Source organism: Rana temporaria, chromosome 2 (genome assembly GCF_905171775.1).
Source record: "Rana temporaria chromosome 2, aRanTem1.1, whole genome shotgun sequence".
Taxonomy (NCBI): Eukaryota; Metazoa; Chordata; class Amphibia; order Anura; family Ranidae; genus Rana; species Rana temporaria.
The window spans coordinates 121,458,765-121,602,943 of NC_053490.1; the positions used below are offsets into that span (position 1 = coordinate 121,458,765).

The 144,179-nt window shown below is 44.3% G+C and overlaps 1 protein-coding gene across 4 annotated transcripts; it reads right to left on the reverse strand.

Annotated features, from left to right (window-relative positions):
* Window positions 1-13,051: 13,051 nt before the first annotated feature.
* On the reverse strand, window positions 13,052-105,197 carry OS9 (OS9 endoplasmic reticulum lectin). 4 transcript variants are annotated; one of them, XM_040340884.1, is made up of 15 exons: window positions 104,980-105,196; window positions 88,521-88,697; window positions 86,073-86,136; window positions 83,785-83,861; window positions 82,259-82,357; window positions 79,363-79,564; window positions 77,615-77,764; window positions 66,107-66,234; window positions 59,098-59,143; window positions 58,742-58,827; window positions 54,490-54,711; window positions 36,008-36,209; window positions 27,849-28,016; window positions 17,888-17,997; window positions 13,052-16,231 (listed from the first exon to the last, which is right to left on the reverse strand). In XM_040340884.1, the coding sequence occupies exons 1-15, from the start codon at window positions 105,130-105,132 to the stop codon at window positions 16,091-16,093; spliced, it is 2,025 nt and encodes a 674-aa protein (XP_040196818.1). In that variant the 5' UTR covers window positions 105,133-105,196; the 3' UTR covers window positions 13,052-16,090. The 4 variants fall into 4 exon arrangements, with proteins under 4 accessions (XP_040196818.1, XP_040196817.1, XP_040196816.1 ...); XM_040340883.1 differs by having other exon boundaries at window positions 66,107-66,249; XM_040340882.1 differs by having other exon boundaries at window positions 66,107-66,264.
* Window positions 105,198-144,179: the final 38,982 nt, after the last annotated feature.

A 144,179-nucleotide genomic window follows, 5' to 3' on the forward strand; every position in this document is an offset into this window, starting at 1 on the left:
CATACCTGCAAGCCTGGCTTAGTAGAAGGGCCGTAGCATCCTACTGCTAAATGTGGACGCGTCAGTCCCTAAATTGGGTATGGTGCAGGCAAGATACTCTTAATCTTTTACAAATGATATCAGTAAATGAACCTGAAATCTGATAAACATATTTTCATTGCAGAGATTAACAATACTGCGAATCATATTCAATTGAGAACCAAAAAGTAGAACAACAATGAATAAGGAGAATGAAGAAAAATAAAAATAAGATAAAATACAGCGTAAAATAAAGCAAAGAAAACAAGCAAAAAAGAACACACGTGTACCGAGGTAGGGTAAAGGTATCTAAATCAATATTGAACGGTTGTTCCATATTGGCGGTTATTTCAAGGTGAGGCACTAGCCTGTATTGACAAATCTGGATGACCATGGAACCCACTGACTATTAAAGAAAAGTACTGAACGAGATTGAATAGCAAAGCATTTTTCATAAGAGTATTGCAGATTAACCCTTTGGATTACTTCAGAGATGTTTGGAACCAAAATAGATTTCCATTTGGAGGTAATTGTTAACCTAGCGGCAATTAATATATGAGTCACTATGTCTCTAAATTGCTTTGGGATACTATTAATGGTTAATGAGAGGAGGGCCAATTGAGGGGTAGGTGTCACAAAGGAGCCTGTGATGGAGGACAATAATTTGAAAACCTCATACCAGAAACCGCGAACACTTTTGCAGTCCCATAGAATGTGGTATATGTTACTTTTAGATCCACATTGTCTCCAGCATAGGCTGGAGTCCAAGTGGAAGATCATAGAAAGTCTCACTGGTGTAAGATAGGATCTGTGAATGATCTTTAACATGAGGTCCCAGTGGTTAGTGCAGTGAGAGTATCTATAACTTGTTTTTATTGCAGCTTTCCAATTCTTCCGGAGAATGGGTGGACCCGAAATCTTTTTCCCAATTTGACATGCTAGAAGTTTTGGTGAATGTATCGTAGTGCTGAAGGAGGGCAAAGATCTTTCTAGCAGCCTGTCATAACCATGTGAAAGATGGGATAGTGTGGAGTTGTTGTCGGTATGCTATCCTTGAGCAGGTCCATCTCCCATAGCGACGGAAGCGGATCAGCACCGCAGAGGTACCCAGCTTGTACACATGTACGGAAGAGGAAGAGTAAAGTGAAGTACACGCATGGAGTCAGCGCTGGGTGCAAAGTAGGACCTAAAGTAGGACCTCATCCCTTACTGGGAGTGAGGTAGTTTTAAGTGTAAGGCTGCATTACTGTGGTCGATGGCGGTGGCACAGCGCCAGTATCAATGGTGTGTATACCTAGATCTTCCTCTCCCCTTTTTTTCTTGTGCCTAATAGGGCTTTGTGTGGTGGGGAGAGGACTCAGCCAGCTGGGTCCCTCTAATGTGAGCAGACTGGTAACAGAAAATTGTTATCAGATACTTACCGTAATTTTCCTTTCCTGGCCTATCCTTATGTCAGCACACACTGGGTTAACGCCTCCTTTGGAACACACAGGACCACCTCTTCCCAGCTAAATAAAAGACAGCCCCTCCCCCACTGAAGTGTTCAAAAACTGCGACAGACCACTAGGTGACCACTACGTGAAGAAAGGCCAGGAAAGGAAAATGATGGTAGGTATCTGATAAAAGAAATAATCTGTTTTCCTGGCCCTACCTCACGTTAGCACGCAATGGGATATAACTAGCTGAATAAATAGGCGGGAGAGAACACATGAAAAATAAAACAAACATTGACATTCAAAGAAAAGCTGCTAAATACACAAATTATTTATGTTTCTTCTCAAACTTTGTAGAACTTCAAGTCAAATGAAGGGCTAGCTGTTGCACATATATCTTCCACTGAAATCCTGGCATAACTGCCACAAAGGCTGGCACCCCTCTTATTAAATGAGCTTGCACCTGTTCCTGAGCAGAAAGACCTATTTCCTGCATGCCAATCTAATCACCCTGGTAAACCAATAGATGAAGACTCTTGAGAACCTGATGGCAAAATGAAAAGATTGCCCACTTTCCTCATGTCTTTTGACCTTTGCATGAACACTGTGAGCAACTTGTCCATGTGTAAGGAACTGAAGTCTTCCTGCTGTGTACTCAGTGACTCTTGTGCGAATGCTCAGAGGGACTGCCCCCAGTTTTCTTGGAAACTAGATACCACTTTAAAATTGAGCTTTGGGGATGGACTTCGTATGACTATTTCTGGTAAAAAGACACAAAAGGGATCTTTGCAGGAAAGTGCTGCAATCTCCAACATCCTTCTGCCTGTCAGAGGAACTAGTTTTACCATTAGGAACTGCGATGCAAATAAAGCTATTGGAGAAAAGGGTGCCTGTACTAGTGCTTTCAGGATCAATCCCAAATCCCATGAAGGGAACAAGGATTTCCTTGGTGGTCATATATCAATTACTGCTTGCATGAAGCATCTGCAGCCTGAAAAAGGATAGATTTTTAATGGAGTTTTATGCCAGACCAGCCTCTAACACTGTGTCACAGATCAGCTGCGGAGGTGATCTGTGTCTGGCTGCATACATGTTTTACCTTTTACTGCTGTAGGTGTGCTGGCACCTGTGGTTCCACAAGCTTGTGTTCAGCTCTTGCTGCACTTAGCTATGGGTGTCGCCAGCTTCACCCGATACTTAATATATCTAATATATTGCTGGTGGGAAGGCAGTATACAGTGGGGATCGAAAGTTTGGGCACCCCAGGTAAAAAATTGTATTAATGTGCATAACGAAGCCAAGGAAAGATGGAAAAATCTCCAAAAGGCATCAAATTACAGATTAGACATTCTTATATGTCAAAAAAAGTTCGATTTTATGTCCATCATTTACACTTTTAAAATGACATAAAACAAAATTTGCTGAAATTTTATTGAATCCATTTTTCCTTCTACTCGTGAAATGTTCCCTGTGCCACTGGCTGCAATACAACCCCAAAGCATGATTGATCCACCCCCATGTTTAACAGTTGGACAGAGGTTCTTTTCATTAAATTCTGTGCCCTTTCTTCTCCAAACGTACCTTTGCTCATTCCGGCCAAAAAGTTCTATTTTAACCTCATTGGTCCACAGAACTTGTTTCCAAAATGCATCAGGCTTGTCTCTATGTTCATTTGCAAAGTTCAAACGCTGATGAGGACGTAGAAGAGGTTTTCTTCTGATGACTCTTCCATGAAGACCATATTTGTACAAGTATCTCTTTATAGTGGAATAGTGTACCACAACTCCAGTGTCTGCCAGATCTTTCTGGAGGGATCGTGCAGTCAAACGTGGGTTTTGAATTGCTTTTCTCACAGTCCTGCGAGCTGTTCTGTCTGATATTTTTCTTGGTCTTCCAGATCTTGCTTTAACTTCCACTGTTCCTGATGACTGACATTTCTTAATTACATTCCTTTTTTTTTTTCATTATATTTTCTTTATTTGAGTTTCATAAAAGACATTTTGTCAGTTCCAATTATCACTTGCAATGAAAAACATCAGTCATAATAACAACCCCCCCCCCAACCCAGAACCCACAGGCCTATTTTCATTTCTCATTTTCAGTCAGTCTTACTAACTTAATTTCTTACTATCTTATGCTCCCATGATCATTTCTGCAAATTTCAATGTCTGCTTAAATTCTATCCAATGTATCCAATTCTCCTCATATTCTTCCAACCGGTCTGTGTCCCTGAGCCTTAGATATTCTAAGTTTTGCAAAACATTTATTTTATTGCACCATTTTCCCAATGAGGGGCTTTCCCTATCTTGCCAATGTCTGGCTATTAAACTCTTAGCAGCATTTAATAGGTAAGGAAGCAATGTTTTCTGATATCGCTTAGATGTTGTTCTAATCCCGTGATGTAAACATCCCCATGGATCATCTGGGACCTCTATGCCGGTTATTTCAGTTATTAGGTGTCTGATCTTACTCCAATAAAAAACATTTTTTGGGCATGTCCACCATATATGTGCCATGTTTCCAGTTTCTTTACACCCACGCCAGCAAAGTTCTGATGTTTCTTTATTATATTTATGTGCCTTATCTGGTGTTATATACCAGCGTGCCAAGCACTTATATAGCTGGATTCAAGTATCCCGCCGCATCTTTTCTGTGGCGTAGCGTATCGTATTTACACTACGCCGTTGTAAGCTAGCTAGGCAAGTACTGTATTCTCAAAGTATTTGCCTACTAAGTTACGGCGGCGTAGCGTAAATGCGGCCGGCGTAAGCGCGCCCAATTCAAATTAGGCTGAGGGGGCGTGTTTTATGTTAATGGAGGGTGACCTGACGTGATTGACGTTTTTTACGAATGGCGCATGCGCCGTCCGTGTACATATCCCAGTGTGTATTGCGGCAAAGTACGCCGCAAGGACGTATTGGTTTCGACGTGGACGTAAATTACGTCCAGATCTATTCACGGACGACTTACGCAAACGACGTAAAATTTTCAAATTTCGACGCGGGAACGACAGCCATACTTAACATTGGCTACGCCACCTAGGGGGCATGTTTATCTTTAGGCGGACTATCTCTTATGGAAACGGCGTATCTTTACTGCGACGGGCGGACGTACGTTTGTGAATAGGCGTATCTAGTGATTTACATATTCTATGCCGAACTCAATGGAAGCGCCACCTAGCGGCCAGCCTAAATATTGCACCCTAAGATACGACGGCGCAAGCCGTCGTATCTTAGATAGGTTTAAGTGTATCTCAGTTTGAGAATACACTTAAACTTAGGTCGGCGCAGATTCCGAGTTAGGTCGGCGTATCTACTGATACGCCGGCCTAACTCTATGTGAATCTAGCTAATAGTTTAACTCTGACATCTTACTATCTACTGATGTGGAATGTACTCTCTTCATTATTTGTTTTAGCTCTAGTTCATTCAACTGTGACCCCAGTTCTTCCTCCCATTTTTTGATGTATGGCGGTATTTCCAAACTTTTCGCCTCCTTCAAAATTTTATAAATCTCAGAGGTCACACATTTCCCTCTTTTTTTCTCCACCGAGTTTCTCTAAAGATCGTAAATTCTCTGCCGATCTAATGGGCTGGGGAAGTGCCTCATAGTGTTTTAGCTGGGCATACCACCATTCATTTATCTCTACCACTTCCCCTCCGTTTTTTAATTTCTGGTATGTACTTAGTTTGTCTCGTGTCATAACATCTTTCAGCTGTGCATTTTCTTTTATGATCCATTTTCCAAATATCTTTTCAATACCTGGTGTGAAATATTTTGAATCTGTACCTTATCCCAAATTTTAAATGCGTTCCATGTGATACAATGTGAATCCCTACTAAGTTCTCTATATTGTTCTGGAATCCATATGATACTCCCCAGTGCTACCTTACTCATTTGGTATTCCATATTTATCCATCTTTTTTGTTTAGTATTTCTAATCCAATCTATAACTCGTGTGAGAATAATTGCGTTATAGTAGTTTCTAACATCTGGTGCACCCCACCCCCCTTGTGCCTTTTTTTTTGTCAATGTTGACCAGCTGATACATGCTTTTTTCCTTTGCCAGACAAATTTTAGCAGCATCGTTTTTAAGATTTTAAAATACTTCTGTGGTAGTGGGATCGGGAGCATCTGCATTTTATACATAATTTTAGGTAGAATTACCATTTTAAAAATGTTCATTCTGCCCCCCCCCCAAGATATTTGACCTGGGGTCAGTCTGTTAAATTCTGCCTTAATATCCTCCAACAAATTATTTTATACAACATCTCCATTGTTGTTGCAATTTTAACTCCCAAATACTTTTTTTTTTTTTTTTACCCCAGACAAATGGGAATTCAGTTTGATACATTTTTTGGTCCTTTCTTAGAAATATTTATGCTCAGGGTTTCGGACTTAGTTGGGTTCATTCTAAAGTTAGATATCTTTCCATATTATTTTAATGATTTCATTAGGTTAGGTAGGGTTATTCTAGGACAGGTTAAATAAAATAAAATGTCATCAGCGTATGCCGCTAGTTTGTGTTCTTCCTCTCCAACCCCTATCCCCCTTATGTCCGGGTTCTTCCTTATCCCTCTTAATAAGGGTTCTAGTGCCAACACAAACAACAGGGGGGATAAAGGGCATCCCTGTCTTGTACCATTGTGCAATTCGAATAATCCTGAGAGGGTCCTGTTGACTTTCACTCTTGCCATAGGTCCGTTGTAAAGTGCCTTTATCCAAGTGAGCATTCTTGGTCCTATTCCTATTATTTCTAAGGTACTATATATGAAGCCCCAGTCTATCCTGTCAAATGCTTTTTCAGCGTTGACTGACAGGAGTAGACCTGGGGCCCTGCTATTTTTAATTTTCTGTATAGCTAAAAGAGTTCTAATTCCGTTGTCCCTCCCCTCCGGGGACAAAACCAACCCGATCGGTGTGTATCAGGTCGTTCATAATGGTTTTCATCCTCCCTGCCAGAATTTTAGAGAATATCTTTGTATCACTATTTATGAGTGAAATTGGTCTATAGCTAGAACAATGTGTAGTCTTTGCCCTCTTTCAGGATTATGGGGGCTAAAATATCTATATATTTTTTAAATAGAGTATCGTCAGACCATCCGGTCCTGGGCTCTTCCCACCCGGTGAATTTTTTATTAATTCCCTAATTTCCTCTTCTATGATGGGGGCCTCTAAATATCCAAGTTTATCTTCTGATATTGTATCCCATTCAGTTTCCCTTAGAAAAGTTTTTATTTTCTCATCTTTTTGTTTCGCCTCTTCTCTTGTTTCATGCTTCTTAATTGAATAGAGTCTCCCATAATAATCTTGAAAGGTTTCCGCTATTACTTCTGTTTTATGAACCAATTCTCCCCTGATCGTTTGTATTTTTTCTACATAATTAGCATTTTTTTTCTTTTTTAATAATTTTTCTAAATGTTTCCCGGGCTTATTGCCCCATTGATACCTCTCCTTCTTTACTTGATTATATGTTATTCGGGTTTCCTGCTCTATTAGTTCTCTCAGCGCTTCTCTTTTAATCTTTAATTTTAATAGGGAATCTTTTTTTTTCTAGTTTTTTTATGTTGTTGTTCCAGTTTATATATTTATTTTATTAGGGTTATTGTATTCACCTTGTTTCTTTTTTTTCCTCCGCTCCCTCCTTGATTAATAGTCCCCGTACGTATGCCTTGTGGGTGTCCCAGATTACGGCCTCGGACATATCTTTCGTCATATTAATCTTAAAAAATTGTTCCAATTCCTCTATTATTCTAGTTTCTATTGCTTTATCTTGTAGGAGTTCTTTATTAAGCCTCCAATTAATCTTTTTCTGTTGTGTCTCCCCTATTTTTAATTGTAATGATCCTGGCGCATGGTCAGAGAAGGTCACTACTTCAATATTAGTAGTACTTACAATATCTAACAATCTGTGCTCAATCAGAAAAAAATCGATCCTAGAGTACGTCTCGTGTACAGGGGAGCGGAATGTATAATCTGCTTATTATGTTGTGTCCTCCATACATCCAACTGATATTGCTGCATTTTCTTTTTTAATTTATTCTTCCAGGCCATTCCGGTCCCCTGTGCACGAGACGTACTATCTATCTCAGGATCTATACAGAAATTAAAGTCTCCAGCTATTATCGCACCTCCCCTTTTAAACTCCATGAAATCTGTTAAAACCCCCATTAAATATCTAATAGAGTTTTTATTTGGGCCATATATGTTTGCCAATGAGACTTCGGTTCCATTTATTTTCCCTCTCAGGAACAAATATCTCCCATCTGGATCCGACCTTCTTTCGTCTAAAATGAACCTTATCTCCTTGGCCACCCCCTTAGCTCGGCTGATGGGTGAGTCTCCATAGTACCAAAGGGGATAGGTGTGAGTAATAATTTACGATTTAAACCTGCAGAGAAATGTGTCCCCTGCAACATGACCACATCCGCCTTCAATAGGCTCAGTTCTTTCAAAATATTTGCACATTTAATGGGAGAATTTAACCCTCTCGCATTATATGAAATTATATTTAAATCTGACATATCTGCTGCAGCTCTCTATTAATTTTAACAATCCTGGGGTTCTCCCTTCCATCCCTGAACCCACCCACTCCCTCCTGTCCCCTCCCTCCTGTCCCCTCCCATCCCCTCCCTCGCCTCCCCTCCCTCCTGTCCCCTCCCATCCCCTCCCTCCTGTCCCCTCCCATCCCCCCCGCCCCTTTGAGGGAAAACTGGCCTCCCTATTAACCATGGCCCTCAAACCTCCCGGCCCCCGGTTCCTCCCCTTCGAGGTTGACACACGAAACAGGGCCCGGTCTTCTCTTCTAGCGATGTTGACACGATGAGCTCTCCCGCTGTAATGCCGTGTGAGCGATGCGCAACGACTTATATAGGCATGGGGCGTGGTCACCGGGTGACGCCAACCGGCTACCCCACCCTTTGTTACATTACATTCCCATCATGTCCTGGGAATGTGATGCAACAAAGGGTGGGGTCCCTGGGTGGCATCCCCCGGTGACCACGCCCCATGCCTATTATAAGTATTTGTGCAACGCTCACACGGCATTACAGCGGGAGAGCTCGTCGTGTCAACATCGCTAGAAGAGAAGACCGGGCCCGGCAGAAGAGGGAACAGAAGACAGCGAAGGAGAAGACCGGGCCCCGCGCTAGAGCCCGGCAGAAGAGGGAACAGAGAAGACTGCCCCCGCAGAAACCGGCGGAGAAGACCAGGCCTACCCCCCCTTGTAAAAGAGCTTAAAGAAGGGGGGGGTCCAGCAGAAGACCCCCCAGCTGACTAATAAATTAGTTCAAAAATCTGTGTAGTGTGGTTTTTTTAACTTAACATTTTTCGGCGTAGGCCATGGGTCTTCAAACTACAGCCCTCCAGTTGTTCAGGAACTACAATTCCCATTATGCCTAGTCATGTCTGTGAATGTCAGTGTGTTTCAATGCCTCATGGAATGTGTAGTTCTACAACAGCTGGAGGGCCGTAGTTTGAGGATCCCTGGCGTAGGTTTTCCCCCTTAAGATCCAGACCAAACCTAAGGGCCTGATGTGCTCCTGGAGGGGAACCCATGCCGTTTTTTTTTTTCAATTTGGCGCGGAGTTCCTCTTCATGGTCCGCGTAAGCTGAAAACGATTCGGCATTCACGTGCGCCGCTTCAAGCCACGCAAAAGGCAGCTACGCCGCTTGATATTTACCAATATTTTGCCGGCGTAGTGAAGCGGCGTGCGTAAGTGCCCGAATTTGCCGCTCGCGCATGCACAGTACACAAATAAACCTCCCGCAGGTTTAAACGTACTTGCCGGCGTAGCCTCTCGTTTTCACAAAAATCACTTTCACTTTCAATTCGGCCCGTAAAACTTACACGTCACTACACTTCCCCACATCACCCCCTTCATTTTACATTTCTAAATGCCGTGCGCCAGGTCCATAGAGGCGCACTAGGCATTATAGTAAATCAGGAATTGTGCTGCTTTAGCAGCGCATTCCTTTAGTAAATTTAAAATAAATCATGGAGCAAAGGCTTGGTAAATCAGCCCCACTATATTACCAAAAGTATTGGGACGCCTGACTTTACACACAGATTACTTTTAATCGCATCCCAGCCTTAGTCCGTAGGGTTCAATATTGAGTTGGCCCACCCTTTGCAGCTATAACAGCTTCAACTCTTCTGGGAAGGCTGTCCACAAGGTTTAAGAGTGTGTTTGACCATTCTTCAAGAAGTGCATTTGTGAGGTCAGGCACTGATGTGGACAAGAAGGCCTGGCACAAGGTCTCCGCTCCAATTCATCCCAAACATGTTCTATCAGGTTGAGGTCAGGACTATGTAAAGGGCAGTCAAGTTCCTCCACAGCAAACACGCTAATGTTTGTCTTTATAGCCCTTGCTTTGTGAACTGGTGCACAGTCATGTGGAAACAGGAAGGGGCCATCCCCAAACTGTTCCCACAAAATTGGAAGCATAAAAATTGTCCAAAATGCCTTAAGAGTTCCTTCACTGGCACCAAGTAGCCAAGCCCAAAAACAACTCCAAACCATAATTCCCCCCACCACCACCGAATGATTTTGACCAGTGCGCAAACAAGGTACATAAAGACATTGATGACCTCACAAAAATGCTCAAACATTCCCATAGACACACTCCTAAATCTTGCGAACAGCCTTCCCAGAAGAGTTGAAACTGTTATAGCTGCAAAGGGTGAGCCAACTCAATATAAACCCTATGGACTAAGACCGGGATGCCATTAAAGCGGAGTTCCGGCCACAATTTCACTTTTTAAATATAAATACCCCTGTAATACACAAGCTTAATGTATTCTAGTAAAGTTAGTCTGTAAACTAAGGTCCGTTTTGTTAGGTTGTTACAGCATTTAGACACTTTATAAAATAGAAATTGACTGGGGCCATCTTAAGTGTGTGCATCACGAAGCCAGACTGTATGACTTCCTGGATTTCAGCCTTGCAAATCTCGCACATGCTCAGTGCTGCACAAGCAGTGTCAGATCAGGTTTCAGCACCTGTGCTGTCCAAGTCACATGATTCTTTGAGACTGGGGAGTGCACAGACTCCTGGAAAGTTACACCTACTACATTCCCAGGAGTCTGTGCGGTGTAGGTTAGGAAGCATTAAGCACATAGGTGCAGAAAGTGGGAAGATTAACTATTCTGCCTAGCAACAACACTTTGAAGGCATCTAAAAAAAAAAAAATTTTTTCGTAAAGGACTAATGAATTTTTTTTTAAAACTACTGATGTAATGTTATATTTATGGGTAGAACTCCACTTTAAAAAGTTAACGTGTGTTTAAAGGCAGGCATCCCAATACATTTGGTAATATAGTGTGTGTATAAAAAAAAAAAAAAAACACACACACACACACACACACACTAAATAAGAAGTAAAAGCATATATTTTAATAAATATTTCTGTAAGGAACATACAATTAACATAAATTATTCAAGACCTCAGAAATTAAAGAAAACTTGACATGACAATATAAAAAAATTTCACGCACTCCTTCACATAAAAAAAAAAGGAATTGCAAAAAAAGTTGTAATATTGCAAAACTGCACATTTTCAGCAGGACTCTGGAACTACAATCATTATCTTTGCATCAAACAAGTCAAATGAAAAACAGGATGACAAATTATGCTCAACATACAAGGAGGAAGGTTTCATATTTTTATAACTATAAGTGGCCTAATTAAGAAATTTTATTTGCAGCTAAAAATGAGATGAAAATTGTGAATGGCTGATCAGTACCTGCAACTTCCAATTTGTTTCGGAACCTGAACCCTGAGGAGGGTTCATTGACAAATACAAAAACAGACACGAGTCAGTAGACCAACCCTGGTGATTCTGGCCAATTCACACCAGCGTGTATCCAAGGGGATCCCCTGACCCCACTTAACTGGTCACTGCCCTAATTAAGCAGGTTACTGTCCAAACCCCCACAAGCCAGGCAGTGCCTGTCGGCATGGCTTTTCTGCTTCCTCATTTCTTTATCAATTCGTTTTTTTCAACAATTTGCCAAGCAGAACATCCTTGCTCATGGACCCACCAACAGTGATCACCCTTCTTGTTCTATTAGAAACCCTAGGAAAAAAGAAAACCCACAAGAAGTTTATTGATCTCTATGCAGTAATGGCAACTGTGCTAGTGAAGGCCTGTCTGACCAGGGGAGCAATACAAATACATTGATGGCATTGTCCTACATTTTGCTTTCTGCATACAATTCGATGCAACACATTGGTAATTACTTTTGCTTGGTATACAAGTTCAGCATCAAGGGAAGCATTAAGCCTCCCCTTTTAAAACACCCATGTGTTCAAGTTCTTAAAATACAGAACACATCCAATACTCATGTACCTTGACAGACCCATGACAGATGCACAGAAGTAGAAGAAATATTCAATATTGCACACACACCTGTCATTTCCAAGCAGGCCTCTAACCTTCTCTTTCTGTAAACCAGTAGGGAATGAAGGACAAACAAATACCATTATCACGTGCCTTATTTAAAGGAGAATGGAATTAGGCTAAGGAAAGCTGGCTGAGTAGGAAAATGTCAAAGAAACTATCAAGAGTTGCTTTTGAAATTTTTCCCTTTTCTGAATATTACAGGTGAGAAAGACCAACCTATGGAGTGGGAAAAGCATATGTGGTATACTGCTCCTGTATGAACTGTGCTGTTGGCTTGATATACCAATGCTCAGGGTGGACTTAGACTGGCCATACATTATACAATTTTCCTTTAGATTTACCAAAACCGTATAATACGAGGTCAAACCTAAACACGTTCAATTTGTATGCAATCAGGCAGGCCCTTGTACGACATAGAATCGTTAATCTAAAGAAAATTGAATTGGAAAAATTGAATATTATATGGCCAGCCTCAGGGGGAGATTTTCTAAAACTGGTGCAGCTATTCATATCAACCAACCAGCTTCTAACTTCAGCTTGTTCAATTAAGCTTTGCTAATAAAACCTAGAAGCTGACCGATTACCATGCACAGCTGCACCAGATTCTGTGTACACCAGTTTTAGTAAATCTCCCCCTTAGAGTGGATGTAAACCCACTCTCATCCTTTCTAAACTACTGCCATAGTGCTAATCTTTAAGGATATACATACCTCCTGCATGTATCCTTATCTGTCAAATGTCTCTCCTCTGCCTGTTATAAGAACTGAAAAACTGCAGATTATGTGGCTGGTTCTGTTGTCTGGAGCTCTGTGGTTGGGGTTTGTGATGTCAGTAGACTCCCTGCCCACCTATACACTCCCCTTGTCAACATGCATTTTCTCTTGTGTATTCCTTACACTAAATTCTGCTATGACCACCAACATCCAGTCAAAATCCAGAAAAGTAACCACATGACTTCAGAAAAGCAGTGGGGGTGGGAATTAAAAAATAATGCCCGTCTCAAGCTAGTGCATGACATATGTAAATAACCTGTCATTCACAGCAAGGGGGAAGAACGCACAAAAGTTTTCTCCTGTCTATCTCACTGAAAAATGAAGAGGATTGCTCAGAGCTGGATTAACTCTTCGTGGCAAGACTGGGCACAGATGATAGGAAATCTTATACTCTACATTGTGACAAAAAAAAAAAAAAAATCGTGTTTACATCCACTTTTAAGTCTAATCTGCATCTAAACCAAAAACGTAATAATTTTGCAGCTTACCAGTCCTTTGTGCAGTGGCTGCATTTGTTTATTTTTTCTTTATCCATCTTCTTTTGCTTTATATTCCCCTGGTGATCCTGCAAATAACACTTCCTGTCCCTGGGTGGCTACGTCACTCCTCCACTGATCTATGGAGGAAACCATGGTGGTCGCCCTTGGCTGCTCTCCATATATGGATTACAAACATGCTTATACCCCCCCCCCCCCCCAAGAGAAAATTAATGCAGCCACCACATCCAAGGACTGTAAGCTGTAATATATAAAGAAAATTGTGCTGGAGTTTAGTTATCCTTCAAGTCTGTTAGGAGTATATTGAGTCAATCACATTGCAAGGAAAGCAGGTTGTAAACATTTCTAAAATTCTAACTTTTAATTGGATTTAAAATGTTCGTCAGTTTTGAGATCTATTACTTGAAGTGAAGCTTTGGTGCATTAAAAGCAAGTACATGTTTTGAGTTAACAGTTTAACCTTTGTCTCTTCTTTACTCATAAATTTAGCCTATAAAAGGATATTTGTATAGCAAGCAATGCAGACAGAAGGCTTGCTACATCTAAGATTAGATCATTTAGCCAGATCTTATGATTACTGTGCAGCAATATTAAGCAGGGAGCAGACGGCAGATATAGCTTGCCCATGGTAAACATGCATTTGTAAATATATAGACATGAGATTTGAAACAATTTACACATTGGGTACGATTTGTTAATTTAAGCAGGATTGTCATTTTTGCGTCTGCATTTAAAAAGTTTTAAAACAGATTCCTTTTTACAAGGCAATGTATAGTATTTAAAATACAGCATGATGTAAAGCTTAGTTTTAAAGCCTTGTCTTCATAATATACATATACATGGGGCAGTCATTTTCTCACGACATATGCAGGCTGCTCTTCCTACTTTGCAGCGCTACAAGGCGGTTATGTTTGACTGTTACTTTTCAAAGATGAGCCAAGGTTCAGGCTGAACTCGCCCACGATAGTAGGCCACTGGCCCCATCAGCTGCGGCTGTGGATTTCCCTGCCCCGCAGCCACATGTAACAAGGGAGCGGGGATGCTGGGGTAATCATTGACCTACAGTAATATGACCACATGGCTGATAGTCTGCTATCATCAGTTTCCTTTGGGTTCAGGCCAGAGTTCAGCCCGATCCTTAGTTCATCTCTACTTTTTACAAAACAAGTCTAAAGTGGGCTAACTGAAAACATTACATTCCCAGTAGGCAGATAACTTATAACAAGCACTGGATCTACACATTTCTACATTTAAAGGATGTTCTAAAGCCTAAACATTTACCTTAATGCATTCCTTGCATTAAGTAAAAAAATGTTTAGGCATCAGTATCCCCCCCCCCCCCCCTCAGTCCTCTTTTACTTACCTGTGCCCTTCGTTCGATCCAGCATTGTGCACGTCTGCAGCTCTTCTCTCCCCTCACTTCCTGGTCTCACCGACTTTGCTGGTGCACCAGGAGCCATTGGCACCTGCTGCTGTCAAGCAAAGCCAGTAATGAGGGAGCAGACACAGCAGAGGGGCTTGGGAGTGAGCATGCAAAAGTGCAGCTTCCCGTGGGGGCACTGGACAGAGGAGGAGCCAGGAGTGCCAGTGGGGGGACCCAAGAACAGGAGGTTCAGGGGCGCTCTGTGCAATTCCTTTGCACAGAGCAGGCAAGCATAGAGATTTTTTTTTTTTTTTTTTTTTAAAACCTATACAACTACTTTAATGCATTAAATTGGAAGAGCAAGCATGTAAAAAAAGGTGGGCCAAAAATATTTTAGGAGAAATTCTGCTACCATACCAAAATATTTGCGCACTGAAATTCCACTATACTTTCTCAATATGAAACCGATATTAGGAGCCCCCCCCCCCCCCCCCCGTTTTCCCAAAGTAAAGATACAGCAAAGACTTCTCCAGTTTCAGGCTGCATTCACATGCTGTAAACATTTTACTGATCTCGTTACGCATGATTTTTTCTAGCACGAAAAAAGTTCTTGCACAATGAGCAGCGATACCTGTGTAAAATTGTAGTTTATGCCCCCCCCCCAATATCTGCATACATGTATGTCACCAGGTGCAGGATTTTGGTATTTGTGTTACAGATCTGGACGCAGTGCAGGTCTCTATTGAAAACAGCACGCGTGCACTCAGTTTCATAAAAACTATTTTTTTTACGGCAATGTGAATGAAGCCTCATGGAGGAGGTGTTAAAAAAAAAACATTTCTAAAGCAGCCTATCTTGGTCAGAAAAGATGGCAGTGAGGTGACAATTATTTTTCTAATGGCTTTCAAGCTGAAACAGCATAGTGTGCCTCCCCATTATAGCATCTACTTTTTGCCAGGTTTGAAGCTAGTTCATATATCAATTCTCAATACTTAAAAAGCAAAGCTAGAATTCCTGAGCTATACAACAGCAACATTTACATTCTTCCTGTCATTCATTTTGTTAGCAGTTTTATTATCAGCACAATATCTTTCCTAATAAAAGTGAATTCTGCATTTCTGTGTACCATGATGACCATCATTGGAACACATGTAGGCAAGTACTTTGAAGGGGAATGTACAGCTTTATGCACAGTTAGCATGAATGGCAGTATAGCAATTGTGACATTCTGATTGGAAAATAAAAACAAAGTAGTATTTGCTCATATTGGTGGGTGAGGAGGCTGTGGTCACAGCTATGAAGTTTCCAAACTACATTTTTCAGGAAAGAGAAAAAATAAAAATTAAATAAAAAAAAGGGGGGAGAAGGAAACATTGCTTTTATTCTGCCGGTTGTGCTTGGCACAGCCAGCAGATCCTCCAACGCTGGATTTAAACTATTGCAAGCTAGACTGAGGCCTCTGTATATTCTTCTAAAGGCTTGCAATCCCTCCCATTGTTCCAGAAGCAACACATTTTCCTTAAAGTTTTGTTGCAAAGCTCGAGTCCACAGGGCAAAGTCAGGCAATCTGGTCTGTGCTGGTGAATTCCCTAATAGTTCAGGTTAGAAATCCACATCATCAGAGTCCGTAGAAGCGCTGTTGCTCTTTGTGTCATCTTGGTTTTGGTTCCAGACAAAGCGATAATTATCTTCTAGCTGCTGTTGTCTCTTTTGTTCTTTGTGTGCATCTTCTGTCCCATGAATCTGAAACCAAAATAAGCACTTAAGATGTTGCTTTGATGCATACAAATACTATAGCAAAGTGATGCAACAATCACAAAATGACTTGTGTAGACTGAAGCCTGCATATAGAAAATGTGTGCAAAATGGGGCTCAGCAACCTTCATTGTGTTAATGCCCCAAGTACCAGATTGGCATTGTTTTTTTTTTTTTTAGCAATTTGAGCTACAGTAGCTCTTCTATTGGATTAGACCAGGGATCCTCAAACTATGGCCCTCCAGCTGTTGCGGAACTACACATCCCATGAGGCATTGTAAAACTCTGACATTCACAGACATGACTAGGCATGATGGGAATTGTAGTTCCTGAACAACTGGAGGGCCATAGTTTGAAGACCCATGGATTAGACTACATAGGCCAGCCTTCGCTCCCTACAGTGCATCAATGAGCCTTTGGCCGCCCCTGACCCGGTCGGTTTCGTTAATTTTTCTTCCTTGGACAACTTTTGGTAGTTCCTGACCACTGCAGATTAGGAACATCCTATAAGAGCCACAGTTTGGAAGTGCTTTGACCCAGTCATCTAGACATTACAATTTGGCCCTCATCAAATTCTTGCCCGTTCTTCCTGCTTTCAACCCTTCAACTTCAGGGCCAATATGTTCACTTGCTGTCTTATGTTTCGCACCCACTTTTAGATGCCATTGCTCCGAGATGATCAATGTTCTTCATTTTTTTTGCTTTATCGCACCTGATGTTTAGATTACAGGTCCAAATCTAAACATCAGGTGCGATAAAGTCCAGCTTGGACCTCCATTAAATCACCAAAACCACTACCTGATGTGCACAAATATGGAAAAAGCAACCCATCTTTCCTGACCGCTAGCTTTAGCCACCCACTTCTTGTGCCCATCAATTAGCGATTTCATCCATCACAGTAATTAGCAAAAAAAAAAAAAAAAGTGCAAGAGGCGCGAGGAACGGACCAGTACTAGTGATCACAGAAGTTTGCTTTTTATTACAGAGACGAAAGGGTTTTGGGGGTCCCAGGGTGCTATACAAGGAAATGTGTTTTCCCTTTAAACAGTATGCAGGCATCTAAAAAGTGTCTGCCATGTGAAATAAATATTAATTTGCAGTGTTACCACAGGTTTTATTTAAGGTATCATAACCACCAAATGCATGATACAAACGCACAAGTTCTTCATCCATATTGATGTAGTGGGTAAGCCTACACTACATATCCTTTCTGGAAAAATAAAACCACGACTGAACATGAAAATGAAATGTTTCCACTACAAATAACCATTATATGCTTCATCCAACAGCAGGTGGTGTTGCAGGTACAATCCGGCATTGAAGCTCCAGTTTAATAAAAAAGAGTGAAGTAGTGCCAGGAGGAGACCCCAAATGTAAGTACACAGCAAGGGGGATCAATAGCTGGAACATTTTGCTACAAATAGCTTTCAAGTCTTGTTATATTGTATTATTCTATAGTATTTTGACAAAACATTATGCTTGCAAAATAGAAAAATTACATCCACATGGCCTTACTTTAAAGCAGTTTGCCCAGGACTTAAAGGCATTCCTGGGCACGGCATGCAACCTATGAATCTTAAAAATAGTTAGCGATTTTCATGAAGAAGAACATCTTTTTTGTTAACTATAAAGAAGTACACATACCAGTAAGTTGAAAAAGATCTCTTTTAGGTTCTTTGTATCTTCCTCTGAAAGCCAGTGTCCATCATCATCTTCTCCAAAACCCCCAGTTAGGATTTTTATCTCTATTTTGCCTGACAGAGAAATAATGGTAAATTTGAAGTAATACATCACAAAAATTATTTAATGTATTTTACACTAATATATATATATATATATATATATATATATATATATATATATATATATTATTAGAATATAAAACACACACACACAATCTCTGTTTAGAGAGATATCTTGGCCAGGATCTGACGGCAGACCATAGAGATACAGGGATTTAATTTAAAAAACAGGTACTCTTCTGAGCTTGTCCTTCAGCACTGATGCTACACATAGATACATTTTGGGTCAGGCTCATTTAATGAATTTGTTTAAAGTAATTTTGTACCAATGTCAGTCGAGGTTATAAAAAAAAAAAAAAAAAAAGGGGTCACTTAAAGTAGTTGTAAACCCACTAAAAAATGTAATAAAAAAAACCCCTGCAAGGCAAAGGCATAATGAGCTAGTATTTATTGCATACTAGCTCATTATTAAATACTCACCGACTTAGATCGAAGCCCCTGCAGGGGTCCCAGTACACAGCTCCAGGAGTTACTTCCGGGTATTGCGGGCTCTCGCGCTGTGATTGGCCAGAGCCACAATGACGTCACTCCCACAAATGTGCGCGGGAGCCGCCGGTAACAGCACACTAGCTGAAGCAATGGCACGGATGTGCCATTGCTTCAGTGCGCATGCGTCGATGACGTCGGCACATGCTGATACAGGGGATATCTCCTAAACCAGAGATATCAGGTTTAAAAGCTTTAAAGGTTCTTCACCTTAAAGTGATTGTAAACCCATTACAACCACTTTAACCTACAGGTAAACCTAGATTAAGGTTTACCTGTAGGTGCAAGAAATATCTCCCAAACCTAAAAGGTTTAGGAGATATTTGTAGAATCTACAGGCACAGATAACGGCGCAGGCGCACTGAGCGTGCCGTTTCCAACGGTGATCGTGCCGTGACTGGCGGCTCCCGCGCATCGCAGCTCCGGCCAGTCACAGTGCCGGAGCCGCGATACCCCGGAAGTCACTCCGGGAGAGATGGTGGCAACGGAGGAGGGGGAACAAGGAGCGCTGCGGGGGCTTCGATCTCCGGTAAGTAATTCATAATAAGCTAGTATGCTATGCGCTCATTATGCCTTTGTCTTCCGGGGTGTTTTTTTTTATTATTTTTTTTAGAGAGGGCTTACTTCCTCTTTAATGCCTTCTATGCATTCAAGTGGAGTTCCATCCATAAAAAAAGTAATTACCGTGCAGCAAATATAATAAATTACATTAGGAGATTATTTTTTTTTTTAAACTTACCTTTTCATACCTGTGGTCCCTTCAAATCTTCCCCTTCCTCACCGCAGCTCCAGCTTTCCTACTGCTCCTGGGAGATGCGCATCATCATTTCCCAAGAGTCAGTGGGCAGCGCCGAGGGCTTTGTTGCAATCACAACAGGGCGGGCACTTCCGACACCGACGCCCCTGGCAACCTGAGATGTTGACAGCGCTGTGATACTGTGAAAATGCGTGTGCGCGACAACGGGCAGTGCATGCTGGTCGCTCAGCTGTACCATATCCCGGGAACACTACGCTTATGGGCTCTTCACATGCCCACAAGCAATATGGGAATGGCCAGGAAGCAACTTTATAAGTTCATGTTTTTTATATTAAACCGGACATCGGTGGACACATTTTTTTTTAAAGACAGGAGTGTTAAATGTCTATGTTATGACCATCAGAAATGTTGTAAAATATATATTACATGTCGTAACCACGCTTTAAGGTGAAAAACCTTCTCTGCTGCAGCTCCATTGTGCAGATTGGCTTCCGCTGCAGTCAATCAAATGCTGTGACAGGGGAGCGGGGGACAGGGCAAAGTCCCGCTGTTGGTGTCAATGGACGCAGCAGCAGGGGTCGGGAGCAAGTACGCACAGGTGCCCCAATGGAAAGTGGCTTTCCGTGGGGGCACCTGCCAAAGAGGGGGTGCCTGGATCGCTGGTGGGGGACCCCAAGAGGAGGATTGTGCCGTTTTGTGCCAAAGTATTGCACAGAGCAAGTATAGACTTGTTAAATAAAACAAAAAACAAACAAGCTTTAGTATTGCTTTAACCTCCCCTTCTCACCAGTCTTTCTATCTTATTACCACTGTGACATTCAATCTGCTAGGGCTTACTTACAGCCTTGCGCAGTGCTGAGGACTCTCCACCCCCATGTGACAGCACAGGATTGATCACCATCAAATGAAAACAGATGAGATTCACATGCTCTGCCATACCCATGGACAGTGGAGTAGGCACCAAAAAGCCAGACATGTACATACTGCATACCCAGAAGTCTGAGGCAGTGGCCATGGGCGTCCGCTGAAATTTTTTCGGGGGGGCTCTTCGGCAGCGGCCATACACGTGTCGCATTTAACCCTTTCTTCGACCGCTAGCAGGGGTTAAAAGCGACTTATTGGTATATTCTAATCAGTAGATTTTCAGCATTGGTATTGTGTATTTCAACATATGTGGTAATATTTTGGAGAATATTTTTTGGGGTATTTATAGATTTATTGCACTGGGATTGTGTATTCAATTATCACTTATTTTATATAATTTATTCAAAATATGTTTCTGCACGTGGTTAAAGGGTAGTGCAACACCAATAATATTTATATATTAAGTTGTAGAATGTGAGAACACATTTGATGGTGAGCAGCAACTTGAAGTATTTATAATATTAGGAGTTGGTGGCAGTGCAGTAGTGTATTGTACACACAGTGCTATGGAGGAAGAAAAATGCAGACTATGACCCCAAGAACCCATCTCTACAGTCAAGCACAGGGGTTGAAACAGTATGCTTTGGGGCTGTTTCTCCGATAAAGGTAGAGGCCGATTTTGCCGCATTGAGGGGCTAATGGACGGGGCCATGTATTGTAAAATCTTGGATAAGAACCGGTTTCCCTCAGCCAGAACACGGGCCAGAAGATGTGTCTTCCGGCGTGACAAGGACCCAAAAAAAACATACCTCCAAGGCAAGGAGTGGCTCAAGAAGCAGCACAATAAGGTCATGAGTGGCCAAGCCAGCCTTCAGACCTTAATCCTATAGAAAATGTATGGGAGGGTGCTAAAACTGAGTTGCCAAGCGACAGCCAAGAAACCTTAAAGCGAAGTTCAACCCAAAAGTGTAACTTCCGCTTAATCCACTCCTCGCCCCCTTACATGCCACATTTGGCATGCAATTTTTTTTGGGGGGGGGGGGGGGCGGCTTCAGGAGGAGTGGGACTTCCTGTCCCACTTCCTCCTTCCGCCGAAGGGCTGCTAAGGCGATACGTCATATCGCCTTTTGGCAGCCCCTCCCTGTAGGCGATCGCCTGGGACACGTGACAGGTCCCAGGCGATCGCCTGTCCAATTGGATGGCGCAGCGCCACTTGCGCATGCGCAGTGGGTGCCCGGCCGTGAAGCCGAAAGCTGGAGGGGGGGGGGGGGGGGAGGAGCGGTGCCCCGGCCAGCGTGTCGCTGGAACGTGGAGCAGGTGAGTATGTTTATTAAAAGCCAGCAGCTACACTTTTTGTAGCTGCTGACTTTTAATAAACATTAAAAATTACTGGAACACCCCTTTAAGAATTTAGAGATCTGTTAAAAGAAGTGGACCAAAATCCTTCCTGAGATGTGTGCAAACCTGGTAGCCAACTACAAAAAATGTCTTATCTCCCGTGTGCTTGCCAACAAGGGTTTCCCCACCAACTGGTGAAAAAATATGTAGCGCTAATAGGAAACACTTATAGAAAGCACACAAGTGAAAACCATACATCAATGTGATTAAATCACAGTAGCCTGTGAATGAGTGTTCATTGAAAAAAAAAGTAACACAAACAAAAGTCCATCAATAAGAGGTATATGGCCACATCCTCATCATAAGAAGGACATTCTGCACGGTAAAACAGGAGTAGATGGAATACTCTTACCGGATAGCGTGGATCTGCTTGTCAGCGACAACAGATCGTAAACGCATGGAAGGACTCCACTCGAATCTGCTCGGCTGGACGATGGCCCAATAGTAGACTCCACACAGGGTATCCCGATGGATGGCTGTAAGCCTGGACTGGAACCTCACCGTGGGTGTACTTGCTCCGACTCAGATTCTCAGACAGAAACAGAAGGTCAGCTTGTTTCAAAGAGACAATCGGTGGTGTAAACAGTGGTATCCACTGAAGGAAGGTGAACACAATCGAGGAGTATGAAAAACTTTATATCCAAGCAGGTCATGCAGAAAAAAAAAAAAAAAAAAAAAACAGTGCTCCGGATGGTGCAGGTAAAAGAGGGTAGGTTTTATTTTGATAAAACCAAATTACATAAAAGTGATCACTTCAGCATAAAATGGATAAAAGCAATATAGGGTGCAGGTATAGCAATCCCGACGCGTTTCGTCCAAATGGACTTCAACTGGGGCATCTACCTTCACCCCCATATTGCCACATATATATATAATAAAAATCTTAATTGAACTGAGTAGGCGGACCAATCAAGCAAGCTCAGTAATTAGTCTATGTAATTGGAGGGAACAGGTCACATGACATACGTGGCCTATGACCCTCCTATACAGCCAATCCGATCAAGTAATAATCCTGACCCAAATGGCTGCCAATCACCAATCAGATATTAGGATGAAACAGAAAACCAATCATATATCAGTGAAAGACATATTAACAGAAATAACAAAAGGGAAAAAACACTGAACCATTAAATATATCGGACGGACCATCAGAACCTTCACAATCCGAGTGAACGAACATATAGCCAATATCAAACTTGGCAAGACTAACCACAGTGTTCCACGACACTATTTGCAATGTCATGACAAAAACCCTCAGGGGACCCAGTTTTTGGTGATCGATCGGTTTGTACCCCATTGGAGAGGCGAATCCCGTGTACGGGGTGTGTCGCAGTTGGAAACATACTAGATACACGAACTACGCACATACCAACCATTCGGTATGAACGTAGAATGGGATATAAACTCATTTATCAATAAGGCCTAACTTTGTTATGCACAGGGGGATATTGCCCCTTTTGCTTTCAGTAATGTAAATTCCATATATATATTTTTCCAATTTAATAGGGACTCTATGTGGGTCCGGGAATTATATGTTGGTTTTTTGGCTTTTTATTCCAGCTTAAAGATATTTTGTGTCCATTTCCCTATATTCAACCATTGAGTACAGTTTCCCTTTTTTATCATTTATAGTTTTAGTGCGTCCAATGGGTGGTGTGTTGCCCCTTTTTCCCCCCTTGGGGGCGACGTTCCTCCCTGGACTCCCTATGTGTGCTGCACGCCAGCAACATGCATGGGTGGCTATTTTATCAATATTTTTTTTTTCTCTCCCCCTTTTTTTCTGTTTCCCCCTCACATCGGGGGACTCTGTGTCTCAGGGTCCTTATCTGCGTACTGCCTGGCATTATTTGCCAGTACATCACGGCAGGATGTGGCCTCTGTGAGGGCGGATGCGAGACACTCTTGATGTCCCAGACCCGTATGTCGGACAGGCCGCGCTTCCATTGGGCGTTCAGCGTCATGTGCTTTCGCGCCGCGTGATGACGTCATGCGCGGCGTGACTTGCACATGGACGCTGCGTTCCAGGGTGGTTCCCAGGCGTCTGTGGACGCCAGGCTTGCGCCGCATGGAGGATCGGACGGTGTTTTGGCTGGTGTCCCCAGATGGAACATTTTGGACTGTCCCGCCCATCTCTACAGGCTGGCTGAGCCATAGTAGAGAAAAAATATGTTTTTGCCCTTATGTTGCTATAATAGACAGGTTGGAGACCAGTGGGGCTGCTCTTATGGCAGGTGTTCAGTGTCCCTCTCCCACCCCCCCCCCCGGTTTATGTTCAGGGCAATACACACATTGGAGTAACATTGGTCATATACAATTAATGGTTCAGTGTTTTTTCCCCTTTTGTTATTTGTTAATATGTCTTTCACTGATATATGATTGGTTTTCTGTTTCATCCTAATATCTGATTGGTGATTGGCAGCCATTTGGGTCAGGATTATTACTTGATCGGATTGGCTGTATAGGAGGGTCATAGGCCACGTATGTCATGTGACCTGTTCCCTCCAATTACATAGACGAATTACTGAGCTTGCTTGATTGGTCCGCCTACTCAGTTCAATTAAGATTTTTATTATATATATATGTGGCAATATGTGGGTGAAGGTAGATGCCCCAGTTGAAGTCCATTTGGACAAAACACGTCGGGTTTGCTATACCTGCACCCTATATTGCTTTTATCCATTTTATGCTGAAGTGATCACTTTTATGTAATTTGGTTTTATCAAAATAAAACCTACCCTCTTTTACCTGCACCATCCGGAGCACTGTTTTTTTTTTCTTTCTTTCTCCTGCATGACCTGCTTGGATATAAAGTTTTTCATACTCCTCGATTGTGTTCACCTTCCTTCAGTGGATACCACTGTTTACACCACCGATTGTCGCTTTGAAACAAGTTGACCTTCTGTTTCTGTCTGAGAATCTGAGTCGGAGCAAGTACACCCACGGTGAGGTTCCAGTCCAGGCTTACAGCCATCCATCGGGATATCGTCCAGCCGAGCAAATTCGAGTGGAGTCCTTCCATGCGTTTACGATCTGTTGTCGCTGACAAGCAGATCCACGCTATCCGGTAAGAGTATTCCATCTACTCCTGTTTTACCGTGCAGAATGTCCTTCTTATGATGAGGATGTGGCCATATACCTCCTATTGATGGACTTTTGTTTGTGTTACTTTTTTTTTCAATGAACACTCATTCACAGGCTATGTATGGTTGATGTATGGTTTTCACTTGTGTACTTTCTATAAGTGTTTCCTATTAGCGCTACATATTTTTTCACCATTTCTATCCAATTTTTGTCACATTGCTTGTGTAGCTGCTCACCTTATACATTTCCAGATTAGCGCAGTTTTTTCCCCCTTTTTTACATTTTCCCCACCAACTACCAAGTAATTTTTTTGCTTGGGGGGGGGGAAATCAAATACTTATTTTACTCACAGAACTGCAACTCAATTTATAACGTTTGTATCAAGAATTTGTTTCTGTATTTTTGGTCTATTTTCAGTCTTGATCATTTAACCAGTTAAGGACCCCCTACCGACGATATACGTCGGCAGAATGGCACGGCTGGGCACAATCACGTACCTGTACGTGTCTCTTTAAGGCCCAGCCGTGGGGTCGTGAGCGCGTAAACACACCTTCCCCGTTCTTCATTGTGGCAGTGTCAGTGATCGTCTGTTCCCCAATATAGGGAAAGACGATCACCGACGTCACACGTCCCCCTACAGTTAGAAACACATATGAGGTCACACTTAACCCCTACAGTGTCCCCTAGTGGTTAACTCCTAAACTGCAATTGTCATTTTCACAGTAATCAGTGCATTTTTATAGCACTGTTTGCTGTGAAAATGACAATGGTCCCAAAAATGTGTCAAAATTGTCCGATGTGTCCACCATAATGTCGCAGTCACGAAAAAAATAAAACGCTGATCGCCGCAATTAGTAGTAAAAAAAAAAAAAAAAAAAAAAAATAATAAAAAATTTTATTAAACTATCCCTATTTTGTAAACGCTATAAATTTTGCACAAACCAAAATCGATAAACGCTTATTGCGATTTTTTTTTACCAGAAATAGGTAGAATACGTATCGGCCTAAACTGAGGGAAAAAAATATATTTTTGGGGGATATTTATTATAGCAAAAAAGTAAAAAATATTGTATTTTTTTCAAAATTGTCGCTCTATTTTTGTTTATATCGCAAAAAATAAAAAACCACAGAGGTGATCAAATACCACCAAAAGAAAGCTCTATTTGTGAGGAAAAAAAAAAAAGGACGCCAATTTTGTTGGGAGCCACGTCGCACAATTGTCAGTTAAAGCAACGCAGTGCCGAATCGCAAAAAGGGGCAAGGTCCCTAACCTGCATAATGGTCCGGGTCTTAAGTGGTTAACCACTTAAGGACCGGACCAATATGCTGCTACATGACCCAAGGGGTTTTTACAATTCGGCACTGCGTCGCTTTGACAATTGCGCGGTCATGCGACGTGGCTCCCAAACAAAATTGGCGTCCTTTTTTCCCCACAAATAGAGCTTTCTTTTGGTGGTATTTGATCACCTCTGCGGTTTTTATTTTTTGCGCTATAAACAAAAATAGAGCGACAATTGTGAAAAAAATGCAATATTTTTTACTTTTTGTAATAAATATCCCCCAAAAACATATATATAAAAAAAAAAAATTTCCTCAGTTTAGGCCGATACGTATTCTACCTATTTTTGGTAAAAAAAAAAAAAAAAAAAAAATCGCAATAAGCGTTTATCGATTGGTTTGCGCTAAATTTATAGCGTTTACAAAATAGGGGATAGTTTTATTGCATTTTTATAAAAAACTTTTTTTTTACTACTAATGGCGGCGATCAGCGATTTTTTTCGTGACTGCGACATTATGGCAGACACTTTGGAGAATTTTGACACATTTTTGGGACCATTGTCATTTTCACAGCAAAAAATGCATTTAAATTGCATTGTTTTTTGTGAAAATGACAGTTGCAGTTTGGGAGTTAACCACAGGGGGCGCTGTAGGATTTAGTGTTCACCTAGTGTGTGTTTACAACTGTAGGGGGGGTGTGGCTGTAGGACTGACGTCATCGATCGAGTCTCCCTATAAAAGGATCACTCGATCGATGCAGCACCACAGTGAAGCACGGGGAAGCCGTGTTTACATACGGCTCTCCCCGTTCTTCAGCTCCGGGGAGCGATCGCGACGGAGCGGCTATAAGCGAATAGCCGCGCCGTCGTCTCGGATCGCTCCCCGAGGGAATCCGACCGCCGCATGTAGCAGGGGGGGTCCCGATCGGACCCCCGACCCGCGGAAAGGCAGGGACGTACAGGTACGCCAATGTGCCTGTACGTGCCATTCTGCCGACGTATACCTACATGCGGCGGTCGGGAAGCGGTTAAAATAAACCTATGATAAAAATGATAGGCCCTTCTTTTATTTGTAAGTGGGCAAACTTACAAAATCTGCAGGGGATCAAAGAATACATTTTTCCCACTATATGGGCGCAACTGCTGCTGTTTAGATACCAATGCGACAAACCTTGTTACTCTGCATCTACACATTGAGCTCACCTCCTTTATAGTGGATACGGAGAACTATAGTTTAATGTTCCGATTTTTTTACTTGTTCAGCAGACATGCAGTGCTGGTATTTCCCACTCTGACACCAAGAAGACTTGATTGTTTAATTTTTCCCCATCTCATTATATTTTTTTATCCAACCGTCATGCTCATGCAAACCTTTAATAAAAAAGGGGGGTGGGGTGGGTGGGGACAACCGCTTTGATGACAAACCAGGTAATGTAGGCATCACAAGGTGTCTTCACTTTACAAGTATCGACGGTTTTTACCCTTTGGTGAACATGGCAGGTCACATGCAGTATAATTTGGCTGTAAATATTTACAAAAAGATTTGAGCTAGGACCGATTTAACCTGACTATAAACTGGTGAAAAAAGACACACCGTCACACATTAAAATAAAACTTAAATGATCCGTTTCAACTTTACAATGGAACTGCTTATAAGAAGTTAAAACATGAAGGAAGATTCAAGAAAGGTTGGGCATGCATAGATTTCTATAAAAACGTGTCTCAGACTGAAATTTAGGGAAAGAATATCCCTACAGAAAAGCTAACCAAGTAGAAGAAAAGCCAGATAATTAGAGAAACGGACCAGAATTCATGTATTACAGAGAGAATCGAAAACAGCAAGTGTTAATAGAGAAGCACCCCAAAATAGCCCTATATTACACTCCGCCTGACTGATTCTACCAAAGGGAGGCAGACTGACGAGAGCAAATCAAGCCTACCTTGTGCCTTCAGGCCTTCCTTTTCAAGCAGGTCTTTTACAACATTTTCAATGAGTTTCATCTGTGGGTTTTCGCTGCTCATTTCCTTCAACCTCCTCTCGGTATGCTCAGAGCTGCCCCTCCGTATCTTAGTAACCCTGACTTTTACACGGCCATCCGAATGATCATCTGATATGAAGAGGTGACAGCAAAAATTAACCCATCTGTTTACATAGAATTAAACAGGATAGCCACACTCTGGTAATGGCCGTTCGGGTGAGTCAAGGCCACATCCAGATCTGTATTAATCAATATCGGTTCTCTCTAAGCAGAGAAACCTAGAGGCTTCCTCTGATAAACCAAAGGGGCATAAATATCCACAAAATTACTTTTTTTTTATTTACTGAAAGGAAGACCTGAAAACAATAGCCAACAGTCGTATTTACAATATTCCAAAAGTAGACAATGCTAGAAAATGTGTTGGCCTTATTTCTAAAACGTGTCCCTCAATCACGTTCTTCCTTCCATTTATACTGTGCTTAAGGAATAAAAAAAGAAAAATCTAAGCCGATAACTGCTTTGGGGTAAAACACTGCTATTTGAGACCTCTTAGCCAACATGACCCACGGTGTGCATATTCATCAAAATACTGACAATACTTTCAGGATGCTACACAAAGGGGTTAAAATAAAGCGTCTTTAGAAAACAGTAACTTAAACCAAATAAACTGTATAAAAATATGGTTACTACACTTTAAAGTGGAGTTCCACCCATAAATATAACATTACATCAGTAGTTTTAAAAAAATGTCATTAGTCCTTTACGAATTTTTTTTTTTTAGATGCCTTCAAAGTGTTGTTGCTAGGCAGAATAGTTAATCTTCCCTCTTCCTGCACCTAGGTGCTTAATGCTTCCTAACCTACACCGCACAGACTCCTGGGAATGTAGTGGGTGTAACTTTCCAGGAGTTTGTGCACTCCCCAGTCTCAAAGAATCATGTGACTTGGACAGCACAGGTGCTGAAACCTGATCTGACACTGCTTGTGCAGCACTGAGCATGTGTGAGATCTGCAGGGCTGAAATCCAGGAAGTCATACAGTCTGGCTTCATGATGCCCACACTTAAGATGGCCCCAGTCAATTTCTATTTTATAAAGTGTCTAAATGCTGTAACAACCTAACAAAACGGACCTTAGTTTACAGACTAACTTTACTAGAATACATTAAGCTTGTGTATTACAGGGGTATTTATATTTAAAAAGTGAAATTGTGGCCGGAACTCCGCTTTAAGAAAGAAATTTTTTTTTTATAAATATAATAATATTATATATATATATATATATATATATATATATATATATATATATATATATATATATATATATATATATATATATATATATATATATATATATATATATATATATATATATATATATATATATATATATATATATATATATATATATATATATCTATATCTCCATATATCCCTCTTATTTATAAAAACCTATGGAAAGATATACAAATGTTCTTTAGCTTACAAGAAACATCACAGGCATTAGTGCCTCCATACTTTATAATCTGCCTTTTTTCTGTTCATATGAAGAACACAACATTCCAAAGAAATGACTTCACTCTGGCCCAGCAGTTGCTAAAAAATTAGGATGCCGAAGCTAAACTCTTCCAAAAATGATCAAAAACTTTAGTGGCTGTTGCGTGGATCCAATGGTTAGAGTCTCTGGCCTGGAACAAATATTATACCAAGAATTCTGACTTTAACCACTTCAGCCCGGAAAATTTTACCCCCTTCCTGACCATAGCATTTTTTGCAATTCAGCACTGCGTCGCTTTAGCCGACAATTGCGCGGTCGTACGTCGTAACCAAACAAAATTTAGGTCCTTTTTTTCCCACAAATAGAGCTTTCTTTTGATGGTATTTGATCACCTCTGCGGTTTTAATTTTTTGCGCTATAAACAAAAAGAGCGACAATTTTGGAAAACCCATGTTAGACTTACCGGTAACGGTATTTCCAGGAACCTTCTAGGACAGCTACTTGAGAGATGATTGGCTTCGCCCTCTACAGGAAACACAAATCATATACAATTTAAAAGGCCCCTCCCTTTCCTCTGACCGTCAGTTGTTTGGAAGATCAAGTAAACCTCCACCAAAGTGCACTCGGCAGAGGGGAAAAACAAAAAACACACACACAACCATCAGTTGAAAGAAAAATAGGGTGGGAATATAGATGCTGTCCTGGAAGGTTCCTGGAAATACCGTTACCGGCAAGACTAACAGGTTTCCCCCCCCCCCCCCCTCACCTTCTAGGACAGCTACTTGAGAGGATAAGCAAGATACCATACCTTAGGGAGGGACAACAGCCTGAAGCACTTTCCTACAAAAGGAGAGGTCCTGGCTGGAAAGCATCTGAACTCTATAATGTTTGACAAATGCATGAGAGGAGGACCAGACGGCAGCTTTACAAAATTTCTGCCCATGACGTAGCCATGGATTTCGTTGAATGAGCCCTAATTCTAGGAGGACTATGACCTGACGCTTTGTATGCTTCACAAATAGCTTCCCTAATCCATCTAGCGATAGAGCTTTTGGACGCTTTGGATGCCTTTTTGGGGCCACTGAACAATACTAACAGCTGGGAGGAACTCCTAAACCCGCTGGATTTCTCCAAGTAAAGCAGCAGACATCTCCTTAAGTCTAAAAAACTAAATCTTTCCTCTTGCGCATTTTTGGGAGAGGAGAGGAACAAAAACTAGGAAGGACTACTTCCTATGACCTATGAAAATTAGAAGAAACTTTAGGCAAATAGAAAGGATCAGGCTTGATCACTACCCTGTCCTCTAAAATCCTCAGGAAGGGATCGCAAATCAGAAATCCTTCTCCCTGACGTAATAGCCAAAAGGAAGGAAATCTTCAAGGAAATACATTTCAGGGAAGCTTCATGAAAAGGCACAAACGAAGCCCTTGTTAGAGCATTAAGCACTAATGACAGATCCCAAGGAGGTACATGTTGACGATCCTGGGAGCATGTCTAGATCTGGCTGAAAGGAACCTCCTGACTAAAGGATGTTCAGCTAGACTCTTGTCTGGAAACACAGACCGGGCCGCAACCTGAACCCTAACAGAAAGACCTTTCTCCACTCCCTTGTGTAAAAAAAAATCTAGAACACAGGAGTAGAAAAATAATCTAAACTGGATTTCCTTTGCCAGGAATAAAAAGTTTTCCAAACTTTCCCATAGATTCTTCTAGTTACCAACTTGCGGCTGTCCAGGTTAAATAACTGTCTCTGAGCACCCTTTCAACTGTAAGATGCGCCGCTCAGCCTCCAAGCCGTCAAATGGAAGATCTGAGGGTTTGGATGCAATACTGGTCCCTGATGGAGTAGATCCTTCCGCTCTGGCAGGGGCCAGGGAAGATCCACAGAGAGGGTCTTCAGAGAGGAAAACCAACTCCTCCTGGGCCACCAGGGGGCGATCAGAACCACTTCTGCCGATCCTGAATAATTTTCCGAACTACCAGGAGGAAAGGCGTAGGCTAGAGCGAAATCCCACAGGAAGGAGAGAGCATCCGTCCCTAAAGGACCTGGTCTCTCTCTCTCTCCAGTGAGAAAAACGCGGGCAGTTTCCTGTTGAGACTGGAGGCAAAAAAACTCCACTACAGAAAGACCCCCATCTTAGCACAATCTCCTGGAACTTGCTTTGATGCAATTCCCAACAGCTGGAACTTACGCTCACCCTGCTCAGATAGTCCGCCAGCATGTTCTCTGAACCTCTGATGTGGACATTGATTTCCGCCCAGGAAAGAATCTGCTGCGACAGAAGTGACTCCGAACGAGTGCCCCATTGCCTGTTCAGGTATGCCACGGTCGTGACATTGTCTGAAAACACCAACAGGTCTTTTGAACTGAGCTTCTCCTGCAGAGCCAAGAGAGCTTTCCCTACAGCTAGAAGTTCCCTGAAATTTGAGGAGCGGTCTACCTCCTCCGGTGACCAAACTCCATGAGCCTGCCAACCCTGAGAATGCGCACCCCAGCCCCACAGACTGGCGTCTGTGGTAACCTTCACTGGAGCATGCTGCGCCCAGTTATTCCCTCCCTGCAGGTGTTCTCGCTGCTCCCACCAGGAGAGATTGAGAAACTCCTCCTTTGGAAGTAGAACTAGTTGATCCAGAGAATCCTTCCTGCGATCCCAATGGTGTAAGAGAAACGTCTGAAGGGGTATGGAGTGTAAATGGGCCCAGGGAACTCCTGGGATGGCTGCGGTCATTAAACCTTATATCTGTATGACCCGCCGAAGCGAGGTCTGTGGGAGCAGTCTGAAGGCTTGCACAGTGAGAAGAAGTTTCAAAACGTTCTCTTCGGGAAGAAAATTTTTCGGAGCAACAGAATTGATTAGATAACCCAGAAAATATATGTTCTGGGAGGGTACCAGACAAGACTTCCGTTGGTTGACTTTCCACCCTAAATCCTGAAGGGTCCGCAGAACCAACTGCAGATCCTTTGTCTCGGACAAAGATCAAAAAGATCGTCCAGATATGGAACGATCGATACACTTTGTACTTGAAAAAAGGCCATGAATTCGGCCATGATCTTTGTAAAAATCCTGGGTGCTGCCGAGAGACCAAAAGGGAGGGCATTGAACTGCCAATGACTCAGCCAGTTGTCCATGAGAATCGCAAATCTGAGGAACTTCCGGTGGTTCTGGCAGACTGGAACATGAAGATAAGCGTCCTGAAGATCCAGGGTGACCATGAATACCTTTGGCTATAATAGATTCCTCACAGAGTAAATGTTTTCCATCCGGAAACGTCTGTAGAGAATATGCTTGTTCAAGACGCTCAAATTGATGACCATCCGGAAGCCACCAGAGGCTTTCCGAACCAGAAAGGACATGGGGGGAAAAAAACAAACTGAATTTTTGACCAAGAAAAAATCTCTGGGGTGGAAGATTTTTGAATTCCAACCTGTAACCCCTTTCCAATGTTTGAAGGATAAAGGAATTGTCAGAAATCTTTTCCCATTCTTTGACGAAGTGGGACATCCTTCCCCCCTACCCCTATCCTGGCGTCACTGGGAAGTTTTGGAAGGGGTTGAAGCAGTAAAGAGAATCCCCTTCTTCTGCTAATCTTTGTTAAAAGGCCACTTTTTCTTCACCTGTTGGTTCCAAAATTAGCTTTGTTTTGGAAACCACGAAAAGTCATCTTATTCTGTGGCTTATTCTTTTGAGAAGAAGGGAACTGTTTACTCTTCTCAGAGGAATGAGCTAGAACCTCCACCAAGGAGGAACCGAATAAGCTTGCCTTCAAAGGGAATGCTGCAGAGCTTGTTCTTGGAGACCAGGCCCCCCTCACAAACCTTAAGCCAGATTGCTAGTCTGGCTGAATTAATGAGAGCAGAAGACCCTGCTGTAGCTTTCACAGAGGATGCAGCTGCATCAGCCAAGGCGGCTATTGCTTTAGCAATAAGTGGGAGGGACTCCCTAACCTCCTCTTTGGGGGTGTCAGACGAAAGGAGGTCATCCAGACGCTGAACCGATACATCTAAATTCCTAGTCACACAGGTGAATGCTACAACTGGACCCAAGGATAAGCTGAAGCATCCCAGGCCTTACGTAGCAAAGACTCAGCCTTCCTATCCATTTGCTCCTTCAGGACCCCTGGATCAGGGGCAGGTCTGACTTTTTAGAAACCTGGAGACATGAGTGCATCTAGCTTAGGACATTTAAAGAAAGTTTCCTCAGTTTCAGATTGAAAAGGAAATCTTTTTTTGTGCCCTTTAGATTGGAACATTCTCCTTTCCGGATCGTTCTATTCTGATAGAATCATATCCTTAAGTGACTGGTGAACCGGAAAAGTCCTTGACTTCCTCCCCTGAAGCCCCCTATACATTCTATCCTGCACAGATTGGATTTGCTGCGGCATCTCAATCTGCTCAGAGGTATAAATTGATTTAAAAAAAATTTCCTCAGCTGGAAAAAGAAACTTCGGGTTACCTGCCTCCCCCACTGATGCAGAATCCCCAACAGATGAGGAGCTCGGGTTCTCCTCTTCTTCTGGATCTGAGGTATAGTGTGAATCACTAATGTCGGACCGAGGAGAGGGTCTGACGGTTCTAGAGTCCTGGGACCAGAGGAAGAAGGTCCCAGACCCGCTGCCCTGTCACTGAAAGACCGGAAGGAGGCAACCACCTCCTTCATAGAAGACAATAGCTCTTTAAAAAAGAGAAAGTCTCTGAACTAGCCCTAGATGGAAAACAATCTTCACAAAAAAGTTTATATCCATCAGGCAGCCTGGCTCTACAGTTTCCACATTTCTTTTTCATCTGTCTATCCTAGAAAAAGAACAGAAACAAGCCATAAGAAAAAAGAAGGCCCATACCAAAAAAAGAACCCCTGCTGCATAATTACAGACAAAGGCTTACCTTGGAGATAGTATGGGAACCGGAGGCTGCCGCGGGTTCCATCCGAGCGGGTTCTCCCTCCTCAGGCCTATCTTCAAGCTCCATTGGTGAGTGGAAAGGCTGCTGTCCCAGGCAGCATGTCCTCAGTGTACTGCGCCATAGTCCTTATGAACACGACACCAAATGCGTCAAGTGACTTCCGGCGCCATCTTGCCGTGTCACCCGAAGTCCTCCGACACCATCTTGGTACACCCCGGTGAAGACAAGGTTTCCACCAGAAGAGCTGGGGAGAACGTGAAGGAAGTTGCCATTTTACCCTTGCAGGTGAGGCAAGAACCTTCAACAACTGGGAACCCTTCTGGCCAAAAACGGGGACTGAACACATCCAGGACTCAGCCACAACCAGTACTGGATGCTGCCAGAGAAGGGGGGTCCGCCAACCACCTGGAGGGTCTGGAAACACAAAACAACTGACGGTCAGAGGAAATTGAGGGGCCTTTTAAATTGTATCTGATTTGTGTTTCCTGTAGAGGGCGGAGCCAATTATCTCTCAAGTAGCTGTCCTGGAAGGTGAGGGGGGTGTTGAAAGCTAGATTTAACTTTAATAATAATATATCCTCCACATTGTGTATAAAGGCTGCTTGATCCTGTCTTCTCCGATTCTCTCCTCCTTCCACTGCCAATACATTTCCTGATAGCACAGAGCCTTGGGGGCACTCTACACATGCGCAGTTTGGTGTGTATTGCTAGAGAGGTTTTTTTTTTGTCTCTCGGGAGTGTGCATGTGATCTGCACAGGGCCAAGCAGCAATGTCCACACAGAGGGTCTGTGGTCCTGCATCCTGATAGGACAGTCAGTATAGAATGAAAACTAATCCTACAAGCTTTAACCAGACACTCCTAGAAGTCACAAGACTGCTATATACTGCTGATGAGAAAAGGTATTTAGCAGTTTATATTTACAAAAATATTTGCATTTCCATGTTCTGTGTACTGTGGGAGACCAGATATAGTGAATGCAGGGTCCTGGGTTTAGTAATAATTTACTCTAACTTCACAGGCTTTGGGCGGGTACCAAGTAAGTGAAACAATATAAAAGGCCAAGTTCACCTTTTAGGGAAAAAAAAAATCACCTATTTTGCAGCTTTACCTCTGTGTAGATCAGTTAGAAAGCTGGAGGAAATGTCAATCAACTATCTGCTCATTCTGCATTCACCTCTCAAGCCATCTGTGCAAAGCAGACAGACTTATAGTTTCTTCACTCAGATTCCTGTGAATGAGTTACAGCACCAATTTTAAAATATGACAGCAATTGCAGGGAGAGTTTCCCCTGCCTGTAGTCACATGGGAAGGGGTGAGGAAGGTGAGCAGGGCACTAAATATGTGTACAACATGTAACATATTCCAAAGATGAACTTTAAGCCAGCAACAGCATCTTTATGAGGGCAGCAACACTTATTATGGCACTTCTGTCATTTCACAGACATGCAAAACCTAGCACACAAAAAATAAAATGCACAACACACACAGTCTAAATTAGCACTTGCCCCTAAAACAGCAAAAGCAGTGTGTGTGTGTGTGTGTGTGTAAATCACAAGTGCGCACAGAATATAATCTCCCTCTCCATACACACACTCTAACTGCTTTTGCCGTTTTAGGGGCAAGTACTAATGTAGACGGTTTACTGTTGTCTGCATCAGTGCTTGGGAATAAATTGCTCTATAGGCAAAGAGAATGATCACTAAAAACTATTTTGTACACTTACCAGTTGGGGCTTTGGAAGCAGGCTCATTGTTTCCTTGTGTCGTGACTTCATTGCTTTCCCCGGGCTCTGTCTCTTCTCCCTTATCCTCTGCAGCATTGTCCAATTTATCTATTAATTTATTTAATGTGGTGGCAAGTGATTTAGTGGCTTGCTTTCTGTCAAACTCCCCCTTCAAACCTTCGGTTTCCAACTCTTCTTGAGCCTAGAAAATACACAGAGAGTGTGCAACAAAGTATGACAACTTACGAAAAATACAAAAATATAGCAATAGCAATCTGACTATTAGTGAGAAAAAATAAATAAAAATTAAGTGACGGGTTACAGTACTGACATCAATGAAGGGGACTATTATTGCATCCACAGACACGAAGGTTGGGAGTTATTACTGGGTCCACTTACACCAATGATAGGGGGTTACAATTGTGACCATCGACACAGACACCAATGTGGCGTTTACTGTACTACCAACTTCTTATGTGTGCATTGGGATACACTGCAAAAAATGCAAAATTTTTGGGCAACAATGTGCATTATAACCCTTTATGTTTTATGGGCGGCCTAACTTCCCGCATTGCACCTCCGTGTATGAAAATGAGCGGCTGTTGGGCTCTGGTAGTGTTGGGGACCATATGCTCTAAATTTTCAAGTTGAGCACCACTGCTGTAGTGGTGGTAATGTCTGCTTATCAGAGTTTCTGATTGGATGTCAGATCTTTCTAGTGAATCAGTTATGACCATTCCAAGATAAGGAAGGAAGGGTATGCATGCATGCAAATAACTATTCGGGTTCATACACACAAAGAACGCAGCTTCTCCTGGAGTTGTGCGTTTTGCCTGTAGAAGCACCTCAAGGTTATCCTATGTGTCCATGCACATTAGGGCGATTAGAGGCAGAAATAAAACCCTTCTGGTTTGCTTGGAACTTTCTGGCAGGAAAAAAAACAAACACACACACACACACACACACACACACACACTACCAAGCTCTCCTAAACTCATGTAAAAAAACGAAAAAAAAACAAAAAAAACTCTATATGAGCAATAATTTTCTGCCAAGGGAACTGGCAGAAAGCCCAGCATGCATGGAGCCTTAGGTCTTAGAAGCTCATGCACACAAAACAAAATCTTGCTTTTGCAGACATGGAGTGAGTGGCACAGAGGAGGTGGCAGCACAAGGTGCCTCCCATCCACCCTCCTACAAGAAGGGCTATGGCACCCTTGTGATGGCCAAAATGAGCGAGGACCTCCTCCTCCTCCTCCTCCGAGTACTCCTCCGGAGGCACAGCCTCCAGCCAAGCAGAGAAGGCTGCGGTGAAGGCAGCAAGGAAGGCTGTCAGGAAGAGCAAGAAGTGATGGCCTTGCTTCAAGGTGGTCTGACAGAAGGCAGTCTGCTGTAGTACCACTACCTTGGGACATCTATCTGACCTGCTGCTGTTCTTGACCTCTGGGAGTCAAAGACCAGATTGGGCTCCCTCCTGTATGTGCCTCTCAATGTCCCAATTTTAGTCTCCACACACAAGTGCACAAATGGCAGCAGGTTATTCAGTGCTGCCGTGTATTTTTTTTTAATTTATATTCTTTACCAAAATAAATGGTCTTTTTTGGTTTACAGCTCATACTTGTCTGTTTTTTCTCCAACTAAAAATGTAGCTTGTGAGTAGTCAGGTTAACTTTAAAAAAAAAAAATACAAAAAGGTGTAATTATAAAGGGACAGATCAGATAAGACCAAACAATAATGTTGCAATGGTGGTAACTTGACACCAAAAAACATGGAGATGACTAGAAATTGAATAATATTTAAATATTTAAAAATGAAGATCTGCATTTGAAAGAAAAAAAAAACCCCCAAACATTATATATATTTTTTTCTAACACCCTAGAGAATAAAATGGCAGTCATTGCAATACTTTGTTACACCTTTTTTGCGCAGCGGTCTTACAAGTGCACTTTTTTTGGAAAAAAATAAGACAATAAATTTTGCCCAATTTTTTTACATATTGTGAAAGATAATGTTACGCCAAGTAAAATGATACCCAACATGTCACGCTTAAAAATTGCGCCTGCTCGTGGCATGGCGTCAAACTTTTACCCTTAAAAATCTCGATAGGCGACGTTTAAAAATTTCTACAGGTTGCATTTTTTGAGTTACAGAGTAGGTTTAGGGCTAGAATTATTGCTCTCGCTCTAATAATCGCGGCGATACCTCACTTGTGTGGTTTGAACACCGTTTTCATATGCGGGCGCTACTCGCGTATGCGTTCGCTTCTGCGCGCGTGCTTGTCGGGACAGGGCGCTTTAAAAAAAAAATATTGTTTTCGTATTTATTTTTATTTATTTTACAATTTTTAACACTGAAATAAAAAAAAAAAATATCACTTTTATTCCTATTACAAGGAATGTAATAGAAAAAAAGCATGACAGGTCCTCTTAAATATGAGATCTGGGGTCAAAAAGACCTCACATCTCATATTTAGGCTTAAATGCAAAAAAAAAAAAAAAAATTGGCGTCCTTTTTTTTCCACAAATGGTATTTGATCACCTTTGCGGTTTTTATTTTTTGCTCTATAAACAAAAAGTAGCGACAATTTTGAAAAAAAAAAAATGCAATATTTTTTACTTTTTGCTATAATAAATATCCCCCCCCCAAAAAAAAAACATTTTTGGCAAAAAAAAAACCGCAATAAGCGTTTATCGATTGGTTTGCGTAAAATTTATACAGTTTACAAAATAGGGGATAGTTTTATGGCATTTTTATAAATTAATTTTTTACTAGAAATGGCGACGATCAGCGATTTTTTTCGTGACTGCGACATTATGGCGGACACATCGGACACTTGACACATTTTTGGGACCATTGTCATTTTCACAGCGAAAAGTGCTATAAAAAATGCACTGTGATTACTGCGAAAATGACACTGGCAGTGAAGGGGTTAACCACTAGGGGGCACTGTAGGGGTTAAGTGTGACCCAATGTGTGTTTCTTACTGTAGGGGGGTGGGGCTGGACGTGTGACGTCAGTGATCGTCGTTCCCTATATCAGGGAACGGACTATCACTGACACTGCCACAGAGAAGAACGGGGAAGATGTGTTTACACACACACACACACCACTCCCCGTTCTTCAGCCCCTGTGACCCGATCGCGAGACACCCGCTGCAATCGGGTCCCCAGGTTTTGCGGCCGCAGAGCTTGGGACCGGGTCGCTTCGGATCGACCCACGGCTGGGCTCTTAAAGAGGACGTATATATACACGTCCATGTGCCCAGCCATGCCATTCTGTCGACGTATATAGTCGTGCGGCCGTCCTTAAGTGGTTAAAAGGTGGAAAAAGTTTCTGAAATTATTATAGACTTTATATCCATTGTATATACAGCAGGTAAAATAAAATAATAAAATATTTAAACACGTCACCATTTTTCTAGGCCCCAACAGTACTCACTGGAACATTCAGAAATCTTTCTATAACCAATGCCATCAGTATGCTTTGCAACAATAAGGTTAGAAAGATCTCGAGCGAGCTCTATGCTTCTACCCATCATGAGATATTTCTTGTGTGCCACCTTGGTGATGGGACACCATTTCATAGGCAATCAGTTGAGACTGAACCAGCCGATATTGATTTGCACTGACAAGGTGCAGGATTGCTTTCTAATTATGGATAAATTTAAGCTGGTGTCTTTTTCCATACCCTTTTCCACCTCCCTTTCTTTGCATGTTCAATACTTTCCCCCTTTGTCATTCCATTTTATTACACAACTTAATTTTTGAACTGGTTTTGGTTTCTTTGTATGTATGGATTGCATGGGTTGTACCTAACATGTGGTAAGTGTGTGTGTATGTATATTTTAATTATCGTGCATCTCTCTTTCTATATACAGTATCTAAACAAAAGGTAGAGAGCAGTGCAGCGCAAACCAGTAAATACAATAAAACAAATGTGTAGATAAGTAAATTAAAAAAGTCAAGAAAAAAGGAGGAATGTAGGATCCTATGATCCAGTTCCTAGGAATCTTCACCACATGTAATAAAGCACCACAAATTAAAACGTGATCCCTCCACCGATAAAGATGGGTACTCTCACCTCAATCGACGTGTAAAGACTCGCTCGTGTTTCATCCCATACAATTCAATGACGCTGTGATGTTTGTGTTATCTCTCCCATGCTATATTGAATCGGCTAAAATGTGAGTAGCCGGTTATCGTTTTTTACTGAAATAAAAAAATCAATTGAACCCAGTGGAAGCGCTTAGATCAGTGGTCTCAAAGTACCGGCCCGCGGGCCATTTGCGGCCCGCGGACCAGTTATAAATGGCCCGCAGGCAGGGCAGAAGTGGGGGGAGCAAAAAAAAAAAATAATATAATTTTTTTTTGTGAGCTGGCGCTATTTGGTGGTGAGCCGTTGGTATTACAAGTTATTATCACCAGATGTGAGCTGGCGCCATCTGGTGGTGAGCCGTTGGTATTACAAGTTATTATCACCAGATGTGAGCTGGCGCCATCTGGTGGAGGACGTTGGTATTACAAGTTAAGCATTACAAGTTAAACAGCAATTCTAATGTCATTTTACACTATTTTCACTGCCATCTTCTTCCCTCTAATTAGAACCCCCAAACATTATATATATTTTTTATCCTAACACCTTCGAGAATAAAATGGCGATCGTTGCAATACTTTCTGTTACGCCGTATTTGCGCAGCGGTCTTACAAGCGTACTTTTTTTGGAAAAAATTACACTTTTTTTAATTAAAAAATAAGACAACAGTAAAGTTATCCCCATTTTTTTTTATATTATGAAAGATAATGTTACGCCGAGTAAATTCATACCCAACATGTCACGCTTCAAAATTGCGCCCGCTTGTGGAATGCCGACAAACTTTTTTACCCTTTAAAATCTTCATAGGCGACGTTTAAAAAAATCTACAGGTTGCATGTTTTAAGTTACAGAGGAGGTCTAGTGCTAGAAGTATTGCTCTCGCTCTACCAATCGCAGCGATACCTCACGTGTGGTTTGAACAGCGTTTACATATGCGGGCGCTGCTCACATATGTGTTCGCTTCTGCGCGCAAGCTCTTTGGGACGGGGTGCGTTTTCTGGCTCCTAACTTTTTTAGCTGGCTCCTAGATTCCAAGCAAATTTGTCAAACCCTGACTTACACCAGTGCAGGTGGTAATAATGCGCTCGCTGACACCAGTGCTGGGGGTTAATAATGTGTTCGCTGACACCAGTACTGTTGTTTTTGAAGTTTGAAAGTTTGCATGCGGCCCCCCATGGGATATGGAAACTTGTCTTGTGGCCCTCAGGTAATTTGAGTTCGAGACCCCTGGCTTAGATACTGTTCCTTTCTCTGCATGTTCCGGTCCATATGTGTGGCTGTCATTCTGAGGATCTGAAATATTTTGCCTCCTGGTGTCTTTGGCTGTTATATTTGAAGAATCATCATCACTGTGCCGCCTGGTTTTTCTTTTATGAAATACCAGATGGTCAAATGAGCATGTGTAACACAGTGGTCTTATGCTGAGGGGAGAGTACCCATCTTTATCGGTGGAGAGATCACGTTTTAATTAGTGGTGCTTTATTACACGTGGTGAAGATTCCTAGGAACTGGATCATAGGATCTTACATTCCTCCTTTTTTCTGGACTTGGTTAATTAATTTACTTATCTACACATTTGTTTTATTGTATTTACTGGTTTGCGCTGCACTGTTCTCTACCTTTTGTATCACGTTTGGATTTTGTGAATATCCTTTTTTGTGTTCAGCTAGCATTCCTATAAATATGGCCTGAAGGTCGTATTTTCATTCAGATATTTATTTTCTTTATATAAATAATTTTAGTGTATTTTCACTTATATTTAGTAGTGTGATAGGTTTGATCTATTTTTGCGCTGATTGAACCTCTGGTCTATCAAATTATATACAGTATCTGACAAAAGTGAGTACACCCCTCACATTTTTGTAAATAATTTATTATATCTTTTCATGTGACAGCACTGAAGAAATGACACTTTGCTACAATGTAAAAGTAGTGGGTGTACAGCTTGTATAACAGTGTAAATTTGCTGTCTCCTCAAAAATAACTCACAGCCATTAATGTCTAAACCGCTGGCAACAAAAGTGAAAATGTTCAAATTGAGTTCAATTAGCCAATTTTCCCCCCCGGTGTCATGTGACTCGTTAAGAGGTCTTGGGTGTGAATGGGGAGCAGGTGTGGTAAATTTGGTGTTATCGCTCATTCTTTCTTACTGGTCACTGGAAGTTCAACATGGCAAACACCTCTCTGAGGATCTAAAAAAAAAAAATAATAAAAAAAAATAGTTGCTCTACACAAAGATGGCCTAGGCTATAAGAAAATTGCCAAGACCCTGAAACTGAGCTGCAACATGGTTGCCAAGACCATACAGCGGTTTAACAGGACAGGTTCCACTCAGAACAGGCCTCACCATGGTTAACCAAAGAAGTGGAGTGTACGTGCTGAAACTGGAAACTGGACTTCAGGCAGTTTTCATCGGTTTGGACCGACTGGGTGTAGGCGGCCTTAGATTTACTTTACCAATAGCACGTGCTAAAAACTACCATTTTCATTGTTTAGTTGGTTGGATGCTGTTTATCAGCCTTTCCTAACCCTTTTAACCATGGTGAACAGTTATAAAAATGATATCCTCAGCTCACTCTACATTAGGAAGATCAAGACATTATAGAAACAATTAATTACATTGGGTAACAGTGAAAAAGAATGCACCATTTAATTAGGGGTGAGTTGGAAAAGGGCATCCGTACATTGTCAGTGAAAGGGAAAATGTCAGTTTGATGGCCCTGGAACGTTAATCTGCCACTGTGCAAGGAACCCCTAACAACCTCTAAGGAACCTTAGGGTAAAGGTAACGTATTTGGCCCCAATGTTCCTGATAATCAGGCCTTAAATGTCACTAATAGTTATTAAAGCAGAGGTTAATTTGTTCCCACTGTATATGCTTAAAATTTGGGCTGATCACACTTATTGCTCTAAGAAGAAAAATGTTACTGCGCTGATCTAATTATCCAGAGGTATTTAATCTCTGGGAATATGGACATAAGTGAAATATCAGGGCCACAATGTACCCAATCTTAAGTGTGAATAACCTGAATACAAACAATAAAAAATATAAGAAATATATGAGACATACAAATGTGACACAGTGATTTCAAACTTAAATCATATATCTAGATCAGTGTGTCAGCATACAATCCATATGCCACAGTGCTTCTATGAGAAAAATGGCTGTTGCTGCTACTGACCAACCAAATAGTGAAAACAATACGAAAGATATTACAAAAAAATATATTATATATATATATATATATATATATATATGTGTGTGTAAAAACCCAATATGCGGTACGCCAACTGCACCGTGAGTTGTCCAATAACCAATATTGGAACAAAATATTCCACTTACCACAGTAATATACCACTTACAGTAATATAGGTGATAAAATGTTGTTTTTTGTAAAGTGTCCCTGGCAGCGTCAACCAGAGACGGTGACTGCTACACAGGGACTATTGGCAGTAGCTAAAATAACCAATATTACATCCTGTGTGGGGAATTAGCCATTACCTAAAATAGGCATAGACTAACACAGGATGCCAGTAACCAAAATGGCGGAACGGACACTTCCGGTAACGGAGGCAAGGTGGCCGCACAAGCACTTCCGGTTGCGGCGATAATACAGGGAATAACACACAGGGCGACAAGCGCCCGCACACGGGGGTGGGGGGAGGTGCACAAACGAACGGAGGTAGCAGCGCACATAGCGCCCCACACATACAGCCACCCTGGCTGCTGGGCATATTTATATTTATATTTTTATTGCTGACACCCAGTAACAACAGCCAGGACTGGCAAATAGCCAGGTATCCAGTAACCAAAATGGTGGAACAGGAACTTCCGGCACCATCAGCTAAGATGGCGGCCGGAAGACTTCCTGTTTCCTGTGAATGGCCAGGACTGGCAAAAAGCCAGGTATCCAGGAACCAAAATGGTGGAACAGGAACTTCCGGCACCATCAGCTAAGATGGCGGCCGGAAGACTTCCTGTTTCCTGTGAATGGCCAGGACTGGCAAAAAGCCAGGTATCCAGGAACCAAAATGGTGGAACAGGAACTTCCTGCACCACCAGCTAAGATGGTGGCCGGAAGACTTCCTGTTTCCTGTGACTACCTTGCAGCATTTCAGGGAATCCACAGGGGTATAAATACAGCCTAAACAGTAGTGTCCACAGCTCTCCTGACGACGCAACTAGCGAAACGCGTAGAGGCTGTTTGGACACACACATTGAGGGTGCAGCACACCAGCGCGCACGGACCCCTTGTAGCAATACATGCGGAGCACAGCGGGGCAAGCACACCTCTTAGGACGCCACTTAAATGCTGGTCAGCGGCTTTTAACGGTTGACACTGCCAAAGACACTCAGTGCCGGTCAGAGGCACTTTATATTGTAAGTGTTATATTTTTTTACCTTTTTTAAATAAATACATATTTTAATATACTACACCATGATGAGCCCCTTGTTTTTGAGGAATTGATGACACCTTGTAAAAGGGAAAAGGAGGCAACACCCACTGACCGACAAAGAAAAGACACCACTTTGGAGCCTAATAATATCTGGGGTCTGGTGAGTGTTGATTTTAACCATTGGTGATGGTGGCACATCTTTGTCGGGTGGAAGAGATAGCGGCACTTTCCTGTATACAGCATTACCAACATTGAACCTTGTGTTTGCTGGAACCTATTGTATAAGAGCAAGATTGCCTGTCATTTGGACTATTTTTAAGTGCAGCCAGCACATTGCACATTTGTATGGTTGTTTGATAATTATTTCACTTTTATTGATATTTATGATATTTATTTTATTTTGTTCCAATATTGGTTATTGGACAACTCACGGTGCAGTTGGCGTACGGCATATTGGGTTTTTACACACACATATATATATATATATATAATATATTTTTTTGTAATATCTTTCGTATTGTTTTCACTATTTGGTTGGTCAGTAGCAGCAACAGCCATTTTTCTCATAGAAGCACTGTGGCATATGGATTGTATGCTGACACACTGATCTAGATATATGATTTAAGTTTGAAATCACTGTGTCACATTTGTATGTCTCATATATTTCTTATATTTTTTATTGTTTGTATTCAGGTTATTCACACTTAAGATTGGGTACATTGTGGCCCTGATATTTCACTTATGTCCATATTCCCAGAGATTAAATACCTCTGGATAATTAGATCAGCGCAGTAACATTTTTCTTCTTAGAGCACTATTGACCCCCACTAAGGGCACACAGTACTGCAGCAGATCACAGTTCACATTTATTTATTTATTTATTTTCTTTTGCGCCGGTGACACTCACAACCAATTGATCACACTTATTGTACACATTCCAATGTAAATAGCTGTTCAAGAAATTGAAACAATGTGAATCCAAACAATTTCTTTTTTTCAGTAGTTTTTAAGTATGATCATAAAACAGCAGAAACCAGTACATATGTTAATACCTAAGTGCAACACCCTCTACCTTAGGTTCTCTGTCTTGCCTACATTAAAGCATGGTGGTGGTGGGAGTGCCATGGTCTGGGGGCTGCATGAGTGCTGCCGGCACTGGGGAGCTACAGTTCATTGAGGGAACCATGAATGCCAAAATGTACTGTGACACACTGAAGCAGAGCATGATCCCCCCTCCCTTTAGAGACTGGGCCGCAGGGCAGTATTGCAACATAACGACCCCAAACACACCTCCAAGAAAACCACTGCCTTGCTAAAGAAGCCGAGGGTAAAGGTGATGGACTGGCCAAGCATGTCCCCAGACCTAAACCCCATTGAGCATCTGTGAGGCATCCTCAAAAACGAAAGGTTGAGGAGCGCAAGGTCTCCAACATCCACCAGCTACATGAGGTTATCACGGAGGAGTGGAAGAGGACTCCAGTGGCAACCTGTGAAGCTCTGGGGAACTCCATGCCCAAGAGGGTTAAGGCAGTGCTGGGAAACAATGGTGGCCACACAAAATATTGACATGTTTGGGCCCAATTTGGGCATTTTCACTTAGGGTGTACTTACTTTTGTTGCCAGCGGTTTAGACATTAAATGGCTGTATGTCGAGTTATTTTGAGGGGACAGCAAATGTACACTGTTATAAAATCTGTACGCTCACTACTTTACAATGTAGCAAAATGTAATTTCGTCAGTGTTGTCACATGAAAAGATATAATAAAATATTTACAAAATTAGAGTGTGAGTGTGTGTATATATATATATATATATATATATATATATATATATATATATATATATATATATATATATATATATATATATATATATATATACACACACACACATATACACACACACATATACACACACACACATATACACACACCTCTAAAAAAAATTAAAGGAACACTTTTTAATTTGGACTATAGCATCAAGTCAAATAAACTCCTGGGATATTGATCTGGTCAGTTAGAGGAACTACAGTCTGCCCACATAATTTGTAATAAAAATATCTTTGTCATTCTGAAACTTCTTTCCAACCACTTTGCATATTATTTTAAATTTACTGCAATTCTGTATTTGCCAAATATACTGCAAAAATTTCCCTCCACAGAGTCTGGCTGCATTCATTTTAACTGTGGGCAGCTGAAGCTGCTACCTGTTCACTCCTGGATTTACAGACACACAGAGGCACACCTCCAGCTCTGATTGGCCCTCTTATGACTCAGCCCTCTCTCTCTCTCTCTTACCCTGATCGTTCAGCATGACCGGTTTGGTGGTGGGGCAGCAATTTCCTAGGGAGGCATATACATGGAGGGATGCACAGACCTCTACAGGCTAGACCAGTGATGGCAAACCTTGGCACCCCAGATGTTTTGGAACTACATTTCCCATGATGCTCAACTTCACTGCAGAGTGCATGAAAACCATGGGAAATGTAGTTCCAAAACATCAGAGGTGCCAAGGTTCGCCATCACTGGGCTGACATTTTTTCACTTTGATTTTAGGGGTGTACTCGAATTCAAATTCCTTTTTCCACCTCAAATGTGTGGATGGGGGAATTGCTCCCCTGGGGCCATTGTACTCTGAAGGCAGGGGACATCCCCACTGTCAGAACACACCGATTGGTTGTACAGAAGTCGATCTGTCCCCATAAAGTCCCTGCTGAACCATCTGAACTTCGATCCATATATGGCCAGCTTTACACAACTACCCTGTTTCCCCGAAAATAAAACCTACCCCTAAAATAAGACATAGCGTACTTTTCCAGGCGGACTGCAATACAAGCCCTACCCCGAAAATAAGCCCTAGTTTAAAATCCTATAACCCACTCTATTACAGTAGTACACAATGTACAATGTGTGTTTCTGTAACATAAATGCAGGGAAGAGAGCTCCGGCAGGTCACAAAAGCGCAGAGCGGTGCTATAATGAAGGTATTTGGCACAATTATATTACAGAAATACACATTGTACATTATATACTACAGTAATAGAGTGGATTACAAGATTTTACAAGCATTTTAACCAAGTTCACACTGGGGATTCCTAACAGGCAGGTCGAGAGAGGGGAAGAGAAGACAGCACATTACATGGTAAGACCTACCCCAAAAATAAGCCCTACTGTGTCTTTTGTTGCCAAAATTAATATAAGACCCAGACTTATTTTCGGGGAAACACGGTATTAGATCACATTAACCACTTCCTTTCCTTAGGAGTTGGAAGCATTTCTACCAGGATCATGGCTGAAGCCATGATCCTGGTATTGCTCTTTAGAACAGTCAAAGGGCTTTCTACAACTTCCTTTTCTGGGCTCTCCCTGACCCCCCAAGGAGCCTGGGACCCATGCAACCTCTCACATGGGATGCACTATGAAGAGAGAGCTCTGGGGTGTAATAGATGCTAGATCTCTCCACAGACCATGCTATCACAAGGGATGGTGTTATCTCGTGATAGCAATAAAGTTCAATCAAAAAAATAAAATAAATTAAAACCCTATTCCAAAATGGATTAGGATTTAAAAATCCTACAAACAATACCCCATAATGACAATGAAAATGTACATAAGTATTTATAGCCTTTGCAATGACACTTGAAATTGAGTTTAGGTGCATCCCATTTCCACTGATCATCCTTGAGATGTTTCTACAACTTGGAGTCCACCTGTGGTAAATTCAGTTGATTGGACAGGATTTGACATCTGTCTATATAAAAGGTCCCACAGTCAACAGTGCATGTCGGAGCACAAACCAAGCCATGAAGTCCAAGGAATGGTCTCTGTAACCCTCCAAGACTAGATTGTATCAAGGCACAGAAAAATGTCTGCAGGATTAAAAGGTCTGATTGAGCACACTGGCCTCCATCTGTAAATGGAAGAAGTTTGGAACCACCAGGCAGGGGTGTTGCTAGGTCTACAAAGAATCTGGGGCTAGAGCCATAGCAGCGAAGTAAAGAGAGTCATATGCTTGGAACGGGCATACCCATCTATATAGCTAGTGTGTGCGATGATATATATCACTACATCAGGGTCCCCAGAGAGCCTACCCCTTACATCAGGGTCCCCAGATAGCTTGTCACATTACCTGGCACAAGATGCAGGTTGTTACATACAGAGAGGCTAGGGAATATACAGGAGAAGCTGGGTATACAGAGAGGCTAGGTAGGGTAGTACAGAGTTTCCCCCCTCGTTCTCCTTCATGGTCTGCACTCACCTGCCGCCTCCCTAGTTCAGGATCTTGTGCGAGAAAGTTCCTTTCGACTAAGGATGAGCTCCAGTGTGTTCCCATAGTACACGTGCAGAGCCCGCCAGGAAGTGTGCACGGCACTGTGCTAATCACAGCCAGGGAGACACTGTCCCGATGCTTGGCTGCAGAGATCGGGAAATGTCTCCCTGGCTGTGATTAGCGCAGCACAGACTTCCTGGCTGGCTCTGCACGTGTACAATGCGAACATGCTGGAGCTCATCCTTTTCCCTTGACTAGGATATGGGCACAGCAAGGAGGAGACTCACTCTCACACTGATCTCCTAGCTCTAGCGGTCAGTGAAGCATCAAGTGCAGACTCAGGGAGTGCCCCGGCGCAGCGCTGTGTCAGGCGGCCTGCAACACCCATGGTAGGGCAGGGCTACCCCCTAACTAAGCAACTGCCACCAGGACTCTTCCTAGAGCAGGCCATCTGGCCAAACTGAGCGATCAGGGGAGAAATGCCTTAGTCAGGGAGGTGATGGTCACTGACAGAGCTCTAGCGTTTCTCTGTGGAGAGAGGAGAACCTTCCAAAAAACACTCCTCCAATTAGGCCTGTATGGTAGAGTGGCCTATGGGAAGCCACCAACTCAGTAAAAGACATGACAGCCCACCTGGAGTTTGCCAAAAGGCACCTGAATGGCCATCAGACCATGAGGAACAAAATTTTCTGGTCTGATGAAACAAAGACTGAACTCTTTGGTCTGAATGGTAAGCCTCATGTCTGGAGGAAACCAGTCACCGCTCATCACTTGGTATTTTTCAGCGGCAGGAAATGGGAGACTAATCAGGATTGATGAAAACATAAATGCAGCCATGTACAGAGACTTTGATGAAAACTTGTTCCATAGCGCTCTGGACCTCAGACTGGGGCAAAGGTTCATCTTAAAAACAGGACAACGACCCTAAGCACATAGCCAAGATAACAAAAGGAGTGGCTATGTGACAACTCTATGAATGTCCTTGAGTGCCCCAGCCAGAGCCCAGACTTGAACCCGATGGAGAGATCTAAAAATGCCTGTGCACCGACACTCCCGATCCAACCTGATGGAGCTTAAAAAAGGGTCTTGCAAAGAAGAATGGGAGAAACTGCCTAAAAATAGGTGTGCCAAGCTTGTAGCATCATATTCAGAAAGACTTGAGGCTGTAATTGGTGCCAAAGGTTTAAACAAAAAAAAAAAAAGAAATACATTTCAGAACTTTTTCCACCTTTAACCACTTAAGACCCGGGCCAATATGCAGGTAAAGGACCAGGCCTTTTTTTGTGATTCGACACTGCGTCGCTTTAACTGACAATTGCGCGGTCGTGCGACGTGGCTCCCAAATAAAAATTGGCGTCCTTTTTTTCCCACAAATGGAGCTTTCTTTTGGTGGTATTTTTTAGAGCGAGAATTTTGTAAAAAAAAAAATGCAATATTTTTTACTTTTTGCTATAATATCCCCCCAAAATGTTTATTTATATATTATATATATATATATATATATATATATATATATATATATATATATATATATATATATATATATATATATATATAAAAAACTAAAAAACTAAAAAAAACACACGTTTTTTTCCCTCAGTTTAGGCCGATACGTATTCAACATTTATTTTTTATTTTTTTTTACAAAAAATATCGCAATAAGCGTTTATCGATTGGTTTGCGCAAAATTTATAGCGTTTACAAAATAGGGGATAGTTTTATTGCATTTTTATAAAAAAAAATTTACTACTAATGGCGGCGATCAGCGATTTTTTTTCGTGACTGCAACATTATGGCGGACACATCGGACAATTTTTACACATTTTTGGGCCATTGTCATTTTCACAGCAAAAAATGCTATAAAAATGCATTGTTTACTGTGAAAATGACAATTGCAGTTTGGGAGTTAACCACTAGGGGGCGCTGAAGGGGTTAAATGTGACCTCATATGTGTTTCTAACTGTAGGGGGCGGGGCTGGACTGGTGACGTCATTGATTGCCTTTCCCTATATCAAGGAACAGACGATCAATGACAGCGCCACTGTCACGCGCCCGCGACCCACAGCTGGGCATTTAACAATCACGTACAGGTAGATGGTTGTGCCCAGCCGTGCCATTCTGCTGACGTATATCGGCGTTAGGCGGTCCTTAAGTGGTTAATGTGGCCTATAAACTGTACAACTCAGTTGAACAACCAACTGAATTTTTTTAGGTGGAGGGAATTAAAAATAAAAAATAAAGGAAAATAATATGGTTGCATAAGTGTGCACACCCTTAAATACTTTGTCAAAGCACCTTTTGATTTTATTACAGCACTCAGTCTTTTTGGGTACGAGTCTATCAGCATGGCAAATCTTGACTTGGCAATAATTGCTCACTCTTTTGCAAAAACACTCCAAATCTTTCAGATTGCGAGGGCATCTCCTGTGCACATCCCTCTTCAGATCACCCCACACATTTCTATCAGATTCAGGTCTGGGCTCTGGCTGGGCCATTCCAAAACTTTAATCTTCTTCTGATGAAGCCATTCTGTTGATTTGGATATATGCTTTGGGTTGTTGTCATGCTGAAAGACAAAGTTCCTCTTCATGTTCAGCTTTCTAGCAGAAGCCTGAAGGTTTTGTGCAAATATTGACTGGTATTTGGAACTGTTCATAATTCCCTCTACCTCGCCCTAAAAGGATGCTGCACCACCATGCTTCACTGTGGGTAGGTTTTGTTTTTTTAGTAATGTGCTAAATTTTTGCACCAAACATCTTTTTTGGAATTATGGCCAAATAGTTCAATCTTGGTTTCATCAGACCAGAACACATTTTCCCACATGCTTTTGGAAAAATTCAGATGTGATTTTTTGCTAAATTAAGCTGGGCTTCAATGTTTTTCTTTGTAAGAAAAGGCTTCTGTCTCACCACTCTTATAGATCAGAAATACTAGTCAAGATGATATCCTAAGTAAAACAGACATATACACTCTACCCCATAGCCCAGAAAGTGAAGCATACAGGAGATTGTTGTAACCTGTACCACACAGCCAGTACTTGCCAGATACTCCGGTAGCTCCTTTAATGTTGCTGTAGGCCTCTTGGCAACCTCCCTGACCAGTTTTATGCTCGTGTTTTCATCAATTTTGGAAGGTTGTCCATGTTCTTAGTCATTAAAGAGGAGTTCCACCTAAAAATGGAACTTCCTCTTAACCCACCCCTCGCCCCCTTACATGCCACATTTGGCATGTAATTTTTTTTTTGGGGGGGGGGGGGGTTGTATGGGCTTCAGGAGAAGGGGACTTCCTGTCCCACTTCCTCCGAGGGGCTGGAAAGGCGATTAGCTTAATCGCCTTTTCACAGCCCCTCCCTGTAGGCGAGCGCCTGTCCAATCGGACGGCGCCGCGCCGATCGCGCATGCACAGTGCCGCTCGCGCATGCGCAGTGGGTGCCCGGCCGTGAAGCCGAAAGCGGTCACTGCCGGGTGCCCACACTAAAAATGAAGACGCAGGCTGGCGAGGGGGGGCGAGGAGCGGAGCCCCGGCCGGCGTGTCGCTGGAGCAGGTAAGTGTGTGTTTATTAAAAGCCAGCAGCTACACTTTTTGTAGCTGCTGACTTTTAATAAACTTAAAAAATGAGTGTAAAACACCTTTAAGTGGACAAAATCAGGCAAAACATTGACATTACTGTCTTCACTGTGTTCCATGGTATATCTAAATGCAGGGGTCAGCGCTCTACAAGTAGATCGCAGACAGGTGACGGGTGGATCTCAGTCTGGGTTTGCTTACCTGCCATTCCAAAGCATCAGAGTGCAATGCAGAGGGACTACTTGTAAAGTTAGAGCTGCAACTTTACATACACACGTAAAAATATCTATATGTATATATCTACACACATACAGTATATCATAGTATTGGTGACCAAGCCCAATACTACTTTTTGGTAGCAATGAAACTCAAGAACAGTGGCTAACCAAAAAGCATTTCTAATAGATCAGAAACACTAGTCAAGATGATATCCTAAGTAAACAGACATATACACAAAATAGAGTATAGGAAACTTGTAACCAGTGTTCATAACACTGAAGCCGGTTTGAACCAAGACAGTTGTGTAACTGCCATCTAGTGGCCGTGAGCCATGCAGTCATGTCTTGGGGGGGGATTCTTTAAAAACACACCTTTACAAATGTACTCCGCTCTCTACAAATCACAAAGCTAAAGAAAAGAACACAAAACCTCCAAAAAAATAAAAATCAATCAATGATACTCTTACCATCCTTAATCAATGGTAGCTATGAAATCAGAAAAGTTGAACGGGAATTCCAAGCAAATCACCAAACATGCATATGAAGTACACAACACAGAACATTTTCAAACTGGCACAGGATTTGGAATTTTATTCAACCAGTCTAATTTACATACCACTGTCACACTGCACAACCATGAAGATAAAGTCTTGTATGCACGTTCAGATTTTTGGACGAACGTTTGCCCATTTTTGTGCTGCATATCTAAAGTGAAGAGGATACTCAACATATGAAAAAATTCTCATACGACAGAATTCAACTTTAGAAGTGATGTAATGTATTCTTTGAGCAGGCATAGTCTTGCTCTTACGATTTTTTTTTTGGACGAAAGCTGTACCAAACTAAAATCAGATGTATTCACATACATTAAAATTTTTATAGCATGCACATTGTTTTGGTCGTATGAAAAATGAATGATCAGCCGTCAAAAGCACCAGACTAAATCCGAAAATCGGCAGATTGTTCGGACAAAATTTTACTTCCGATTTGCTTAACGTGTACAAGCCTTTACGCTACTAAAAGCTGCCCACAGATGGATCAAAATTCACTTGTGTGGATGGGCGAGCTAGGGCAGCTGAGATCCTGGTTCATCTTTGCTGCTTTTTGTATCATCTCCCTGTTCATCAGTTATAGCCAATGTTGACTCATTACCCAATGAGCAGGCAGGAAGTGTGGCGAGGACATAGGGAACTGCATAGCTGGACCAGAAAATAAGCATGCTGTCTTTATGGCTATGCAATGTGGCAGAGGTATTTAAAATTACAAGACTGAAAAAAAAAAAAAGTACAAATATATTAGCAGGAAAAAAAAACTTTACTATATGCATTTCAACGGTGTATTTAGGGGTTTCCCTGGACATCAACTTAAAAAAAAAAAAAAAGAAGGAGTTCCAGTCACCTGTGGGAAAAAAAAGCCAGCAAATACAAAAACTGTACCTGCCAACTTTTAAAAAACAGCCACTCACCTGTCCCAAGATATCACGGTATGCTCACCCCAGTCGGTCTTACCCGCTGCCTTTGGCACCTTTACTATGGGCACCCGGCTGTGAGAGCTTGCAGCTTCACAGCCGGGTGCCCACTGCGCATGCGCACATCTTGAATGGTGGATGCAGTCTTATGGGACGTGTCGGTGTCCAAGACGACTGCAGGGGGGAGCGAGGAGAACTTCCCGTTCTGAGCGCTGCAGCACTCTGAACGGAAGTGGGAAGCGGGTATCTGTGAAACATCGGGTACCTGCTCCCCCTCCTCAAATGTGCCAATTGTGAAAGAGGCGCGGGAGTCCTTAAAGCGGAACTTCCTTTTGGGTGGAGATCCGCTCTAAGTCCTCCTTTGACATGTAACAAGAGATAGAGACAAGCTCCTGGCTTACATATTCCTGCAAATATCCTATTACAGGGTTTCCTCAGCAATTTGTTATTTAAAGGTCCTAGTAACTACCTCATCGATAATGTTGTTAAATTCCTTCGCCATCTCCGTTTTCACATTGTCCTTAATTTGGGATACATCAGACTTGGGAAGGAGGAAGTTTTCCAACTCTTTCTCAAATTCCTGCATTAGAGCCTTTTCATCTTCATCCTCCGCATTTTTCAGCTCATCAACTGCACTTGATTCGGTTTCAGTCTGTGCCTCTTTACTCTCGGAGGAAAGTTTGTCTTCATCCTCCAAAAAAAAAAGCCAATTATTTTTTTAAACAGACATAAATGTACCCTTTATTTCCACTTTAAAATATTTCTAGCTGGAATAACATAAATTAAAAAGCAGAACGTCACCCAAATAAGAATGCTCCACTCATCCCCTTTCTCTGCCCCCCTCTTCTGCATATGGATTTTTTTTGGGGGGGGGGGGGGTACCGAGTTTTGACAGGTACCTGCTCCCCACTCTGATCGTCTAGGCCATGGGTCTTCAAACTATGGCCCTCCAGTTGTTCAGGAACTACAATTCCCATCATGCCTAGTCATGTTTGTGAATGTCAGTGTGTTACAATGCCTCATGGGATGTGTAGTTCTACAACAGCTGGAGGGCCGTAGTTTGAGGATCCCTGGTCTAGGCGATTGCAGTGGAAGTTCCATCATCCCCCTCCCTCTTTTATCCACAATCTCTTGGGACATGGGTCACAGGAGGCTGTGGGACCATTCAGACAGCGCAGTGCGGCTCCAGATGTGAAGCCACAAGGAATCACAGCCAGCTTTCTAAAGTAAACATGTCAGGGGCATGAATACCAGCAAAGAGCCAACCTGTGTGAGGACAGTGTTGGTGGGTCCCTGGACATGCAAGTGTCCTTTTATTAAGAGTGAATTCACAGGGAAACCGAGCTGCCACAGAGCTTCACCTCTCCGTCAGCTGTGTTCCGGCTGTGTTAGGGGGGCAGTGAGGTGCACGATTCAATATTTTTCTCATGTTTTGCGTGTAAAAGACTTTAATGGAATCGCACCCAAAATGCAAGTGTTGTGTGTGTGTGTGTGTGTGTGTGTAATGCGATTTTTTATGTGTTTTGCAGTCTTATTTTTTCTGTTTAAACACTGAATAAAGCTGGTTGCTAAGGAACGGCGTGCCACATCCATGACAGCTGTTGACCATCCGATGGTCAACAGCTGTCAGTGGGGTTCCCTGGTGTGGACCCTCAGGGGGGACCCCACACTTCTCCCTTTTTTTTACATTCAGCTGTCAGTGGGGAACCCCTACCCATTCATCCAAAAAGCGTTTGATAGGTCAGTTATTAAAAATGTCCCCAGTTGTAGCTCCAACGTGTTATCTGCTGCCGGTCTTCTCCATTCCGTGCTTGCGGTTTTCTCCCTCGTCGTTGCTTACCCGCTAAAAACAATAGCCAATCTTCTAACGCTGCCTTCCTCCATTGTGTTGTCTCCAGCTGTCTGTCTTTTCTTATATAGCCATGGGGCGTGGCAATCCAAACACTGACCTGCCGGGCTGCACGCTCGAATAAAGGTCTGGTATAAATTTTGTGAGGAGATGGCAGTTGTAGGGTCCCTCCAAATCCATACTAGACACGAAGAGCCTGGTATGGCCCTGGGGGGGGGGGACCCCCACAACTTATTTTTTTTTTTGTTTTTACACATTTAGTTGTCAGCAGGGGAACCCCACTGACAGCCAATGACTCATTAGTTAAGGAAGCGACGGCCGGCTATAAAAAGTCTACACACCCCTGTTAAAATGTCAGGTTTCTGTGATGTAAAAAAAAAAATAAAAAAAATGGACACAGATACATTTAAGAACGTTTTCCCACCTTTGTGACCCATCAACTGTACAATTCAAGAACAATCAGAACATGTTTCCCTATTAAAAGCATTGGAAGTGTTAAAACTGATCTATGGATTATCCAACATAAGCAGGCTGTCTGACAAGTGACTAGTGCTGTACTCTAGAGACTGTTACACCTTTGGATGTTTTTTTTATCCTCCTAATGATTTGCGTATCTAAACAAACACTGTTCTTGTGGGTCCAATATTAAAATAATAATACAAAAAAAAATAAAAAAATGATATAATATATATATATATATATATATATATATATATATATATATATATATATATATATATATATATATATATATATATATATATATATATATATATAAACAAATTGTTTTAATTACATTCTTTTTTTTCAAAGGAACATTTTGCCATTTGTCTTTACGTGTTTTACCTCTTTTTTTAGTTTTATGTTTGGAGATGAATACAAAGTAAATTTTTCACCAAATTTAGAATTAGTTGTTATACTGATTTTTTTAGTCGGTGTTCAATCACTTGATTATTCATTTTCAATGTGTGCATCTTTTTGTTTTATATGTATTGTTTATGGATCAAGTATTTAGATTGTTGCACAATTGTTGTTAAACTCATTAGGTTTGAGTACATACTGTAACATCATATTCATTAAAAAATACTCATTTGTTTTTGAGCACATTACAAATTCATCATCAGGTGATTGGGTGAGTGCAGAATTTTTACCTGTTACACAACAGTGACATTACCAAAAACTGGATGTCCGTCCAAAATTAACGAAAAGACAAAAAAACTGGTCAGGAAAGCTGCCAAGAGTCATACAGCAACATTAAAAGAAGCTGCAGGAATATCTGGAAAGTACTGGCTGTGTGGTACATGTGACAACAATCTCCCATATTCTTCATATGTCTGGGCTATGGGGTAGAATGACAAGACGGAAGCCTTTTCTTAAGAAAAACATCCAAGCCCTGCTAAATTTTGCAAAAAAAAAAAAAACATCTGAGGTCTCCCAAAAAGTATTTGGGAAAATGTGTTCTGGTCTGATGAAACCAATGTTGAACTTTTTGGCCATAATTCCAAAAAATATGTTTGGCACAAAAAAACACTGCACATCACCAAAAGAACACCATACCCACAGTGAAGCATGGTGGTGGCAGCATCATACTTTGGGGCCGTTTTCATCAGCTGGAACAGGGGTCTTAGCCAAGGTAGAGGGGATTATGAAAAGTTCCAAATACCAGTCAATATTAGCACAAAACCTTCAGGCTACTGCTAGAAAAGCCGAATATGAAGAGGAACTTAATTTTTCAGGACGACAACAACCCAAAGCTTACCAAAAATACTTGAGTATAAGCCGACCCGAATATGAGCCGAGGCGCCTAATTTTACCACAAAAAATAAAAACTGGGAAAATGTATTGACTCGAGTATAAGCCTAGGGTGTCCATCTGCATGCCTCACTGTGCCCATGACTAGACTTACGTTTAACATGGGAGTATATAGAAGAGGTGCCAGGCTTTAAAAAAATCCCACAGACAGCAAACTTTGCACACTTGTAGAGGAGAACTGGGGGTATATGTGTGCCAAGTTCCGGGTCAAGAGGATCTACGGCCGGCCAGTAACTGGTCCCCAAAGTTACCAGAGAAATTACTGTCTAACATAGGAGTCTATGAAAGGGGTGCCCGACTTTGAAAAATTGGTGCTCCCCGGCCGTAGGTCCCCCAAACAACAAACTTTGCACACTTGTAGAGGAAGAGTTTGGGGTCCAGGGGACCTACAGGCAGCCGGTACCGGGTCCCCAAATTCGGGGAGATTGGGAGAAAAAAAGGTGACTCGAGTATAAGCAAAGGAATGGCTTCACCAGATTAAAGTTTTGTAATGGCCCAATCCAGAGCCTAGACCTGAATTGAAGATCTGTGGGATGATCTGAAGAGGGTTGTGCACAGGAGATGGAGTGTTTTTGCAAAGAAGAGTGGGCAAATATTGCCAAATCAAGGTGTGCCATGCTGATAGACTCATACCCAAAAAGACTGAGTGCCGTAATTAAATCAAAAAGGTGGTTCAAAGTATTAAGGGTGTGTACACTTCTGAAAACCATATTTAATTTTTACTTCCCTCCCCCTAAAAGATTTGTTGTTCAAATGAGTTGGAGTTTATAGGTCACATTAAAAAGATGGAAAAATTTCCGATTTATTTTTGTCTATTTTTTTAACATCACAGAAACCTGACATTTTAACAGGGGTGTGTACACTTTGTACAGTATTTGTAGCTACAGTTTTTTTTTTAACTGACTGAAGCCCCTCTTACAACATATAAGTGTAATATTTCTAATAATAAAGTGTGCCTGATCAAGGGCAGTGACATACCAAAGAAATAAACACAGCTTTGTTTTGTTTTTTACATGTGGTCATTTTTAGCACCAAAGCACCCCATGGATCCAGTAAATACCTTTTCAGGTTTTTTTAAATCTTCAATAAACTTCATCAAGTCTTCTGGATTTCTTATTATTTTGTAGCGGAGAGTCTTGTGTGTACCTAGAGTGATGAAAGGTGGTGCGGTTTACCAATTATGCCTAGATAAAACCATGCTAGATTTTGAGAGAAAACACAGTTCAGTAATAAAAAGTGACCATATTTATTTACTACTATGAATACACAGTGACGCCATTTTAATGCATCACAGTATATGCACAGTTTAGACTGCAATGGTCGTTATTAGAAAGACTGCAAGGATTTTCGGGATTGCAATAAGTTTTTACATTATAATAATCATCTTACAGTAATCATGTAAATGTATGTACTAACCTTGTGCCCCTTCAGTTGGATTATTGTGATTGGGAAATACTCCTTCCTACATAAAGATGCAGAAAAGATAAAGATGCAGAAAGATTTCAGATTTCGTTAGAAATAGGATAAGTAAATCTAGTTTACAAAAACTTTATTAGGTACAAAATAATGGTACAAAACATATCATGGATCCAGAGATATGCAGTATATACAAATGAAAATTAGGATTTATGAGAAAAATACATTGTGTGATAACATTTTTTATGGTTAGAACTAGTGGTAATCAAATGATCAAGTAATATTTTGCAATATGGACTTATTTTCTTTCTTGAGTCAATTGAAGATAATGGGCCAGATTCACGTAGCCCGGGCGCAGCGTAACGTAACCGATTTACGTTACACCGCCGCAAATTTTCTGTCTAAGTGCCCGATCCACAAAGCACTTACCTGGAAATTTGCGGCGGTGTATCGTAAATCCGTCCTGCGCAAGGTGGGCCAATTCAAATGGGGCGGGTACCATTTAAATTAGGCGCGCTCCCGCTCCGGACGTACTGCGCATGCTCCCGACGCAAATTTCCCGACGTGCTTTGCGTGAAATTACGACGCGCCGACGTTTTGTGAATCGCGACGTGAAAAAGACTTGCATCGGAAAAAAAATGTAAAAAAAAAATTCAAAAGCGACGCGGGGAAGACGGGTATACTTTTACATGGTGGAGTAATTTTCCACTTTGTAAAAGGTGCCCTATCTTTGCGACGGCAAACTAACACTCGCGGCGACGTAACGACGGGAAAAAGCTTTGTGGATCGCCGTAACTCCTAATTTGCATACCCGACGCTGGTTTACGACGCGAACTCCCCCCAGCGGTGGCCGCGGTACTGCATCCTAAGATCCGACAGTGTAAAACTATTACACCTGTCGGATCTTAGGGATATCTATGCTTAACTGATTCTATGAATCAGTCGCATAGATAGAAACAGGGATACGACGGCGTATCAGGAGAAAAGCCGTCGTATCCCTTTTGTGAATCTGGCCCAGGATTTCTAGCTAGGATTTAACAGGTGGTCCGAGTATGTAAACCATGAGTTCGATTTTTTTCCCCCCAAGCAAAAATGTAGTATTGTATAAGGTGTGGAATTTTTTTTCCATAAAGGTAGATATATTATTTATTCTAATTTTCAGTTGAGTTATTGGTAACAATGAGGATTTCCAATGGTAAGCTATTAGCCAGTGGATGGAAACACAGATTGTGTGGACTAGTCTTAATTGATAAGTGGTCAAACCTAAGATTGGGGTGAACAAAGACAGTTGGGGGAGAGCGAGTTTTAGATTGTTGACATTTTGGAAGAACATTTCTTGAGTTGTTTCCATAACAGAGATGCTTTCTCACACTCACAAAAAAAAAAAAAAAAAAAAAAAAAGAAGAACAGACGGAGGTGCAATCTCTGAAGCAGGTTTGAGGAACTGAGAGAAAAATAGAATTGAGTATACCATCTTGTTAATACTTTTATTGCAGTTTCCCCAAATTGTGAGGGATCTAGAGCATTCAAGAAGATTGTCAATGCTATCAGACCATTTCACAAAGAGGAGTGTGATATCGCATTCTTGTTCCCATTTGTGCATCTAGGGTAGTTTAGCTTGGTTATCAGTATTAATCAGGTTTAGATATATCTCAGATATTAGGTCTGTTCCTCTTGGGGATTTGGAACAAATATTTTCATAGAATGTGGGAGATGCAATGTCTGATATTGGAAAATATGAGTTATAGAAGTCTCTAATTTGGAGAAATCTTCTGAGTTACGTATTAAGTATATTATATTTGTTTTTTAGTGACGAGAAGGAGGTGAATGAGGCATTCTCAATGAGTCTATTAAGGGTGGTTAAATAGTTAATACACAATGCAAATTTGTCTGTTTTGATAGCTTTTTAAGAATTTAGGGTCATGGGGAGGTCAATGTAAACTTCTTATTGTGCAGTTTCCACAATTGAAAGGAGTGGGCTACTTATTGGTTAAGCTTTTCTAAGGTGCAATTAGAAACTTTTATTGCCGGTTATAGAATAGGGTAGCACCGAATTTTTTTCAAATATGACCCATGGGATTTTCGGGTTGTGTATGTGCCATCCGTGCCCATCTTGTGGCTAAATAGTATGACCAGAAGTCTTGGAGTCCCAAACCGCCACTTTTTGGGGATTTGTATAACAGTTTTGGCAGTTCATGGGTGGGAATCTGACCATATAAATTTGTTGACATCTGATTGAAATTTGGTAATCATCATCATCTTATTTACTCTAATTGGAAGTGCCCTAAATAAGAATAACTTTGGTAGAATTGACATTTTGATGGCTGTAATTTCACCCAAGAATGATATATTGAAATATTTCCATATGTTAAACGACAATCTCAATTTTTGTAACATGGGAAGATAAATTATTGGAGTCTGAGGTAAGGTGAATACCTAGATAAGGTAGAGTATCTTTTGACCAAGAAAAGTTGAGATGTACGAATGGTAGCCAATTGTGATGGAGGAATATTAATTGGCATGCCAATGGATTTCAAGACATTTACTAATAAACCTGACAGAGCAGAACATTTTTTGAGTATGTTCAATAGGTTTGGTAAAGATATATTGGGTTGGGTGAGAACTAATATGTCGCCCGCATACATACCAAGTTTGTATGCTTTATTATTAGATCTATAACCTTTAATGTCTGGGTGTTTCAAGATAGCCGCAGCTAGGTGAAAGGGGGCATCCTTGCTTGGTACCTCTTCCAACTTTAAAAAATTCTTAGTTACAGCCTGGTAGTTTTATTCTAGTGGCAGGGTTGTGGTAAAGTGCATGTAATGCATTAATAAATTCACTATTAAATCTATATTTTGTAATACTAAATTTAGATATCTCCAAGTTACGTCAAATGTTTTGTTGATGTCTAGACCTAATAGTAGAACGGCTTGGGATTTGATGTTTGCGTCCCGAATTATATTTGTTACTAAATGGATGTTGTCTGTTATTTGCCTGCCTGGAATAAATTCTCATTGGTATGGGGGTATCAGAGAGGGGATTATTATTGCTAATCTATTGGCCAAAAGTCTACAGAAAACGTTAAGGTTGTTATTTATTACTGAAATTTGTCTGTAGTTTTGGGTTAGTGTATGGTCCTTGTTTGGTTTAAGGACATGTTGGCTAAAAACATCTCTTCGGGAAACCAATCTGCTTTTAAGATGCCATTATATCATTTTGTTAGTGTTGGGGTAAGAAGTTTTGGGAACTGTTTATAATAAAAAGGAGGAGAATGGATCCGGACCAGGTGTTGAGCCGCTTAAGGGATTTAATAACTTGTAGAATTTTGTCTTCTGTACACAGGGCATTAGGTGTGTCGATCTGAGTAGAGGATAGTGTGGATATATGAATGTTATTTAGCCAATCAAGGAACATGGGTGAGATTGAAGAGATTGGTTTGGAAAGGAGATCCGAGTATAGTTTGGTAAATATGGAGAGTATTTCTTGCAGATGAGTGACCAGTTGGTTAGTGTTGTTTTTAAGTTTAAAGAGTAGAGTAGGTTTTATCGATTGATTTAATTTACAGGCAAACATTGTTGAGCAAGTATTACTAGAAAGGAAAAATGTTGCTTTTGACCAACGAAGTGCCTTTTCAGCTTTAAAAGCGAGTAAGGAGTCAGAATATAGGCTTACCTGTAGCATAAAGTTGTAAACAAGGGTTTACAACCACTTCAAGGCCAGACATCTGTGAAGCGCAGCCCCACATGCCATAGCCAAAAGTAAGGCTACAGGGCGGTTGCTTAACTCTGGGACGCCGTTAATTAACGGCGTCCCCTGGGGCGCGCACACAGGAGTGTCCATGACCGTGGGTCCGCATCACGGTAAATCGCAGCTGATAGCGTCTGTTTACCACGTGATCGCTCCGTCCAATGACAGATCGATCACTTGTAAACAAACCGGCATCATGTGAGGACGCCGGTTCCTCCCTCCCCTCTCTGTACAGTGTGAGAGGGGAGAGAGCGGAGGCAGCAGCACTGTGGGCTGGATTTGCGACAATTGCAGTCACAGATCCTGCAATACCCTGCCCCCCGCAGACTCTGCAATACCCTGCTGCAATAACCACTTCCCGCAGCTGGCCGTCATATGACGTCCTTGACTTTATGTGGGGATATCTGAATGATGGGTGCGGCTACAGGCATTATTCAGATATCAGCTTTTTCAGCCGGCGATTCCCTACACCATAAGAATGATCTTAGCGGCTGTTCCGCCGCTTGATCGTTCTTACGAGAGGCGACGCCCCCCCTCCCGCGGTCCTCGGGTGCTTCTACCGACTCACCGCTACGATCAAAGCCAGGATTTATTTTTTTCAGGCTTCCCAGCCTAGTGGTGAGATGTGGGGTCTTATTGATCCCATATCTCACTGTAAAGAGGACCTTTAACCACTTCCTTACTGGGCACGTATACCCCTTCCTGACCAGGTGAAATTTCAGCTTCTGGCACTGCGTCGCTTTAACTGACAATTGCGCGGTCGTGCGACGTGGCTCCCAAACAAAATTGGCGTCCTTTTTTCCCCACAAATAGAGCTTTCTTTTGGTGGTATTTGATCACCTCTGCGGTTTTTATTTTTTGCGCCATAAACAAAAAAAGAGCGACAATTTTAAAAAAAAGTCAATATTTTTTACTTGTTACTATAATAAATATCCCATTTTTTTTTTTTTTTTTAATATTTTTTTTCTCAGTTTAGGCCGATACGAATTCTTCTACATATTTTTGGTAAAAAAAAAAAAAAATCGCAATAAGCGACTGGTTTGCGCAAAAGTTATAGCGCTTACAAAATAGGGGACAGAATTATTATTCATTTTTATTATAATTTTTTTTTACTAGTAATGGCGGCGATCTGCGATTTTTTTATTGGGACTGCGACGTTATGGCGGACACTTTTGACACATTTTTGGCGCCATTCACATTTATACTGGGATCAGTGCTATAAAAATGCACCGATTACTGTATACATGTGACTGGCAGTGAAGGGGTTAACACTAGGGGGGCATGGAAGGGGTTAAATGTATTCCCTGGGTGTGTTCTAACTGTGGGGGGAGGGGGGTGACTGGGGGAGGTGACCGATGCTGTGTCCCTCTGTACAAGAGACACAGATCGGTCTCCTCTCTCCCTGACAGGACGTGGAGCTCTGTGTTTACACACAGAGCTCCACGTCTTGTCCCTGTAGCCGCCGATCGCGAGTGCCTGGCGGGCATCGCGGCCGCCAGGCACGCGCATCGGCATCTCAGGAATGCGGCGGGCTCGCGCGCCCTCTAGTGGCCTGGAAGAGCGCATATATGCGTCCCGTTAGAGATTTAGAACCACCCTGCGGCCGCACATATTCGTACGGCCGTCGGGAAGTGGTTAATGGCATACTACTATTACAAGGGATGTTTACATTCCTTGTAATAGGAATAAAAGTGATCAAAATTTTTATTTTTGCAGAAAAACGTGTCAAACTAAAGTAAAATGAACAAATAAAAATGTATTTTTTTTAAAGCGCCCCTGTCCCCGCATGCAGAAGTGAACGCATACGCAAGTCCCGCCCACATATGTAAACGATGTTCAAACCACAATGTGAGGTATCTCTGCGAACGTTAGAGTGAGCGCAATCATTTTGGCCCTAGACACGCTCTGCAACTAAAAACATGTAACCAGTAAAAATATTTAAAGCGTTGCCTATGGGGATTTTTAAGTAGTGCAATTTTGATCAGCATAAATTTCATCTTTCACATTAGGCTAACTTTACCGTTTTTAATTTTATTTAAGCACAAAACATTTTTTTTTCGTAAAAAACGCGTTGGAAAGATTGCTGCGCAAATACAGTGCGAGATAAAAAGTTGCAATGACCGCCATTGTATTCTCTAGGGACTCTGCTAAAAAAAAAACATATATAATGTTTTGGGGTTCTATGTAATTTTCTAGCAAATAAATGATTGATTTTTACATGTAGGAGAGAAAATGCCAGAATTGGCCTGGGTTCCCCCGGAACGCCTGAAGGTGCTCCCTGCATGTTGGGCCTCTGTTTGTGGCCACGCTGTGTAAAAGTCTCACACATGTGGTATCGCCATACTCAGGAGTAATAGCAGAATGTGTTTTGGGGTGTAATTTGTGGTATGCATATGCTGTGTGAGAAATAACCTAATATGACAGTTTAAAAAAAAAAAAAATATTGATTTTGCAAAGAATTGTGGGGAAAAAAAATTACAACTTCAAAAAACTCACAATGCCTCTTTCTAAATACCTTGGAATGTCTTATTTCCAAAACGGGGTCATTTGGGGGGTATTTGTACTTTTCTGGCATGTTAGGGTCTCAAGAAATGAGATAGGCTGTCAGTACTTCAGGCGTTATCAATTTTCAGATATTAGTACCATAGCTTGTGGACTCTATAACTTTCACAAAGACCAAACAATATACACCAATTTGCACTTATTTTTACCAAAGATATGTAGCAGTATAAATTTTGGCCAAAATTTATGAAGAAAAAATACTAATTTGCTAAATTTTATAACAGAAACAACAAAAAGGTTCTTTTTTTTTTTTTACAGAATTTTCAGTCTTTCTCTTATAGCGCAAAAAATAAAAAACCCAACGGTGATTAAATACCACCAAAAGAAAGCTCTATTTGTGTGGGAAAAAAAGTACGAAAATTTCATATGGGTACAATTTTGTATGACCGAGTAATTGTCATTCAAAATGTGAGAGCACTGAAAGCTGAAAATTGGTCTGGTTATTAAGGGGGTTTAAGTGCCCAGTTGTCAAGTGGTTAAAAAGACAGGTTGACATCTGAAAAAGGCCATGTAGCATTTCCAAGGGCTGGCAGACCCACAGCTCCTCTCTTATAAAGCTTAACTATCAGGGGTTCAACCAAGTACCGTATATTTTGCATACTAGATCCACTGAAGTGCATGAAATGAGAGTGCAAACATGTGCTGTATGTGGTATGCAAGATATTGGTTTTATAACATGCACACTGTACAGAGACTTTACCGTGGGCTCAGTATCTGACATCTGTGTTTCGGCATCTTGACTCGGACTTATCTTATTCCAGATCTCTGCTTCTTCTTGCTCTAGCTTTGCACCACCTTCATCAATCTCAGCTGCAGCAGAATCTTCAACAGCAGAATCTTCAACTGCAGAATCTTCAACTGCAGAATGTAGTCAATTCATAAAAACATTATTCCTTAGCGCTGACAATTTACAGACAGCTTTACATACTCAGCCCCTGCTCTCTGGCATCAAGTGTGTGCAAAAACCAGGAGGTACTTGGAGCCACACTCCACACCAACATAAATATAAAAAAAAGCCCCACAATATCGGAGCATTGCCATGTCTGCCCATTGTCCATTAAAATGAATTAAAGGCATTCTAAAAAAATCAAATGAACCTTCACAACTCATTTAAAGCGGGAGTTCACCCAATGATGTTTTTTTTTTATCTTTTCCCCTTAGATGGATGCTCGTTTTGTCTAGGGGAATCGGCTAGTTGTTTTAAAATATGAGCTGTACTTACCCGTTTTCGAGATGCATCTTCTCCGTCGCTTCTGGGTATGGGTCTTCGGGAGCGGGCGTTCCTTCTTGATTGACAGTCTTCCGAGAGGCTTCCGACGGTCGCATCCATCGCGTCACTAGTAGCCGAAAGAAGCCGAACGTCGGTGCGGCTCTATACTGCGCACCGACGTTCGGCTTCTTTTGGAAAATCGTGACGCGATGGATGCGACCGTCGGAAGACTGTCAATCAAAATAGGAACGCCCAGTCCCGCAGCCCATACCCGGAAGCGGCGGAGAAGATGCATCTCGTAAACGGTAAGTAATGCTCATATTTTAAAACTAGCCGATTCCCCTAGACAAAACGAGCATCCATCTAGGGGGAAAAAGTTTTATGTACGGGTGAACCCCCGCTTTAAGTGACCAACACCTACAGTTTTTCTAATTTCTTAAAGAATATGCAAACCCAACATTTCATATTCCTGATATGTGCCTGCTCTACCATGTACTGGTAAGAAAAAGCATCCTGTTCCCTTTGTATTGTGTGAAATCCCTGGTGTCCCTGTCAGCTCCTCTGCTTTCCTATTCCACACTGAACTAAAGAGCACACCATGGTCAGTTCTCTAGCAATGCTGAGAACTCTACCTGTTCTTCAATGATCAGACTTGTCCTAAAAACTCCCGGCACAGCATTTCACTGGAAAATACCGTGTGCTGCAGTTTCTTACCCCCCAGCTCTCTGAGCTCCTTATGCAGCAGATAACAGTAGTCATGTGATTACTTATAAAAATAAAAAAAAAGGGGGGGGGTGGGGGGATAAACACACAGTTTGGTACCTGGTAGCTCCTTTTCTAGGAATTCTTCCAGGGCAGCATCTGAGAGATAGGGCTCCTCCCACCTAAAAACAGGACACACATCTGCCATTTTAAAAAGCCGCCACATACCTCAGTAATATACAAGTACCGAAGGGACAACATGCAAATTATACACCATCCTTCCGCCTAAAAAAAAAAAATTAAAAATAGCAACGGTTGCTGCCCTGGAAGACTTCCTAGAAAAGGAGTTACCAGGTACCTGTTTTTGCAAGGCGTTTTCCAGGGCAGCATCTGAAAGGATTTAGCAAGGACCACTACTGGGGGGGGGGGGGGGCCGAAGGACCCTTCTACTGAAAGTTTTATCTTGGCTGGACAGACAATCTATCCTGTAATGTTTTGTAAGGGTACTGAAGCTCGACCAGGTTGCCACCTAGCAGATCTGGTCTGGCGTAGCTCCTGCTTTCTCCACATATAAAGTTGGCCAGGCCCTGGGTAAATGTGCTCCGATTCCCTTGGGTGGTACCTGGTTGAGATTGGTAGATGAAAGAAGCTAGTCTGATCTAACTTGAAGTCCACGCCACCTAGTGGACGAAACTAGTCGGGGCATTTGCTTCAGCCCACCCCAGAACTTAGTGACCACCAGCAGCAGACCGCCATTGATGGCACAAGCACTTCATCGCCCATGAAAGCAAAGAGACTACAGTGACCACCGGAATCTTTCCTGCATAACAGTATCACCCCTGGATCCCAGTACTCTACCACCATCCTGCTCTCCCAGTGAGCGAGTTAGAAACTTATATAGCGCAACACATGCAAACTGAATGGCCTCTGGGCGCTTAGTATCCTTTCCCTACTGTACATTTGTCCTCAGAAAAGATGGGTTTTGAGTTTTTTTCTGAAGGCCAGGTGATTCACCTCCAACCGGATGCTGGTTGGTAGAGCGTTCCATAGTCTAGGTCCTTGGATTCCAAATATTCGTTCTCCTTTGGACTTGGAGTAGATTTTGGTTGGTGGATCGCAGAACGCGATTGGGGTTGTGACATTTAAATTTTTTGCATAGATATTGGGGGCTATTTCCTTGAACACACTTATGTGTCAGACAGAGTGCCTTAAAAGTTATTCTGTCTTTACTGGCAACCAATGAAGGGATCTCAGTGAAGGTGAGATTGATTCCCATGTTTTTTTTCCCAAGTCACGAGTCGAGCGGTCGTATTTTGAACGACTTGTAGACGAGTGATTTGGTATTTTGGGAGTCCGAGGTAGAGGGCATTTGCATAGTCGAGTCTGGAGTTGATAATTGTACCCACCACGACTGCTATGTCTTCTTTCGGGATAAAGGGAATGAGTCTACGTAGCAGGCGCAGCAGATGGTGGGATCCGCCGACTACTGACCCTATTTGTGCATCCATGTGGGTGTCAAAAATGACTGAGACTTTTGACTTTGGTGCTAGGGGTGATGGTTTGTCCCAGAATGGGCGGCGGTGTCCATATTGGTGCGGGAAGTCTTACGGTTCGCGTGAAACAGGAGAAGTTCTGTTTTTGAGCCGTCGAGTTTAAGGTAGCTTTCCGTCATCCAATTTTCTATCAAAGTAAGGCATTTCTATAGTCCGAGATAATGATCCTTATTGTTGCAGATGTGAAAATATAGTTGCGTGTCATCCGCGTAGGAGTGGTAGAGTAACTTCTGGTTACTGATGATTTCAAAAAGAGGGCGGCGATAGATATTGAATAGTACGGGCGACAAGGGGGATCCCTGAGGTGCGTTTTTCAGAAGTGAAAGGACCCAGTTTCACTATTTGAGATCGGAGGAGAACCAGGGTAAATCCGAGACAGCGACTCTAGCTACTTCAGCTAGGCGAGTCAACAATAATAATAATTTGTGGTCTACAGTATCAAATGCTGCGCTTAGGTCCAACAGTATCAGAAGACAAGATTCTCCTTCGTCTGCTGCTTTGAGAGAGTCATCCCATATTTTGAGAAGTGCTGTTTCAGTTCCGTGACCAGGACGGAAACCCGATTGGAATGGATCAAGTAATTTGTGGGTGTCTAAATGCTGTTGTAGCGGTTGTACAACTTAATAACCTTGGAGAAGACATTTAGGCCTGTTTAGGCCTGTTATGGGTCGACGATTGTTTGGGTCTTTGGGGTCAAGGGTGTTTTTTTTTTTAGAATTGGTTTAATTATGCCTTGTTTCAGCAAGGTTGGCACCATGCCTTCCTTGAATTATGAGGTACGCGATCGCCGGTGCCACAATATCGGCACATTCTTTCAGCAGTTTGGTGGGGAGAATATCATTAGGCGCTGTGCTGTCTTGCAGAGTACTAATGATTTTTTTGTGGTGTCGATGGAGATGGAGTGAACAAGCCTTTAGGACTTAAAGTAAAGAACTGAGCAACTAAGGCTCCCAACAGTGAGCTCAAGGCATACAGACTACTATTACTCCACTGTGAGTCTTCAGCCCCATCTACTGGAAGGAACATTTGCCGAAAGCTCCAGAGGCTCGGATGAGCCCTGCACCCACGGACCTACACAGAGCCAGGAGGAAAACACTGTTAGCAGCCCCACAACAGGAGAATCTACAAATAAGCTACAGCCACCTAGCATTCAGTATCAATTCTTAACTGAGTAACACTGTCAACTATATTGTCCCAATCAGGGACCAGAGGCCGACTAGCAACACAGCAGATGAGTGTGATCCACATCATAGCTCCTTTTGCTTCCACCCACTATCTCCCAACATTTGGAGGCTCACAGTCACTCCCAGTGAACCGCCAGATCTCCAACTGTACCCACCCTGCGAAACCGTGCTGTAGTTACCAACAAACTATCCACACACTGCATTTTTTGGTGTGATCCTCCTACAAAAGGGAGCACATACTTTTTGGAACAATATGATAGCACCGACTATTTAAAAGTTTCGCCCTTTGGACATTTCTCCCTTCCCTAAAAGTGAGAAAACTAGTGTAAATGAATGTTTATGTCTGTATCTGCCTGTAGTCTATACAATAAAGACTCCCTGGGGATCTCAGACTGATAAGTGAGGACAGATGTCGTGTGTGTGTGTGTGTGTGTGTGTGTGTGTGTGTGTGTGTTAGCCAGAATTAAGGCTATACCTAATGTTTCCTGCTGTCCCACTGCAACCTGACCCCCAACACTGAACAATGCTACATGATAAGTAAATTTGAGGGGTGGATCTCAGATATCTGAGAGCAGACAACAGTGTATTTGTACAGCCATATCTAGGACAACACCACTGAGATTTCATGCCATCTCAGTAGAACTGAACCCCCACAGACGTATCTATATTTACAGTATTGCCTGCATTTCATTATAATTCACAATTGTGGTCAGCATGTGAACCCGGGTGTGTGTGCTTTTTACGGCAACGTCGTCCTATGTTTTTACCTGTAATATGCAGTCCACATTATTGTATCTGTCCAATTTTGATATATAATAAAGTTCATAATTATAGGCAAGACTGCTGTTCGCCTTCTTCCCCACTCTGATCCAACTGTCAGCTCTGTGGAGCTATTGAGGCAAATCCCTTCCTCTGTCCATACTGATGTCAAAGATTTGTGAAATGACCTGACTCCGCTAAGAGGTTCTACATATAAAAACTATGAAGAGCAGCAGGGAACCCCAAAATTAAGTCAGTTTTAGGAATCGTACTGAAATTAAATTCATCTGTGGGCCATGGGAATAATGTTTCACGCACTGGAAGACAGTAGGAACCAAAAACCCATACAGCGGTGATCAGAAGGCCAGAATGTGGCTGTAAACATAGTTACGCCACTTTTACCTACAGGTAAGCCTATAATAAGGCTTACCTGTAGGTACTGGAAATATCTCCTAATCCTACACTGTTTACTATATAAGCTTGCACCGACGCATGCGCACTGAAGGGAGGGCAGGATCGTGCCATTTCTAAAGGGTCCGTGCCGTGACTGGCGGCTCGCAACTTTGGTCAGTCACAGAGTCAGAGGCCCTGCAAGGAAGAGGGGTGAAGATGGATGCAGCCGACAGCAGGGACATCGCAGGCGTCATTTGCAGGCATACAAGCCCATTATGCTTCTATTTTGCAGGGGGAAAAAAAAAGTAAAATTCAGTGTTTATTTCCTCTTTAAAAGTGGCCAAAAAATAAATAAAAAATCACTGTAATGCCGCGTGGCTTGCCAAGTGTCATTGACCACAGCACCACCCAATGAGCAGCCTATCGGGCACTGTAAGCATGGAGACGTGCTTTCTATCCCTGGTTGGGTCTGAAAATAGCTAAGAGATAACCCATACCTGAGTTGGAGTGAACTACTGTAAGGACTAAAAGAGAGGATAAAACAGTATAGTAGAATTTCATGATACCTAGACCATAATTTCCCTGCAACTCATGATGTGTCCAAATAGCTACTGTACTTAAAGCATGGACTAAAACAACACCCTTGATCGTCGGTGTAGAAAGGGGTGACGATGTAGGCACTCTAATCACAAAAGAAAGAAATACACAGGAATTGCTAGACTTACAATCAGTTACTATGCATATGAGCAATATGCAAGGACAATCATACAGTACATTCTTGTATACGCAATATAACGGTCCCCTCATCTGAAATGCAAAGGTCAGGTGTTCTTCCTTCATATTAACTCCGAGTCCCCACAAGGACTCTGGCACTAGTTTTGATACTGCCGTGAGTTGGAGATCCCTGCTTAAAGAGACAGAGTCTATAGCAGTAACATGATAGACCGTTTAGGTTGACCGTTGCACCACATTCTGTTAAAGTGGAACTTAAGTCAGTCATTCTAGATCACTTCAGGCTGGTCCCTTTTGCAGATATAGCCGTGTAAAATGTTAAAAACAAAACATCTATACTGTGTACAATCCAGTAATAGACGGTCTCATCCTGCTCTGCACATGCTCAGTTGCTCTCCATGTTAGGCATTTTTAGGCACTGATGAGTTTGTAGACCGATCTGCCGACAGCCCTAAAGCAGAATTAAACCCAAGAAGCTTGCTTCTGTCTGATCTGCAATGGTGCTACACATGTCAGGGCACCAGCCATTTGATGCTTTAAAAGTTTGGTTGATGCAGCAAGCAAATGTGAAAGTTAGCAATCCAGGCATGTAACTTTTTAGAAACTTAAATGAATCGGATTAGTTCCACTTCTGCTCAGGGGCCATATAAAAAGATACATATTGACTATATTTGAATAAAGTTCCATAACAATTACCAACCCCGGCCAGGTTATAAGGTCTGAGAGATAGCAAATAATGATAGGCTGAAATGCTGTCTACAAATCCTGCACATAAAAATGTTCTGCAGAGTATTATGCGAATGACCTGGCTGTCTCTGCAGCCCTGGCCCAGTATAGACTATTGAATAGGATATTGCACTACATAGTTGAAGGAAAATCTAAAGGAAATCGAACAAAAGTTGTATAGTGTGTATCCAGCTTTAGGCTAGGTTCACACTGATGCAATGCGGGAAAGGCTGCAAATCCAGTGCAGTTCCCGCATCTTACCTGAATCGCCGGCAGTTCACACTGCCCTATGCGAACTGCTGGGAGTGTCAATACAAAGTTAAAGGGTTTGTAAAGGTTCGTTTTTTATTTTCTAAATAGGTTCCTTTAAGCTAGTGCATTGTTGGTTCACTTACCTTTTCCTTCAATTTCCCTTCTAAATGTTTGTTTTCTGTGTCTGAATTTCTCACTTCCTGTTCCTCCTCAGTAAGGTGTTCTAAATGACTTTCCACCGCTCGGATGATGGTGGAAAGCTTACTGAGGAGAAACAGGAAGTGAGAAATTCAAACAAAGAAAAAAAAAACATTTAGAAGGGAAATCGAAGGAAAAAGGTAAGTGAACCAACAATGCACTAGCTTAAAAGGAACATATTTAGAAAATAAGACGAAACTTTACAATCCCTTTAATGATAGCCTCAGAATTCAAACAGGAATCAGAACGCACGGGTGTGAACACCCATACAATACCATTCGGGTGCGGACAAAAAAAAAAAAAAAAAAAAGGGTCCTGCAAGACTTTGTCAGAAGTACAACACCTGCCTTGAGATAACGAGCAGACATTAAGCACAGGTTTGTCTATGCATCCCTTGCATAGGGGACTAGTCCAAGAGCCAGTCCATTATATGTTGCAGGATCCACCCAAAATCGAGCACAAAAAACCTGATTGACTCCATGACTGAGGCTAGGTTCACACTGCTGCGAATTCAAAATCGCTGTAAAAATCGCGATTTTAGAGACATCTGTGCAGGGTTCAATGTAAATCGCGGCCCGAAATCGCAAAAAGTAGTACAGGAACTACTTTTTGAAATTGGTGCGGCGTCGCACCGATTAGGACAGTGCCATTGCCGACAATTGCCGGCAAATGCCGCTGATTTGAGATGCGATTTGACATGTGAAATCGCATCTCAAATCGTACCCAGTGTGAACCTGGGCAGAAAGGAGAGGAAAGTGTCCGACATCTCTTTTACAGAGACTAATGCCGTGTACACACGATCATTTTTCAGCATGAAAAAAAACTAAGTTTTTCCAACTTCATCATTAAAACGACGTTGCCCACACACCATCGTTTTTAAAAAATGCTCTAGCAAAGCCCGGTGACGTACAACATGTACGACGGCACTATAAAGGGGAAGTTCCATGCGGATGACATCACCCTTTGGGCTGCTTTAGCTAATTCCGTGTTAATAAAAGACGATTCGCGCTTTTTTGTCTGTTATAGCGTGATGAATGTGCTTACTCCATTATGAATGGTAGTTTTACCAGAACGAGCGCTCCCGTCTCATAACTTGCTTCTGAGCATGCGCAGGTTTTTAACGTTGTTTTAGCCCACACACACGATCATTTTTTACAACCCGAAAAACGACATAGTTTAAATCTTCGTTAAAAAATGCAGCATGTTCGAAAAAAAAATTGTCGTTTTTCAGGACCCGAAAAATGATGTGAATACCCACACACGATCATTTCAAATGACATTTTTTAAAAACTACATTTTTTTCATGCCGAAAAATGATTGTGTGTACGCGGCATAAGGCTTCTTTCACACTTGTGCGACTTTTGTGACTTTGAAAATCAGAGTCGCATGATAAGTCATACCCCATGATTCCCAATAATAACCATTCATATCTGTGCGACTTCAAGTCGCACCGACTTCAAAGTAGTCCCTGTACTACTTTGGTCCGACTTTGATGCGAGTTGGAGGTCTATAGACCTCAAGTTTACACAGGCATTCCCTGAATTTACATTAACGTTGTAGCTGCGAAATCGTGCTCAAGTCGCAGTAGCGTGAAAGGGGGAGGGGGGTCTTAAAATCCTTTTAAGACTCCCATGGTTTTTTTGCCACAGGTTTGGTTTGCTTTTACACTTTTGGCAAAGTAATTTGGCCCAGCTGGCTGCCATTTTGCACTGACAGGAAGCACAGCATTTAGGCAGAGAATGCAAGCCGCTGGTCTCAAGCCTCATACACACAGTCAGATTTTTATCGGACAAAATCGTAGAATTTTGTGCAAAGGGCGTTGGCTGTGATCTTGTATTGCATACAGATGGCAAAACGTTTTTAGCCAACAAACACAAACGTATAGATGTACTACATGGGTTTTTCAGCTCTTTAGCTCCACACTTTGGGCAACTTCTGCTAATGTTGTCTGATGGTTATCATTGGTTTGGAGCATGCATGATTGTACTTTGGATTTTTTCCTGACGGACTTGTGTACACACGATAGGATAATCCAACATCACACATTTGTTGCCATAAAATTTTAAAATAGGCTATCCCACATTTGTCGTCGGAATTTCCGACAACAATTGTCCGATGGAGCATACAAACAGTCGGATTATCCGAAAACACCCTGCCATCACACAATTCCCGTCAGAAAGTCTGATCGTGTGTACTAGGTATAATGCTGGCCATACACTATATGAAAAATTGCTTAAACCCATTTTTGCAAAAACTAACATTTGGTCATGAGAGCAAACTATAGTGCCATCCTGCAATGACCGATATATTGTTTAATGGACAAACGTATCCATTTCCTGTTCAGTTTTTCACATACCTGGTGCAGACAGTTTAGACGGGAAACACATTAACCTTTCAATTTATTGTTCGTTTGGCAGAAGATTTCCACACTTTAACTGGCCCAAAAACGAATGAACTGTCTAAATGCCTGAATTCATGATGATTTTTTGTAAAGTGTATGGCAAGCATTAGCCTTAAAAAAGCATTAGCCTTAAAAAAAAAAAAAAACACACACAATATGAAACAAAAACCACTGCTATCACTAATTAGCATTATGTGCATAGTGGTTTGGCAAGTACAGAGGTGGCCTCGGCATGCTCTGGCTTACCTTGGAGTGGTCCTGGCACGCAGGCTCCCCAGGGCAGGATGGCGCAGGATCCGACATGGTCAGCTTCAAGCAGAAATCCAACACATGCTTCTTAAAAGCTTTTCCTGCCCCTGCTGCGGACCTGCTCCCAGCTGCCCCATCAGTAGCATGGGTGGACATATACCTGCTGATGGTGTGCTCTGTCCCCCTGTCCCCCTGCTGCAGAAGGTATCTGGCTCCGGGAGATTGAGGATATTCCAGGTTCCAAAAATGTCACCTTGGTGAAAACCGAAAGGGATGTCACCCGCTGCAACTAATCAGGATGCACCCGGAAGTGAGGCAAGCAGAAGTGTGGTGTACCACACGTCCGCTCATACCTCCAAGATAGCGCCGGTCGGAAGCGATGTCACCACATCCCACAAGCAAGACACTGCTGGAGGGCCGTAGTTTGAGGATCCCTGCTCTAGACCAGGGATATGCAATTAACGGACCTCCAGCTGTTGCAAAACTACAAGTCCCATCATGCTTCTGACTCTGGTGTCATGCTTGTGGTTGTCAGAGTCTTGCTATGCCTCATGGGAATTGTAGTTCTGCAACAGCTGGAGGTCCGCTAATTGCATATCCCCGCTCTAGACCAACACAGGAGGTGGAAGCCAGTCCCTGGGGGGAAAAAAAGAGCAAGCGCCCCTCTGCGTCCTGACCCTGCAGAGACACTCAGGGCACTATCGATTTGATGCTTGAAGATGGGGGGGCGGTTGCTTAGCCCCCCAGTGGAAGCGAATCCTCAGGCAAAAAAGGAGGGAGTAACCCTGAGGGGGGGTCCTCCAGTCACCCCTGTCCTGAAGCTGCCTAACCTCCCTAGAGACTTGTGCAGGCAGTCGGACGGGGAGGCCCTTGCAACTAGCACAGAGCCTAGAAGAAAATAAACTGCTTGTAGCTCCTGTTGGTCCAGGGGAAAGACCAGAACTGAGGTATGGGACAGCTTTTTTTAAAACGGTGGCTGATGCATTTCCTGTTTTAGGTGGAAGGAACCCTATCTCTCAGATGCTGCCCTGGAAGACGACTTGAAAAATAAAAGGGGTATTTATAAATATATATTACACACACACACACACTGCCTTTAATTTCCATTTCAAACTGGATAGGGGTGCCCAACCAGTGGCCACATGTGGCCCGTGGAGCCCTCTGATTTGGCCCACTACCTCTTGCTCTAGGATGGAATATAATACCGTTATTAAAGGTCATTTTTTTTACTAAAATCACAGTGTATATATGGGCAAATCTGTTCAGCAGTGGTTACTGGGCTGCTTTCAAACTGATCTTCAGGTGCAGATTCGTTTACCTGCGGGTTACCTGCACTGAGCCATAGACTTCTGTTATTACCTGCGAGTTTGGTGAGCTTTCTGAAAGTGTACCAAACCTTCAGAATATAATAAAAGCCAAAAGGTACACTGCGTTGCACCTGTGGTGCGGGTAAACCGCAGTGCATCAGTGTAAAAGCAGCCTTGGGCCCCCTTTCACATGGTCATTTCGACCAATTGGACCTTCCATTCACCTTCTAAGTAGTGGCAGACATAAACCGACTCCAATCCGATCCGCAAAAAAAAAAAGTGTATAGTGGGCTTTGTCTGCTCTGTGTATGCAGAGCAGACAAGGACATGCCATACACCCGCTCCGCTCATTGTGGCCCACGACCAGTTACCAAGTCGCTTAAGTGGCCCTCACTCTTCAAAAGGTTGGGCACCCCTGATTTACAATCACCAAAAAAAAAAAAAAAAAAAAACTACTTGAATTTCATGTCTTTACAGCATAAGAGGATTTCTATATTTTCTACAGTTACATTCGGCAAAGTAATGTAGACAATGCCACCTACCGCTCTCCTCTTGTGGATGTTCCTCTGCTGTTTCTGCTATATTTAGGGGCTTCTCATGATCCGAGGAGGCAGAGCCTTTGTTTGGCAATGTATTAAGATCAAGGGTTTTCAATTCTTCTGACAATTCCTCCACAATGCGCTTTGTGTCAGCTGGAAAAATAAATAAGAAAGGAAGAAAAAGATATTTCAAAATTAAAAATGGTATATTATAGTTAAAACTGATTTTTATGTCCAGACAAAAACACTGAAAACAGGTCAACAATTAAGTGTATAATTGTTACCATTTTTATCTGGGTGATCTAAAAGTTTTGTAGCCTCTGAATTAATGTCAAAGTCGTGTACAGCAGGAATAAGCAAATTTGCCTGGGTTTAGTTTGTGAATGGTTTTAAGACTATTTCTCAAAATTTAAAGCAAACCCCATTAACGTCTATGCGAGATTAATCATGGGGCCAATAGCTAAATTATTTTGCTTTAAAGGGAAAGCCTTGTAGCCCATAAAAAAGGGCAGCAAAAGGATTAATTACACAAGCAAAAGTACAATTTGCTGACACCAATAGAGATTATTGCTTTTTCCCTATTCTTTGCTTATAGCAGCTTCAATACACTGTCAGTAAGGCTGTTGTAGTGAGGTGGCCCTTCTAAGCCATGCAGTGTGTAAGAGTTTAAAAAATATATTGCCAGGGCGATGTCCGACATTAAACCACAAATTTTGAACTTGCATGATTCACCACAATTGCACGTTAACTGCGAAAACCAAAGCAAATCCCTAGTGTACATTTTAAATGCTGTCACTCATTTAAGTACAGTGGAAACTCGTATTGCGAGCAACGTGGTCAACAAGCGTTTCGCAATACGAGCAGGCTTCAAGTCAAAGCAGTCTTGCGGTACCGCGTTTGGCCTGAGGTGGGGGGGCACGAGAGTCGAGCGGAAATGATCGGAAAGACTTAGAAATGTGCCATTCCCGAGCCTTTCCAATGTTTGCCGAGGTCAGCCGGGCTGTCCTCTGGCCTTTTCATGTGTTCCCGAGGCTCTCCGGTGCCCCCCCCCCACCTCTGGCTGCATGCGGTATTTCATGCCATTGAAGTCAATGCGGCACAAATTATTTTCGTTTCCATTGTATTGGGAAACTCGCTTTGATATGCAAGTACTTTGGATTACGAGCATTCTCCAGGAACGGATTATGCTCGTAATACGAGGTTCTACTGTAACTTCCTAATGTTTTTAGAGCAGACAGTCCTGAAAAGAAAAGGGTCAATACGAACACATCTCCCCAATACCGTTATCCGTGGTCTTCCCAAGCTGTACCGGCTGAAAAATCTACAATTGTTTTTCTGATGTCTAGCCCCTTCTCGTTCCTTCCTCTAGCCCCCAAGTTACTACAAAACACAGTAATGTGGTGTAGAGGCCAAAAGGAAATCTCCACAGAACACAGAGGGGTAATCAGGCTTTCAACACACCAACACTATAGAAAACTAAAGTTTATTCAGCCAGCATAGCTTGTGAAGACAGTGGAGATCAGCAGCCAAAGGGGTCAATATTAGTCCTTTTTCAGTAATGCCTTTGAGTCTCAGTTTTCAAAACACGACAGTCACCTTACAAGGTAAATAGGCCATTAGCTCATATCTACATGCCGGTTATACTGTGAACCTTTACTTTGAGGTCATTACTATTACAGCAGCAACACATTCTATTTCCCCCCTTTGGATACAAACTTTTACCTCCAAAAAAAAAAAAAAGTTTCACTTACAGACTTGAGCTTTAACATATTCAACATACTGCTCAGGGCTGAGTGCAGGTTGGCACCTTATAGACTGTGGGGTGCCTGTAGAAGGAGGACGCAAGAATGGATGATTGCAGATGCGAGTGGTATGTATAGTTAGTACATAAGTACAAGACTGTGGCTCATCCACACGTGCAATGTAGTCTCCAGAACCTTCTTCACACATGAACTGCAACAAAATATCCAATACAAATATGTTAAAAACACACACACACACACACACACACACACACACACACACACACACAACTCAATATTAAATTCTTGTCAGAAATTAGCTAAAAGATTGTGTGGGCAAAGCCAAACATTGACGGGTCTTTTACTGCCCCCCAGCACTGTCTGAAAGATCCAAGGAATAGGCAGCAGTTTGTACAGAAGGACCACTGGATGAATAGACCCGTGGCTTTTCAGCACTACAATCAGAAATGCAAGCTCTATATCGTAAGTGATGCCAATTGCATGACTATAGTGCAGGCGTGCTCAACCTTCTGAAGAGCGAGGGCCACTTAAAGGGTTTGTAAACCCACTCATTCAAATGTACATAATCCTGCTGGTTCCTAATGACAGGAGCTCCTGTCTGTTTTATATAAAAAAAAAGAAAAATTCCTTATTTACCAGATTTCAGAGCGTTTCCCCCGAAATCACGTCACTGATAAGCTCCCTCCTCTGCCTGGCTGACAGATGCAGCAGGCAGGGGCAAGATTCCCCCGCTGATGTCAGCCGGGACGCGAGGAGGAGAGAGAGTGTCGGCCACGTGACTGCAGGGAGCCGCTCTGAAATACAGTAAATTAGGCTTTTTTTCTTTATTATAGAGTACAGAGACAGGAGCACCTGTTATTAGGGAACTAGCAGGATTATATACATTTTAAACAGTTATGAGAGCAGCAGAAGCAGAGGGGGCGAGCACAGGAGAGCTGCAGATGACGGAGGCATGCAAACTGACCACGGTTTTAGGGCTCAGCAGCCCTGATACACTGTGGTCGGTTTACAAAGGGGAGGGCAAAAACTGGCAGGATCAGCCAGGTTTTTCAGGTGTTACAGGGGGCCAAAATTACACAGCCCAAGCACTGTGCTGTATGACATGCTTTAAAAGGCGCAAGATTCATTTTTTTTGTGGGTTAACAAACACTGCAAGTTATTTGGTAACCAGTTGCGAGCCACAATGAAATTAAATGGTTCAGAATATAGAATTTTTTTGTTTTAAATGGCATAATGAAGATTTTAAACAAATCAGGATCAATATTTTCTGTGGGACCATTCCCCGTTGAGCGTTTACCCGCTATTACATCTTGCGGGTGTGGGGCACTTTCTGAAAGCACACCAAAACTCCTGCATTCAGAAGTTTTGGTGTGCTTTCAGGAAGCACAACAAACACGCAGAATATAATAGAAGTCTATGGCTCAGTGTAGCCAACATGCAGGTGCACAGCGTTGCACTCTTGGATTGGTGTGAAAGCAGCCCAATAGTTGTTAGTCCCTTTTATAGGTGCCAATATGCCCAGTATATGTGTTAATACACTAACCTTTTGCTGCTGCTGGCATCACTCTCTCCAGGCTACAAGAAAGAATTAGAGGTGGAGTGCACTTGGCATCACGCTGCCTGGGACAGGAGCCAGTGTTACAGAGAAAGCATCAGCTTATGCGGCTCCTGCTCCCTTTGTGGCCACCTGCACCGACTCACTGCACTCTTATGCTCTGGGATGGCAGTTCAGTAAGCCCAGATTGCGATCAACAGGTTGCTGGCCCCATGCATGTGCATCCCTGGTTCAAGGTTGTCTGCGGGTCACGAATTGTGTGCCCCTGCTGTAGCGCTTACATAGTGGTCCTTCCGTGCAGCCAGCTGCATATTCTTTGGATCATTTGACCCACTTGGGAGCAGTAAAAAAAGGTCCGTCAATAGTAAGACTTGCCCAAGTAAGCTTTAGCCTCACCAATAAATGTTGGTGTGCAAATTCTGGCAAAGCCTAAATTGTACTCTAAATAAAACAAAATGCAGCACATATTACTTAAAGGGGTTATAAAGGTACAATTTTTTTTCCTAAATAGTCTCCTTTACCTTGGTGCAGTCCTTCACTTACCTCATCCTTTCATTTTGCTTTTAAATGTCCTTATTTCTTCTGAGAAATCCTCACTTCCTGTTCTTCTGTCTAACTCCACACAGTAATGCAAATCTTTCGCCCTGGTGTGGAGTGTCATGCTCGCCCCCTCCCTTGGACTAAAGAAGAGTCAGGACGCCCACTAACAGACAGCCCTCAATGCGGTCAGTCTGCAATCGTTACCGGAAAGACTACCCTGCAGTGGAGTGATCTGAAAGAGGCTTGAAGCGCAGTGTGGAAGGGATGAGATTGATGGCAGTCAGGAGGACAATCTATGTGGACAGCTTTACCCCGGATGCCTACATACTTAGATGTGCCTGTTTAATCATCAACCATGCAAGTTGCTAAATGTTGTACCTTCATTAAATGTAACCATATTGCTACACTTTGAGGCACCCCTCTCCTTTTTTATACTCTGTAGCTCCTGCTGGATTCTGCTTTATGCATTCCCTACGGACACTTTTTGTGGCTGTGGAACAAATTATCCGAGTTTCCATTATTTCTTATGGAAAAATTGACTTCGAAATATGAGTGCTTTGGATTACAAGCAAGTTTCCAGGAATGAATTATGCTCGCAATCCAAGGTTTTACTGTAGAACTTAACAAAAAATAAATAAAAATAACATTGTGTGAGAAATATATATATATATATATATATATATATATATATATATATATATATATATATATATATATATAATCTCTCTACCCATCTATCTCAAGTTTTGACCTTGTATACACTTTAAAACTGATTGCTACTATACTTACCCTAACCTCTGTCTCTCTGGACTTTCCATTCAGATCACACCTAGAACCATTCACATACATCTGGCTGTGGTAGCGCTTTAGTTTGTGATGTTTAGAAGCCTAAGAGAAGGAAACACAATATCCATTGGATAAGCAGACAAGGTCTGGGTAGGTTTGAACTAGCAAGCCCTGGTCGGTCATAAATGGGCACATTTCTGAGCCAAGTAAACAAGAACAGCAATTATAATAATTACTGCAACACACAGTCAAAACCTGATCTTCTAGCTCATGAAAAAAAAAAAAAAGACTGCATTTATAAAATGAATGACAAATGCAAACCATTTAAAAAGGGATTTGGCATATAAAAAAATAACGGCCCATTGACCAGAGAAATCTGGAGTACCCACCACATAAATTGTTATTAACTGTATCCACTTTATTTTGCAATATTGTAAGAAGTCCATTCAGTCAAATTCATCCAATCTCTAGCGTCCGAAAAAGGGTTAAAACCGATACAGCAATGTTTTGCTGGCAGTACGGCTGCGGTCCCCATTGATTTCGATAGGCAGGAGCGCATTAGGAGCAGTGAGTTCACCGCTCCAAAGAAGCTGCTGGCAGGACTTTTTCCAAAACCCTGCCAGCGCACTGCTCCAGTGTGAAAGGCCTCGGCTTTCACATTGGAGTGAATGGAGCAGCTGTTTTAGGGCATTTTGCAAGCGCTATAGCGCCTGCAAAACGCCCCAGTGTGAAAGGGGTCTTAAAAAGCCCTTCTGCCAACTCAGAATGTGTGAATCAATGAGTGTTATCCTCCAGAATCAAATATTCTAGGGTGTAAGGCCCCGTTAAAGAGGGTTCCCTCTGAACCCCAGAAATGTGTGGCTGGTCTCTGTTGAACACACTGCGGAATATGAATAAAATGTTTACACTACAATTGGCATAGCAGCCCACTACAGGTATCTAAAGAATAACTGTGCAGGTTTTCCAAAAGCAAACCGAGCAAATAACTGGCATCTTTCAGTCTGCACCAGAATAAAATAGGTTTTTTGCACTCAACTTCTATTTTCATAAATGAGGACCATAGAAAGCTACTGCAAGCTCATCTCAAACTTAAAAAAAAAAAAAAAAAAAAAAACAGAAGTGGAATACCTGCCAAGTATTTAGGTTTTAAAACACAATGGGGAATACCAGATGGCTAAATAACACAGCTGACCAGCAAGTGTGGACCATTTACTTGCCAAATGATTACTTGTATTGGAATTCATATACCACCTCCTCTATGCTACAAAGTACAGCACCCCCATTTCCTATAACGGCTTTGCAGTTTCCAACTAAAGAAGCACAAGAAGGGGCACAGACTTGACAAGGTTTGTGGTGCAACTTGCCCCATTAGACTAAAGCTGCACGTACAGTATTGTGCACGGCCAAGACGGACTTCCTTATCAGCATTATTTTAAAATGTCCCAATCTTCACTCAACGAATACAGTAAGCTAGATTCATCTGTTGATACAACATAAGCAAAGAGATACATGATAGGTGACTCGCTGACCTTTGCAGTTTCATTGTCCCAGTCAAATTCCGACTGATAGTACCCAAGGTACAAGATGTCTCCCTTTACTTCAGATTCTGGAGTGAAAAAAAAAAAACGAAGCCATCTTATATTTACAGACCATAGTTCACAGTAAGACAAAAAACATTTATAAAAAAGAAATCCCACAAGATATAGACAGGAGATATAAAATATATCTTTATGGTGAAATCAGTAAAATAGTAATTCTACAAGACTGACAAAAACGATGTGCTTAAAATAAACTCCACCCAGATGACAATTTACATCCCGTTTTAAACTTTGTGATCTATGAAAAATCCTCTGATTCTGCAGACCAAGAAAAACCCCTATTTTTCTATCCGTGTTCATCCGATCCCCTTATAGGGGAGAGCAGAGATCTGACAGGGCAGTCCTTGCATAGTGTGCAGGGACCGCCCTGTCATCCGGCGGCTCGGCGGGGATCAATGGAGCGATCCCCACTGAGCAAGCGGAGGTCCACGGGGCGGATCATCACCATCCCATTAGAAAGAGGCCTAACAGTTAAGAGTATAACCACAAATGGCAAAACTTTATTTTTATGGTGTCGAATAGAGTGAGGAGGGTTTAGAACACTTGTTAGTTTTTTTTATTGCCATCTGTGGCCAGGATAGGGAGATTCACGCTACCCATTTGTCCGGTTTACCATTATTGCCAAGAGTGAAATTGAAAAGAAAAAAAAAATCCCCAGAACAGAGGGTAAATCTACCAATAGGGACACTAGCTCTAGTGATTACCAGTAATTACCGTATTTATCGGCGTATAACACGCACCCTAACTTTAAGAGGGCGGTTTCGGGGGGGGGGGGATGGGGGGACGACTTTCCACAACCCCCTGCGTATATCACACCGGCACAATTTACCCTCTATTTTCAGGGTAAAAAAAAAAAAAAAAAAGTGTTATACGCCAATAAATACAGTATGTCATTATGGAAGGATTACCTCTCAGTTCCTGTTTTGGCTATGAGACAGGAAGTGAAGGGAAATCTCCCCAGTGGGATACTGAAAGAGAAACAAAAAACAACCCTCATTACTCTATCAAATGAAAAAAAAAAAAAAAAAACACTTGCCAAAATTTTACACTCTTCTAACCACATTCTCACACCCTCTTCGGACCCATATTGCAATGTTTTATTAATTTCATACCTGCTGAAGGAAGTTATACTTATCTTCCCACCTACACCACCAGAGATCATTTCCTTTTCTGGATTCTGCAAGAACCCACCCCTGGAGAGCCAATAGGAAGTGCTCACTGTATCTAGGCAGTGACACATCCAAAGAAGGACCCCACCAAAAGAAAACAAGAGGAGAAAATGCTTGGGACTAGAGCATCACATGACTGCAACTTTTGGTAGGTAAAGGGTATTTAGAGAGGGGTGAACGTTACCCTGGATATGGGGTTAAGGAGAACTCTTATCACTACCAATTTTTTTAGGTAAAAAAAAAAAAAAAAAAAAAAAAAAAGCGTTCAGTTGGTACGAGTACAGCATTTACTTTTAAGCATATATAAAAGATATAGTAGAGTTGTAGAGCCAATGGCAGGGACAACAGTGCATGGTAGGAACTGGGGACTCCAACCCTCCAGGAAGTGTTGGATTTACAAGATTCTTTCTAGTAGCATTACAGGAACAATTGGTGTTATAGGCAGCAGAAGAGGCAAGTATAAAAACCATCTTCTTTGCAGAGGCCAGATTTCTATAGGTTTGTACCAGAGCTACTTTACAAGATCAAAGTACGGCAAGCAAAGGCAGATTACCAAAAGAGGCTTCATTTTCTTTCAGAATACAGGTACTTACAAAAAACGTATTATTTCGACTCTGGAATGCGTGTTGGACAAGTGACAGGGTCTATGCTCTTTTTAGAAGCTGGGTACACACTGTCCGAATATTGAACGTCTCTGCAAAAACTGTCCGACATTGGGACCATGTGTACAGCTTTCCTTTTGATAAAAGCCACTTTAAAGGACCGTGTTTTGTCAACAGACATGTTGGCAAACCAGCATCCGATTAGCGCTCGCAGTTAATAGCTGCAAACATGGATTAGTGTGTTCCAGCAGGAGGGTGGAGTCCCCCTGTCAGAACACAATCACAGCAGGAGAAATCAGCGCACTAACATTACTTGCGTTGGTACAGCAATCAGTTTTTTTCGTTCAGGCCAATGGGTTTATAAAAAAATAATAATAATATAATAATAATAATAATAATAATAATAATAATTCAAATGCTCTAGGGGCAGAACTAATTATATATGTACCTTCAATATGGTATTGCTGTAAATGTTTTCCATAGCAGAACTCATATGTCCACCAGTCTTTGGTCTGAAAGACAAACAAATATGACCACCTAAATGTTGTATATGCACAGAAAATACTGCAAGACCCCTTTCACACTGAGCTGCCCATAGCGACAGCAGTAAAATGCTGCCATTTTTACCGCCAATGCTATGGGCGGATTTGCGGCGCACTTTGGCCGATAGCGGGGCGCATTTAACCCCCACTAGAGGCTGAGAAAGGGTTAAAACCACCCGGTTAACCGAGCACACAACCATGCTTGCCTCTCTCTCGTCTGCGCGGCGCTAATCACAGGCACAGAGACATTTTTCCCGATGCTTGGCTACAGAGATCGGGAAATGTCTCCCTGCCTGTGGTTAACACTGCGCTTTACAGACTTCCTGGCGGGCTCTGCATTTGCACTGTGCAAACACACTGGAGCTAATCCCTAGTAACAATCCATACATACAAAAAGATACCAAAACAAATAAGTTCACAAATGTAGTTATGGTGTAAGAAAATGGAACAACACATGTAAAAAAAATAAAGTAACATGAAGAAAGGGAGGCGCAAAAAAAGCACGGAAAGCCAAGATACCAGCTGAAATCTATCAGTAATTAGAAAGCAATCCAGCTCCTTGTCAGTGCAAATTAATATCAGCTGATTCAGTCTTAAAGCGGGGGTTCACCCGTACATAACACTTTTTCCCCCTAGATCAGGGAAATGCAATTAGCGGACCTCCAGCTGTTGCAGAACTACAAGTCCCATGAGGCATTGCAAGACTCTGACAGCCACAAGCATGACACCCAGAGGCAGAGGCATGATGGGACTTTTAGTTTCGCAACAGCTGGAGGTCCGCCAATTGCATATCCCTGCCCTAGATGGATGCTCATTTTGTCTAGGGGAATCGGCTAGTTGTTTTAAAATATGAGCTGTACTTACCGTTTACGAGATGCATCTTCCCCCGCCGCTTCCGGGTTCCTATTTTGATTGACAGTCTTCCGAGAGGCTTCTGACGGTCGCATCCATCGCGTCACGATTTTCGGAAAGAAGCCGAACGTCGGTGCGCAGGCGCAGTATAGAGCCGCACCGACGTTCGGCTTCTTTCACCTACTAGTGACGCGATGGATGCGACCGTCGGAAGCCTCTCGGAAGACTGTCAATCAAGAAGGAACGCCCGCCCCCGAAGACCCATACCCGGAAGCGGCGGAGAAGATGCATCTCGAAAACGGTAAGTACAGCTCATATTTTAAAACAACTAACCGATTCCCCTAGACAAAACGAGCATCCATCTAGCATCCATCTAAAGGGAAAAATTGTTTTATGGGTGAACTCCCGCTTTAACTGATGGCCTATAAAAAGTAGCCTAGAAAAGCCCAGATAAGCAACCCCTCCAGGTTCACTGTCCCTGAAGTCATGAGGGGAAAAAAATATACTAGGAGGCCTCTCCAACTAAGGCTTGAGAGAATAAAACAAAAACATTTTGATATTCCTGTTAGGCCGGAGGAAACTAGATAAAGTGTGCCCTTTTTTGTCGATGATGGGTTTCCTGTTTTAGGTAGGCATATCCTGTCTCTCATAAGCTGTCCTGAAAGAGAACTTTGGATAAAGAAGTAAAATTATAATTGATAAATCACCTTGAATCTCCTTACATTCATTACAGTGGAAGGATATGGTACATTAGCTTTGTTTTTTTACCACTTCACGCAAATCGCCGTACAAGGGTGCTGCCAGCACTGGGGAGCTACAGGTCAGCTAAAGAACTTCCAGTGACCAGTAAGAGAGTGAGAGCGATAACACCAAATTGAACACACCTGCTCCCCATTCACACCTGAGACCTTTTCAAAACTATTGAGTCACATGACACTAAGGAGGGAAAATGGCTAATTGGGCCCTATTTGGACATTTTCACTTAGGGGTGTACTCACTTTTGTTGCCAGGTTTAGACATTAAAAGCTGTGTGTTGAGTTATTTTGAGGGGACAGCAAATTCACACTGTTATACAAGCTGTATACTCACTACTTTATATTGTAGCAAAGTTTCATTTCTTCAGTGTTGTCACATGAAAATATATACTAATATATGGTTGAACTTGATAGACTTGTGTCTTTTTTCAACCTGACTAGTTTAACTATGTAACTAAAATATTTAAAAAAATGTGAGGGGCACACCCTTGTGAGAAATAAGAATATATATGTGAAATATATTAAATATATACCCCCCCCAAACAAATTATATTAAATATATATAATTTAATATATTTTTTATCAAAGTCAATTTCTACCACAAAATACTGATTTTTAACTTGTAAAGTGTCAAAAATGGACTTTGGCCATAAGTGCTTAAAACAAGACTTGAGCTGGAATTCAACTAAATTTGGCAGGGAACTCTACACATGGGAGGTCACAGTCTAAATGTACAGTTAAGTTTACCTTGGTTAGGCATGGTGCAGCTTCCATAGGTTTTAGGAGATCAGAAATTCCAAGTCCAGAGTAGGCCCGAGTGTCTTCCTCCTTCTCCTGCTGAAATTTTACAGCGATTGCTGGGAGCTTACATTCATAGTTCTGCTTGTATTTTGAGGCAATTGTTACAATGTTGTCAGCTTTGCTCTGCATTTAAAAAAATAAATACATTTTTTGTTGAGGTGTATAGACTATAAAACAAAAGTTCAGACACTCATATGTAGTAATGCTTTAAACTGATGTGATGCGTTATGATGCAATTCAAATACACAAGAGGTTGCCTTCAATAAAAACCATTACGTGGGGGGGGGGGCTGGGGGGTGCCGATAACGGCATGCTGCATCCCACTGACTTCAATGCAAAAACATTAACCACTTAAGGACTGCCCACCGCTTATATACTGTGGCAGGGAGGCCCTATTACCCGTATGTCATTTTGTGCATGAGACACTACGGCCGGCTGCCATGATCGCTCCGTAGAGGCAGAACGGGGATCTGCCCATGTAAACATAGTAGATCTTGTCCTGACAGAGAAGTACAGAGAGATTGTCTGTTGAGGAAAAGCGATCTCTCTGTACTCACATTTCCTCCACCCCCCCCGACAGTTACAAAAGCAACTCCCTAAAACACGCTATACCCTTTGATGGCACTCAAGTGTTAACACCATCCCTGCCACTGTCATTTATATAGTGATCAGTGCAAATTTTTTGCACTGATCACTGTAATAATATCACTGATCCCAAAAGTGTTTGATCTGTCCGCCGCAATCCAGCTAAAATCCCAAATACCACCAAAAAAAAAAAAAAAAAAAAAGAAGCTATTTGTGAGGGGGAATAGGACACCAAAATGTATTTGGGTACAGCGTCGCAGGCCTACGCCAATTGTTAAAGTAATGCCGATGGATGACCTTACAAACTTCAGTTCATACAGTAAAAAAAAAAAAAAAGGAAGGAAGGTCAAGCTTTGTAAATAACAGCTGCCTATATATCTTTGGTTCTACTGAGCATTCCAACATGCAGCCTTCACTTAAAGCGCTGAACCTTTTTTTTTTTAACCCTGTAAAGGCATACTAGCACCGCATATATAAAAAACAATTCCGCGCCAAAAAAAAAATATTTATATATATTATTAAACAATAATTTGGGTGCCCATGTAAAGGTCCCAAACACACAATGTGTGCTAAGCTGCTCCCCTAGAAAGTGATGAAGTGTATGTGACTTTTATCTGATGCGTGCTAAAAAGTGTGCTGGGGGCGCTATGGAGTAATATGTAATTACACAACTTATCCTATAATATGCAACAAGTAAATTAATAAAAATGTGTCCTGTTGTACGTGATAAATCAATCAATAAATCAATAGTAAATAATAAAGTCCCATTGGTGCAAACAAAGATACAACATCAATGCTCGAATATCCTCTAGATATACTTCTTGCTGTGATACAAAAACCATCTCCGGTCGTGCAAACTTAATTGATCTTCCACCACCTGGATAATTAGTACACCACCCAATGTGCACAAGTAGTAAATTGTGCTTACCAGACCTGGTTGACCTCTTTAATGAAAAAGACGGTCAGATGCGCTTGAGCAGGATAATGCCTGCAGACATATAAATCGACTGGAGCATGTACGATACCTCACCCTCGGAATGTTGAGATTTTAGAACATGGAATACAAACAGAGAGCTTCCATAGTGCAACGCTATTTTATTAAAATGGAATGAAAACACCAGCCAATTGGCTACTCACATAAAAAGTGCCCTTCTCCCGGCACTGGGGCTGCAAGCTTTGATAAAAAAACACTGGCTCTCCCACCTCCGTGGCGGCGTGCGTTCCACCAGCGGCTGACACTATCCAGATGATCTGGAAGTGATGTAGGACATAGTACACGTGACCAGGTTCCGCCGCCGACGTACGTTTCGTATAGTTACGTTGTCAAGAGGCTTACCTGGTCACTAAGCATCACGGTATATATAGTCTAAATAAGGGGAGTGGTTTCAGGTCCACACCTAATTAGCCAATCAGAAGAGAGCAGCCTCAGTGCCGGTTTACATTTCAGTTTCTCTACAAAGGGCTGGCATATTCTAAATCGTAACATAATCTGTTAAAATTAGCATCTTCAAATCTCCACCAAGATAGGTAAACATTAAAGAATCTCTCTCCTTTTCGCTATATTATCTCCCACTCTCCATAAGCTAAATGATGTATGCTGGGAGGAAGATTAAGTGGCTAATAAAATGAATTCCTTCAAAATTCAGGGTTTAAATATTAAGTACATCACATAAAAATGAGTGTGAGTACACAAGGATTTATAGGGAATGAAAGTTGTCATACCCTAATTCACGACTAAAGTGGATTTAATAGATCCATTGCATGATAATGGATTTGTCAATAAGTGTATTAGCGAGTTTCTCAAAGAGGAGCACCCACATCTTACCACTCCAATAGTAAACAATAGAAGGAAGGCTTAAAGTGGAGGTTCCATCAAAAAAACAATTTTGCTTTAAACTGTAGCTTACGACTAAAAAATAAAAAAAAATGTTTACTCATCTGGAAATGCCTGTTGCTATGCGGTCCCACGAAATCTGCCTTTGAAACCACCTAGGATTCTGACATCATCTCCCTCTAATGCTCCTGGGAAATGTGTGTCATCATTTCCCAGGATGCAGTGTGCTGTCCAATTATCACTCCCCATCCAAGACTTCCAGGAAGTAAGTGCCTGTAGGCTTCACAATGCCCACAAGCAAAATGACAACGGTGTAAACTATCTTTTTTGAATATCTATGCGGATCGGCGGCGGATTGTAAAATAGTAAGTGACCGGATTTATATTATAAAAACGCAGGATGAAAGGACATACATTTAAAAAATGCTAATTGTGGTTGGAACTCCGCTTTAAGGAAAAATATTTGGGACCAATGAATTAATCATTAGACAAAAAACAATTGAGATCGAGTTCTATATTCATACCTCTAGGCTGCATACTCCGCAATTTGTACAGCCATCTGGTTTCATTTTTGGAAATAGCTCGTCTCATATGGGTCCCCCTCCAGTGCTGGGTTATCTTATCTATCCCATAAAAGGTACACAAACTGGGATCACCATTATGATGACTTTTAAAGTGTCTAGATACACTGTGGTTGGGGGAACTCCTTTTTTATATTTGTCAGATGCTCATTTATTCTCGTTTTAAATTTCCGTGTCGTCCGACCTACATATTGGAGTGGGCAGGGACACTCCAAAACGTAGGTGACATGGTCGGAATCGCAGGTAATTAAAAGGTTTCATTCTAAACTGTTCTTTTGTTACAGGAGATTAAAAGGTGGAATGTTAGTCCCAATGATGGGATTGAAGATCTGCAACCGTTGGATGAATGGTACCAATTCTTTAATGCATGCGAACAAAAACTAATGCAGCTAATGATTAGAAGGCGTAAAGCCAAAAATTTGATTTTGCAGGCCAAGATCGCAGATCTGAAAGAAAGGAGCCATTCAAAACCAATAGTGACTATACAGACAAAGCTAAGCTTTTTCAAACTCACTTATTGAAGTACGAGGAGGATATGAAGAATAAGAAACTAAAAAAATATCAGAGAGATAAACGATTTTGAAGAAAATAAAGTGTATAAGTGGCAACATACGCTTAAAGCGGATGCTCCGCCAAAAAAAAAATATTAAAAGCCAGCAGCTACAAATACTGCAGCTGCTGACTTTTAATATTAGGACACTTACCTGTCCTGGAGTCCAGCGCCGTCCGCAGCAGATGACGAGCGATCGCTCGTCACCCTGCTGCTCCCCCCCTCCATCCACGCTGAGGGAACCAGGAAGTGAAGCGCTGCGGCTTCACTGCCCGGTTCCCTACGGCGCATGCGCGAGTCGCGCCCGCCGATTGGCTCCCGCTGTGTGCTGGGAGCCGAGTGTTCCCAGCACACAACGGGGGGGCGACGGGATGTGACGCAATGCCCGTCTTTTGCCCGTGAATGCCGGGCCGGAAGTGGGTGCAAATACCTGTCTTTAGACAGGTATCTGCACCCCCCTGAAAGGTGTCAAATGTGACACCGGAGGGGGGAGGGTTCCGATCAGCGGGACTTCACTTTAGGGTGGAGAACCGCTTTAATACATTAGTTTCACCTGAGACATCTCCCGTTAAAAGCACTGGAATGTCTAAAGTGAACTCTCAGGCTACAAAAACCCCTAAAAGTGCTAGAAGCACCAAACCCCCTACCAAAGGGACCCTTACCCATCCCAAAAATAGTAGTTATCCCCCCACAATCCCTATCCATATCCACCTCCTTACAACAGAAGGACACCATAGGATATGAGACCTACCGATTTCAATCATTATGATAATCTAAATCAATATCCACCGGGACCCTCGCAAGGAGGTTTTAGGGCAGGGTTTGACAAATTTGCTTGGAATCTAGGAGCCAGCTAAAAAAGTTAGGAGCCAGAAAACGCCCCCCGTCCCGAACACATACGTGAGCAGCGCCCGCATATGTAAACGGTGTTCAAACCACACATGTGAGGTATCGCCGCGATTGGTAGAGCGAGAGCAATAATTCTAGCCCTAGACCTCCTCTAACTCAAAACATGAAACCTTATTGACCCTGCATCTCTCCATAAAGGAGTACCTGTCACACACATTCCTATTACAAGGGATGTTTACATTACTTGTAATAGGAATAAAAGTGATCAAAAAAAAAAAAAGTGCAAAAATAAAATAAATAAAAAAAATTAAACGCCCCTATCCCCGGTAGCTTGCGCTCAGAAGCGAACACACACGTAAGTCCCGCCCACATATGTAAACGCCGTTCAAACCACACATGTGAGGTATCGCCGCGTGCGTTAGAGCGCCAGCAACAATTCTAGCACTAGACCTCCTCTGTAACTCTAAATTTGTAACTTGTAAAAAAAAAAAAAAAAAAAAAAAAATATAAGCAACGCCTATGGAGATTTTTAAGTACTGACGTTTGGCGCCATTCCATGAGTGTGCGCAATTTTAAAGCGTGACACGTTAGGTATCTATTTACTCTGCGTAACTTCATCTTTCACATTATACAAAAAAAATTGTGCTAACTTTACCGTTTTGTTATTTTTTAAATTCACAAAACCGTTTTTTCCCCCAAAAAAAGGCGTTTGAAAAATTATTGCGCAAATACTGTGCGAGATAAAAAGTTGCAATGGCCGGCATTATATTCCCTGGGGTGTCTGCTAAAAAAAACATATATAGTGTTTGGGGGTTCTGAGTAATTTTCTAACAAAAAAAATTATGATTTATGCATGTAGGAGAGAAGTGCCAAAATAGGCCCGGTATGGAAGTGGTTAATGTACCAACAGGGTGCTTTTTTTTTTTTTTTTTTTTAAATATGATATAGATATATATCATTAGGGGTTTTTATATAAATTAGATTTTTTCACCATCCGGAAGCAAGCATGTCGTTTGTGTGAAATATGAGGGGAAGTGAAAGTAGTCTATTCATTGCTGAATGCATTGGAGAGAAGAAATCTTTGCATATTAAGAATACAAAGATGACATTAGTCAGGCACACAGGCAAGGACACCCTTATGGCCTCATTCACACTTGGCGGACTCCTAAAATTAGGATGATATTTAACATGGCCGTTAGCAGTGCCACGGCTCCGGAGCTAGGCTGAAGCCCCGGCCTTCCCTGCTGCTGTGACCGCGGCGGCAATCCGCGGATTGCCGCCGCGGTCACAGCATCAGGAAAGGCCGCGGCTTCGGCCTAGCTCCGGAGCCGCAGCCATCTTGGTACACCCAGCGCGGCAGCCAACCAGCAGGCCCGTAACAGCCAATCGGCAGCCGCCGCTGCCGACATCCTCCACTGTAAAAAAAACTTCCCCTGACGTGCTGTGCGCCCTGACTTTGCCTACAAAGCCCAGAATGCAGCGCGGGTCGGTAACTGCCCGCCCGCGCTGCATTCTAGACTTTGTAGGCAGAGGCAGGGCGCGCAGCACGTCAGGGGACCTTTTTTTTCCAGAGTGGAGGATGTCGGCAGCGGCCGCCTCCGATTGGCTGTTACAGGCCCGCTCTGCATTCTGGGGATTGTAGGCAGAGGCGGGGCAGCACTCAGGGCCAGGGACAATGGAGCTTTCTTGTGCTAGGAGATGCCTGGATCGCTCCTCTGGTGGGCATTGATGAGGTGACACTGTGGCAGTAAATGACATTATGCTGTACTGAAAAACCCATATCGGTCTACCTCTAAACGAGATACAAGGTTTGTTTTCCTGAATAGCAAAAAAACAGGAAAGTAAACGCATACTATCCTTTCAGAATCTGTTGACATTAACAATAATGCATATGTTGGAATTACATTTATAGATCATCAATATTACACAAGCCTTACACAAGACTTATTCATGTCATTGAAAAACACGACGTTTTTCTCAACGCGAATTGTCGCGATTCCTCTCAAGCCTGCCTTGCATACACACGTTTGTAAAAAAAATGCTTGAGCAAAGCGCGGTGACGTACAACATGTACGTCGGCACTATAAAGGGGAAGTTCCATTCGAGTGGCGCCACCCTTTGGGCTGCTTTTGCCAATTTCACCATCTTATAACTTGCTTCTGAGCATGCACGTTTTCCCCCCTCGTTAAAGCGTACACACGACCGTTTTTCACGACGTGAAATAAAGAAATAAAAAAAAAAAGCAGGTTCTACATTTTTAATGCCTATTTTTTGCGTCGAGAAAAATGCTCTTGAGCCTACACACGACCGTTTTTCACGATCAATTTAAAAAATGGCATTTTTCTCATCATGAAAAACAGTCGTGTGTACGAGGCATGACACAAATGGGAACTCTTTAGGCAAAGAAAATACAGCAGACATAGCCACAACCAGTCTTAGTATTCAACCAAAAAGGGGGGTCCGCCAACCACAGTTACCAGACCTATAGAAAACAAACTGAACCTTCTGGTCTCATCTCAAGTACCCGAAGTGTTAGCCGTTCTGCCACTTCTCCCATCTTCCTGCCCAATCACAGAGCACCTTGTATTATGTGAACCCATTGACAAAACACAAAGCCTTCTGGTAAATGAACAGCAGAGGAGGGGCTGACAGAGCTACTCCTGCATGAAAAAAACAACAGCATCACTCCTGTCAGAGTGCCGAGAGTACAGCATCATTCCTGTCAGAGTGCCGAGAGTATAGCTATATCCCCGGAGCTCAGTAAAGCCGTCTATTGTAAATGAAAGCGATAAGTCCAAGAACGGGCAGGCATCTTATTGGACTTAAAAGTGTTACTAAACCCATTACCTGCATTCCTTATAGCTGGTCTTCCACAGTACACACAACATGGAAATGCAATTATTTTAGTAAATATAATACTAAATAAATACCTTTTCTAATAGCAGTATATAGCAGTCTTGTGACTTCTGTCAGTGTCTGGCTGAGCACTGGTGAAAGCTTGTTGGGCGAGTTTTCATTCTCTTTTGACTGACCTATTAGGCCCCTTTTACACGGTCGGACCGTTCAGGTTCGCCTGTCAGTTTTGTCAGCGGACCTGAACGGCCACTACATGCAAGCCTATGGAGCGTCAGATGTCAGCGGAGACATGTCCGCTGACATCCGATCCGCCAAAAAAACAAACGTATGGCAATACGTCCTCATCCGTCCATATCAGATCTCCCCATAGGAGACAGCGGCGCTGCACAAGCCCCTCCCCGCTCAGTGAGCAGAGAGGGACTTGTCATCCGCCGGCTCAGCGGAGAGATCTCCACTGAGCTGGCGGACTCGGTAGCGACAGAGTCCACCTCGTGTGAAAAAGGCCTTAAAAGCGGAGTTCCCGCCAAAATTACACTTTTTAAATAAAAATACCCCTATAATACACAAGCTTAATGTATTCTAGTAAAGTTAGTCTGTAAGCTAAGGTCCGTTTTGTTAGGTTATTACAGCATTTTAAAAGTTTATAAACTAGCAATAGACCGTGGCCATCTTAAGTGTGGGCATCTGAAGCCAGACTGTATTACTTCCTGGATTTTAGCTTTGTAGATCTTGCACAAGCAGTGTAATAGGTTTCTGGTCAGGTTTCCAGAGCAACAGCAGTGTCAGAGGAAGTTGCAAACCTCTCCTCCCTCATGTAAAACAAGCAATATTATTCAAAAAAAAAATGTATATGTATATTTATATTTAGAATGTGTATGTGTATGTGTATGTGTATGTGTATGTGTATGTGTATGTGTATGTGTATGTGTATGTGTATGTGTATGTGTATGTGCATGTGTATATATATATATATATATATATATATATATATAATCTACACACACACACACACACACACAGCGGCTACTTTTCATTTAAAAAAATAATAATCTCAGCAACAAAATGTATTTATGCATCTAGATGTATTGAAGACAACTTTGTGATGTTCAATGGTAAAACATGGGGCTTGTGTTCTGGTGTCATATGGGATGGTGGGAGGATTTCAAAACTGCTTATTTACAACTATTTGGACAAACAACTTTGTCTATGTTATATAGATAATCGTTAAAATTGAGTAAATATTCCCCCATCACATAGTATCACCACACCCCCCCCCCCCTGGCAAATTGCATTGCTCCAACATATTGCATCACCCCTCCACCACATTGCATTGCCCCCCGCCAAATTGCATCACATCAGCACATTGCATCACCCCGTCAAAAAATCGCATCGCCCTAAGCACATTGCATTGCTCCCGCCAAAAAGCATCACATCGCACCATCACATTGTATCACCAAATCGCATCGTCCCAGCACATTGCATCACCCCCCCACAAAATCGCATCGCCCTAAGCACATTGCATTGCTCCCGCCAAAAAGCATCACATCGCACCATCACCCCCCCACACAAAATCGCATCGTCCAATCACATTGCATTGCCCCCCGCCAAATCGCATCACATCGCACCATCACCAAATCGCATCGTCCCAGCACATTGCATTTCCCCCACCAAATCGCATTGGCCCCCGCCAATTTGCATGACATCAGCACATTGCATCCCCCCCCCCCCACAAAATCGCATCGTCCAATCACATTCCATTGCCCCACGCCAAATCGCATTCACATCGCACCATCACATTGCATCGCCCCAGCCAAATCGCATCACATCAGCACATTGCATCACCCCCCCCACCAAATTGCATCGCACAAGCATATTGAATTGCCCCACCAAAAAGCATCACATAGCATCACCCCGCCACCAAATCGCATCGCCCTAGCACATTGCATTGCTCCAGCCAAATCGCATCACATCAGCAGATTGCATCCCCTCCCCCACCAAATCGCATCGCCCAAACACATTGTATTGTCCCCTGCCAAATCGCATCATATCGCACCAGCACATGACATCGCCCGCCACCAAATCGTATTGCACCAGCACATTGCATCACCCCCCCACCAAATCGCATCGCCCAATCACATTGCATTGCCCCCTGCCAAATCGCATTACATCACACCATCACATTGCATCACCCCGCCACCAAATCGCATCACCCCAGCACATTGCATTGCCCCCACCAAATCGCATCGCCACCAAATCACATCGCCCCAGCACATCACATTGCCCCCCCCCCCCCCTGACAAATTGCATTGCACCCAGCGCATCGCCCCCAGCACATCGAATCGCATCATCCCCCAGCACATCTCATCAAATTGCATCGCCCCAGCACATTGCATCGAATCGCATCAGCACATCCCCACTGGTGACACTGGTTGGCACTGGTAAGTAGCACTGGTTGACACTGGAAGTTGGCACTGGCAGTTTCACACTGAGCCGATTTGCCTGTTTCAGTAACACTATATGTAACTGAATGCAGAGACCAGCTGGGTATAGAGAGGGGAGAAATGCGAGGTGTACAGAGAGGGGGGGGGGGGAGATGCTGGGTATACAGAGAGGGGGGGGGAGATGCTGGGTATACAGAGAGGGGGGGGAGATGCTGGGTATACAGAGAGGGGGGGGGAGATGCTGGGTATACAGAGAGGGGGGGGGAGATGCTGGGTATACAGAGAGGGGGGGGGAGATGCTGGGTATACAGAGAGGGAGAGATGATGGCTGGGTATACAGAGAGGGAGAGATGATGGCTGGGTATACAGAGAGGGAGAGATGATGGCTGGGTATACAGAGAGGGAGAGATGATGGCTGGGTATACAGAGAGGGAGAGATGATGGCTGGGTATACAGAGAGGGAGAGATGCTGGGTATACAGAGAGGGGGAGATGATGGCTGGGTATACAGAGAGGGGGAGATGATGGCTGGGTATACAGAGAGGGGGAGATGCTGGGTATACAGAGAGGGGGAGATGCTGGGTATACAGAGAGGGGGAGATGATGGGTATACAGAGAGGGGGAGATGCTGGGTATACAGAGAGGGGGAGATGATGGCTGGGTATACAGACAGGGGGACAGGCTGGGTATATAGAGAGGGGGAGATGATGGGTATACAGAGAGGGAGAGATGATGGCTGGGTATACAGAGAGGGAGAGATGCTGGGTATACAGAGAGGGAGAGATGATGGCTGGGTATACAGAGAGGGGGAGATGCTGGGTATACAGAGAGGGGGAGATGCTGGGTATACAGAGAGGGGGAGATGCTGGGTATACAGAGAGGGGGAGATGCTGGGTATACAGAGAGGGGGAGATGCTGGGTATACAGAGAGGGGGAGATGCTGGGTATACAGAGAGGGGGAGATGCTGGGTATACAGAGAGGGGGAGATGCTGGGTATACAGAGAGGGGGAGATGCTGGGTATACAGAGAGGGGGAGATGCTGGGTACACAGAGAGGGGGAGATGCTGGGTACACAGAGAGGGGGAGATGCTGGGTATACAGAGAGGGGGAGATGCTGGGTATACAGAGAGGGGGAGATGCTGGGTATACAGAGAGGGGGAGATGCTGGGTATACAGAGAGGGGGAGATGCTGGGTATACAGAGAGGGGGAGATGCTGGGTATACAGCAGAGGTTGACAAATTTGCTTGGAATCTAGGAGCCAGGTAAAAAAGTTAGGAGCCAGAAAACGTGCCCCGTCCCGACGAGCTTGCGCGCAGAAGCGAACACATACGTGAGCAGCGCCTGCATATGTAAACGGTGTTCAAACCACACATGTGAGGTATCGCCGCGATTGGTAGAGCGAGAGCAATAATTCTAGCCCTAGACCTCCTCTGTAACTCAAAACATGCAACCTGTAGATTTTTTTTTAAACGTCGCCTATGAAGATTTTAAAGGGTAAAAGTTTGTCGGCATTCCACGAGCGGACGCAATTTTGAAGCGTGACATGTTGGGTATGAATTTACTTGGCGTAACATTATCTTTCATAATATAAAAAAAAAATGGGGATAACTTTACTGTTGTCTTATTTTTTAATAAAAAAAAGTGACATTTTTCACAAAATTGCGCTTGTAAGACCGCTGCGCAAATACGGCGTGACAGAAAGTATTGCAACGATCGCCATTTTATTCTCTAGGGTGTTAGGATAAAAAAATATATATAATGTTTGGGGGTTCTAATTAGAGGGAAGAAGATGGCAGTGAAAATAGTGAAAAATTACATTAGAATTGCTGTTTAACTTGTAATGCTTAACTTGTAATACCAACGGCCACCACCAGATGGCGCCAGCTCACATCTGGTGGTAATAACTTGTAATACCAACGGCTCACCACCAGATGGCCCCAGCCATTTTTTTTTTTTGCCCCCCTTCCAAGCCAAGTCGCCAGGACCCTATTTCTAGTCGCCATGGCGACCTGGCGCCCGGGATTTGTCGATCCCTGGTATACAGAGAGGGGCAGATGATGGCTGGGTATACAGAGAGGGGGGAGGTGCTGGGTATACAGAGAGGGGCAGATGATGGCTGGGTATACAGAGAGGGAGAGATGCTGGGTATACAGAGAGGGGGGAGGTGCTGGGTAATGGTATACAGAGAGGGGGGAGGTGCTGGGTAATGGTATACAGAGGTGACAAGCTGGTGTAGTACAGAGTTTTCCCCCTCAGTCTGCACTGACCTGCTCAGGAGCTCAGTGTGAGAAAGTTCTTCCCGACTATGATATGGGCGGGGCCAGGAGGAGAATCAGTGATCTCCCTTCTCAGGCTGTCAGTAAACCACGAGTATAAAGTGAGAATGCTGTAGCTGTGCTGGAAGTGTCACACAGCCCGGGACTCTCTCACAGTAAGTCAATAGCCACCCGATGTATTCAGTTGCAAATCAGTTTCACACACTGAGCACAGAGCCGCTCAGTGTGTGAAACTTTTAGTGTAATGGCAAAACACACCTGTTGCCCTTATTTAAAATGGCGCCGGCGCGGGCCTCCAGGGATTGATGACAAACATCTCCCAGGAGGCATAGCGGTACATAGATGATGAGCTGAAGCTCCACCGCCGCGGCGGGAAAGAAAAACACATCCAGATATAGCAGTGAGCTTTTTTTTTAAAAAAATTATTATATGCCAAAACGATATAAGGGGACATAACTACAGGGGATGCAGCATAGTTGTCAAAGAGGGTGGAACTCCACTTTAAGACTGCATGACTCCTGATCACATGAATCCTCCCAAGGGCGCGCCCCCCAGTGGCGCGTGCGGGTAATGCACAGAAAAAGATGTCCAAAGACGTCCACTCGGCACTTGAGAGCCACGCTGTAGACGTCTTTTGTCTATAGCGCGGATCTCAAGTGGTTAAGAAGGATCCTGAGAGAACCTTTATATGCCTGAAGGTCAAATATGGCCGCTTAAATCTGGTGAGCGTATTTTGATTGTCACTTGGGTGAAGCACTTTAATATGCACGTTGCACTTTCTGAGAGCACGGTGGTTGGAGCTTAAATCTGGAACACCGCAATCTCGCTACTAGTTCTACATTTGCAATTATTTGAATTTTTTTGGGGATCTGCGCTTTTTGGACCTGCGTTTTTTTTTTTTATAATAATTTATTGGTGTTTATATGGACATTATGTACACTTGTACCTTTCTTTCACAGTTGTATTCGTCACTCACTAATTTTTAGAGCTGCACTTGTAATTTTTTTATTGATAATTTATATTTTTATTATTATTGGTGTCATTTTCCACATTTCTCTATATACATCGATTTTACTATTGTGGGTAAAGTAACAATTTAAAGCGGTGGTTCTGCGGGATACCTTTTTTTTTTTTTTTGTCTAATCCACAGCACTTACCTTTAATCCCGCACTAACAGGGTGTCCCGCTCGTTAAGCCGTCCTATGCGCTTTATTTCTTTAAATTATATTTTTGATCCCGAGCCGACAGGGTCTTCTTCCGGGAGAGGGCGAATGCTGGCCTCCCAGCATTCACCGCTCGATCCCGCGCATGTGCAGTGTTGACGGCGAGCGTCGCCGTCAACACTGCATGGTTGCCATAACAACGGCCGGCGTAAGAAGTTCACGCCCCGTTGTGCCGACCTCTTGCTAAGAGATGTCGCGCGAATACAGCAGAGCGCGTCGACAGGAGTTCCCAAATCTGAGTGACAGGACGGGGGAGAGAGGACCAACACGCCCATTCCCCGCGGGGGATAATTATTGACAGATGTAAACATCGAGCTGCAAACGGGTAAGGAGCGCTCCAAAAAAAATAAAATAATCGTCTGGTCATTGTTTTTGCAGAGCAGTTGAATTGATTGTATGTTGTAAAACAGGGTGAACCACCGCTTTAACCCATAGTAAACCAGCAGATTTTAGAAAGTGTCTGAATTCCAGGAGTTCATTTGGAGGCTGCATTCACACCTGGGCGTACCATTTTCAGATGCAAAGTCACACATTTTTAGTGCGATTTTGTACAGGTCACCAATGTAAAAAAGGAGAATAATGCCTGTAATCTGCACAAAAAGAAGATCATGTACTTTGAGCTTCAGGAGACAGAATGCTCAGATGTGAACAGGGGCCATTTAAATGAATGGGATTTTGCTTGTTGGGTGTTTTTGAACTTTTGAGTCAAGCATTTTACGAGCTGAAAACGCTCAGGTGTGAATGCAGATTAACAAATTCCTGTGAACACTCAGTTGTTGCAGCAAACAGTTTTCCCTTCTGGGCTTAGGCCCCTTTCACACAGATGCCTGAAAAGTGGACCCGATCGGAACACGCATTCTTATTCCGGGTGTAAATGGACATGTGGTTTCTGCATATAGTCTGGAAGACATTTTATACTGGATTAGTGTGGTTCCTGCGGCATGCACAGTACGAGAAAAAAAAAAAAAAGTTAAGAATTTACATTCTTTTGCCGGGAACATGGTTTTAGGAATTTTAATTTTAGCAACAGAGATGCTTTCAACCTAAAATACGGATAGATATAAGAAAGAAAAAAAACGCAGTTTCAGCCATCATCAGTTCACATACCTTCGGTGTCAAGTGGAAACATGCATCAAAGTACATTGGCCCTCTGCAGTGCCATTCATTTTTAATGGCACCTCAATGCACATCACAAAACACCACTATGGCCTGTTAACAAAAATGGTGCATGTCCAATTTTTGGTTTGTTAGCCAATAAATAGGACGCCCTAATGCAACACGTTACTGCATGGCATAATGCACTCTAATGCAACACACCAACAGGGACCAGTGTAAATGGGCACTCAGCATTTACAGTATATGCCCAATCATTTTTTATTTATTTTTTTATCTGTAGCTTCTATTACAATACCCAATGGTCCTTCCATGAAGGTCCTTGTTCAAATATCTCTTGTTATAGGACAGCGGTCTCTCAGTTTTTCTCTTATGTTATCACCTGTTTAAGTACATGCTCCACCCACTCTTGAGCCCTCGCCATCAGTCTTTGAGGCTAACCATCACCTAGAAGGACCAATAGGGAAGCTCTAGTAGTGGGAGGTACAGGTTTACATATACCTTCCGCTGTCTGTAACCCTGGATCTAATGATCATTTTAACATATGGTTTATAGCTGAAGTCCATCCAAAGCCTCCATTTTTTTTCCCCTTTTCAAAGTAAGGCTTCCCCATTACATTAAAAACTTTCATAACCAACATAGAAAAAAAGTTTAACACATCAGCACATATTAATACAAAATAAATCAAGATGAACATTTGTATGTTTACAGTTACACTAACTACATAACAGCACAATATTAAATCATCCATGTAGTTTACAACCAATGATCATACTTGTGTTGTCATCTATCCTACAGAGAAAAGTTCTACACAAACCACATGGCACAACATCAGCAAAATAATTTAAGTCTGAATGAAACAACAACTGGGCAATTTGGATTTTTTTCATTGTTCCCCGTTGTATTAAATTAGGGGAGGACTAGAAACACAGATCTTGGTGGTCTATTCATGGCAGGGAGGCGAGACAAGAGTTACTCCTCCCCCCCCCCCCCCCAATGCTGCCAGCCACGGGTCGCTGTTCCTCCCCCATCGCCAGCCACGGGTCGCTACTCCTTCTCCCACCCACCAACCACAGGTCACTACCCCTCCCCAAAGTCACCAGAAACGCCAACCACAGATCGCTGTTCCTCCCCCCGCCGCCAGCCACGGGTCGCTACCCCTCCCCCCAAAGTCACAAGCCACCCTTGACTACGGTCCATGCTCCCACCCCCAGCCTACGGGTCACTGCTCCTGCCCCGCCGCCAGCCTACAGGTCGCTGCTCCCGCCCCCAGCCTACGGGTCGCTTCTCCAGCCCCCAGCCTACGGGTCGCTGCTCCAGCCCCGCTGCCAGCCTACGGGTCGCTGCTCCGGCCCCCAGCCTACGGGTCGCTGCTCCGGCCCCCAGCCTACGGGTCGCTGCTCCGGCCCCCAGCCTACGGGTCGCTGCTCCGGCCCCCAGCCTACGGGTCGCTGCTCCGGCCCCGCCCCCAGCCTACGGGTCGCTGCTCCGGCCCCCAGCCTACGGGTCGCTGCTCCGGCCCCGCCCCCAGCCTACGGGTCGCTGCTCCTGCCCCCAGCCTACGGGTCGCTGCTCCTGCCCCGCCCCCAGCCTACGGGTCGCTGCTCCTCCCCCTTTCACCACAGGTGTTAGGTAATTTTTTATTCCCACTACTCACACACCCTGGTACATTGGATCTCTACCACTTCTACTCCACCGGGACACCATCTGGGCTCCGTTCACATTCACTGAATGTACGAAAAACATCATTTCTGCTAGAAGACGCGCCAAGCTCTGCGCCCAAATAGGTGCAGGAGATTCTTGGGCACGTTTGGCACACATAGGCGTCCCTTTCAAGTGAATGGTCTGCCCTATGCTGTCATACACAAATGTAAGTATGAATACAGCCCAGACCTGGAGCTCAGGTGCGATAGTGTGAGGGGCATGGACTGTATGATTGGGGGGCTCAGTCCTCTCCATGTCACTGCAGTGTGTGCTATGGGGGAGGGGGAGTGATGTATGGTATAGGGGGGGGGGGGTCGCTACTTCCCAGGTGATGCCAGCAGTTGCTCAGTCCTCTCTAGTCAGGTAACAGCTGGTTCCCCGGCTCTCCATTACCTGTCCCCTTATCACCGGCTCGGACAAGATCTCTATCCCGTACTTCATCTCCATCAGCTCCTCCAGGTTCAGGAACCCCAGTGACGCAGCTGTGAACCCACACAGCACCCACAGAAGCAGGCACACCTGAACCCATACCCCGGTAACCGCCATCTTCCCTCGCTTCGCTCAACAACATGCACCTTCCTCCAAACTCCCACAGAACGCCTCTTTACACCTGCTTTATGCCGATTGGCTAACACACTGACAGCCGAGACTCCTATTGGTCCGGTAAGTTGTCTTTCAACTCTTCACCTCTGTCTGCTCACTTCCTAATCTATCGCCCCGCCCACAGAGCCTAAGTCTGTTCGGAGCTGTAACGCTGTTGGAGGGAGAGCTGTCACTCACTCCACTCTGTCACTGCTGATTGGCTAGAGCGCTGCCGGCATGGGCTTGTTTTGGCTTTCTCACAGAGTGGCTGCGATTGGGTAAAATCAAGGATGACCTGACCCAATCACAGGTCTCTGGCAGGGCTACTATTAACTGTTTCTGTGCTGGTTGGTCTCGTCAGCTGAGGAGACCCATAGAACAGATACATACTTATAATAACCATTTCTGACACTTTGCTTCTACATGTAAAAATCATATTTTTTTTGCTAGAAAATTACATAGAACACTATATATGTTTTTTTTAGCAAAGACCCTAGAGAATACAATGGCGGCCATTGCAACTTTTTATCTTGCACAGTATTTGCGCAGCAATTTTTTTTTTTCATGATTTAAAAAATAAAAAACAGTAAAGTTAGCCCAATTTTTTTGCATTATGTGAAAGATGAAGTAATGCAGAGTAAATAGATACCTAACATGTCACGCTTCACAATTGCACACGCTCGTGGAATGACGCTTTAAAAAAAATTACTGGCTACATTTTTTAAATTACAGAGGAGGTCTAGGGCTAGAATTATTGCTCTCGCTCTAACGTTCTTGGCGACACCTCACATGTGTGAGTTGAAAACCGTTTTCATATGTGGGTGGGACTTAAGTATGTGTTCGCTTCTGCGTGCGAGCACACGGGGACAGGGGCACTTTAAAAAATATATATATATTGTTAATTTTACTTTTTTTTTTTACACATTAAAAAAAAATATTTTGATCACTTTTATTCATATTAAAAGGAATGTAAACATCCCTTGTAATAGGAATATGACATGACAGGTCCTCTCTACAGTGAGATATGGGGTCAATAAAACCCCACATCTCACCACGATCACCGCTTCACAGCCAAAGCGGAGCTGTTTTTTTTTAATTCAGAGCCCAGGTGTGACGTCATAACATCGCGCCCAGCCTCCGCCAATCATAGAGACTCCAGCGACCATCTGGTCCGCCGAAAATCTCTGTGATCATCACTCAGGTGAGTGGGGAGAAGTACCGGAGGGCAACGGGAGCGGGGGGCGTCCTCTTCCGCTGTCCGTAATAATGAACAGCCGCTATGATCATTCTTATGATGCAGGGAGTCGCCGGCTGAAACCGGCAATATCTGAATGATGCCTGTAGCTGCAGGCATTATTCAGATATACCACCACAAAGCCCAGGACGTCATATGACGTACCCTGGGCGCCAAGTGGTTATACATATATATACACACACAGGGGCAGATCCACGTACATCGGCGCATATATAGATCGGCGTATCGCATCTCATTTACGTTACGCCGGCTCAACTTAGGCCCTGTACACACGAGCGGATATCCGATGAAAACAGTCCGCCGGACCGTTTCCATCGGACATTTCTGCTCCGGATTTTGATCTGATGGCTGTACACACCATCAGATCAAAATCCCCGCGGAAAACATACGCGGTGACGTGGCCGCGGCGATGTGCGCGACCCTGGAAGATAAATACTTCCACGCATGCGTTGAAAAACTTCGAGGCATGCGAGGGATGGGGATCGGTCGGACTTATCCGGTGAGTCTGTACAGACGACCGGATAAGTCCGACGGACAGGTTTCCAGCTGATAGATTTCTTAGCATGCTAAGAAATTTTTATCCGCGGGAAAACTGTCGGCTGGACAAATATCCGCCAAAAAATGTCCGCTAGGCCGTACACACGACCGGATTTGTCTGCTGGAACTGATCCGCGGATAAATCCCAGCGGATAGATCCGGTCGTGTGTACGGGGCCTAAGAGAGGAAATTACTGTATCCTCATAGAATTTCCGCACAACGTTGCGCCGGCGCAACGTAAATTTAGAGGCGTAATTGAAAGTGGGAAGGAAGTGGCCGTGTTCCATTGAAATGAGCCGTGACCCTATGCAAATGAAGGGCCGGCCGGACGGCGCATGCGCAATGACGCTGACTATGTTCAGCGCCTCTCTGCGCATGCTCAGAACTCGGCCCGGCGTAATCAGTGAGATATGATCTAGGCCCGGCGTAATTAGTGAGATACGCCCAGGGCATAAATAAGCCCAAACATGCGCCCGTCCATTGCAAAAGTACATCCATTTGTTTCCCCCCCTGAAGCAAGGTGCTTTTGTTCCGTTGTTTGTTGGTGTTTGTAGGTTTTTGTCGGTGTGTTTTTTGGAGCGTGTTTTTTGGAGTAATGTCAGCGAGGAAGAGGAAGCTGAACTACTCCCTACGGGAGAAGGCCATCATTGTCAGGCAGGGCCGGCCTTAGGTGTTCAGGCGCCCTGTGCGAGCTAATCCTGTGGCGCCCACAGGCTAGGGTTGCCACCTTTTCTTCAAACCCGAACACTTTAGCTGCACATGGCAATTTTTTTGTGCTATACTCTATAAGATTTTAAAGACCTGGAGGAGAGAAATAATGTATATGTATATCAGCCCTCAAAATTTCCACTCGCCTACTAGCATTTGGCGAGTGGATTTAAGCCGGGGGCGAGTGATGACAGGGCTGCCTGCATGACCAATCTCCCTCCAATCTAGTGTTGAGCAGAATATGCCATATTCGATTTCGCGATATATCTCGAATATATATTCGAATATTCGAGATATATTCGCTAAATTCGAATATTCGTGATATTTTATCGAAATTAATTGATTGCGATTTTTCGCTATTGCGAATGCGAAAATAATTGCGATTTTTTTGATAACTGCGGTAGGAGCGCTCTGATTGGCTCAGAATATTCGTGATATTTTATCGAAATATCGCAACATGCGAATGCGATATTGATTGCGGAATTTCGAGATATGCTGGAGGAGCGCTCTGATTGGCTCAGAATATTCGTGATATTTTATCGAAATATCGCAACATGCGAATGCGATATTTATTGCGCAATTTCGAGATATGCTGGAGGAGCGCTCTGATTGGCTCAGAATATTCGTGATATTTTATCGAAATATCGCAACATGCGAATGCGATATTTATTGCGCAATTTCGAGATATGCTGGAGGAGCGCTCTGATTGGCTCAGAATATTCGTGATATTTTATCGAAATATCGCAACATGCGAATGCGATATTTATTGCGCAATTTCGAGATATGCTGGAGGAGCGCTCTGATTGGCTCACTCTGAAATCGAATATTCAAGATATTTTAACGCAATTTCACAAAATGCGAATGCGAAATTGATTGCAGATATTTCGAAAACTGCTGTAGCAGCACTCTGAAATCGAATATTTATGATATTTTAACCAAAAAACATATTGCGATTGCGATTTTTCGATCGCGCATGCGCAATCGTGCGAACAACACGCGACCATTTCCTGGAGCCTTGCCAGTTTCCAACTTATGATCGCAGCGCAATCACACAGCAACATGGTTGGAAGCAATTTCACTGAGTCTGAGGAAAAGATGCTGATTTGTGTAAGTATTTTGACCACTGTTATTTCATCATCTTCAACTGCATTTTAGTCTAGTTTAAAAGTTAGTATATATGATCAGATATTAGTATTTCACAAAAAATGTGTCTCCTGCTTTTACAAAACTACAAGTCCCAGCATGCCTGGACAGCTGCAGACACCCTGGTTGGCAAATGTGTATTTAGGCACTTTTCCTTGTTATTTAGCATAATGAATTTAACATTTTTTTGGACATAGGACGTATGCGAACGTCCTGACTTCAGTGTCCTCAAGGCCCAAGGACGTTCGAATACATATTGCCCTTTAGATGTTGCAGAACTACAACTTCCAGCATGCCTGGGAATGCTGGCACTTCTAGTATTGTAAGTTCTGCAGGCCCCCATTTTTCAGGCCTTTATGCACGGGTCTCTAAACTGTGGCACCCTAGATGCAGCAAAAGTAAAATTCTTAGCATGCACTGACAGACCGTGGCTGATGGGAGTAGTAGTTTTGCAACAGCTGGAGGTGGACTGGTCTTGAAACCCAGAGTTAGGTAACAAACCCGTAGTGTTTTGCAACCATTCTGCCTCCAGCTGTTTTTTTTCTGTTGAAAAGCCTGTGGCGTGCAAAACACAACCCAAAAACTCCACCCGGTGGAACGAAAAATTTGCACACACCTAAAGAGTGACATCACAAAAAACTGCGACGGTTGCATACGTCAGTGGTCCTCCGAAAAGGTCCCGTCTCTGACCCCCCGGGGCGTTAGGCTCCTGACAGGGAAAAGAGTTACTGTGGTCCATACAGCCGAAGCCATATGGACCCATCTCGGTCCAAGCAGCGCAATCAACACGCGAACAACACGCGACCATTTCCTGGACCCTTGCCAGTTTCCAACTTTATGATCGCAACGCAATCGCAGAGCAAGATGGTTGGAAGTAATTTCACTGTATCTGACGAAAAGTTGCTGATTTGTGTAAGTATTTTGACCACTGTTATTTCATTATCTTCAACTGCATTTTAGTCTAGTTTAAAAGTTAGTATATATGATCAGATATTAGTATTTCACAAAAAATGTGTCTCCTGCTTTTACAAAACTACAAGTCCCAGCATGCCTGGACAGCTGCAGACACCCTGGTTGGCAAATGTGTATTTAGGCACTTTTCCTTGTTATTTAGCATAATGAATTTAACATTTTTTTGGACATAGGACGTATGCGAACGTCCTGACTTCAGTGTCCTCAAGGCCCAAGGACGTTCGAATACATATTGCCCTTTAGATGTTGCAGAACTACAACTTCCAGCATGCCTGGGAATGCTGGCACTTCTAGTATTGTAAGTTCTGCAGGCCCCCATTTTTCAGGCCTTTATGCACGGGTCTCTAAACTGTGGCACCCTAGATGCAGCAAAAGTAAAATTCTTAGCATGCACTGACAGACCGTGGCTGATGGGAGTAGTAGTTTTGCAACAGCTGGAGGTGGACTGGTCTTGAAACCCAGAGTTAGGTAACAAACCCGTAGTGTTTTGCAACCATTCTGCCTCCAGCTGGTTTTTTTCTGTTGAAAAGCCTGTGGCGTGCAAAACACAACCCAAAAACTCCACCCGGTGCAAGGAAAAATTTGCACACACCTAAAGAGTGACATCACAAAAAACTGCGACGGTTGCATACGTCAGTGGTCCTCCGAAAAGGTCCCGTCTCTGACCCCCCGGGGCGTTAGGCTCCTGACAGGGAAAAGAGTTAGCAACGCATATCTCCCCTATACGTGTATCCTGTGTTGTTAATAATATATTCATAATTATGCAAATGATAATGGCTGCTATATTTATGTAAAAAAGGTGGCGACCGAAATGGCAGGATATAAAATCTGTCATGTTACCCCTGTCATTGATTAATAAGGCGAGAATGCTTCCAATTGTTGAATAGCATACATTTACGTCATATATCCATAAGGCTGTCAACAAAAGTATTACAATATACTTTGTTCTTCATCTTGCAGAAGTTCCTGGAAACAGGATACGATGAGCTGCGGAGGCAGCAAGAAAAACAGGCAGTTGTAAGCTCCCTGATTGAGGAACTACGCGCCCAAAACGGCGAAGCACCCACTCGCATGGCGATCCTCAAAAAGTGGTCCGACCTGAAGAGGCGCCAGATGAACCGGGTCAGGCGTATCCGGAATAAATATCATCCTGGTAAGTTATTGGTCACAGTTATGTTTTTTTTCCCCTAAAGTGTATTTTGTGCGTGTACTCGAGAGAGGAGCCGGACTGCAGGAGTTGGGAGTAGGCAGGCCTCCCCCAGAGGTAATCTGCCACCTTTCTCCATGCCCCGGGTGGCAATGGCGGGTGTGAGGGGGTCCTCCCACACAGACCGTCCTACCTGCTCCGCTTCGCAGAGGGACTCCCTATAAGGGAGCTCAACCAGCCCCGTTAGTCCTTCGCCTCTCTTTTTAGAGACCGCATGGTCAGAGTGCGTGCATGTTAACCCAATTGCGAGTGCGTGTGTAAGTGTGGTGGTTTTTGTGGGAGGGAGGTGGGCATACTAAGCGCAGGCTTACCTCGCATAGCACACCCACCGGGGGCCGAGCTGAGACCACCAAACTCAATTCACATGTAGCCGAGAGCGGGATCCGAACCCCTAGCTGCAGAGGTGAATGGCTTGTCAGCGCAGTGGCAATCGCGTTGAGCCAGCCCGGGTCCCTTGGGGACAGTTATGTAAGGTCATATGTAATTAATGTAAGGTCAGATGTTGTTAACCAAGACGCCATGTTGTTGTAACATATATCACCACCAGCCAAGGTATTCATAGTACTGTTGGAAAAAAACATGGGACAGCAGACAGGAACACAGAAGTTATGTGGGAACATACTTTTCCCATTGCTTTGCATGGGACTTTAAACAAAAAGCCTGACCCTCACCAATGGGGTTAGTTAAGGGATAAATTAACGATCCTATACTTTAAGTGGACGTATAGATAACATGTGACCAAGTGTTATCGAAATATCTACAGCTGTTATGAAGTAACATGTATTTCCCATAGAGTTAAATGGGACTTTAAAGAAAAACCCTGACCAAGGCAAATGGGGGTGGGTAAGGGTTAAACCACCTATCCTATGTTTGTGGCTGACATATAAGTAACCTGTGTGCCAAGTTTCATGTAAATATCTTTAGCCGTTTTGACGTGATGGTGGAACATACATACATACATGCATGCACACACACGTTGAGTTTTATATATATAGATTCCCACTAAATTCCTGTGTTAGGCGTGGGGTTGTTATAGTAATCCCGTGTACTCCATCAAGCCCTTTTTTTAACATGAGATCGTCTGAACAAAACAAAGGAGACAAAAACAGCTCATTTTACCATGGTGGCAGCCCTGCTCACGCTCAGTCCCCTGTAGTGCCCACAAGACCCTTTAATATAACATTGTCCCATTGGTTAACTGTCTATATAAATTAATTTTGTATTCATATACAATACAGCAGAGTACACAGAATTTGCATACGTCATTAGAAAACATTTTTATAATATATGAACATTGTGTTATTATAGGAGCTCCGCTACCAACTGTGCGCCCCAAGCGCACAAGGCGACAGGCCGCAGAGGAGGAGGATGCGGCAGGGGAGGATGCGGCAGAGGAGGATGCGGCAGAGGAGGAGAGGGATGAGGAGGAGCAGCCAGGGCCCTCCCACTCGCCAACCCCAGCTCCTGCTCAAGTTGAGGTGCCTGATGCGGAGCTTACCCCCTCCCCCCAAATTTCTGGTCAAATCGCGGCTGCAGGGGAGGTCGAGGAGGTGGAAGAGACCGTTGCTGTGAGCCTCGGTCAGGAGGGTAATTATGTGCACAAAGCTTAATAACATTTTAACAATAACATGTAGATATAAAAATTGACAACATTTAAAGCGCACCCGTCAGATTTCAGAACCATAATATGGTATTTATGATAGAAGTATACAGGTAGTGCAGAATTATTGGGCAAGTTGTATTTTTGAGGATTCATTTTATTATTGAACAACAACCATGTTCTCAATGAACCCAAAAAACTCATTAATATCAAAGCTGAATATTTTTTGAAGTAGTTTTTTTTAGTTTTACCAATTTTAGGGTGATATCTGTGTGTGCAGGTGACTACTATTACTGTGCATAATTATTAGGCAACTTAACAAAAAAAAAAATATATACCCATTTCAATTAATTATTTTTACCAGTGAAACCAATATAACATCTGAACATTCTAAAATATACATTTCTGACATTCAAAAACAAAACCAAAACAAATAAGTGACCAATATAGCCACCTTTCTTTGCATGGACACTCAAAAGCCTGCCATCCATGGATTCTGTCAGTGTTTTGATCTGTTCACCATCAACATTTCGTGCAGTAGCAACCGCAGCCTCCCAGACACTGTTCAGAGAGGTGTACTGTTTTCCCTCCTTGTAAATCTCACATTTGATGATGGACCACAGGTTCTCAATGGGGTTCAGATCAGGTGAACAAGGAGGCCATGTCATTAGTTTTTCTTCTTTTATACCCTTTCTTGCCAGCCACGCTGTGGAGTACTTGGACGCGTGTGATGGAGCATTGTCCTGCATGAAAATCATGTTTTTCTTGAAGGATGCAGACTTCTTCCTGTACCACTGCTTGAAGAAGGTGTCTTCCAGAAACTGGCAGTAGGACTGGGAGTTGAGCTTGACTCCATCCTCAACCCGAAAAGGCCCCACAAGCTCATCTTTGATGATACCAGCCCAAACCAGTACTCCACCTCCACCTTGCTGGCGTCTGAGTCGGACTGGAGCTCTCTGCCCTTTACCATTCCAGCCACGGGCCCATCCATCTGGCCGATCAAGACTCACTCTCATTTCAGCAGTCCATAAAACTTTTGAAAAATCATTCTTGAGATATTTCTAGGCCCAGTCTTGACGTTTCAGCTTGTGTGTCTTGTTCAGTGGTCGTCGTTTTTCAGCCTTTCTTACCTTGGCCATGTCTCTGAGTATGGAACACCTTGTGCTTTTGGGCACTCCAGTGATGTTGCAGCTCTGAAATATAGCCAAACTGGTGGCAAGTGGCATCTTGGCAGCTGCACGCTTGACTTTTCTCAGTTCATGGGCAGTTATTTTGCGCCTTGGTTTTTCCACACGCTTCTTGCGACCCTGTTGACTATTTTGAATGAAACGCTTGATTGTTCGATGATCACGCTTCAGAAGCTTTGCAATTTTAAGAGTGCTGCATCCCTCTGCAAGATATCTCACTATTTTTGACTTTTCAGAGCCTGTCAAGTCCTTCTCTTGGCCCATTTTGCAAAAGGAAAGGAAGTTGACTAATAATTATGCACACCTGATATAGAGTGTTGATGTCATTAGACCACACACCTTCTCATTACAGAGATGTACATTACCTAATATGCCTAATTGGTAGTAGGCTTTCGAGCCTATACAGCTTGTAAGACAACATGCATAAAGAGGATGATGTGGTCAAAATACTAATTTGTCCCTGTATGTGCTAGACACATAACAAGTGTATAGACATGATAATGATTGTTTAATAAGCAACATAAATATTTTATTTATTTGGTAACGGTCTTTGAAATCACAATGTTTTTTTCTTATATCCTAACAGTTGCAAAAAAAATGCTGCGGAGGCAGGCTTTGATCAAAAAAACGAATGACAAGATCCTCTCGAATCAGGAAAAAATTCATTACCTGGACCAGCAGAATCGGCAGCTGGAGCAGCAGCAATTAATAAATTATTCAAAGATGGCAGAGCTTCAGCAGCGCATGCTTAATTACGTTTAATTTTTTTTATGTTAATAAAAAATGTTATTTTTTTTAAATGTTTCCTTTCTTTTTGAGATAAATTTTTAGGTTTTTCAACACATCTAACTTCACATCTAACACATCAACATCAACACATCTAACTTCCTAATAAGCAAAAAAAATGTTATACTATTATTTTATGTAACACAAACCTAGGACAAACTAAAGTTCGCGGACACAGACACGACGAACACAAACTAAACTGTTGAAAAATGAACATAACAAAAGCAACAATATATATATATATATATATACAGAGAGAGAGCAAGAAAGAGAGAGAAAATGCAGTTTTGCTCTTGCAGACAGGCTAATGGTTGCAGTATAAAGGCCGCAAACCAGGCTTTAACATAAAGTTCATTGTTTTAGTTACACTTGCTGTTACGATCCGGTCTGGTAGCTTGTAGCCGAGGCTGTTGGTGGATCCGCTGTGCCAGAGAGGTCATGAAGCATTACTCAGCATGGAGGCAGCAGCAGTAGTATTAAAATGTAATGTAACTAGAAAAGATACAATTTCAGGGTAAATTGTGCTGCGTGGTCTTGCCTCCACCAATACTACTGACTGGAGACGGTGCCCCTGGAGATGTAAATGTGATCCAACCGTGTGTGGATCCAGTTCGGTCCATTGCCCCATCAAAAACTGCTCCATCCAAAACTAGCCCATCAAAACTGCACCATCAAAACTAGTGCTGCGCAGCTTCACCCGTCTCACAATTCGATGCGATTACGATTATCAAGTCCACGATTCGATTCGATTCGATTCCGCAATGCATCACGATGCATCACGATTGCAGCGCAAGTGCGCATGTCTCTCCCCCCAAAATACTAAAGGAGATTATCAGAGACTGCAGACATAGTACAGCAGATGGTCAGAGACTGCAGACATAGTACAGTAGATGGTCAGAGACTGCAGACATAGTACAGGAGATGGTCAGAGACTGCGGACATAGTACAGGAGATGGTCAGAGACTGGGGACATGCTACACGAGATAAGAGACTGCGTGCATGCTACAGGAGATGGTCAGAGACTGGGGACATGCTACACGAGATAAGAGACTGCGTGCATGCTACACAAGATGATCAGAGAATGCGGACATGCTACAGGAAATGGTCAGAGACTGCGGAAATTATGCAGAAGATCAGTAGGTAAGTATGATTTTTATTTTTATTTTAATTTTAAAGAAGAAAATAATACCCTTTAGTATCACTTTAACAAAGCCATTGAGTCTTTTGGCAGCAACTTGCATAGTAAACAGGTCAACATCACTGCACAAATAAAAAAAAGGGAGACATTCCAATCAGCAAGAAATATACTGCTTGCAGATCAGTAGATGGTTCCAGAGGGGAGAGATGTTTGGGAAATCACAGCAAGAAATTAGACAGTAAAAGAGTTTGCCTTACACATTGGGGGCTGCACAAACAGTACACACACACACAGAGGATCGCTGCAGCAGGAATGGGGGGGATGCTGCCACCTCTCTACACTCACCCATATATCAAGCATGACAGGCTTATCTCTCACCTCCGGAGCACTTCCATCCCCCCCTCCTCTCAGCTCGTGTAGTTTGCAGAAGCCAAATTTATGGCTCATCGCACGGATGTTACAACAGCTCCGTGCAGTCATGATCTGTATGCCTCTGTCTCTCAGCTCCTCGTGCGGCTCGGCACCGCCCATCGGGGAGATGTTGCAAAACTACAAGTCCAATGAGGCATTGCAAGAATGACAGTTACCAGCATGACTCCCACAGGCAGAGGCATGATGGTAACTGTAGTTTTACAACAGCTGGAGGGCCACCAGTTTGAGACCCTTGCTTAACAGAGGAAAGTTCCCTCAGCCTTGTGTGGGAGGAACCAACTCACCTCACAACTGTTTGTGAGGTGTTATTAAACTCCTCAGCTTTTCCTAGGAAACCAATTTTTGGGTTTGCAGGCTCTCTGTAAACACATCAGAAATTGAGGAATGTTTTTTGAATACTTGTCCTTTACATTGTTCGATCTTAAAAACTATAAATCTCACAGTGAATATCTTTATAGTTTACGAATCACAAGACCCAGACCTACATTTTGATGTATAGTATGTCTCTGAAATAATAGAATTTAAGGCACAGTCGAAGTTTACAAATTCAACAGCAGATTTTAGTTTTATAAACTTTGACCTCCATTGACTTCCATTGAAATAATGGATGTCGTTGGTTGCAAACAAATTATCATATTGTGAATACCGTTTGATCATTCGCTTAGCCGTAAACACGTGTGATGGCAGCAGGGAGAGCTGAACTTTTTGATATAAGATTTGTGTAGGTCGGCTTGAAAATGAGGGAGTGGTCGCAGTTTACAAATCATGTGCTGATTTTTCCGGTGTTCACATTCCACACTCTAGCTCTCCTCATTCACTCCTATGGGAAAATTTCGCCGCAAAAATGACGATATTTCATGAATGATTAAGCGAAACGTTCCACAAAGTAATAGCACACCATTCTGGAACAATCCACACGTTTCGATATATTACTTGTCTATGTAGTGTAAAAACTGTGGGAGGAGATACCGTTTAAAAGTTGGCTATAATAAGAATAATATATATGTGAGATAACAATAAGTGCTCTTGCTATGCAAGACCACTTTACTCTCACACAGGCATCATTTACAAGGAGTATTGGTAATATTACTAGATAGCATCTAAACACGTGGGCAGGACTTTACAACATCAGTAATGACCATAGTAGTCAATAGTGTCAAATAACTTGTGACATAGGTGTCGTGAGCAGCAGCAGTATTAGTAACAGTAGACAATATAGTGTCAAATCACTCGGGAAAGAGGTGCCATGAACAGCAGCAGCAGCAGTGGTAATAGTAGTATAGAGTGGCAATTAACTTGTGACATAGGTGTCTTGACTGAGCAGCAGTAGTAGTAGTAGACAGTGACAATAGAGAGTCAAATCACTTGGGCAGGAGGTGCCATGATGAACAGCAGTGAAAATAGTAGTATAGAGTGGTAAATAACTTCTGACATAGGTGTTTTGACTGAGCAGCAGTAGTAGTAGTAGTAGTAGTAGTAGTAGTAGACATTGACAATACAGTGTCAAATCCCTTGGCCAGGAGGTGCCATGATGAACAGCATTGTAATAGTAGTATAGAGTGGTAAATAACTGCTGACATAGGTGTCTTGACTGAGCAGCAGCAGTAGTACTATTAGCAGTAGTAGTTGATACGGAGTCATATCACTTGGGCAGGAGGTGCCATGATGAACAGCAGTGGTAATAGGAGCATATAGAGTGGGAAATAACTGCTGACATTGGTGTCTTGACTGAGCAGCAGCAGTAGTACTATTAGCAGTAGTAGTTGATACAGAGTCATATCACTTGGGCAGGAGGTGCCATGATGAACAGCAGTGGTAATAGGAGTATATAGAGTGGGAAATAACTGCTGACATAGGTGTCTTGACTGAGCAGCAGCAGTAGTACTATTAGCAGTAGTAGTTGATACAGAGTCATATCACTTGGGCAGGAGGTGCCATGATGAACAGCAGTGGTAATAGGAGTATATAGAGTGGGAAATAACTGCTGACATAGGTGTCTTGAATGAGCAGCAGCAGTAGTAGTATTAGCAGTAGTAGTTGATACAGAGTCATATCACTTGGGCAGGAGGTGCCATGATGAACAGCAGTGGTAATAGGAGTATATAGAGTGGGAAATAACTGCTGACATAGGTGTCTTGACTGATCCAGAGGAGTCATGGGATAAAGTCATGTGGTCAGATGAGACCATAATATAACTTTTTGGTCATAATTTCACTAACCGTGTTCGGAGGAAGAATAGTGATGAGTACCATGCCAAGAACGCCATCCCTACTGTGAAGCATGGGGGTGGTAGCATCATGCTTTGGTGGTGTTTTTCTGCACATGGGACAGGGTGACTGCACTGTATTAAGGAGAGGATGACCGGGGCCATTTATTGCTAGATTTTGGGCAACAACCTCCTTCCCTGATTTAGAGCTTTGAAGATGGGTCGAGGCTGGTTCTTCCAACATGACAATGACCCAAAGCACACAGCCAGGATAACCAAGGGGTGGCTCTGTAAGGAGCATATCAAGGTTCTGGCGTGGCCTAGCCAGTCTCCAGACCTAAACCCAATAGAGAATCTTTGGAGGGAGCTCAAACTCCGTGTTTCTCAGCGAGAGCCCAGAAACCTGACTGATGTAGAGAAGATCTGTGTGGAGGAGTGGGCCAAAATCCCTCCTCCAGTGTGTGCAAAGCTGGTGTAAAACTACAAGAAAGGTTTGACCGCTGTAATTGCAAAGAAAGCCTACTGTACCAAATATTAACATTGATTTTCTCAGGTGTTAAAATAGTTATATTCAGCACTGTAAATACATCAGGTCCGGGGCTCCATCAGGGAATGCATGACAAGGGACCCTTCAGCGCCCTGAACCGACGACGGGTGCCAGAAAGTCACCGCCGATCCAGGACTCATTCATCTTTATGAATGTGAGTCTGTCCACGGAGTCTGTGGACAGACGGGTCCTCTTGTCCGTGACCACTCCACCTGCCGCGCTGAATGTCCGCTCAGATAGTACGCTGGAGGGGGGGCAAGACAATAACTCCAGCGCATACTGAGCGAGCTCGCGGCAGGTGTCCAATCTGGCAACCCAGTACTCCATGGGGTCGTCGGTGCTCATACTGTCAGAAGCACCGACGGACGCCATGTAGTCTGCCACCATGTGGGCCAGCCGCTGGTGGTGACTGCTGCTGCTGCTGGTACTAGGTCGCTCGGTTTGGAAGAACATCCTCATCTCATCCATTAGGTCCCCTGCTCGGCTGCTGCTGGGTGCAGCCACCTGTTGGGTGAGATGAGGGGGGACAACTGGAGGCCGGGGAGTTGCCTGCTCCAACCGTCTGACAATGCCTGCCTGCAGTTCCTCCATCCGGTGCTGCCTCCGGCTGGCTGGGATGAACTGCTCCAGTTTCCCCTTGCACCTGGGATCCAAAAGGGTGGCCATCCAGAAATCATCCCTCGCCTTGATGGTCTTAACCCGGGGGTCCCTCCTGAGGCATCTCAGCATGTGGGCAGCCATGGGGAAGAGCACAGCCCGCTGTGACTCCTTACTGCTGGCCAGGTGAATGAGGTGCGACTCTTCATCCCTGAGGCGCTGCTGGTCAAACTCAGAGATGCCCAACCCCCGGACTATCGGTGCCCCCAACACCGGCTCTCCCTCCTGATCAGGCCCTGACTCCGGGACGACACCAGCAACCACCTCCTCCTCATCATCATCATCATCCTCCTCCTCGTCCTGGCCCTGGTCTCGGTGGAGCATTGCTGACTCCTCCTGCTCCACCAAGGCACTCTCCCCAGCTTCGAGCAGGCGATCTAGTGTCCTCTCCAGCATGAACACTATTGGCAGCACGCTATTGAGGCCGATGTGCTCACTGCTGACCATCTTGGTCGCCTGCTCGAAGGAGGACAACACTTGGCAGACCTGCTTTATCTGCACCCACTCCGCACAGGCGATGAAAGGGAGTTGTGGTGAAGCCCTCTCAGTGCCTAGTTCCATCAGGTACTCCCTCACCGCCCTTTGCTGCTCCCACAACCTCTTCAGCATGTGGAGGGTGGAGTTCCACCGCGTCACACTGTCCACAATCAGCCTGTGAAGGGGCAGACTGTACTTCCGCTGCAACTTGGACAGGGACGCGGTAGCGGTTGGGGAGCGCCTGAAGTGGCTGGCAATCCTACGCGCCTTTGCCACAATGTCACTCAACCCTGGATAAGTGCGCAGGAACTTCTGCACCACCAGGTTGAGGACATGTGCCAGACAGGGCACGTGGGTCAGACTGCCAGCACTGAGGGCGGCGAGTAGGTTGCTGCCGTTATCGCAGACAACCATACCTGCCTGGAGCCTTCGGGGTGTCAGCCACTTCTGGACCTGAGCCTGAAGTGCTTTCAGCACTTCTTCTCCAGTGTGTCTCCGGTCCCCTAAACTAACAAGCTGGAGCACGGCCTGACAGCGCACGTGCCCCACACTTGAGTAGCTACGGGGGCGCTTGCTGGGAGGCTCAGCAGCTGCGGAGACAGTGGCTTGAGGGAGACCAGCAGTTCTCCCCTGGACACCCGGGGCGGCACCACAAGATCGGTTGCCGCCGATCCCTCACCGACGCCTCGGAGGGAAACCCAATGGGCCGTGAAGCTGATGTAGCGCCCGTGCCCATGCCTGCTGGTCCAGCCATCCATTGTCAGATGAACCCTGTCGCTGACAGCGTGATCCAGCGACAGGGTTACATTCTGCACAATGTGCTGGTGTAGGGCAGGGACACCAGTCCTGGCAAAGAAATGGTGGCTGGGGACACGCCATTGGGGTTGGGCCTGCTCCAACATCTGCCTGAAGGGGTTGCTGTCAACTATGTTGAAGGGCAGCAGATGTTGGGCAATAACCCTTGCCAGGAGCCCATTGAGGGAACGCACACGTCGGTCTCCAGGGGGGGAAGGGAGTGGTGCGGTCAAAGGCGTCTGAAATCGACGCCTGGCGCCGGACAGCAGTGCGGGACACAGACGTGGAGGGTGCTGTGGAAGTAGAGGTCTGGCTGCCGGTACCAGTACCTCTACTCGAGGGAGCGGGGGGGCATGACCTGCTGGAAAGAGATGAAGATGTGGCAGGGGCTGCTGTACCCTGCTCACTTGTGGTGGTGGCGCTGCTACCACCACCACGCTTCATCTCGTCAAACACCGCCCAGTGGTTTATCCTCAGGTGCTGGTTCAGGGCTGTGGTACCCACCCGAGCCAAACACTTCCCTCTCTTCACCCTCACTTTACAAATCCGGCAGATGGCCACGGTAGGGTTGTCTGCCACCAGGGTAAAGTAATTCCAGACAGGTGACTTCAGCACCGCCCTCCTGTCAGATGGGGTGACGCTTACTTGCACCTGCTGGGACTCGGTGCGCACAGGTGGAGCTGCCTGCTGCTGCTGCTGCTGCTGCTGCTCCTCCTCCTGACACCTCCTGCTGCCATCACCAGTGGAGACCCTGACGATGGTCTCCCTGGTGGTGACCTGGCGCACCGTTTCACCAGGGTGCCTACCTTCCCCGTCGTCACTGACGTAGTGAGCCGACGCGTCAGATGGCAACCATGATGGGTCACCCTCTTCGCCCCCAGAGATGTCAGACCAAGGGCTGAAATGTGTTGGTCTGAGGGAACCAACTGACATGGAGCCTCTAGCCTGGCTCCGCTGTCCCCTCACCCACGCCTGGGTCTGACTAGGTGCTGCTGTTTCCTGCACCAAAACAGCAGCACCAGTTTGAAGGGATGTCTCTGGGATACTGCCAGCAGGTATCCCATCCTCCTCATCCATCCCTTCAAAAAGGTCCTGACCATCAGGACAGAGCTGAAGGTCTGCCTGATGCATGGCCTCCCCCAAGATATCCCTCTCACTGTCGCTGTCGAACAGTAAGATGCTGGACTCTTGGGGGCTGGGGGGGGGGGTACTACAGGCACCGGTGTAATGGTGGTACTACTGTGAGTCGGGACCGACGACTCAGTGGCACTGCTGTGCCCCATGTAGTCCACCACTACTTCAGCCTGAGATGGCAATATCGGGCGGCTGCCCGATGGGAAGAACTTCCGGATCAGGCGTACTCCCCTTGCACCCGATCCTCTACCACTAGTAGGGGCACGAGAGGTACCCCGTGCTGGCAGCGATCCAGCACTGGGAGTAACTCCCCTACCCCTGCTGCCACGGCCACGGATGCCGCTCATTATTGCTGATATGTGTGTGGGGGGGGTAAACTTTATTGGGGGGGGGAAATGTGAACAAAATGTGTTTTTGTGTTTTTTTTACAAGACAGGCACGCAGACAAAGACGTACACAGACAGCTACTAAACTATAAGAAAAGTAGTACACCAAAGACAAGGACTACAAAATTAAAGAAAAAAAAAAAAGCACTAAACAAACACTAACTTTTTTTTTTTTTTTTTTTTTAAACACAAAACACAGACACTAAACACACACTAAGCTAAGCTAGATGAAATAAATGTACACTAACAGTGTGTACACTTACTACACAAAATTTAACTAAACTGAACACAAAACTTAGCTTTTAGAAAAGCTCTTTAGGAAAAACTAAACAAAATGTGCACTGAAATGCCTAGCAAATATCACTGAACAGCGAACCTGCAAGATCTAACAGTAACACAAGATGAACAAAACTTAGCTTTTAGAAAAGCTCTTTTAGAAAGCTCAGCAAAATGTGCACTGAAATCTCTAGCAAATATCACTGAACAGCGAAGATGCAGGATCAAACAGTAACACAAATGAACAAAACAGCACAAAACAGCACAAAACGTAGCTTTGAAAAAAGCTCTTGGGTCTATTGCTTTGAAAAAAGCAGTTGATATACTGGAAAAGATGCACTGGAATCACTAAATAGCAATGCAGCACTATGCTGGTGATGATATAAATCAATCAGGAACAAAGACACAGGAACACAGAAACAGCCTCCACACTCTCTAGCCAGCTTCTGAATCTGCAATGAAATGGTGCTGGGAGTGAGCTTATATAATGTCCATGCAGGCAGGTTCCTATTGGTTGCTAACCTCTGACGAGTGTGGAAGGAGAACTCTGATTGGCTCTGATGCAAAAGGGCGGAGAAAATAATCGCGCAATATTCCTATTGCCGAATATTCGCATTGCGAATATTCGGCAATATAAAATGATCGCTTCAGCTACTCGGCCCAAGGTCTCTAATCATACCAGCAATGCTTTTAGACGTCTATGGAGATCACTAGGATGTGATCTGTTTTAAAAATTAAACTGTAAAAATCGCTCTGATGCGGAAGATAGGGGCGAAGAAAATAATCGCGCGATATTGCGTTTGCCGAATAATCGCATTGCGATTTTTCGGGAAAATTCAATGAACGCTTCAGCTACTCGGCCCAGGGTCTCTAATGATACCAGCAATGCTTTTAGACGTCGATGGAGATATCTAGGATGTGATCTGTTTTAAAAAAAAAATTGTAAAAAATCGAATATTCGGAATTGCGAATATTCACCGCGAAATTCGAAATATAGCGCGATTTCTCGAATATGCTATATTCGAGTCGAATATTCGCAATGCGAATATTCGTGAGCAACACTACTCCAATCTGTGCCTACACTTAGAGTCCCGATGAGATTGGCGGCCGAAGAGGAAAGGTGCATGCTCGGGAAAAGTAGTCTGGTGAGCCGCGCACAGGCAGAGCAGTACACAGGTGCTCTCCTTACAATTCTCATTAAGCCATGGGACCTAACAGTATGACCTCTCTGAGCCTGCCCCCCTCCCCCGGGCCCCGACCAATGTAGCTGGAGAGCAGAAAGTAATGAGTAAGGTGGAGGATTGCAAAAATTACCACTCCGGTGCAGCGCTCACTGAAAGTTGCCCTGACATGAGAGCGGCAGCCTTCTAGTTTGTGCAGTTTTCTTCTCCTTGTGCTCTATGTAAGTTTAGCCTGAGCACTGTGAACAGACTGGTCTCAATGTGTGCTGGCTGTGCGGTGTCAGTGTGCGCTGTGCTATGGTGTCAATGGCTGTGCCAGTGGCGTAACTAGAACCTTCAGGGCCCCGATGCAAGAAACCATGAAGGGCCCCCCTGACCCCCGGACAGGGCTCTTTTCTCTGAGCCCGTTGGCGGAACAGGACCCGGTTGCAAGTGGGTGGCTGCATATAAAGGAACCGATTTCTCCAGTTCCCCCTGCTTCTCCTCATCTCCCTCCTGCAGGCATTCAGCGGCTGCAGGAGGAAAATGGAGGCATCGGTTGCTCTATGTCGGTGTTTCTCAATCTTTTTCCAGTCAGGGCACCCTTGAAGTATACCCCTAGGTGAATGGGGCTACACTGCAAACCCCCCTGCAACTGTGTGCATTGCGTGCAGTTGCAGCACAGCGATGATGCATTTAAGGGGTTAAAACAGGCGGTCAGTAGGCAAGATATTGCCTCTTTACCGGCTGTCAAATGCCTCTGAAAAGCGATCTGAGCATGGATCGCTTTTTGGAGGAACAGCCTTTTTTTGCTGGTACTATGAACAATCAAAAAATAAACAAACAAGTAGGTTCTGATTGTACACATATAGGGGGTCAGGATTAAAAGCGCATACATAAAATGTGCATACATACATGTAAACACAAACACATATAAAAACACACACATATATATAAATGCACATATGCACGCACATATAAACTAGTGGCGGCTGGTGCTCAAAATTTTTAGGGGGCGTAAGCAAACTGAAAAATTCTTAAAAAAACATAATTTGCAGCCACTGTGCCCTTCATTTACAGCCACCCTTCCCATCAAAAGCTGCCACTGTACCATCAAACGCCACCACTGTTCCCATCAAATGCTGCCACTGTGCCCATCAAATGCTGCCACTGTGCCCATCAAATGCTGCCACTGTGCCCATCAAACGCTGCCACTGTGCCATCAAACGCCACCACTGTTCCCATCAAACTCTGCCACTGTGCCAAACACTGCCACTGTGCCCAAATGCTGTCACTGTGCCTATTTAAATGCCGCCACTGTGCATCAAATGCTGCCACTGTGTCCATTAAATGCCGCCAGTGTGCCCATCAAATGCCAGTGTGCCCATTAAATGCTGCCATGCTGCAACTGTGCCATCGAATGCCATCACTGTGAATCCCCCTGCCCGCTCGGCCAGAACTTACACTGTCTTGTGGGGCAGCAGGTGACCGCCACAAGCGGGGTCCTTCATGTGTCTCCTGCCGTCCTCATCTCCCTTCCTCTCCTCCTGATAATCGTCCAATAGCTGCTCCTATCGTTTCAGCCAATCAGGTGACGGGTAATAGACCCGCACACCTGATTGGTGGAGAGGTGGTTCAGTGTTAGGAAAGTGAATATTAATTTGCCCTTCTAACACACCTGGGTGGACTGTGAGCTCCCAGCATGGCGCTCGCAGTTCACCTATTTTGAAGCCTATTAGAGCCTATGGCTCTAATCAGGTGCTTCAAACCCCCCCCCCCCCCGCTGTAATTCAGGCACCCAGCGCCCGAAAAGGGGCCGGACATCTAAATATGGGGGTGGCAGCGGTGACCATGGATAGATTCATGCTATGCATGAATCTATCCATTAGTCATAGAGGGGGTGGCTGGAGAGAGGGGGCGGCACCCATGCACCCTTATGGACGCACCGCCACTGATAAACATATGCACATACATGCACTCACATACATACATATGCACACACACACATGCATACATACATACATACACACACATTAGGGTGACCAGACATCCTCGGTTTCTGGGGACAGCCCCCGTATTGAGAACACTTTCCCCTGACCAAGTCTGTCCCCGGTTTTGTCCCCGGATTGGATTTAAACAGGGGCTTGGGCAATTTCAAAGACAGTCAGTGCAGAATAGAAAAAAAATCTGAATTACACACCCGCCGCTCCTACTAGCTTTTTTTCCATTATCTGTGCTCCTTTCTGATGATTTTGCCTCTTCTGCCTTGGCTCAAGCCCCGGCCTGCTGCCTGCCTGCTTATCTCCTCGCCTTCCCTGGCGGAGTGATCTTCCTCCGCTCCCCACCCAGTAGTAGCCGGGGCCCGGAGAGTGAGACTTGACAGGCTGTTAGGCGGGCGGTGGCGGCAACGGGCAGAGAGTGGCTGATTTCCATCATTACTAGTAAAAAAAAAATATGTTCCCGGATTTCCTTTTAAAGATCTGGTCACCTTAAAGTGGTAGTAAACTCTGTACTACCACTTTAACCTACAGGTAAGCCTATAATAAGACTTACCTGTAGGTATAAAGAATATCTCCTAAACCTGTAAGGTTTAGGAGATATTCCCCCCGCACTGCGCTGCTGACTGCAGCGGCACATGCGCAGCGGGGATCCTCGGCTAAAGGGCCGGCAGCCGCCGGACCTTGCCGGAGAGAAGTCTCCTGCGTGCATGCGCGGGAGTCAGTGGCGGCTGGTGCTCAAAATTTTTGGGGGGGCGCAAAGGAAAAAAAAAATTGCAGTCTCACTGTGCCCAAACGCAGCCACTGTTACATGCCATCAAACGCAGCCACTGTGCCATCAATTTGCACCACTGTGCCATGCCATCAAACGCAGCCACTGTGCCATCAATTTGCACCACTGTGCCATGCCATCAAATGCAGCCACTGTGCCATCAATTCGCACCACTGTGCCATGCCATTAAAACGCAGTCACTGTGCCATGCCATCAAATGCAGCCACTGTGCCATCAATTCGCACCACTGTGCCATGCCATTAAACGCAGTCACTGTGCCATGCCATCAAATGCAGCCACTGTGCCATCAATTCGCACCACTGTGCCATGCCATTAAACGCATTCACTGTGCCATCCATTGTCACCACTGTGCCATGCCATTAAACGCAGCCACTGTGCCATACATTGTCACCACTGTGCCATGCCATTAAACGCAGCCACTGTGCCATACATTGTCAACACTGTGCCATGCCATTAAACGCAGTCACTGTGCCATGCCATCAAATGCAGCCACTGTGCCATCAATTCGCACCACTGTGCCATGCCATTAAACGCATTCACTGTGCCATCCATTGTCACCACTGTGCCATGCCATTAAACGCAGCCACTGTGCCATCCATTGTCACCACTGTGCCATCAATTCGCACCACTGTGCCATGCCATTAAACGCATTCACTGTGCCATCCATTGTCACCACTGTGCCATGCCATTAAACGCAGCCACTGTGCCATCCATTGTCACCACTGTGCCATGCCATTAAACGCAGCCACTGTGCCATACATTGTCAACACTGTGCCATGCCATTAAACGCAGCCACTGTGCCATACATTGTCACCACTGTGCCATGCCATTAAACGCAGCCACTGTGCCATCCATTGTCACCACTGTGCCATGCCATTAAACGCAGCCACTGTGCCATCCATTGTCAACACTGTGCCATACATTGTCACCACTGTGCCATGCCATTAAACGCAGCCACTGTGCCATCCATTGTCACCACTGTGCCATCCATTGTCACCACTGTGCCATGCCATTAAACGCAGCCACTGTGCCATCCATTGTCACCACTGTGCCATCCATTGTCACCACTGTGCCATGCCATTAAATGCAGCCACTGTGCCATCAATTGTCACCACTGTGCCCTTTAATGGTCGCCGCTGTGCCAATTGTCCCCACTGTGCCCTGTAAATTGCTTCCCCCCCCCCGCCCGGCACTTACCTTTACTGGTTTTAGGCATCCACGTCCCACGATGTCTTCTCCCACCCTCGATGACTGACAGGCGTCTCAGCCAATCAGGTTACCGGTAGCCAGAACCGGCCAACCTGATTGGCTGAGATGCCTGTCATCTTATTCAAGGGGCGTACAGTCTGTGCGCTCCGAGAATAAGCTTCCGGGACCCGAGGGCTGTATTGGGAAAGCCTATCAGAGCTGTTGGCTTTGATAGACATTTCCGTACAGCCAACCAGCTGGCGTTATTCAGATGGCCGGACATGAGCGCCGATCATCTGAATAACAGCGGCAGCGGCGAAAATAACATTGTTAAATCTATGTTATTTCACTCAGTGGCGGTGAGAGCCAGAGGGGGCGGCGCCCCAGCGCCCTCTATGGACGAACCGCCACTGGCGGGAGTGACGATATCGCAGCTCCAGCCAATCACAGCGTTGGAGCGGCGATACCCGGAAGACACGCCGAGGAAAGATGACATCTCCCTCGGCGTGGGCCAGGTTCGTTCCAAGGTAAGTATTTCATAATCAGTTAGTATGCGGTGCATACTAGCTGATTATGGCTTTTGCTTTTCAGGTTTAAAAAAAAAAAAATGACAGTGGGTATACAACTGCTTTAACATACATACATATGCACACACACATGCATACATACATGTACACACACACACACACACACATATATACACACACATGCATGCACACACACATACACATACACACACACATACATATACATGCACATACACACACACACACACACATACATACATATACATGCACATACACACACACACACACACACACACACATACACACACACACACACACACACACATACAGTAGATAGATAGTCATAAAAAAAAACGGCAGACATTTACCTTGGCTCTTCCTGCTGGGTACTGCACTCTAGGGGGAGACAAAGAGCACACACTACTTTCATGTGACGAGCTCCTTCCCTGCACAGTTCGGCTGACGATCGAGGAGCTCATCTCAGCCGCCCCTGACGCTCAACTGCCGATCCTTCTATCGAAGAGTACAGGGGGCCCTCAAGGGCCCCCTGCAGCAAGGGGCCCGGTCGCCATTGCGATCTCAGCGACCCCTATAATTCCGCCACTGGGCTGTGCAGTTGTGTGGATCTCAGCGCTGGATTGTACTCCCTCCCGCTGTGCTGCAGCTCCTCTCCTCTCCTCCAGCCTGAATAAAAGGGGGAAGTGAGGACATGCAAGCGTGGAGCCGCACACACAGGCTCCTGATGATGAGATGAATGGGAGAGAGAGAGGATGGATGGGAGTTGCAGAGGAGACAGCAAAAGAATGGGGAAGAGACCCAGGTCTAGTGCTCTGTCCCTCTGGTCTGCCCCCAGTGCCCTGTCCCTCTGGTCTGCCCCCAGTGCCCTGTCCCTCTGGTCTGCCCCCAGTGCCCTGTCCCTCTGGTCTGCCCCCAGTGCCCTGTCCCATTTTGTTAAAGTTGTTGTTGGTAATATTTAATTTTGTAACTTGATTCTGCATAAAACATTGTCATTCCATGAGATAATCTACGAGGGCGTGTTTACGGGTGCAATTAGGCGCAGGGCAGTGTATGAATTAGGTGGGGCAACTGGTGGCGAGTAACTCTTGAGGCCTGGCTAGTGGCTCAGGACTTGAAATTTTGAGCCCTGTGTATATGACTGTCTCGGTTACTTGGGAAGCCACAGTCCGGTCTGAATAATGTGTCTGGGTTTTAGGCAGACTGAAATCCAGACACATGATTCAAAACCTGAGCTATTCAGGTGGACCCTGAACAGGTGGCAAGCCTAAGCGTCATAATACATGGGTCAGGGAGAAGGACAGAGGGACGACCTGGGAAGAGGACAGAGGGACGCCGTGGGAAGAGGACAGAGGGACGTCGTGGGAAGAGGACGGAGGGACGCCGTGGGAAGAGGAAAGAGGGACGCCGTGGGAAGAGGACAGAGGGACGCCATGGGAAGAGGACAGAGGGACGCCGTGGGTGAAGGACAGAGGGACGCCGTGGGTGAAGGACAGAGGGACGCCGTAGGAAGAGGACAGAGGGACGCCGTGGGAGAAGGACGCCGTGGGAAGAGGACAGAGAGACGCCGTGAAAAGAGAACAGAGGGATGCCGTGGGAAGAGGACAGAGGGACGCCGTGGGAAAAGGACAGAGAGTGGCTCTCTGGTGGTGTGGGGTACAGTGTGGCTCTCTGGTGGTGCGGGTAACAGGGGTACAGTGTGGCTCCCTCTCTGGCTTCCCAAGCACAGTATTATCTTTTGCTCCTTTTCTAACACCCCCCTCCCTCCCCTCCAGCAGAGTGATTGCATGCTGGGGGCTGTAGCTTGGTGTCTATGCTGCTGAAACTCTGCAGTTTACTACATTTACCATTTTGCGCCCAGAGTCTTCTGATTGGCCCTCTGCTGTGGCCAATCATGGGGAGAAAAACAGCAGACAGAAAGCTGGGTGGTGGCGCAGCGGGCCGCTCTCTCTCTCTTTGGCTTACGGGAGGGGAAGGGGGGCGGCGGGGGAGATACAGACAACCCGCAGCTCTCCTCTCCCTGTCACAGCGCCGCTGCACTATTTACCAGAGAACTCGGCAACGGCGCTGTGACAGGGAGAGGAGAGCTGCGGGCTGTCTGTATCTCCCCCACCGCCCCTCTTCCCTTCCTGTAACCTGAAGGGAGAAGTGAGAGAGCGGCTCCAATTGGATTTGCCACGCCGCCGCCCAGCTTCCTGCCCGCTTTTCCCTCCCATGATTGGCCACAGCATAAACTGCTTTCTGGCCCCCTCCACACCCGGCGCGAGCCACTGCTCTCCTAAGCAGTACTGCCCTGATAGTGGCCCTGTGTGCGGGAGTCGGGAGCAGGGCAACATGTTCTTTGGGGGTGGCGGCAGGCCTGGGCCAGAATACTGCACTGCCTACACAGCTCACATTCTGCGAGCTGTGATGACCGCACGGTGCCCCTGTTGCCCATGGCGCCCTGTGCGGCTGCACAGCTCGCACACCCCAAAGGCCGGCCCTGTTGTCAGGGCCATGACCCTGTATGATCGGTTTCTCCATGGGCCTGAGAGTGTGAACACCACCCAGGCCAGGAGGAGGGAGATCCTGCAACTGATAGCAGACGATGCATTGGGAAATGAGGCCAGGACCCCCAATGAGATCTTGAAAAAGATTAATGATCTCAGGCGCGTCGTCCGAGGTAAGCTGGCTAAGATTACCGCTCATGCCAGGGGCACTGGAGGGGGACCATCAACCACTATCAGGCTCACTGCTGAGGAGCGGGTGGTTGCCCAGTGCCTCCACAGGCATCAAGTGGAGGGAGTGCCTGGATTTGACTCCATTAAGGAGGTCTTTTTTTCTATCTGGTGTGTAGCATGTGTGGGGGGGAGGGAATATGTGACAAGTGTGTGGATCCTCCAACCTGTGAATGTTTTGTGTCATCCACAGATGTGCAGGAGGGTGCTGGGCCATCTGGCCAGTCCGCACCATCCCCCGGACATGAGTCTGAGGCAGACCCCCAGGCAAGCCAGGAGTCCTCTGAGGAGGGGAGTGGCCACAGCTCTCCTCAGGAGGAGGTTGAGGAGGAGGAGGTGCTGAGTGCCAATGAAGTGAGGCTCTATTTGAAGGAGTCTAGCCCTGGTGCTGGCACCAGTCAGGCCTCCATTAGGGCTAGCCCCTCCCACTCCTCCCCCAACAGAGCTTCCCCCCCAAGGGTCTCCCCTTCTCGTAGGCCCCAAGCCTCATCAGGAGCCAGGAAGGCGACCCAGGAGACAAGGGGGGTGGCAGAGGTTCTGCCCGAAAATCTCCAGAGGGACCAGGCCCGTCAGACCCGCCATCTGGGTCAGGTTACCCAGACTTTGGAGCGCATGGAAGACAGCATGGCCTCCATAAAGGAGCCAGCGCCGTTAGGTTTTTTTTTTTTTTTTTACTCAGGTCATGAGTGTTTTATGTTTCTTTGTTATTTTACTCAGATTATTGATTCAAAAAAGGAGAAGGAGGGGAAAAGAAGAAAGAGGGGGAGGGAAGAAAAAGGAAGCAGGGAGGAGAAGGATAGATGAGAAAAAGAGGGGAGAAACAAAGATTTTACTCAGATTATGATTTGTTTTAGCAGGCTACAGTGTGAATGATGTTTGAATGTGGGGGGGACATTCCTGCCGGAAAAGGGGTGTCACCCTCGGTTGTGGTGGAGAAGTGATCCCCAGGACCAGGGAGAAGTGATCCCCAGGTCCGTGTGAGTGGTGTATGAATGTACAGTGACATAATTGGAGCCTTGGCGTGGTGTTGCTGCTCCCAAGTCCTGCATGGTGGACTTGGGCTAATACAATTTGATAAGGATGTGGGGTGTATGAGCTAGGGACCACAGTGGTGTGCATGCGTGCATTCTCCTTGTGCCATGATTAATGTGTGTGTTTAACATGCAAAAATGCCTACTGCGAGGCATCTCCTGACTGCTGCTCCCTCAGAAGACGGGGAATGTCCGGTTGGGGGGTCAGGTCATCACGTATGTCAATCTCCAGGCCCTTTCTCACGGCGAAGTTGTGCAGCATGCAACATGCAGCGATGATCTGGCACACAAAGTTTGGGGAATACAACAGGGTACCCCCAGACTTATCCAGGCATCGGAAACGGGACTTCAGGAGGCCAAAGGTGCGTTCCACCACTCCACGGGTATGTGCATGTGCTTCATTGTATCTTTCCTCTCCTGGGGTTTGGGGATTCCGGAATGGAGTCATGAGATGGGGTCCAAGTGCATATGCAGAGTCACCTGGAAGGGAAAAGACAGGAGGATGTTAGCCGTGCATGTGCCCCTCGTGATGTCTGCATCATGGGGGCGGACAGTCATGCCTGACTCCCATGTCACTCACCAACCAGCTGTCCCCATACACGTTCTGTTCGAATTCCATTGGGATGGGGCTTTGACGGAATATGTAGCTGTCATGGCTGGACCCTGGGTGTTTGGCACGGACGTGCCATATGAGGCATTGGGCATCGGCTATCACCTGTACGTGGATGGAATGCCAGTGCTTCCGATTGCGGTATATGTGCTCTGTGTCACGGGGGGGCCGTAGTGCCACATGTGTGCAATCAATGGCCCCCACGGTGCGTGGGAATCCTGCAATTCTGTAGAAATCTGCCATTGCCTTCACCCGCAGGTCCACCTGGGTGGGTCTGATGATTTGGTTGGCCATGCGGGAACAACCTGGTGCACACATCTGCTAATAGAGGATTGTGCCATCCCAGCCACCACTCCACCTGTACGCTGAAAAGAGCCACTGGCAAGGAAATGGAGTGTTGCCAGTACCTTGACCAGTGCATGTGAGCGTTTTGTCTGGTTGGTGATGTCATCTTTCAGGGTTGTGGTTAATTCCATGATGGCAGTAGGGGTGAATCTGAAAATGCGATACACCTTCGAATCACCCATGCCAAAGACGTTTATGCGCGGTCGGTATATCCTCTCCCGTGCACCCCTCCTCCTCCATGCCCTCCACCTTCTACGCGCATCTAAAGCCAGTAGTATAGCTATGACCATGGATGCCCCTGGCATGTTGGCATACAGATTGTTGTCCTGCAAGTGTGGCTGCTCAGGTCGTCCCTAACGGTGTTGCTTTAGCTGACCTGCACACGTCTGGTGCAAAGTTAAAGCAGCTTTTATGAGTGGTAACTTTAGACCGGACGTACAGCTTACGCGCACAGCCCGTAGCCTGGGACAAATGTACTTTCGTGGATCGCCGTATCTCCCTCATTTGCATATTTGCATAGCAAAACAATGGTGCGTCCAGCGTATTTTTGCGCCCACGATGCGCCGGTGTAGAAAAATTACGTCGGTCGGAAAAACCTAGTTCTCAGGCGTATCTCATTTTGGGGATACGGCGCATAGATACGCCGGCGCATATTACACTTACGACGCGCATCTCGAGATAAGCCGGCGTAAGTGCTTTGTGGATCTGCCCCACAGTATATACATATACACGCACAGTATATACATATGTAGCGCCTATGTACTATAGAACTGGTGCTAGTTAAATTTAAGGGTAGATCAGAGTGTAGTTAAACTCTGATCCAGATTGTTAGTTGCAAAACATGGTCTCTGTCTCAGCTTGGCTGTGCTGTGAGCCCATTCTGCTGTACTGGGGTGTTCTTCCAGCCCCGGTGCTGTAGGTGGCAGCAGTGGAGTCAAGGTTTGGGTGCTCTTTCCCAGCAGCCAATCACGAGGGTTTGTCCTCGCTGTGCATGCTGGGGAGGGGTATTTATGGGGCAGACACCATTGGTTCTGGTCTTCTTCGTCCAGTGTGGCAACCACCTTTAGGGTGGCCACATCACGGCGCCCGGCGCTACGGCCTACCTGGCCGGGGCGTGTGTGGCACGCGGTGTTCCTGGTTCCGGGGCCATGCTGACCCTGAGCATCTGAACAGCGACGGGGACCAGAGTGACTGGGTTCCCACCTTTGAGGATCCCAAGCTGTACTGCTGTTCGGTGGGGAGTCAGTCTGAGGAGCGCCATTGAGAGGCTGGTGGTCCAAAAGGGCCTGGACAAACCACCGGGGATTGAGGTAACCGGACACTGAGGGATTGATCACCTGTCAGTCGGTACCTGGGCGACAAGTTGAAGGAGATCCAGACGTAACTCAATTAAGGAGGTATATCTCCAAGAATTCAATCCAGAGGGGACCTGTGGCAGAGGTGTCTTTCTGGGGCTCATTGAAAGGGGTCCATGGCAGAGACTTTCACCCAAGTTCAAGTTCACAGAGGAGGGTCTGTGGCAGAGACTTTATCTTACAATTCTCCGAGTGATACTCTGGCTGCCAGGTCAGTGAGAGAGGCCTGTCCGGGTACGCTAAACCCATTCCGGCTGAAATGGTGCAAAGAAGTGTTACGTTTGGGAGCAGGACTGTTTCCTATCATTACGCTTGAATCTGCTGTTCTCCTATCTTCTTCAACTTTACTTTTCTCACCAGTTTACTGTTTTTACCCGGCTGGGTAATAAATAGCACAGCAAAGAGCACCTGTCGTGGACATTCCTTTACTTCTACTACATGCAATACGCATCATTCACCCCTAGGAATTTCAGAGGAGCTATGAGCAGGGGTGACAACTCATGGGGCCCCGGGCAATAGAAGATTATGGGGCCTCCGGGCTTAAAGATGGCCACCATGCCAGGAGGCAAGGCAGCTAAAATCTCAGGATTTTCACATCAAAAGCATGTCGGTTTTGGACATATCAGGGACAGATGTAAAAAAAACATAGATTTTTACATACTGTCCCTGGTTTTATTGAGCCTGGCAACCCTGATGGGGCCTCCTAGTGGCATGGGGCCCTCGGGCAGTTCCCGAGAGTCCTAATGGTCAGTCCGCCCCTGGCCATGAGGTAACACACCGCCCAAAAATCCAGCAGCTCCTCCGGGGGTAATGCTACACATATACACACACACAGTATATACATATACACACACAGTATATAATATACATATATACCAGTGGCGGCCCGTCCATAGGGGGCGCCGCCCCCCCCCCTCCTGTAGTCACAAAAATATAAAATAAAATAAAAACGGGCCCTTTAAGAATTTTTATTTTGCTTAAAATGTCGTTTTTACTTTTTACTAACTGCAGTAATGGCGGCCGTCAATAGAGGGCGCTGCAGCGCCACCCCCTCTCGCAAATAACATACATTCATGTATTGCATTGCATGAATGTATGTTATTGTTGCCAGCTTCTGCTGGTCTATTCAGATAGCCAGACATAGGGCGCCGGTTACCTGAATAACGGCAGCTGGTTGGCTGAAGTGCCTATCAGAGCCCCTCGTCTCCCGGATGTCTTATCCCCGGAACGTAGGGGGGCTGCGTCCCTTGGATAAGACTGACGGCCGTCTCAGCCAATCAGGTTCACCGATTCTGGTTATCGGTAACCTGATTGGCTGAAGCGTCATCGAGGGCGGGAGAGGACGTTGAGGGACATGGAAGCAGAAAGGCAAGTGCATTTTACAGGGCACAGCGGCGACAATGGGCACAGAGGTAGGGTTGCCACCTCATCCATTTAAAACAGAACACATAGTAATTACACAGGTTCTGGGGCTAATTTAATGACGATAAGGCACCAAGTGAGTTTAATTAGCAGCACCTTAATCAGCCAGAGAACCTGTGTAATTAATATGTGTTCTGTTTTAAAGGGATGAGGTGGCAACCCTACACAGAGGCGACAAAGGGCACAGTGGTGACAAAGGGCACAGTGGTGACAAAGGGCACACTAGACCATGCTGAGTGATGCAATGTCATTGCTCTTATAGTTCTATAGACTACTTTTCTCTGGATGCTGTCTCTTATACCAAGAACCCTAGATCATGATGGTTCTTGTAGTTCTACAGACTAGATATCTATAAATGTGGCAATGCTTACAAAGTACTCCAGTAAATGCTGTAATCATACCAAGTACCCTGGTGCATGCTGGCTCTTGTAGTTCTAGAGACCAGACCTTGCTGGATGATGCAATGTCATTATAGAGAAAACAAGGCATGCTGATCCTTGTAGTTCTACAAACCAATTTACTGTATCTAATGGTGTCTATGCTGGATGAGATTTCACGTTAGTAAAAAAACAAGCCAGGCATGCTGGCTCTTGCAGTTCCACAGACCACTTATCTCCTGGTGTCACTAGTATCAGGGACCCTATACCCGTGTGATATAGCAAACAAGCCATCCTGGATCTTGTAGTTCTTCAGCCTTGTTATCTGTAAATGCTGCAATCATACCAAGTATCCTACTACATGCTGGCTCTTGTAGTTCTACTGACCACTTATCTCCTGGTGTCACTAGTACCAGAGACCCCAGACCATGCCAGATGATTCAATGTCATTATATAGCAAACAAGTCATGCTGGCAACGTATTTCTACAGATCACTTAATGTATCTAATGCTGTCTATGCTGGACGAGATGCCATTTTATTATATAACAAACAAATCATGCTGGCTCTTGTAGTTCTACAAACCACTTATCTCCTGGTGTTACTAGTAGCAGGGACCCTAGACCAAGTGGGATAATGCAATGTCATTACATAGAAAACAGGGAATGCTGGCTCTTGTAGTTCCTCAGCCTAGTTATCTGTAAATGCTATAATCATATTAAAACGGGGGTTCACCCAAAAAAATGTTTTTTTTAAATAGATCTAGCATACTAATGATACTAAGGACATTTATTTTCGGGAGGTCATTTTTTTTTTTGTTCCTTTATATCCTGATTTTGTCCAGGGCTTCCGGGTTCCGATAACTGGGGGACTGGGCGTTCCTATCCTTCAGTTCGATGATTGACGGCTTGTGAAACAGGTCCCCTGTCGCACAACGCGCGTCGACAGATTTCCGGAAATAGCCGAGCTGTGAGTCGGCACTATACGGCGCCTGCGCAGTCAGCTCTACACGGCGGGCGCAGACGCCGTATAGTGCCGACTCGCAGCTCGGCTATCTCCGAGAATCTGGTGACGCGCGTTGTGCGACAGGGGACCTGTTTCACAAGCCGTCAATCATCGAACCGAAGGATAGGAACTCCCAGTCCCGCAGTCATCGGAACACTGAGGCTGGGATAGGAACGCCCAGTCCCGGATTCATCAGAAGGCGGAAGCCCTGGACAAAATCAGGATATAAAGGTATGTACAGAGAAAAAAAATGACCTGCCGAAAGTAAATGTACTTGTACATGTATGCTGGCTCTAATGTTAAAAAATTGTTTTTAGGGTGAACCTCCACTTTAAGTACCCTAGTGCGTGCTGGCTCTTGTAGTTCTACAGACCACTTATCTCCTGGTGTCACTAGTATCATGGGCCCTAGACCATGCTGGATGATCCAATGTCATTATATAGCAAACAAGCCATGATGGTTCTTGTAGTTCTTCACCCCAGTTCGTACCAAGTACCCAAGTGCATGTTGGATCTTGTAGTTCTACAGGCTACATATATGCTGGTGTCACTTGTATCAGGGACCCTACAGTGGTGACAAAGGGCACAGTGATGACAAAGGGCACAGTGGTGACAATGGGCACAGTGGCAACAATTAGAGGGCACAGTGACATGCACAGTGGCAACAATGGGCACAGTGGAAAAAATTAAAGGGCACAGTGACATGCACAGTGGCATCAATGGGCACAGTGGTGACAATGGCAACAATTAAAGGGCACAGTGACATCCACAGTGACATGCACAGTGGCAACAATGGGCAAAGTGGCGACAATTAAAGGGCACAGTGACATGCACAGTGGCAACAATGGGCACAGTGGTGACAATGGGCACAGTGGCAATTAAAGGGCACAGTGACATGCAAAGGCACAGTGGTGACAATTGATGGCACAGTGGCTGTGTTTGATGGCATGGCACAGTGGTGACAATTGATGGCACAGTGGCTGCATTTGATGGGCACAGTGAGGCTGCATTTTTTTTTTTTTTCGTTTGCACCCCCCCAAAAAATTTTGAGCACCAGCCGCCAATGATATATACATATATACACACACACATTATATACATATACACACATACACACACAGTATATACATACAGTATATACATATACACACACAGTATATACATACCTCCCAACTTTTTGAGATGGGAATGAGGGACACCTATCAACAAAAGTATGCAGGCATAGGACACACCCCTTTCCACGCCCCCTTTAAGGAGAATTGTACAAAAAAACAAGATTGGTTAAACCCACAAGTGCTTTTTTTTTTACCACTACTATTCCTTTATATTGGCTTTTGGGATTTACAAATGCAGCAATTTAGAAACCAGATGAAAGTTGTAGCGCTGAAAAACACTTTTTGATAGATACAAATTGAATTTTATATACAACTATATAGATCAGACCAAAATGAGGGACAAATTAGGAGGAATAAGGGATAGAGGGACATTGTTCCAAATCAGGGACAGTCCCTCAAAATCAGGGACAGTTGGGAGGTATATATATATATACACACACACACACACAGGGCCAGATTCACAAAGAGATACGACGGTGTATCTACAGATACACCATCGTATCTCTGACGTAAACTGGTCCTATCTATGCGCCTGATTCATAGAATCAGATACGCATAGATAGGGCTAGATCCGACAGTGTTACACTGTGTTACACTGTCGGATCTATTTTTAAATTTAAAAATGGCGCCGGGGGCGTTCTCGCTGATTTACAAGAAATAATATGTAAATCAGCGAGATACGCAAATTCACGAACGTACGCGGACCCGACGCAGTCTTCTTACGACGTTTCCGTAGCGGCGTACCCGTCGTATACTTACCCTTTCTTTTATCAGGCGCAGCCAATGTTAAGTATAGCCGGCGTTCCCGCGTCGAATTTGAATTTTTTAACGTTGTTTGCGTAAGTCGTTCTCGAATACGGACGGACGTCGTTTACGTAAGCGTCGCAACCACTGACGTCCTAGCGACGTCAGTGGGAGCAATGCACGCCGGGAAATTTCGCGGACGGCGCCTGCGCATTTAAATCGGCGCGGGAACGCGCCTGATTTAAATATGACACTCCCCTAGCTGCGGAATTTGAATTCCGCTGGGGGATTTAGGATCCGCCATCGCAAGTTTGGAGGTAAGTGGTTTGTGAATTAGCCACTTGCCTCCTAAACTTGCGGGAGCGGATCTTAATTCACGTAGATCGAGCGGATCTATAGATCCGCTGAGCTACGTGAATCTGGCCCACGGTATATACATATCCACACACAGTATATACACATACACACAGTATATACATATATACACACACACAGGCCCAGATTCTGAAAGGGCTTACGACGGCGCAACGCCACGTGCGCCATCGTAAGTCCTAATCTGGGCCGTCGTATCTATGCGTCTGATTCTTAGAATCAGTTACGCATAGATAACCATTAGATCCGACAGGCGTAAGGCTCTTACACTGTCGGATCGTAAATACAATTTTTTTTCCGCCGCTAGGTCTCGCCTCCGTCCTTTTTTCCGATCGAGTATGCAAATTATCAAAATACGCGAATTCCTGAACGTACGCGCGGTCGACGCAGTGAAGATACAACGTTTACGTTAGATTTGCGACGCGTAAAGTTGCCCCTGCTATATGAGGGGCAACCAATGTTAAGTATGGCCGTTGTTCCCGCGTCGAAATTTAAAAATGTACGTTGTTTGCGTAAGTCGTCCGTGAATGGGGCTGGACGCCATTTACGTTCACGTCGAAACCAATGACGTCCTTGCGACGTCATTTCGCGCAATGCTCGTTGGGAAATTTTAGGGACAGCACATGCGCAGTACGTTCGGCGCGGGAACGCGCCTAATTTAAATGATCCACGCCCCCTACCCGGATCATTTGAATTAGGCGGGCTTGCGCCGGGGAATTTACGATACGCCGCCGCAACTTTACAGGCAAGTGCTTTGTGAATCAAGCACTTGCCCGTAAAACTTGCGGCGGCGTAACGTAAACGAAATACGAGAATCTGGGCCACAGTATATACACATACACACAGTATGTACATATATACACATGTAGCGCCTGGTTACTTCCAAGTACTAGTGTTGCTCACGAATATTCGCATTGCGAATATTCGACTCGAATATAGCATATTCGAGAAATCGCGCTATATTTCGAAATTCGCGGTGAATATTCGCAATTCCGAATATTCGATTTTTTACAATTTTTTTTTTGAACCAGATCACATCCTAGATATCTCCATCGACGTCTAAAAGCATTGCTGGTATCATTAGAGACCCTGGGCCGAGTAGCTGAAGCGTTCATTGAATTTTCCAGAAAGATCGCAATGCGATTATTCGGCAAACGCAATATCGCGCGATTACTTTCCTCGCCCCGATCTTCCGCATCAGAGCGATTTTTACAGTTTCATTTGTAAAACAGATCACATCCTAGTGATCTCCATAGACGTCTGAAAGCATTGCTGGTATGATTAGAGCCATTGGGCCGAGTAGCTGAAGCGATCATTTTATATTGCCGAATATTCGCAATGCGAATATTCGGCAATAGGAATATTGCGCGATTATTTGCTCCGCCCTTTTGCATCAGAGCCAATCAGAGTTCTCCTTCCACACTCGTCACAGGTTAGCAACCAATAGGAACCTGCCTGCATGGACATTATATAAGCTCACTCCCAGCACCATTTCATTGCAGATTCAGAAGCTGGCTATAGAGTGTGGAGGCTGTTTCTGTGTTCCTGGTTTCCTGTGTCTTTGTTCTTGATTGATTTAGATCATCACCAGCATTGCTATTTAGTGATTCCAGTGGATCTTTTCCAGTATATCAACTGCTTTTTTCAAAGCAATAGACCCAAGAGCTTTTTTCAAAGCTACGTTTTGTGCTGTTTTGTGCTGTTTTTTTCATTTGTGTTACTGTTTGATCCTGCAATCCTCCCTGTTCAGTGATATTTGCAAGAGATTTCAGAACACATTTTGCTGAGCTTTATAAAAGAGCTTTTCTAAAAGCTAAGTTTTGTTCATCTTGTGTTACTGTTAGATCTTGCAGGTTCGCTGTTCAGTGATATTTGATAGGCATCTCAGTTCACATTTTGTTTAGTTTTCCCTAAAGAGCTTTTATAAAAGCTAAGTTTTGTGTTCAGTTTAGTTAAATTTTGTGTAGTAAGTGTACACACTGTTAGTGTACATTTATTTCATCTAGCTTAGCTTAGTGTGTGTTTAGTGTCTGTGTTTTGTGTTTAAAAAAAAAAAAAAAAAAAAAAAAAAGTTAGTGTTTGTTTAGTGCTTTTTTTTTTCTTTAATTTTGTAGTCCTTGTCTGGTGTACTACTTTTCTTATAGTTTAGTAGCTGTCTGTGTACGTCTTTGTCTGCGTGCCTGTCTTGTAAAAAATACACAAAAACACATTTTGTTCACATTTACCCCCCCCAATAAAGTTTACCCCCCCCCACACACATATCAGCAATAATGAGCGGCATCCGTGGCCGTGGCAGCAGGGGTAGGGGAGTTACTCCCAGTGCTGGATCGCTGCCAGCACGGGGTACCTCTCGTGCCCCTACTAGTGGTAGAGGATCGGGTGCAAGGGGAGTACGCCTGATCCGGGAGTTCTTCCCATCGGGCAGCCGCCCGATATTGCCATCTCAGGCTCAAGTAGTGGTGGACTACATGGGGCACAGCAGTGCCACTGAGTCGTCGGTCCCGACTCACAGTAGTACCACCATTACACCGGTGCCTGTACTACCCCCCCCCAGCCCCCAAGAGTCCAGCATCTTACTGTTCGACAGCGACAGTGAGAGGGATCTCTTGGGGGAGGCCATGCATCAGGCAGACCTCCAGCTCTGTCCTGATGGTCAGGACCTTTTTGAAGGGATGGATGAGGAGGATGGGATACCTGCTGGCAGTATCCCAGAGACATCCCTTCAAACTGGTGCTGCTGTTTTGGTGCAGGAAACAGCAGCACCTAGTCAGACCCAGGCGTGGGTGAGGGGACAGCGGAGCCAGGCTAGAGGCTCCATGTCACGTGGTTCCCTCAGACCAACACATCTCAGCCCTTGGTCTGACATCTCTGGGGGCGAAGAGGGTGACCCATCATGGTTGCCATCTGACGCGTCGGCTCACTACGTCAGTGACGACGGGGAAGGTAGGCACCCTGGTGAAACGGTGCGCCAGGTCACCACCAGGGAGACCATCGTCAGGGTCTCCACTGGTGATGGCAGCAGGAGGTGTCAGGAGGAGGAGCAGCAGCAGCAGCAGCAGCAGCAGGCAGCTCCACCTGTGCGCACCGAGTCCCAGCAGGTGCAAGTAAGCGTCACCCCATCTGACAGGAGGGCGGTGCTGAAGTCACCTGTCTGGAATTTCTTTACCCTGGTGGCAGACAACCCTACCGTGGCCATCTGCCGGATTTGTAAAGTGAGGGTGAAGAGAGGGAAGTGTTTGGCTCGGGTGGGTACCACAGCCCTGAACCAGCACCTGAGGATAAACCACTGGGCGTTGTATGACGAGATGAAGCGTGGTGGTGGTAGCAGCGCCACCACCACAAGTGAGCAGGGTACAGCAGCCCCTGCCACATCTTCATCTCTTTCCAGCAGGTCATGCCCCCCCGCTCCCTCTAGTAGAGGTACTGGTACCGGCAGCCAGACCTCTACTTCCACAGCACCCTCCACGTCTGTGTCCCGCACTGCCGTCCGGCGCCAGGCGTCGATTTCAGACGCCTTTGACCGCACCACTCCCTTCCCCCCTGGAGACCGACGTGTGCGTTCCCTCAATGGGCTCCTGGCAAGGGTTATTGCCCAACATCTGCTGCCCTTCAACATAGTTGACAGCAACCCCTTCAGGCAGATGTTGGAGCAGGCCCAACCCCAATGGCGTGTCCCCAGCCGCCATTTCTTTGCCAGGACTGGTGTCCCTGCCCTACACCAGCACATTGTGCAGAATGTAACCCTGTCGCTGGATCACGCTGTCAGCGACAGGGTTCATCTGACAATGGATGGCTGGACCAGCAGGCATGGGCAGGGACGCTACATCAGCTTCACGGCCCATTGGGTTTCCCTCCGAGGCGTCGGTGAGGGATCGTCGGCAACCGATCTTGTGGTGCCGCCCCGGGGTGTCCAGGGGAGAACTGCTGGTCTCCCTCAAGCCACTGTCTCCGCAGCTGCTGAGCCTCCCAGCAAGCGCCCCCGTAGCTACTCAAGTGTGGGGCACGTGCGCTGTCAGGCCGTGCTCCAGCTTGTTAGTTTAGGGGACCGGAGACACACTGGAGAAGAAGTGCTGAAAGCACTTCAAGCTCAGGTCCAGAAGTGGCTGACACCCCGAAGGCTCCAGCCAGGTATGGTTGTCTGCGATAACGGCAGCAACCTACTCGCCGCCCTCCATGCTGGCAGTCTGACGCACGTGCCCTGTCTGGCACATGTCCTCAACCTGGTGGTGCAGAAGTTCCTGCGCACTTATCCAGGGTTGAGTGACATTGTGGCAAAGGCGCGTAGGATTGCCAGCCACTTCAGGCGCTCCCCAACCGCTACCGCGTCCCTGTCCAAATTGCAGCGGAAGTACAATCTGCCCCTTCACAGGCTGATTGTGGACAGTGTGACGCGGTGGAACTCCACCCTCCACATGCTGAAGAGGTTGTGGGAGCAGCAAAGGGCGGTGAGGGAGTACCTGATGGAACTAGGCACTGAGAGGGCTTCACCACAACTCCCTTTCATCGCCTGTGCGGAGTGGGGGCAGATAAACCAGGTCTGCCAAGTGTTGTCCTCCTTCGAGCAGGCGACCAAGATGGTCAGCAGTGAGCAAATTGGCCTCAATAGCGTGCTGCCAATACTGTTCATGCTGGAGAGGACACTAGATCGCCTGCTCGAGGCTGGGGAGAGTGCCTTGGTGGAGCAGGAGGAGTCAGCAATGCTCCACCGAGACCAGGGCCAGGACGAGGAGGAGGAGGAGGAGGATGATGATGAAGAGGAGGAGAAGGTGGTTGCTGGTGTCGTCCCGGAGTCAGGGCC

What these genes read in the sequence shown, in the direction of transcription:
- OS9 (XM_040340882.1), bottom strand. Translation starts at nt 105,132, where the DNA reads ATGGCGGTTACCGGGGTATGGGTTCAGGTGTGCCTGCTTCTGTGGGTG. An exon ending in GGGACAATGAAACTGCAAAG is followed by an intron (nt 82,358 to 83,784) that starts GTCAGCGAGTCA and finishes TCCTTCTCTTAG; the next exon opens with GCTTCTAAACATCACAAACT. An exon ending in ACATCCACAAGAGGAGAGCG is followed by an intron (nt 66,265 to 77,614) that starts GTAGGTGGCATT and finishes TACATTCTGCAG; the next exon opens with TTGAAGATTCTGCAGTTGAA.